At 37.1% G+C, this 141,787-nt stretch overlaps 15 protein-coding genes across 21 annotated transcripts; 8 read left to right on the plus strand and 7 right to left on the minus strand.

Annotated features, from left to right (window-relative positions):
* Positions 1 to 5,490: 5,490 nt before the first annotated feature.
* LOC103957872 lies at positions 5,491 to 6,765 on the minus strand. The gene is made up of 5 exons (XM_009370093.2): positions 6,631 to 6,765; positions 6,079 to 6,132; positions 5,894 to 5,987; positions 5,750 to 5,796; positions 5,491 to 5,598 (listed from the first exon to the last, which is right to left on the minus strand). The coding sequence occupies exons 1-5, from the start codon at positions 6,763 to 6,765 to the stop codon at positions 5,491 to 5,493; spliced, it is 438 nt and encodes a 145-aa protein (XP_009368368.2).
* Positions 6,766 to 9,192: 2,427 nt separating this feature from the next.
* On the plus strand, positions 9,193 to 10,835 carry LOC103957831 (DNA-directed RNA polymerase subunit 10-like protein). The gene is made up of 4 exons (XM_009370051.3): positions 9,193 to 9,354; positions 9,486 to 9,544; positions 10,322 to 10,416; positions 10,557 to 10,835. Exons 1-4 carry the CDS (start codon positions 9,319 to 9,321, stop codon positions 10,580 to 10,582), a joined length of 216 nt encoding a protein of 71 aa, XP_009368326.1. The 5' UTR covers positions 9,193 to 9,318; the 3' UTR covers positions 10,583 to 10,835.
* A 4,835-nt stretch (positions 10,836 to 15,670) lies between these two features.
* Positions 15,671 to 17,266, minus strand: LOC103957834. Its single transcript, XM_009370055.3, has one exon. The coding sequence runs from the start codon at positions 17,222 to 17,224 to the stop codon at positions 15,833 to 15,835; it is 1,392 nt and encodes a 463-aa protein (XP_009368330.1). The 5' UTR covers positions 17,225 to 17,266; the 3' UTR covers positions 15,671 to 15,832.
* A 9,825-nt stretch (positions 17,267 to 27,091) lies between these two features.
* On the minus strand, positions 27,092 to 32,220 carry LOC103957833 (phosphoglycerate mutase-like protein 1). The gene is made up of 11 exons (XM_009370053.3): positions 32,024 to 32,220; positions 30,765 to 30,832; positions 30,382 to 30,489; positions 30,150 to 30,229; positions 28,906 to 29,068; positions 28,316 to 28,390; positions 28,066 to 28,154; positions 27,710 to 27,829; positions 27,549 to 27,593; positions 27,315 to 27,477; positions 27,092 to 27,284 (listed from the first exon to the last, which is right to left on the minus strand). The coding sequence occupies exons 2-10, from the start codon at positions 30,822 to 30,824 to the stop codon at positions 27,360 to 27,362; spliced, it is 858 nt and encodes a 285-aa protein (XP_009368328.2). The 5' UTR covers positions 30,825 to 30,832; positions 32,024 to 32,220; the 3' UTR covers positions 27,092 to 27,284; positions 27,315 to 27,359.
* A 1,218-nt stretch (positions 32,221 to 33,438) lies between these two features.
* LOC103957832 (protein trichome birefringence-like 12) lies at positions 33,439 to 36,643 on the plus strand. The gene is given in 5 exon segments (XM_009370052.3): positions 33,439 to 33,644; positions 33,647 to 34,064; positions 34,598 to 34,735; positions 35,371 to 35,620; positions 35,869 to 36,643. Coding segments are annotated over 5 exon segments (1,212 nt in total). The 5' UTR covers positions 33,439 to 33,520; the 3' UTR covers positions 36,151 to 36,643.
* Positions 36,644 to 36,917: 274 nt separating this feature from the next.
* Positions 36,918 to 37,729, plus strand: LOC103957835. The gene has a single exon (XM_009370056.3). It carries the CDS (start codon positions 37,206 to 37,208, stop codon positions 37,581 to 37,583), a length of 378 nt encoding a protein of 125 aa, XP_009368331.2. The 5' UTR covers positions 36,918 to 37,205; the 3' UTR covers positions 37,584 to 37,729.
* Positions 37,730 to 46,302: 8,573 nt separating this feature from the next.
* LOC103957840 (protein RMD5 homolog) lies at positions 46,303 to 50,048 on the minus strand. The gene is made up of 2 exons (XM_009370060.3): positions 49,699 to 50,048; positions 46,303 to 47,700 (listed from the first exon to the last, which is right to left on the minus strand). Exon 2 carries the CDS (start codon positions 47,667 to 47,669, stop codon positions 46,503 to 46,505), a length of 1,167 nt encoding a protein of 388 aa, XP_009368335.2. The 5' UTR covers positions 47,670 to 47,700; positions 49,699 to 50,048; the 3' UTR covers positions 46,303 to 46,502.
* Positions 50,049 to 51,189: 1,141 nt separating this feature from the next.
* On the minus strand, positions 51,190 to 54,185 carry LOC103957838 (glutamyl-tRNA reductase 1, chloroplastic). The gene is made up of 3 exons (XM_009370058.3): positions 53,728 to 54,185; positions 52,703 to 52,944; positions 51,190 to 52,604 (listed from the first exon to the last, which is right to left on the minus strand). Exons 1-3 carry the CDS (start codon positions 53,987 to 53,989, stop codon positions 51,477 to 51,479), a joined length of 1,632 nt encoding a protein of 543 aa, XP_009368333.2. The 5' UTR covers positions 53,990 to 54,185; the 3' UTR covers positions 51,190 to 51,476.
* Positions 54,186 to 62,386: 8,201 nt separating this feature from the next.
* On the plus strand, positions 62,387 to 64,806 carry LOC103957837 (peptide methionine sulfoxide reductase B5). The gene is made up of 3 exons (XM_009370057.3): positions 62,387 to 62,811; positions 64,228 to 64,384; positions 64,486 to 64,806. Exons 1-3 carry the CDS (start codon positions 62,402 to 62,404, stop codon positions 64,648 to 64,650), a joined length of 732 nt encoding a protein of 243 aa, XP_009368332.2. The 5' UTR covers positions 62,387 to 62,401; the 3' UTR covers positions 64,651 to 64,806.
* A 1,536-nt stretch (positions 64,807 to 66,342) lies between these two features.
* LOC103957842 (K(+) efflux antiporter 3, chloroplastic-like) lies at positions 66,343 to 77,728 on the plus strand. Its single transcript, XM_048581048.1, has 20 exons — positions 66,343 to 66,636; positions 66,764 to 66,809; positions 67,158 to 67,544; positions 67,645 to 67,746; positions 68,819 to 68,899; positions 69,729 to 69,830; positions 70,667 to 70,744; positions 71,759 to 71,827; positions 72,034 to 72,084; positions 72,729 to 72,842; positions 72,920 to 73,021; positions 73,109 to 73,243; positions 73,713 to 73,894; positions 73,997 to 74,132; positions 74,447 to 74,518; positions 74,620 to 74,721; positions 75,445 to 75,606; positions 76,471 to 76,560; positions 76,664 to 76,822; positions 77,060 to 77,728. Exons 2-20 carry the CDS (start codon positions 66,774 to 66,776, stop codon positions 77,303 to 77,305), a joined length of 2,406 nt encoding a protein of 801 aa, XP_048437005.1. The 5' UTR covers positions 66,343 to 66,636; positions 66,764 to 66,773; the 3' UTR covers positions 77,306 to 77,728.
* A 2,176-nt stretch (positions 77,729 to 79,904) lies between these two features.
* Positions 79,905 to 88,279, plus strand: LOC103957843 (probable sphingolipid transporter spinster homolog 2). Its single transcript, XM_048581049.1, is given in 16 exon segments — positions 79,905 to 80,186; positions 80,575 to 80,706; positions 81,466 to 81,567; positions 82,260 to 82,364; positions 82,520 to 82,595; positions 83,226 to 83,300; positions 83,481 to 83,582; positions 83,650 to 83,746; positions 84,827 to 84,908; positions 86,287 to 86,384; positions 86,589 to 86,665; positions 86,809 to 86,922; positions 87,089 to 87,208; positions 87,408 to 87,536; positions 87,664 to 87,742; positions 88,010 to 88,279. Coding segments are annotated over 16 exon segments (1,650 nt in total). The 5' UTR covers positions 79,905 to 80,061; the 3' UTR covers positions 88,147 to 88,279.
* Positions 88,280 to 88,793: 514 nt separating this feature from the next.
* On the minus strand, positions 88,794 to 93,774 carry LOC103957847 (soluble inorganic pyrophosphatase 6, chloroplastic). The gene is made up of 6 exons (XM_009370074.3): positions 93,490 to 93,774; positions 92,710 to 92,870; positions 91,703 to 91,803; positions 91,422 to 91,603; positions 90,786 to 90,884; positions 88,794 to 89,188 (listed from the first exon to the last, which is right to left on the minus strand). The coding sequence occupies exons 1-6, from the start codon at positions 93,757 to 93,759 to the stop codon at positions 89,096 to 89,098; spliced, it is 906 nt and encodes a 301-aa protein (XP_009368349.1). The 5' UTR covers positions 93,760 to 93,774; the 3' UTR covers positions 88,794 to 89,095.
* A 4,354-nt stretch (positions 93,775 to 98,128) lies between these two features.
* On the plus strand, positions 98,129 to 101,456 carry LOC103957846. 4 transcript variants are annotated; one of them, XM_048581051.1, is made up of 4 exons: positions 98,129 to 98,306; positions 98,518 to 98,902; positions 99,661 to 99,820; positions 100,914 to 101,456. In XM_048581051.1, the coding sequence occupies exons 2-4, from the start codon at positions 98,765 to 98,767 to the stop codon at positions 101,099 to 101,101; spliced, it is 486 nt and encodes a 161-aa protein (XP_048437008.1). In that variant the 5' UTR covers positions 98,129 to 98,306; positions 98,518 to 98,764; the 3' UTR covers positions 101,102 to 101,456. The 4 variants fall into 4 exon arrangements, with proteins under 4 accessions (XP_048437008.1, XP_009368348.1, XP_009368346.1 ...); XM_009370073.3 differs by having other exon boundaries at positions 98,622 to 98,902; XM_009370071.3 differs by having other exon boundaries at positions 98,130 to 98,306; positions 98,632 to 98,902.
* Positions 101,457 to 104,354: 2,898 nt separating this feature from the next.
* On the plus strand, positions 104,355 to 116,312 carry LOC103957845 (probable protein S-acyltransferase 23). Of its 4 annotated transcripts, none has more exons than XM_009370069.3 (13): positions 104,355 to 104,736; positions 104,981 to 105,121; positions 106,433 to 106,545; positions 106,788 to 106,867; positions 107,180 to 107,343; positions 107,858 to 107,996; positions 108,091 to 108,190; positions 113,898 to 113,955; positions 114,697 to 114,774; positions 114,903 to 115,001; positions 115,115 to 115,193; positions 115,282 to 115,430; positions 115,893 to 116,312. In XM_009370069.3, exons 1-13 carry the CDS (start codon positions 104,503 to 104,505, stop codon positions 116,043 to 116,045), a joined length of 1,587 nt encoding a protein of 528 aa, XP_009368344.1. In that variant the 5' UTR covers positions 104,355 to 104,502; the 3' UTR covers positions 116,046 to 116,312. The 4 variants fall into 4 exon arrangements, with proteins under 4 accessions (XP_009368344.1, XP_009368345.1, XP_009368343.1 ...); XM_009370068.3 differs by having other exon boundaries at positions 104,356 to 104,736; positions 115,889 to 116,312; XM_009370070.3 differs by lacking the exon at positions 114,697 to 114,774 and having other exon boundaries at positions 115,889 to 116,312.
* An 8,084-nt stretch (positions 116,313 to 124,396) lies between these two features.
* On the minus strand, positions 124,397 to 124,933 carry LOC108867988 (auxin-induced protein 15A-like). The gene has a single exon (XM_018650008.2). The coding sequence runs from the start codon at positions 124,775 to 124,777 to the stop codon at positions 124,424 to 124,426; it is 354 nt and encodes a 117-aa protein (XP_018505524.1). The 5' UTR covers positions 124,778 to 124,933; the 3' UTR covers positions 124,397 to 124,423.
* Positions 124,934 to 141,787: the final 16,854 nt, after the last annotated feature.

The following is a 141,787-nucleotide window of genomic DNA, read 5'->3' on the forward strand; positions in this document are numbered from 1 at the left end:
TCTCTAATTGGTCAGTCTCTTCTCTCTGCTCTCCTCCAATTGGCAGCGGCCCTCGTTTTCCTCCCTTCCCTTTCATCTTTTTCTTCCCCCGATTCCCTTCTTTTTTATTCCTCTCAGCCACACACATGTGGCATCATAAATTAGTGATATAAAATAAAATAAATTAAAATAGTGATTCCTTTAACATGCTATCGAATTCGTAGCTCCGTAAAACTTTAACCGTAGCTCCACAATCGTTTCTACTTGCGCCTACGCGTCTGTATCCTCGAGTACTTTAGGAATACACTAAAAGAATATTTCGTACATCTCACTACATGTTGGTCAATGAAAGTCAAAACCTTCGCCTCTAGGGCATTTTCGTAAATTCACATTTTTAAAATTAAGAAAATTTTAAAGGCAGGGACGAGTTGTCACATGGGTTCTTATTTTGCCCATGGGAATGGCTAAATTTTTTTAATATTTATTATGCCAATAAAGGTGACCAGAAATCTGAGACTGTGAGTAAGCATCACGATTACTATTCGTTGGGTTAATTATTTACGGAGCTTGAATAAAATTGTAGACTCAGATTTTAATTATATTCACCACAAAAGAAATAGTGGAATTAGTTTTAATTTCTTTTCGTAACTTGGTGGTTGAAATCTCGGGGACAAGATTTATTTTAACGGGGGGTGAATGTAATACCCTGAAAATTTTAAAGATATGAATTAGATAATATAATTATGAATATGTGGAGAAAATAAAAAATAAATCGATTTATGGTTATGAAAATAGAATTAGGAATTTTAAAGTTTTATTTCTGGAAATTATTATAATTTACGTCGTAAATTTTATCAATACATGGGAAAAGGAAAGAAAATGCCCTAGTGGTATAACGTAGATATACGAGGACGTATTTTATTCTCATATATCTTGTATTTCTTAGCATAAGTTGATAGAATTCGATTCTATGAGTGTGCAAGCAAAAGCCGTTCGTCAAACGAAATTATAACGAATAAAATAGAAGCGAACGAAAGCAAGGGCAAAATAGTCATTTAACCATGATTTGGAAAATTCTAGATCTTGGGGGGTTGTGGTGGAAATTTGCCACGAGAGTGGCTGACAAGGGAGGAGAGGAAGTCGGTTGGAAAAGAAAAGGGGGAAAAATGGAAAGAGGAGGACGGAACAAGGAGGGTGACCAATGGGGAGAGAGAATCGAGAGGAGAAAGGAAAGAAAAGAAAAACGGATGATCGGTACTCGGCTATTGGTGACCTGACCCGATCGGCACCTATACACGTTTCCGACGGGTTTTCACCCCTTTTCCGATGAATTACATCAAACAACCACTTGAAAACCCCTCCATGACCTTCCTCTTCCTATTACATCCCAAAAATATAGGGATTTGGACTTTAAATAGGGAGAAACCGCACGGTGGGGTGCGGTGGGTGTGTGTTTGAATAAACTAAATTTGAAGCAAACTACATCCATCTCCACCACCATTAGACTCCCCTTGAGGTCTGGAACAAAACCCAAACAATGGTAGTGGCGGCGGAGCACCGGAGGTGACATTTTGAGGCCACCAGTGTATAGGTTTTCTGGCGGGTTCGAGATAAATTGGAGCCTTTACAGGCCAAATTGGACTTGGCCTCAAGTATAAAGTTTGCTCTACTCTTTGAGATCTTCATTTTTGTAATTTTTGAGAATTTTTAGAAATAGTTGAATTTTCCAGTGAGATGGGTCGGCCGATCACCACCTACAGCGGAGCACAGCCAGGAGCCGACATTGTGTTTTTATGCAAATTTCGTTATTCTAATTATGCTTTTGAGACCTAACCTGAGGTTTGAATATTAGTACGATTGCGGTATATGTTGGATTAAATGAATATATTCGGATTTGGTTAGAATTTTGGAAATGTGAACTACGAATGGCTTGATCCCTGTTTAGGGTACGTAGGCAGTCTAATGAGATGTTAGATGCAGCCATAAAACAAGTAAGATTAAATTAATTATGTTTATGTTTATTGAGAGGGAGTTAAGGAATTTAAATAAAGAATCGTGATTTAAAATTCTGCGAAATAAAACAAAGTTTTTAGGCCATCACCAATATCACTTCCCGAAATTAATATTTTTGGGCCCAGGGCGTGACATCAATCACAAATGTGAATCCCATATTTGCCGCATCATCACTTAACGGTTTACTTAACAGATTTTCTAACGGATATATAAAATTGAAATAAAATGATAAGTAAATGTATGAAATTGAAATGTTTTAAAGATGTTGTAAGGAATTGAAATCAATCCCAAACCTGAGGGGGTAAAATGTAATTTACCCTAAATTATTTTATAAACTATTTTTTTCATTAAATTTTATATACTAATTATTAGAAAAAATATGTCGAATGCCTTTGTTCACCAAATATTAAACACGCTGAAATTTGAGTTTTTAATTAATTCTAATTATTGTTAAATTTCATATTAAACTTGTCAGCGGTTGGTCTGTTGGGTTAATGCGAATAGGTAATCTTGGAATTTTAGAAATAAGTAGGATATAATGGAGAAGAAAAATCTATTCTGATTACCCAATAACTCGGAATTCAAATACTACCTAAATGTAGGGTCAATTCCCCAAATTTTAGAGTTAGTTACTAAAATTTGTGTAGATTCCACCAAATTTTAATTCCCCAATATTCGATAAACATTGTAATATCAAGTAAACGGAATTCAATCCCACTTTTGATTCCAATTACCTTTACCAAAACGTGACATTAAGTCCTGGTTTGATTTAGCTTAACTTTTTAAAAAATGGGTATGAAAAAAATTGAGATATTTTAGGTGTTTGATAAACACTTCAAAACAGTTTTTTTTCAAAGTTATGCGTGAAAAAAAACTAAAATCCCTTATATAGATATGGGATTTATATATAATTGAACTTTCTTTTCTATGATCTATTTTCTTTTCTATGACCTATATAGATATATACGTGAATGATGAAGAGGGAATATTAATTTTATTTTTATGGAAGCTACTTTTTTATTGAGACATTGGAGTTGATCGAGTTGTGTGCATGAGATGAGAGATTATCTGAAATGCTTATGTATTAAGCTCACAAGAATATTAGGGAAAGTACTACTTGGTGCATTGAGATATTGGAATCTACTCTGAAAAGCTTATGTCTTAAGCTCACAAGTATTGTGGGAAAGTACTACTTGGTGCATAGAGATAGTGGAAGCTACCACACAACTTTTTGTTTCTTTTTCTGTTGCTTCTTTTTATATCCCCTTCACATTGACATTCTACAATAATATCTTAATTTATTTCAAATCAATACACTTTGGATTCAAATTCTCTCTCTCTTCTACAATAATATCTTAGTTTATTTCAAATCAATACACTTCAGATTCAAATTCTCTCTCTCTTCTTAATGTAGTTTAATAGAAATAAAATCTCTTTGTAACACATCCTCCTGTAGGAAATTCTATCTCACTTGTGATAGTTGGAAATTACAAACATTATATTTGCATGATGATTTTGGTCATTCTTTTAGGCTTATTAATATATTTGCTTGCTGAAACTGTCATTTTCATCTCATTTAGTCTCAGTTCACCCATCTTTTTTTACTCTTTCAAATAGACGTTAAATTAAAAGGTAATATGGACATTTTGTTTCTTACATAGGCGAAGTTACGCCCCATGCCTAGCGATGCGGTACTTACATGGAAATTTTGGGTGATCACCCCATATTTACTAGGCTGCATGTGAATTGTAGCGAAAAACGTTGGGGAAACAAATTAGGGTTAAATGAAAGAAGAGAAGTGAATTTAGGCTTGTGAATCTAGTCCTTGAGTTCAATCGACAATTAATCTTTTTGTAAAAGTTTATTGTAAGCTAAAGTCAAAATTTTAGTTTGAGTTGTCAAAAATAGAATTCGGACTGTCTTAGCTTGCACAATTGGAGGCAAAGAGTTGTGGTAAAAAATGAAACGTCCATACTATCCTTTACTTTAGTGTCTATTTGACAGAATGAACAAAAAGGGTGACTATGACTAAATGAGACGAAAATGTTAGTTTAAGGGGCAAAGTGAGATAAAACTAGATTCATAGCTAAAATGAGACTAAATAATAGTTTCAGGGGCAAATTAATCAATAAACCTAATGTTTTTTAGCCACCATCGTTGCATACTTACAGTTTAATGATCTTCCTCAGTCCCTCGCATAATTTCATTTTTGTTGCAACTCATCAAAAATTGGCTCATTCATTGATCAAAGTGATAATTTCTTTCTGATGACTGAAAATATATATTGCGGGATTTACACTTACAGATGGCGTGGATAATTTTCAAATTGGTTTCAATTCTTCTGAGAATGGCGCAAGGAAAGGCACAACTTTGGAGGGGGTTCTCAGTTTCCTAGTTATGCTAGGGAGCAAAATGCTGATATTTTGTCCACGTAAAGCTGATGAAAAACAGTTCCTTTGTTACTGTGACGGACTCCAAGGGGAACAAGAAATTTGGGGCGTCCGCTGGTTCCTTACCGGAAATGAAAGGAGGACCAAAATTGGCCTAGTATGCTGCTGAAGCAACTGCCGAACATGTTGGACGGATGTCAAGATATTTCGGATTGAAATCAGTTGTAAATGAAGGTGAAAGGGTTTACTTATTTTAACAAGAAAAGGCAAGCTATCATGAGCTCTCGAGTGGGACTCGCAGTCCAATTGTATACATTGAAGATACAACCCGAAAGCCCCACTCGAGAACTAGTTTGGACGAATGCTATAAACAGGTCATTGTGTGTTGGTAACTGGTTGTGCTTTGAATGAATTCCAGTGTGTCAAGGTACGGTCTGCAATCAGAAAATTGGCAGAGTTTACGAGTTAATGTTAAGCAAAGGCATTGTGCTTCATGTATATGCAGCTGATGGACCATAAAAGCCACCAATTGCTGCAGATGCAAGCTGTGTTAAACTATGACTTGGAATCGAACAATTTGGTTTTCAATTCCACCATGCACCTTTCTCCGATTCCCTCATTCTTCACCATCTTCGTATTTTGCTAACACCGAAAACTTTGTACATGGCAAGAAATTCCTGGTTCTATAAGATTCAGTGGGAAAATAAGGTGTCAATCTGCATATGCAACCATCACGACACGTTTTCCTTTGATGCTTAAATCACGCAGTAAGCACCATAACGTTATCAGTGTATTCCGACAGAAAGGAAAGGAACAAAGGATAGTAGTAGATGCATACAATAACTACATTTGTACAAGGAACTGGGGAATGAAATTAAAAGCACAACTGAACTGACCTCAGAATGCTCAAGTCCTTCCCAGATTGCAACTTGAGAACCAGATTGATGGAACTTGAGAGATTCTGTGGAGAATTTTGGAAGATAACAGAGGCTTTAAACCTTCCGAGAATGATCTTTTTGACTTTGTTGATATATATTGTAGACAATGATCTATTTGACATCACCTGTAATAATATAGAAAACCAAAAACAACCAGGCTGCAAGGGACTTCACAACTTCCTGCCTACGGTCATGCCTGAATTATCACCATTGACGGCGGAAGGGGCAATGTTGGCAACCATGGCTATAACATCTGAACCTTTAGCTTCACCGTCAATCTGATTTAATAGCAAAAAACAAAGAAAGGTAAACACCCATGAGGAATTTCCTATGACCTATCAAAAAATAAGGATCCTTAGAACATAAGGAACGATATATGGAGAGATGGATTGACACTCACAGAGTTTCCTGTATGCTCTCATCTTGTACAGATCCCTGTGTAGCACCAGACGAAGCAGGGGACTCAAATTCAATCACTGAAATCAATTAAACGCATATTAAGAGCATGTTCGTGGATGAGCAGGTCAACACGTCACTGAGAGAAGCTGAAGTACACAATTCTCGGTCTCTTACCTTGATGACTGACCTCTTTTACAAATGAACCGAACCTTGATACCACATTCATCATTAGAACTAACCTTGGATGATGTAGATTGGCCTTTTTACGCTGCATCAGAAATATGCACACACAATTGAAAGCGGCAAGAACGATTCTGCATTGCAAAACGTGTCATTGAACAAAATAGAAGACAACGTACCTCTCCATTAATGCTTTCATCTTTCAGGTCTATGATAACTTCAGAAACCCGGACCTTCAATTTCGTTTCATATCCGTGCCAGTTTCACTGTGCTACAGAAAGCATCACAGATTTCCAAATAAAAGACCAGATTGTGTACATATTCAAGATAGCAAACTGAGAAAACATGTACATGAATCTGTACAGCAAATAGTCCTCTATGGAAGATAGCTTCCTACTGTTTGTAATAATATAATTGCTTAGTGATGCATACTAATATCAAGACAACACTAGCATTAATCATCAGACTTTATGTTTAATAACGCTTTATTTTCTTCGAAAAAACTACTTACACCAAGTCTCAGCTCGAATATATTTTATCTCAAAGGAGAACATCAAAAGCAACAACATTATCAGAAGCTGAATACAAATGACAAATGGTAGTAGGAAACGAATGAATCATGAACTACTTTCTTTCCAAAGGAGATGGAGTGTGTTTGTAAGAAGGGGAGAGAAATTTCAATTGACAAAAGACAAGGAAAATGAATAAACAAGTAAATGATCTTGCATTACCTGAGTGTAACAGATTTTCATATCAAAACAACGTTTTTTTCTCTTCTCACGAAACCGAGTTAAAGATGCACCTCTCTGCGGTTGAGTTGGCTCTACAGGCAAGTCATTCGTACCCTGGAAGAGAAGAGATGTCATTACAGCAGCAATGTGACAGAAAGTAACACCAACTGAGGGATTATATTTTCGAGAAACTTGAAATGATATACACATTACGTATCTAGAACAACATGCTGGTTAAAAGGAACCGGCCCCATGGATGGAGGATCCAGAATGCTAAGAGTAGGTTGCAGTTGCACAAGAGGTTTATAACTAGGGGCATTTTGGATTTTCTATCCTCTAAACTTTCTATACCGGAAAAGGCTTATCACGGTAATGAAAATACGAAGAATTGAATTGAGGGGAGTTGGAATGAGGATAAGTCAGAATCGGATTTTTGTTGAAGTTGTTTACTTAAATATCTTGGAATCGGAATATAAATGACACTAATTCCATAAAACTGTTTACTAATTCAGCAGAATCGAAATATAAACCAGTATGATTACTAAAATGCTCTTGTCCCAAATCAAATATTTTATATACTTTTTTTAATAAAATTTAACACAATATATAATAGTAAGAAAAAACTTAAATTGCTTTTTTATTTCATAGACACACTAAATGCTTTTGTTTATTTATTTATTTTTTTTATAAATTTAAGTATTTACTTTAATGTTTAAATTTTCTCTCTTAAGTTGTAGTTTCTTCTCTTCGGCATATGCATGGAGTTATGCATAATGTGAATGAGCATAGAAATAAAAAAAAGTAAGGAGTTGTGCATAATTAAACTAGGGTTAATGGGTTTATAAAGGATAGTCTTGGAAATAAAAAAAGTAAGTGACGCATAAAGGGAACAAAAGTGTCATTCCGATTGTCCAAACAATTAGGAATTGGATTACCACCTACATCTAAGGAATCCAATTCACCAATACAAGGAATTGAATTCCAAAATTTGTATAGGACCCCATTACTTTTTTGATTCCTCAATGTTTAATAAACTCCGATTACGGATACGTAAGCATGCTCTTAAAATAATTCTATTTTGGCACTTTGAAATCCTTCTATTATGGCTATTCTCTCTCTCTCTCTCTCTCTCTCTCTCTCTCTCTCTGTGGTTAGGTTGCTCTCTCGTTTTATTGCGGAGAGCCTTTGTGATTGGGGTTCTGTGTTATGGTTTAGTGTTTTTGTTTATTTTATTTAGGTTGTGGTTTTGTTGTCTATGCCTGGCAGAGGAATATGTCGACTTCTCTATGTTGTCACTATAGCAGGGCTTCTTTGGCGAGGTGCATCGTTGTGTGGAAGTTCATCAAAAAGTGTTGCAAAGGTTTTGCCCTTGTGAGCGTAGTTTTTGTCTAGTTCGATGTGGTTATGTTGGTTAGGTTTTGTTTCATCTTTTTGTTGCATTAGTAATTTGAGAATTTATTCTTGAACAGTGATGTATTTGGTTTTATTGTTTAATGAAATTTCTACCTTAAAAAAATAGAGAGTATTTTTTAAAATATGTGAGAAGGAAAGTGTTATTCACACATCCAATTCTACATTTCACACACCTTTATTAATTTTTGTGATTAATCTTCTTTAATTCATTTGGTCTAACGCTTGAAATTAAAAAAAATATGTAAAAAGTAAAAATAAAGGTTATTTGAGAAAAAGATTATGCCGCCATGACACCAATTTTTTTATTTTGCTTTTGGGTTAATGGACTACCACCACATTAGGCGGTGGTCTGCTATATTAACCAGTTATATAAACGCAAAATTAGGGATGGGCAACGGTTATGGCTAGTTGGTAACCGTAGTTATTTATCCATAACTGTTTATTTTCATACCCGCATAACTATTTATCTGTTGGGTAATTGCTTAAACGGTTATACTCATACCCATAACCGTTTATAAACGGTTAACCATACCCATTTAACTGTAACTGTTTAGTACTCATTTACTCATTTACTCATTTATCCTTTCTTTTTTACCATTTACTCATTTTTCACTCGTCAACCTGAAAATTAAAAAAGAAAAATTTGTCATAATTTTTTTTTCCTGACAATTAAACACCGTTATTCATCATACATTTTCACATTTTAATTTTTAAAGTCCTTATACCATTCTAATAATTAAAATAATAATTTACGGACGATATTTTTAACTGTTATCAATGAAGGTAATATAAAATTTGCTAAGTATTCTTGGGTTACAAAAATTGTTAAAAGATAATATTCTTGGGTTATTTAACTCGGAATGTAAAGTACTAAGATAATATCTATAATGGACCATAAAATTTAAAGTGGTTAAGGAAAACTATATTATATTAGCCACATAAACCATGCATTATAGTCAATAGCATTGAACTAAAGTTTTATCCGATAGAGAACATGGTTTATGTTAGTTTTACATATACTCATAACCACTTCTTTAAATTTCATAAGTAAACCGTCTATTTACCTAGACGGTTATTTAACCGTAACTATAAAATTTAAATGAGGAGTAACCGCGGATATGTTAAGGGTATTTGCCCATCCCAACCCAAAACCTTAAAAACCACTCTAGTCTCCGTCTCTCCTCCCCTTCTCTGTCCCCGTCTCTCTCAAGCCCTCGTGGTTGTCGAAGACTGACAAACACTTCGACACGCAGAACAGAGTTAGGGCAAATCAAGATGATCATCCCAGTGCGCTGTTTCACCTGCGGCAAGGTACCCCCAATTCTCCCTTTACCTAACCGTAGGCCTGGGTTTTCTGCCCCTCTTAGTTTTATTCATCGTTTCGATAGGGTTTTGGATTTGGGAATGACTGAATAATTGGTGGTTTATATGTTTAATTTTAGGTTATCGGAAACAAGTGGGATACGTATCTCGACCTGCTGCAGGCCGATTACACTGAAGGGTAAGTTGCTCAATTTTGGATTTTTAAAATTTAATAATGTCAATGATTCTTTCTTTGTTTATGCTAATGGAGGCATGTTGTGAATTGCACAATATAATGTCAAAAACCAGTTCTGTATGGGTTGATTATGAGGGGATTATGACGATATGTATGTTGTACGATTGGCAGAAAAACAAATAATAAAATAGGCTATTACAATGACATGGATACGAGGGTTTTCGATGACCAATTCTCATTTTTCAGTACTAATCAGTTGGGTGTAGTTTATCGATCCTTGAAGGGTACATAATCTGTTTCCATGATTTTTACTGTTACATCTGCGTGCATAATAAAATAGGCCTTGTATTGACATGGATGAGAGGTTTCTTGACGGGCAATGCTCATTTTTCAGTTTTGACAGACTAATCTGTTAGGTGTAGTTTATCGATCCTTGAATGGTCATAATAAAATAGGCCTTGTAATGACATGTATAAGAGGTTTCTCAATGGGAAATGCTCATTTTTCAGTTTTTACGGAGTAATCAGTTGGGTGTGGTTTATAGATTCTTGAATGATGCATAATATGTTTCCAATATTTTTTTCTGTTGCATCTGTGTGCATACAATGTGTGTCCACAATCCACATTGGAGTTTAACGTGCAGACAAATAGCTATAAGTAATTTTAAAAGTGTACTCATCACCGGTTGTAGACAGCCAGCGTGAATTGTAGGAATAAGTTATCAAACTAGTTTGTTCTAGAAAAGAGTTTACTAACTGGTTTGAATTTTCTGGAATACAGAGACGCACTAGATGCATTGGGCCTGGTCCGCTACTGCTGCCGGCGTATGCTTATGACTCATGTTGATCTTATCGAGAAGCTTCTCAACTACAACAGTAATCTCTCTCTCTCTCCCTCCTTCCCTCTCTCTCTCTCTCTCTCTCTCTCTCTCTCTCTCTATACACATGCACAAAATCTACTAAAAACGTGTCCGAGAATTCATGTACTAACACAGTGACTCTGGGCTTTGTTACAGCTTTAGAGAAGTCTGATGCCAGTTGAGGAAGCTCGTGTAACATGTGCGAGATGCTCGTTTTATGTGATCTTTGTCAAGTGTCTTAATGTGGTAAAACCTTCCATGTTGTTTTGTCTGGATCACCATCGATCCTTATTACCATACTTAGAAACTTGAAATGTCTAATATGATTATCTATATGTAGGGAGATACTTATGTATGCACTTGAGGCATTTATGTTGCTGCACTAGTTTATGAACTTATTAAATAGAATGAAAGACTGAATGCTTCTGACAAAAAGTAGTGTTATTGTTAGTGTTCCTTGATCTAAATGATGATGGTATGCAAACTTTCGTCTCGCATGTAACTTTGGTGTGATTTGTTCACCATGCTACTGTAGATGCAGGATTTCTAAGGTTAGGTTCCAGGAACATGGTTTGAATTGCTCTTAGTCACAGGGGATAGTTTTCAGAAAAATGGTGGAATGTTGGGAAAAAGAAACAGGCCAGGAACACGGTTCCACCTGATATCTTTTTGTTTTCCTCCCACCTCCACATAAGTGAATTCCCTGAACTCATACTCCCTTCCTGTTTCTAGGTATTGACACCTAGAAACAGTTCTAGTGTTTATTGTTCCCTCCTTTTCCATGGCTTTTTTGGCTGCGTGATTGTTTTCTTCCGAGCAATTCACTCGTTCGTTGTGGAAGAAAGAACAATCTCCAAGTGGAATTGTGGGTGTTTTCTTACCTTCAAGAATTATAGCTATTGTTACTGGCAGTCATGAACGGTCACCTTGTATTTGCTCTCCTAACACCAATTAGAGGACAGGACTTGTTTCAAGTGCAAATAGCGGCATCCTAAGTGTCTGTTTGGTATCCTATTGAAAGATTTTCATCATTTCTCAAAACATTTCTTAAGAACATGAACACCTCTTGAAAACAATTTTCTTTAAGATTTAAAAACTTGTTTGGTATGAGATTTAAAATAGTTTTTAAATTTTAAAATTTAAACTGGACAAAGAAGTCCAAAGAGAGGTCGCAAAAGAGGGAGAAAGAAGAGAGGAGAAAAAAAAAAAAAGCGAGGATTGGAGAAGTGAGAAAGAAGAGAGGATCCAAGGAGCTTAAAAGGAGGAGAGAGGAGGGGAAAAAAAGGTGAGGATCGGATAAGTGAGAAAGAAGAGAGGATCCGAGGAGAGAAAAAGGAGAGAGAAGAAAAAATGAGATTTGGAGTGAGAGGGGAGGGGGAAGGGGGAGAGAAAAAATGAGTAGGTTTAAGTTAACTCTTCAAGTAACGGGGTTACAAATGCAACCGTTGTGATTAGAATAGTACTAAACTATTCAAGGATGGCGGTATTTTGCGCAGGATAACTAATTATGGAATGCTAATCAGGTGGATTAGTCACTTGCCATGATTTTCTGCTTTGCCCCACTCACATTATGGTTGATTGCATCCGGCCGATTGTATTCGACGTAACATCCACGCATTCCTTTTTATAATTCTCGCACTCTTTGAAATTGTAGTCGTCGTGTCAAATGAATTGAAAACAGTCAAAATAACATGTGAGAGCACCACCCTATATATATAACTCACTGACACGTAAGAGAAATTGAGGCAATTTTAGCTTTTTATGTCAGGTGGATTGACTTGTACATTCAATATCTCAATGATATTCAACTTTAGAAAATGCGCCTCAATGACATCCTTATTTGTAAGGAAATTGCGGGAGTGAGGGTCACAATTTTCATCTCCAATAATGATTAAAGCTCGTAAGAATAACAGTTACGGCGAAAGTTATAGTTTAACCAGTGAAGGACCACTCCTGAATAGGACTTTATAGCACAAGATGTTTTAAAAGGAATTGGATCCAATCCGGATCTTAATGTCTGAAACCTAGGAATAAAAGGAATCTAGACTAATTGAATCTAACTATTTTTATGAACTCATCCCGTTGGTCCATTCCACACAAACAAAATGATTTTTTCTGCCACACAAATCAAATGCTAAATTTTTGGATCTCTAAACTCCAAACACTAACATCTGAAGTGAATCCAATTAAGTTTTAAAGACGCTCTCGGTTTATTATTGATAAGAGATGATTAGAGATGAAAATATAAATAAGCCTAGCAAACCCCGGTTGAGAAAAGGAAATAAAACGAGGAATTAAATAAATAACTTTATACATTGAAAATTGTTGCCCTACCAAACATCATAAAAACGTCAAAACCTACTTTTTTGTCATGGTGAAGTGACAACTTGAAATCATCACCTCATTTCCTTTGCGGAAATTTAAATACACTCTTCACCGTAGGATTTCATTATTCACATTATACATCACGTTAACATTTCGAGCTTAGGATAAGGTCTCTTCGGAATACAAATCATTCAGTAAAGATAATATATGCAAAACAAAACAAAAAATTAAAGTCATTTAGTCAAATAATTATAATAAATAGGATAATTTTTTCATAATATTTTTATTAATTTTGAACATCTAATTTCATATAGTTCAATGGCTAAATGATTTTGTTTTATATAATGCTTTATAAATAAATTAAAAGGAAAACTAATGAATATGGCTTTAAAACTTTGAGTTTTAATAAAAAAGACAAAAAGTGTTGTAATTGAACAGTACCAAGAGTGACTTTTTAGAGTAAAAATGTCATTTTCGTTAAAAGTGAACAGTTTTGTTAAAACTTCCTAAAATAAACGATTTTGATAAAACAAAAACATCTGTTAAATAAGCACAAAATGTTTTGAAGAAAACTTCCTATAAAACTCTAAAATAGTCAAGTATTGTTCCATTAATAATGCAGCATAGAAGTAGTGAATCAAAATTTGAAAAGGAAATATTAATGAATGACACGAACACTAACATGTAGCCGCACCCTATTGGTCTAAACAATAAAATTTTCCATGTCCTTGTTTTATATATATATATATATATAGATATATAGATATATCAACTAATTGTGTCAATTGTGTGAATGGAGACATTATGATGGTGGACAGTTGCTAGGAAAATAAGATAAGAAAGGGACTCCTCATACATGATTCATCCTTACCTTTTGCTTGAATTCAAAGAAACATGTCACGTGGCAACTCCCAAATGCCTAGTGGGGCAGATATTTTTCTAATACAACGACTTAGTAAAATATCGTAATACAAATGATTAGATACTTAAATAAAATTCTAACTGTTTAAATTATGCAAGGGAGTATTCCCAAAATTTTGTACAGTGTAGTTGTCATTACTTATTATTCATGCTTGATTCATTGCCAAAACAATCGCACACCTGTCTCTGTGGAAATCTCTTTCATTTTTTAATTAGTTTAATTTTGTTTGGATTTGCATGACATTTTAGAGATAATTACACCTCAGCACTCCGTCGACGTACGACGAGAGGGAAGGACAACATATATATTTATAATAAGTTTCGACAATTTTTTTTTGTCACAATTATTTGTGATCAGTTTCATGGTGCCGAAGTGGTTTTATTGTGATAAAGTTCTTAGGAACTTGATGAATAGACATTTTTCGTAAGGACAAATACACATTATTTGCATATCAACCAGCTCATTTTGTTTATTTGCATTTGGCAGCAGAATATAATATATAGTACATTGCAGATGTACAAATAATTTGTCATTGATGCCGTTTTGTTTTATTTCGAAGTAATATCTTTTTTAAAGAGTCTACTTCGAAAAAACAAAGAAGAGATGAAGAATTCCTACATTCCTAAGTCCTTTTGGCTGTGCTCTCTACCCCTCTCTAAACGGAAATTCTGACTGATTGTAAGTCTTAACCGTCGGTCCCTTGCTTTAGTTTGAGACCAGCGAGAGGCAATCCCCCTCCTCTTAACCTATCCATCTACTTGGCCTCTCCCCGTGCCTCCCCCATCCCCCCTACTTTTCCCCCGATCACTCCTGTGCTTACCTTTTCTCTCTTTTCGCTTTCTCTCCGGTCCTTGGTGCTGCACAACACCTTTTCTCCCCCCTACCATTGTATGGACAACTAATTTTCACGGCTTTGATACAGCCTCTGCCCCAAAGGGCAAGATCTTTGCGACAGAATTGTACTGGCGGTGCTTGTGCTAGTTTGCACGTGTTTGTGATAGCTACTTAAGGTATTATTATTAATGCTTATTTGTTTGCAGTGAAACAAGAAAACCCCTCTTCTGCCTACCTTGCAGTGAATGAATGAGCCCCAGGCCTCTTATACCACTTTTGGACAGCAAACAAGTAACAACACTAATGCAATTTCAATATAAGAATTTAGCCAGATTCAGAATCAACGTTAGAGAACCAGACCTTATAGATTATCCCACCTCCTGGTCAAATACAGGTTCGTGCTGCATAGCTGGGGAGGAACTTTAATCACATATCGATGCTCTCACTTAGTGGAATTTCATTGTCGGGGCAAAAGTATACCGCAACGAGATAATGACTCTCATTCAAGTAAGAGAGTCGTGGAATCCTGTCCCAAAGGTAAGAAGCTGTAGCAGTGTCTAATATGGGATAAAAAACGAATTCTTCACCACAATTCTCTCTACTTTCCACCCTTTACCTAGAGAAGGATCATCAAAAGGCATTCAGCTTTGGGATCCAAGGAGAAAGGCATGATTCAGTCATCTAGGAAACTTCCTTTATGAAGGCAGAGAGAAAGCAAGAAAGTGAAAGTTAGATGACTAGAAAAGGAAAGGGATGTCCGGCAGATGAGAGGCAACTCCTTTGCCTACTCTGCCAAATAAAGCCGACTCTATCTCAGCGAGAATGACGAATAATGCTTATTTGTGCAAACTACACCGATAAAATTAATTGCTATCGTTTCATTTCACAAGAACAATAAAACATAAAAGTTAATAATTACTGAGAGTCAAGGATTATATTTGCGCTTATAAAATTCTCAAGATCGTAAACAATTGACTAGAGTTGCAAAGTTCAACACGAAACATGAATAAGATTATTCTACTGACTTCATTGCTAAAGTTTTCAGTGGCCCGGCCCCCCAAATAAAAATTTGCATAAACATTAGTACTTCAAATTCAAATTAGACGAGTAATATTTTTTGTCAAAATTTGAAGATATCTCAAATGCCATTAATCTCTCTCTAATAAACCATACAACAAAAACAAGGAAAAACTGATAAGATCTTCGACTATTTAATCAAAATATGAGATGAACAAACATAACTAAATGTCAAATTACCAACAAAAACAAGAAACCAACTTTCAAATTTATGTCGTCATATATAATATTTTCAATATCATAAAAGAAGCTGCTAAATAATTAACAATCACACTCAAGCTTGTGGGAGCTTTGAACCCACCACCTTACCCTCCTGACCCAACCCACCGGCCGCTCGCATTTCTCCGCCGACCGGCGCGGGGCCCACTGCTTGATACGCCTGCTGCTGTTGCTGCACAACCCCTCCCGGCGCGGTATAGTATACCTGCCTCCCCGTCGTGCTATCGTACGCCACCTGTGTATATGGTGTTGTGTCGGCGTACGTCGCCACGTATTTTGGCGGCTGTGGCGGGAGATTAGTCGGCTGCTGCTGCTGCGGTTGTGGCACTACATTGTACATCGGCGGCTGTTCCCGGTAAACCTCAGACCCCATTCGCTGCGGCACGTGGTAATACCCTTGACCCGGTGGCCCGGTTACCGGTCGCACCATCGGAGGCTGTGCGTGGTACACTGCCCCACCTCCGGGAGCGGATGTAAACATGTACATCGGCTGTTCCGGAGCTCCCGCCCCCGGAAACCCCCCGCTTGTAACCTGCTTCTCCGGCCAGTAGCCAGCTGGCGGGGCAGCCGTCACCGGAGGAGCCTTCTCCGGCATCTTCTGTACGTAATAATCGCCGGGGGCCCCATAGCCTCCGACGAGATTGTCGTCGTTCTTTCTCCTGTACATAGCTTGCTGATCTTGTTCGCCGATTTGTAGCCTCTGCAATTGCCTCTGGAACTCCACCGAAGTCACGACTGGATCCGATCCGATAACCCGGTCTACGTGGCCCGATCTGACAAACTCAGGCGGCTGCGCAACTTGTCCCGGTATCGTAGGCGCTGGAGGAGGAGGAAGCGACACGACAGCAGGGACGCCACCCTTTTCCATGCCGAAGAGAAAGTCGACATTATTTTCGACCGGAGGCTTGGAATTCTGGTCGGGCGCCTGGGTGGGACCCGAGTTAAGAGCCTCGACGAAACGATCCTTATCGGACCTTCCATCATCCGACCCGAAGCCACCGTTGGGGCTGGCATTAAAGAGGAACAATCTCATGCGGGCGGGCCTACCGGAAGCCCGGTAGAGGCGATCGTACTCGTGCATCATGTGCTCCAAGTCGTCGTCGTTGGTAACGGAGATCAAGGCGTCGAGGTCTTCGCCGGGGAGTTGGTACTTGAACGACACGTCGTACTCGGAGAGGGAGGAGAGCTTGGAAATGATGGCGGCGAACTTGATGTTGCGATCGACAGCGAAAATCTTGGTCTCGCCACCGACGTAGCAGAGCTGGTTGTCGTGCGGGCGAGGGAGGATCTTTCCACCGTAGCTGCACATGAACTTGGCCTTGTAATTTTGGGTCTGAGGATTGGCTGGGTCGACCTCCCATGGCGGAGTGTTCTCGAAATCGATATCTCGTGATCGTGGGGACGAGTTGCCGGACTCGGGATAGGAGCCGTACGAGTAGTTTTCCATTGTTATGGCGATGAAAGCTTGGGTGCTATGAGCAGAGAGAGAGAGAGAGGTTACTGGGTTTCTGAGTCGGGGAGAGAAAGAGGAAGGTTAAAGACGACTTGGTGGATATTTTAATTTATTTTTTTATTTTTTCTCAAGATCTTTTATTTGGGGTTTTGATAACCTTCACCTGGGATTTTTTATGACAAACCCTCAGTTGTTATCGGTTTAGAAAAGAGTAACTTTTTGCAATTAATATTACGGCAGTATTACAATAATAAATACGTAACTATTTGACAGTAAATAAAAAAGATACAAATAAATCTTCAAAGTATAACACGTAACAAATATCGTGGTTTTCGAGGAATATTTTAATGTGTGATGAATAAAAATGTACGTTATATGTTATTATATAATTAGATAAACGTTAAAGAATTTTCTCCAATTATATAAGAACATGTAACTTATAGTTTTGTGTTTTAATCACACTAAAAAATATAATGTTATTTACATATTTGTTTTTAATTTTGATTGTTAATATTTTTTAATTCATTTAATCAAACGCTTAAAAATTAAAAAAAAAAAATGTTAGAAACATAGATAAGTGTACTAGCACTGTCCAAATTTCTGGTGATTGACAGGAGATGGGCGTGGTGATTGGCGCAGGTGGCATTGAAGGGTTGGGTTGCGACTTGCGATTGTGTGAGGTGAGTGGGAGATAGACTTTTGGGGATGGGGTGGGGCCACTGAGCGTGGAGTAAGGAACGTGATAAGAGAGTGATGGGTTGACTGGGATTGGACTAAATGCCAATCGAAGTGAAACGGCTAAAACAAAAGAAACCACAGCTAATAACTGCAGTGATTCGTGATTGTTTGGAGCAGGTTCAAAGTGATGCTCATCGTACCACGTTCTAGAAAGCAGGAAATCCAAAATTCAATTTAAAAATAATAAACTCGGGTTAATTATTTCCTTCATTTAAAAAATTGATTTACTTAAACCATCTTCAACCGAAAGCTGGTCGGAAGGTTCATTTTAGCCTTCTGATCGTCAAAGATATTAGTAGTTTAATAAACAGTACAAGGCCATATTTGTCTCCATCTCCAACCGAGGGCCAACGGGCCACATGGCTCGTTTTAGTTCTGTCACAAAAAACCGTCTCCAACCGAGGACCATAGGGCCAAACATAATTTATTATTTACAAACTACAACTTAAATTCAAATCCAACAGCTAAGTGATGTCAGCTAGCCATTGAATTTTTTTTTTCGCTATAAATAGGGTGAATATTGGGCTATAATTCACACAACTTTGAATTCAATCTCTTTCAATTCAAGTTTGTAATGAATTTGGATCCTCTTCGGATTCCAACTAGGGGTCCTCATCCAATTCCAAATTGGAAGAAAAATGGGCACAAACGAGACGAGAAGATGAGGAGTATGATGAAGAAGTTATAGGAAAAAAATAGAATTTAAAAAATATATGAAACAAATTTTGTAAAATAGAAGTTATAGGAAGTTATAGAAAAAAATAGAAGTTATAGGAAAAAAATTGTGTAAAAAAAAAAAATCAAAAATAATGGCTAGCTGACATCAGCTTGCCGTTGCATTTGAAATTTGGCCTAGAATTCCTGTCGGTTATTAAATATATTCATGTCGATTATATTCGATAAGAATGCTAGAATTTTTGGCCCAGCCCGGGCTGGTTGGCTGGATTGGGCCAACCGATTGGCCCTTTCAAATTCTATGGGGTCCACGAGCCCTCTGGCCTAACCCTCGGTTGGAGACAGTTTTCGGGTTATTTTTAGCCCTCTGGACCCTTCAGTTGTAGATGACCTTAGAAAACTCACAGATCTTGGTTGCATTATAATGTTGTCAACAAATATTTTTATAGGAATAAATTGAAATTTATTTAATCATCTACTGCCACATTACGTGAGCTACAAATATGATCTAAAAACGTAGTTTTTCTAACATTTTCCTTATTTAAGTGTTGTTTTCTTAACTTCTGGTCAAGTAGAATTGGTTTATCGTTTGTGTCATGTGTTTGGGAAGAGATTCCTACGCAATTTTTCTTCTATACACTTTATTTAATTTTAACCTTCAAATTGATGAAATCAGCTAAACATGTGTTTCTAATGTCATTTCTCAAATTTGATCTAATCAAACGTAAACAATATATGTTGCAAAATTGTCAATAATAACCACATATACATTCAAATTGAATGATCGTATTAAACATTATTGAAATGAAAGGAAAAATGAAAAAAAAACACATTAAGCATTATTGTTTGTCTTGTAGAAACATATCATGGGCGTATCAATGTGCATGGCACAATTTAGAAGCAGCATACTAAAGATATGCTTCAATTATTTTGCATGTGTCCAAAATATGGGAAATTATGTCAACAAAGGCACTACATTCTCCACGCAAAAGCAACTCTTGGATGTGACAACTATATATTAACAACAAGCTTCCAAAATTCAAGTTTCATCAGAATCTCGAACTCTGTGGATCCATACTAAGATTTTTTTCTTTCAATTAAGAAGTGTTAGTAACAGCTTTTGAAATAATTAACTTTAGTCGGTTGTGTTCAGATTCATAATTGTACTGGTATAAGTGAGACGAAGATGTATTATATAGCACCACTACGAAAATGAAAGATGACCGCTCAAGTTAGTTAGGAGATCTGATAATTTTAGCATGGAGCTTCAAGGATAGGTTTGTTGACATCAACTTCGAACCACGCGTTGGCCACTAACGAGGAAAGAAGTCTATGAAGGGACATAAATACTACCATACCTAGCCCTCGGATGAAGTGATTTTCAACCATTCTCTAACGAGTGTTGCGCTCGAGACGCGTTGACTTGGAAAATCATGCAAGTAGCTCATTGTAAGTATCACTTTATTTTCACATGTCGAGTGGATAATGAAAGAATAGCTTATAGGTCGTATCTACGTGTTTGGTCCATTAAATGATAAGGTGTTGAGGGAAAGAGACTAAGACTTTTGGCACTCGGTTGGGGCTTATTTTAAGAGTTTGAATACCCCTTATTAAGGGTAAAATTATGCTACATTTTCTATAGAGCTATTGTAATCCACATCAAATATATACATGAGATCACTAAAGTGGACATAACCTATTTTTAAGGGTGAACCACTTAAATCATATTGCCAATTATATAGCTTTATATTTTTAGCCCACAAAGGGTTGACTGTACTAATCCCAGTTTTAAGCATTAAGAATGATGTTATTAACTTATTAATTATGATATTAGGGACTCGTTATTAACATTCCTAACATTCAATATCTATAAAGAAAAATAATTTTCTTCTTAACAAACAATATTATCTACACTAAGGGGATGTGAGAGTGGGTTAAGCCTCACAATGAGCTAGCAATAATGTGATTCAAATTCGTCTTTGGCGAGAATCGAACCAAAGACCTCTCACTTACAAGTAAAGAGAAATACTACTAGCAATAATAATTTCCTTATATTATTCAAATGATAACACATAGATTTAATTTTTATTAGTATGTTCTATAAGTGAGACATATAAATCGTATAGTCCACCCTTACTATAACAGGTAAAATGACGCGACAAGTGACTTGTGTTCTTGATATTCGCAAAAATTTATCTTCTAACTTTAATATACACGTATAACAAAGTATTAGACACAAAACTAATCAATCTACTAATCATCTTCTCTAAGTGAATCTCAAGTACTCTGTATTCGTTGGGAGGGTTAAATTTACTAACGCGAATTTAAGTGGGTGAGATTTTTTTTTTTTTAATTTTTATATTAGTATTTTGGATGAGCATAGAAAAGTGTAAAGAACAGTTATTAACAGCAAGAACAGAAGTGTTGAATATTATCTGTATTGGCAGGAATACAATACAACTAGATCTTTCTAGTTGCATGTGCAGTTTGTAGTTTTATTAACTTCGTGTCTTTCAAATTCATTACTCCCCGATTTTTTAATATTTGACTAATTTTAAATGTTTGTCTATTGATAATCTCAATATATATGTTTATTATATTGAGTGCTTTAACTCAATCAAATAATTGTCAATGGCTCAATGGAATCTCTAGTAGAGTTTTTAAGAAGAAATTTCATTCTAACTCATTGTTCTACGTTGGTTTTTACTAAAATTTCTCATACTTTATAACGCTTTGTCAATTTCAAAAACTGATAGGAGAGATGAACCATTGAGAGCAAAATTAGGCTCAAACCTTGAGTTTGAGCTTTGAGGGTGTGACAATTATTTCATTCTAACCCATAATTATTTCATTAAATTCGGATTCAATTAATTATTCTTTAAATCAACAGACTCATCTTTTCGAATCAAGTCTGAGATGAGGAAAGAATACCACATTATCACACACCCCTTCTGAGAAGATGTCTCCCAGAAGATACATCCCAAGCATACCTATTGCAAACAAGAATATGGGCATTATATATAGATCAATTTGCATGGTTGGCATTTAGAATATAGAAAAAAGAATCCTCCTTATGAAATATCAAAACCTTCTTGCTGAGAGCAAAACGAAGATATTCACCAAAAACTAAGTTTTCATGTGCTGGAATCTTAGTTTGATTGTTGAATTTTGATGAAGCAGACATTTGTCGAACTACAAGGACTGAGTAGGGACGAAATTCTGTTTCGAGCACTGCAATATGCTAGCCTTGATCATTTTTTTTACTTGATTGATGTTAATAATCTGTCAATTTATTGAGTTGTAATTATTATTTATTAGCATATTCGAATTTATATATATATATATATATCTTATCTTATCTTATTATATTATATTATATTAAATATTTATTATATATATAGAATGCCAATGGAAAAGTGCACAGTGTAAGTCACCGGCTTCGACAAAAATAATTGGACGAAAATACCCCTCAACCAAAAATATTTCAAAGCTTGAAATATGAATGCATAAAATAATCCAAGGGTAATTTGGTAAATTTATTTTTAAATACTCTTGTCATAATTGGGATGAACGGTGCACATGCAGCCAAGATTTTGGGGTCACGCATGGTTGGACCAAAATGCCCCTCATCCACAAAAAATCACAACAGCAAAATTGAATGCAGTCAGGGTAATTTGGTAATTTGGCTATCTAAAATACAATATAAATATAAGTGGGAAGAGAGAAAAGAATAAAAAAATGAAAGGGAAGAACGAAAAGAATAAACAAATGACAAAAAACATTTAAAATGTATAAATTACGGGTAGCGCGCTGTAATTCAAAAATGCATTTTGCACGCGATTGTTTATTAAATATTATTTCTTAATTTTTAATTAAGATATGCATAGTGCAGGTTATAAAAATTTTTCTCACACACGTATAATAATGTGATCCAATTAGTTGTCAAATGATCATTTTTTTTTTCTTTATAAAAAAAATCTTTCGCACGCGGATAATAATGTGATTAAATTAATTGTCAAATGATTTTTTTTTTTTAACAAATAATATTATCTATACTAAAGGAGAAAGAGTGCATTTAGCCTCACAATAGGTTAATAATAATGTAATTCAATCAATTGTTTATTAAATATCATTTTCTCTATTCCTAATGTAAATTTTATACAAACCGATTTTATTATGTTAATTCAGCGACTTTAATTAGTCTATGAGGGGTTTGTTCTAGAATGATCGAAAATTATTCATTTACTTCAAATATTTAATTTTTCCATTCTCTTTGAGGAATGTATATATTCAATTTGTATATTTTTATTGTATAAATTTTATACTTAAACTATTCAATTGTTAATCTTCATTTAAAATGACGGTTGTGATCATGCTTGTGTTTAATTTGGTAATTTTCCTGAAATTATACTATCTAAGTTACAATTTGATATGTATGATTTAAAGATTCAGAGAGATCTTCTTTCTCATATGTTTTGTTCTTCCAAAAAAATAAAAAATAAAAAGAAGAAGAAAGAAAGAAACTGGTAATAATGAATTAATTAATTATTTAGTGGGCACTGCACTGACTAGAGTTTGTTTTAGTAGGTACAAATTTTTATGTACAAGGTTTTAGTAGGTACAAATGAGAACTTTTTGGTATGGAGCTTTAAGGATAAGTTTGTTTACGTGTCTCACTTGTTGGTCATCGATGAGGAAACAAGTCTATGAAGAAACATATGTATTGTCAAGCTTAGCTCTGATAAAATGTTTTGCAACCACTCTCTAACAAGCATTGCGCTTGTTGCGCTCGAGACATATCGAGCCGAGAAATCATGCAAGTAGCTATATGTAAATGTCAATTCCTCTCCACTTGTCGAGTGGATAATGAAAGGATAAATTATAGGTCATATCCACGTGTTTGACTCATTAAATGATAGGATGGTGAGAGAATTAAGAGCCCATGATTTTTTGGGACTCACTTATGGCCTATATAAAGGGGCTGAACACCCCTTATAAGTCGTCAGATCCACAAGGGTAAAAGTACACTACTTTTTTCATAGAGCTATTGAAAATCCACATGGAATATACATACATTCATATACATATATATATATATATATGTATGTATAGGTAATGTTATGAAGACTAAATTTGTAGACAAAATTTTATAAATTAAATGACACAGAAATTGATGATTAGATTATTACTAAGTGTTGATTAACGTGCTTATTTTTTATTAGTAACACATCATTTAGTTTATCTAGCATTACTATATATATACTGTCACATCCCGGCCCGAGCCCTCACCATATCACGATATTGTCCGCTTTGGGCCCCGATCACACCCTTACGGTTTTGTTTCTGGAAACTCATATGAGAACTTTCCAGAAACAAAACCGTAAGGGCGTGGTCGAGGCCCAAAGCGGACAATATCGTGCTACAGTGGAGTTGAGCCCGGGGATGTGGTGGGGGCCCGAGCTGGGATGTGACATATACACCACTACAATGGGCGTATCCCATTTTTTAGAATGAACCGCTTAAATCTTTTTGTCAATTATCGAGATTTACATTTTGAGCCCACCAAGGATTGATCGTATTGGTCTTGTGTTTACCTCTCAAATTTGAGTATTAATAGTGATGTTATTAACTTATTAATTACTACGGTCTAGTGATATTTCTCTTTACTTGTAAGTGAGAGGTCTTAGGTTCGATTCATCGTCAAAGATGAATTTGAACCAAATTATTGCTAGCCCATTGTGAGGCTTAGCCCAATTTCCTACCCCTTTAGTGTATATAACATCATTTGTTAAAGGAAAAAAGCAATTACTATATTAAAAAATTGTTATTGGAATTCCAAACATTTAATATTTAAAAAGAAAAATAATCTTATAAAGAGTGCACAATTACGTGTTTGTAATGTCAATTGTAGATTTAATTTTTATTAGTGTGAGACATAATCCACTCTTACTATAACAGTCAAAACGACAGATTATTCTTAAAAATTTCTTCTTCTATTATAATGTACAGATATAGCAAAGGTATTAGACACAAAACTAATCAATCTACTAATCACCTCTTTAAGTGAATCTCACGTACTTTAATCCGGTGAGATTTAAATAGTAATATTTTGGATGAGCATAAAAAAGTGTAAATAATAGGTATTAACAGCAAGAACAAAAGTGTTATTGTCTGTGCAGCCAGATCTTGTAGTTGCATGTGCAGTTTTGTATTTTTAAACTTGTGTCTTGCAAATTCATTACTTCCAGTTTTTTTTAATATTTGACTAATTACCTGATGGAATTATATATGAACCCATATTTGAAATGTTTGTCTGTTGGTAATCTCAATGTATATGTTTATTAAACTATTCAATTTTTTAATCTTCATTTAAAATAACGGGCACAATCAGAGGCAAATTTGAGATTTTAGGGGCTACTTGTGCAGCTGCTCCTTTTGTTCTCCCCCAAAGTCGCCACTAATTATGATTATGCTTTTGTTTGATTTGGTAACATTCCTTAAATTATACTACCTAAGTTACAATTTGGTATGATGATTTAAAGATCCACAGAGATCTTCTTTGTAATCTGTCTTGTTCTTCCAGAGAGAGAGAGAGAGAGAGAGAGAGAGAGAATTGCAACTGGTAATGATGAATTAATTAATTAATTAGTGGGCAGTGCACTGACCAGATTTTGATTTTGTAGGTACAGCAAATGAGAACTAAATTCTCGGCAATATTTGCTGAAATGAACACGCCAATGGCAGGCATGCACCATCTTCATGCATGTTCTTCCCATGCATTATGCATATGCTCTATTGCTATACTACCTATTTCATAATCTATCTCATGTGTTTAAACTAAGGACCATGGGACATACAATGACATTACCTATCTATATAGGGTTTGTTTATAAGTGTTTTCAAAATAGCTAAAAACGCTTTTAGAGAAAATATTTATGAGTTCCAAAAGTACTGATGATTGGTTTCAAAAACATTATCACCAAAAGCATTTTCAGTTATATTAGAAGCACTTCCAAACGAACTCATAATTATAGGGTTGTCTTTTGTTCAAGATTTTGAAAATAGGTTTTGTTCAAAAAAAAACAAAAAAAAAATTTCTAAAAGGGAAGTGTTATTGGCACTCCAAAAATGTCATTTTACACTTCTCATAGGTGCATTTTTCTTTCCAAATATAGAAAGTTTGGAGTGTAAAATGATATTTTTGGAGTGCCAATAATAATTCTCTTCTAAAATAGGTATTTAACCTCAAAAGTCTCCAGTCACTTATTAGATAAGGGAAAACTTTGAAAGTTTCAAAAGAACTACCAATAGTTCGTTTATAAGTATTTTTAAAATGACTGAAAACACTTTTGATGAAATTGATTTTGAATTTCAAAAACATTTTAAGTGCTTTTTAAAAGAAACACCAAGAACTCATTTGTAAGTACAGTTAAGCTCAACTCCATTCGAGAAGAAAATGAAGGCCAATTCTTATCTAAGATCTCCAAGATTTGAACGTGGGACGAGTGGAAGGAAATTTCTTTCAAGCGCACAAAATATCATTTTATGGGATAAGTTGGTATAAATAAGAATAAAGTGGTACAAGAGAATACAAGTACGTAGAATGTTACCTCAAGTAATAATTCAGTTAAGGCAAATGCATTAAACAAATTTATGAAATTTTAAAACAGAAGTAGAATCATCTTCACTTGTAAGTGAGATGTTTTAGGTTCGATTCTCGCAAAAAGCGAAATTGAACCACATTTATTCTCTCATTGTGAGACTTAGCATATTCTCTCATCCCCTTAGTGTAGATACTAACGTATGTTAAAAAAAAAAAAACAAAAAACAAAAATAGGATCCAAGTTAAGTGGATCCTTCAAGAACCTCGATGATGTTGAATAGAAACTAACCTTTTCATGATTTCCACAAGGAATATTATATTCACACAGTCCAAATTACTCATCCCACACTTTTTTAATATTTTAATATTTTTCTATCAAGTGTTAGTGGTGTATAGAAAATATTAAATATTTAGAAGGGTATGAGAGAAGTGATTTGGGATGGTGAATATATTCTCTCTTTCCACAAAAGGTCATGTTACAAGGCACATCGCATAAACAAAATTGAACAAAGTATATTTAACAATCGTTTCATAACTATTTCGTTTTCAATTATTAATTTCCAATTTTCAATTTATTGAAAGCTTAAAATTTGTTTAGCAGTTACTTTTAGTTTTTAAACAAAGCAATACAGATCACTTTGAAATGATTTGGACTTTCACGTTATCCGTTCAGGTTGAGAAATTAGCTTTTCAATTGAAACTTGGTAATTAATTTTGGATGGTGCTATCTAACACCCATTTTTACTTCTTTCACATCCTTCTCAATTTCTGACCGTTGAATTGAATGAATTAAAGAATATTAATAGACAAAAATTAACAAGGACGTGTGGGAGGTAAAGGGGAGTGTGAAAAGAGAGAGAATTTGGTTTGGCAATCATACTACAGAAGCGTAGAACAATTTTGTCTATAAAATGAGCAAATGCTGAGATAGTTCAAAGACGAATACGCTGATACCGATTACAGGACACTGCTGTTTGTACTTGAAATAACCATTTCCCAGCATCAACCATACAGGTCTCATAAAACGCAACCCTGTGCTGCGATCTTTTTGATGGACAATATCCAAATTTGTTCACAACTTCTGGCAGCTTCCTTTCTCTATTGCTATTTACGCTAAGTTCGGACCTTTTCTTTCTCACACTTCTTTTCATCAGCAACATCACTAGGGAGATCCAGCCCCGGAGGAATCTTTCCTGGATAATCAGTTGTTGATAAATCTGACCCTGTCATACTGGAGAACAAACAGAAATATAAGAATCCTAATCAAACAGAAGGAATCCCTTGCGTAAATCACAAACTCACCTTCTGTCAACAATGATCATGGAGCGAAGTTCGCAATTTGCAAAGCTGCAAGGTCATAAAAGAATACGAATGTTGGCATGATAATTGTGAAAATAAGTGCCTAACTTTAGTAGTATTGAAACATCTACTAAGCTTGTGATTCTTGTATGGAGTGCACTTACTGTGTGGACACTTCTTTTTTCATCGAAGGATGACAATCATTTCCTAGTGCATTTAGCGTGTGAAACAGGAACCCGTTATGAGTAACAATCGCTATTTCTTTCTCTTTCCTTGTCCACAACCTGTGAAGTGACAAGAAGAAGGCACCAAACGCATATCAATTCAAACCCATATAACTTTGATGATACAAGAAAACAAGTAAAAAAAAATGTATCGATCTTATGGAGGATGAGCCTCAAATGGGCTGATAAACTTCAAAACTCAAAATTTTGTGGAAGCGTCAAAATATAGCAACACCAACGGAGCATGTGCTCCATATGCTGAGCTTCTTGCTTCTGATGGTTACAAGATAAGATACCAGTTCATGAATTTCATTCCCCTAGCTGCAACTTCCTCTGTCGTCTCCCTCACGTCGGCCTCCCACAATATATCCTCATCAGTTTCTATCTGTAAAATATAAAGACTATAAGCATACGCATATTGATAACAAAATATTGAAAAATATTATAACATCCAAATGTACAGCAACCAAAAGATGAAAAGCACCATAATGTAACTTATAACCACTAATTCCTCCCCCAGTTATCGTTATCTATCCAACTACTTGCCAGAGAAAAATTAACAGCAGGAAATAGAAACTGATAGTCGCTGATATTCCTCCTGCTATCACATGGATGAACGCCCTGCAACCAGAAATTTACAACACAAATTTAAAGCTCTGAGCATCAATATAACATCAAGACTACGCACCAACTCTACTAAGAACCAAGTTCACTATGAGTTCTAACAATTTCTAGTTTAACATACAGAAATAAATTAAAAAAGTTTTTCTGGCATCTATTCTAATCAAATTGATAAGAAAAATTATGACATTAAAAAATACTTGGCAAAGACAAGCCAAGTTAACCCACACTACATCACAGCAATGTAACTATCAAGGGACAAATCAAATAAACAAACCTGCCTAAGAAAACTTAGCTTTCTTCCATAGATATTGGAGATAGCCACTAGGTTAATAATGTGCAATAATTGAGGATTCACCCTTTTAATTGAGGATAGACGTTCCTCCCCCAACCCTCGCAAAGCAAGGAGCCTTGTAGGCTTGGGTTCGCCCTTTTAATTGAGGATTCACTCAAGTTCAGTTCAAATAAAAAATAACATCAAAAAGTCAAAACATTTTGGTTCTTAACAGACATACCAAATGTTCTCGACAAAGCTCTACTGCAATGATTGGCGGGCAGTTGAGACTTGAAATTGCAGGGCGTTCACTATTTCCTGCATTTTCCACCATTAGAGGCAGTACGTCCATTCCATCCTTGTAACCCTCGCCTCCAAATACTCCAACAGCCGTTTGCAGAGTCCTATTCAGTCAAATCAACTTTAATTACAGCATAACAGAATCTAAAATGGAAATGTTCCTCCAGGGAGGAAGAATCTTCCTGATCAGATTAAGCAAGTTCATCAATTGTAACTTGGCTATTGCATTAACAAAGAAAGTTCCAGAAAAACCAAGCTTAATACAATGAAACAAATGTAATATATTTCTTTTCTTTTCAGTAGCTTGGAAGAAAAGATAATTTAAGATTTGGTTCAAATTATATCATCTTTTCAACATAAAATAACTAAGAAAAGGCTCCATTTGCGATAACCTCTACAACCCTAAGTACTAGTTATCATTTAATCTGTGAATTCCTAATCATAAATAAAAGAAGTTATTTTCATACTTATGTCATCTTGTACCAAAGGGGTAGAGGAAGCCCTAGAAGGACTTTGGAAGAGACTCTAAGAAAAGACTTAAAGTACTTGGATCTAACGGAAGACGTGACACAGAACCGAGCACAATGGCGTTCTAGGATTCATATAGCCGACCCCACTTAGTGGGAAAAGGCCTTGTTGTTGTTGTTTGTCATCTTGTACCAAGAACTCTGGGAGTTGCTGTCACTGACTACCAGTGTCTATTCATGTCATAGTAAGAATATAATACCCAGGTCCCGAAATCATACGCCAAAAATTTCTCTGAAAAGAAATAGTTATGTTATACAACTTCGAAATTGTTTCTATATGCTAACCAAAAACCTAATAAACAAAAATCTCTTGACAGAAGAAATTACAGTTTAATATCCAAATGACCCCCCAAATTACCATATTTTCGACTCTAAAAACTACTGTTAAGACCAAGATTCTTGAATACAAGTACAACCCAACCTTTTCGTTTCATCTCTCCTCTCAAGCTCCTGTATACATACAACTTAGTCCAACTAACCAGATTACGCCTTTACAGTTTTTCAATTTTTCTTCCATGAGAAAATTCACGAAACGGATCCTTTTCTACAATGATTTTGTTTGTTGCACTCAACCTTTCAAGCTGAAAATATTTCCACAAAATATCCAGGAAACAAAAAGACAGAGGTAGGCTAGATTCCACAACTATGGCATAAGTACCTTAGCAAAGGAGATGTGATGACCAACTCAATCCTCTTGGAAAGCCCACATTCATGAACATGCTTACGCAAATTATCAACCTGCGACCATAGCAACAAAACAATTCATAAAATTATCTTTGATGACAATGTCTGTTGTTTGTAGTAGGAAAATATCGTTACAGGTTTTGTAGTTCTCTAAGTTTTCGTAACATAGCATCTGTAGAAGAAAAAGTCCATGATTTTCTTCCCACCTGCTGCCAGCCTAGTGGAGTAAGTTGTGCATCAAAATATTCAGGTTTCATGTATGCTTTGTAGTTCTTAGCTCCCTCTACATTGTGGATTCCTTGTCCATGCCTCACCTGGATGAATGGATTTGTAAGACCACAATGCAATGATTTTGTGAGACAAAAAGACCAGAAGGAAGACAATCTTGAATGCCCTAACGAAGAAAGTTGAGGTTCCACCATAAAACCAATTGGCAATATGGGGAGTAGCCCAACTTACTTATAAGCCCATGCAAGGCCCCTCCTCCCATCAATGTGGGATTCACTCTCAAAACCTCAAACCAAAGAAAAGTACGGCTTCAAATCTACAACAAACTGTATGCAAATCCAAAATCAAAGTCGGTACCAACCAGGTGAAGGGTTTTGCTTCGGTGCAGCGGAAACAAACTTGGACCTGAACCATTCTCCATATATGCAGCTTAACCATAGAATGAGAGTACAATCAAAATAAGGACTTCAATCCAGTATTTGGTGAAAATTATAGGCATAAGTATATAGCTGTAGCTTGAGAATTTGAAGCTTGGCAATGATAAAAATCACATGTTAAAGAAGAGATTCATGTGCGTTTGTAGCTTTAGCCCATGAGAAGTTTGACCACAAATTTCATAGATCTTACAATCAGCCATTACAGTAAAAATTTTAATAACATGGCATGTTACTGTTTCAAAATCATTATTTGTTGCAGAACCCAAATCTCCAAGAACTATTAACTCTTTTCAAATTCATCGGTTTTCGATTGATACACTAGTGAAGACTTTGGGGAAAAAAATTGTAGTTACTAGGACATATTCTTCCTAGGAGTAAATTACCTACAACAGAAGCCTGTCACAGTACATGCGGAGTTATGGAAGTGAAGTGCTATAGAACAGTGTATTGTCAAGAATCAGGTAGTAGCACCAACCAAAGTGCATTTTATCAAATGTCATGAACTAGTACTGTACACTGTTCAGCATCGGGTGCTATCACCATTGAAAGTGCAAATCATAAACTATCATTGAGAACTCAGTCCACTGTCATACACAGATTTTATGCGAAAACTTCAAAATTGTAATTTTGTCTGCCTCTATAGTGATTTTGTCTCCACTTACTATCAACCTTACAAGCCTTGGCTCTCACATTGAGCACTCGAAAAACTATAAATTGGGTTAAAAACAATTGAACATAAAACAAATGAGAATGAATCTCTGGAAAAACCAACAGCAATCACTATCTCTCACTTTCTTAAATAATCGCGAGCAGTGGATTTCAACCAGAAAAAAGAAAAAAGAAAGCAAATTTAACAGTTCAACGCCAACCCAGTTACTTCAGGCCAAAAAAGTTTGGGGACAGATCACCATTCCCCAATGAGATGATCCAAAACCAAAATCATTCATGCAGTTTGGATTGGAGATTTTGACGATGTAATTCTAATAAAGCCAGGATCTTACCATCCAAATTCATAAATCAAAGATACCAAACCACCATCTAAGATACTATTATCCAAATCATAAAGTAATCTGGGAAATTAAAACAAGCCCATGTTAAAGAATTCACCAAAAACAAATTGCAAGTTAAGAATTGAAAATATATGCTATGAATATGAGAATAGTTTGGAGATGGGAGAGTTTACCAGGGCAGGGACAGACAGTGAAGATAAGCAAACGGCAGAAGGATGGTGATAGGAATGTTAAAGAGGAGGAGCAGTGATGGTGATATCTGTAAGAGTGGGATTCAGAATCCTGCTTTCCAGTCTCCACTTGAGAGACCGACAGTCTGTCTGTACCTCCCAATTTTTTCTTTAACTTTTGGACACGGTTTCATCTCTCTTGTAGATTGTAAACTGTAAAACAGGAGCCTCCTTTTTTTTTCAACCCCTCGTGAAACTCAAAGACATTCTCAACGTCAAAGTCAATCTCACTTTCTCCATGAAACATAAATTGTGCGATTGGAAATCCTGAAACTTAAATTTAATTCCATTTTGCCCATATAGTTCACGTCCATAAACAAATTTGTCAAAAGAATAATGCAAGGTAGACGATATTTTTAAATCACATGATGTTATTGTTATTTATCGGAATATCACTTAACGTGTTCATTTGCTAAATTAATTTAAAAATTTGGCTTACTTAATATTACTGTGGTCAAAAGATGACATGAGTAAGACTCAATTAGGTTGCATTGTAAGCCTTGTGGGCCAAAATTATAAAAGAATTTAAATTTTTAAAAACGTTAAACATTTGATAAATCTATGGAAAATTAAATGTTATATGAAATAATACACCTTTTTTAAATTGTTATATAGAATAAAATTTTAAGATATTTGTTATTAACTTTCCAAAATCATTAATTTGTCATCTTATCCTAACTACGTTAAGTTTTTTATCCAAATAAACCATGTACTTTGCACATAAATTGGCTTCAAGGTTATTTCGGGCTTTCTAACTCCCCAAACCCCTACAAGATTATTTCAGACATTTCAACTCTATTTTTTAAGAACAGGATAGACTGTTTAGAATCTCAAAGCTTGCAATTAGTTAAACTTCATATTAGTGAGCCTAATGTAGTACACCATAAGTTTTTGAGACGAATATGACATGTTTTTTTTTATAAGCCAAAATTTTTTGGTGCGTACCAAAAAGAAGTAGAGAACTTGTGAAAAGAATGTCAAAAGTCCAAAAACCAATACCAGAATAAAAGATCCCATTGAAACGGCTAATCTCAGGTGTATTGTCTATATATTTGGTTGCACAAATTTCATAGTATCATAAATATAGAAAAAATTCATAGAGGCTCTACTCCAGTTTTTATGAAAGTATTTTTTAAAAGCAACTTATAAGATCTTTTTAAAAGCAATTATCTGAAGGTTATTTCTTTTAAAATAAGCAAGTAATTTTACTTTACCAAATGCTTTTATTGCTTAAATTTAAAATTAAAAAACGTTGGATGAAAAATAAAATTCCAAACGGGGCTAAGAGTTAAATGATCTTGGTCAAGGGGTTGCTTGCAATTTGCTTAAAAAGGAAGAAGAGGGCTGAATTCAATAGAAAAGCACCTTCGGCCGGTTTTTGCAAAGACTGAAAAGCCATTGGTGTACCTCTTTTTTCTCAAAAATAGCAACAGATGACAGATGCTTCTAACAATGGCACCCAAGCTCCTCTCTCCCCTCTTCCCATGGCTTATTATACTGACCCTCTTCCTCCTCTTCCTCTACTCCTCACTCCTCCCCTTCCACCCACCCTCTCCACCAACCCCTCATCCAACAAGTTCCCCACTTTACCCTTCTGCAATTTCTTCAAAGGTCATTGGGTCCAAGACCCCAACCGCAGACCCATGTACGATGAGACCTGCCCATTTCACAGAAACTCCTGGAACTGCGTCAGGAACAAGAGGGACAACATGGGAATCATCAATTCTTGGAAATGGGTCCCTCAAGGTTGCGTCTTGCATCGGATCGACCCGGCACGGTTTCTGGGTCGGATGAGGAACAGGAATATTGGGTTCGTCGGCGACTCGCTGAATGAGAATTTTTTGGTGTCGTTTTTGTGCATTCTGAGAGTGGCTGATGCGGGTGCTAAGAAGTGGAAGAGGAAGGGTGCTTGGAGAGGAGCGTATTTTCCCAAGTTCAACGTTACGGTGGGGTATCATCGGGCAGTGTTGCTCGCTAAATATGAGTAAGATATCCTATTTTTGTATCAACTAATTTCATGGGATTGTTAGTTTTTGCTATTTTGTTTGATTTATGAACATGCGTTGCGCCTTGCATTGACCTTTTTAACTATCTAGGATTGTGGTCTTTGATTGGATTGTGAATTTGTTGTTGTAAACCAATTTGATGTTTGGTCTATTCTGTTAAAAGAATGCAACTCTCTGTTAGATTAAGCATATTCGGGCTTTCGTTGGCACTGACATTAGGAAGTTTCTGGATCTAACCTTGAGCTTCTTAATTTTGTATGTCGAAATGAATGCTAGACATATGTAGATCGACTTGAATGAAGTCATGGGAAACTTTGATTTATTCTTGCTTATGCATTTCGGTATTGGGTTTCCTTGAGTTTTACGGGGGACCGGTGGTGGTTTTAGTATTTCCCTAAACTGGAATTTTAATCTGGAATACTGTTTACTGTCTTTTTTTCTGAGTTTCATTTTTCGTGTAAACGAGTTATGAAAATGGAAACCTCACATGCTCATAGCTGATTGAATCAAGGTGGCAACCAAAACAGACTGTGGGTGGGGATGAAGATGGATTGAAAGGAACTTATCGAGTAGATGTTGATATTCCTGCCAATGATTGGGCCAACATTGCTGATTTTTATGATGTCCTAGTTTTCAATACAGGGCACTGGTAATACCCTTCTCCTTCTGATAATTCACCAAATCTGTTGATTAACGAATTGATTTATTTATTGATATCTTTTTTAAAGCATCGTATATTGTAGTTTCTGTAGCATCGTATATTGTATGGTCCTCTTCAGTAGTCTATTTGATTGATGAAATGGCCCATTCTAACCCTAATCATCAATGAGATTAAATTGATTAATGAATGCCAGGAAAAGGTAGTGGACATAGAGATAAAAAAGAATTTATTTATTTATAAAATACACACACACACACTCACACAGAAAGAGAGGTTACAGTCTGGTTTTTGAAAGGAACATAAATAACTTCAAGTAATTGAAAAACTTTTTAAAAAAAGAATATCAGAAAGCTCGCTTTACAAGTATCCTACAGTAATCCTAATTGGTGTATGCGGGAAGCATTTCCTCTATCTCCCGAAAAGGACTTCATATGGGTTAAAAGGGTCGGTGGCCCTAAAATTAGGATTCATTTGATATTGAACACACTTGTGCTACACTCAAATCTCCTGTTGAGTTTGTTACTTTGAGCTAGCACCTCATTAGTTTTTGTTTACATGTCTGGCCTCTGTTATCAGTTCTTATTCTGCATAAAACAGCATCTGAAGAATCTGTGCTTAACTAGGTGGAATTCTGATAAATTTCCAAAAGAGAGTTCTCTCACTTTTTATTGTGCGGGCAAACCAATACTACCTCCCCTTGATATATTAGATGGATTTAAAGTTGTTCTTGAGAATATGGTACCATACATACAAAACAAAGTTCCTCACAAGACACTCAAGATATGGCGTTTACAATCTCCAAGGCATTTTTATGGAGGTGATTGGAATCAGAACGGCAGCTGCTTGTTCAATAAGCCGCTTGCGGAGCAGCAGGTATGAATTCATTGTGGCTACCCTTATACCACTGACCATGGTTTTATACACCTGTCCATTGTGAAACAAAACCGTAAAATTTTGTGATTTTCTTTTGAATTTGATATTTTTTGGAACATGTCACCAACAATTCATAATCAAACAATGGCTTGAAAATGAAACCAGATCTTGTACTTCCATTTTTTTTTCCTTCCTTTGATTTTTGTTTAGAGTGTTTTCTTGATAAGCTCATAGTAATGCCTCAACAGCTTGACTTGTGGTTTGACCCCAGCAACAATGGACCAAACAAAGAAGAAAGACTGCTGAATCGTCTGATTGAAGGTGCATTACAAGGAACCGATATTCAACTGCTTGACCTGACTCAACTGAGTGAATTCAGAGCAGATGCCCATCCAGCGATTTGGTTGGGACAGAAGGATGCCGTTTCAGTCTGGGGCCAGGACTGCATGCACTGGTGCTTACCTGGTGTACCGGACACGTGGGTTGACATATTATCAGAGCTGATCCATGTTGGGTTGGAGTTGGGATGATGAACAACAGTTGGTACACCTAGACTGGAAATTGCATACAGGGATGACTTTCTGTGGAAGCCGGGTTGAGCAGAATCAACTGATTCTTTTGTAACACAAAGTAGGCCGAGATAAAGTGGGGCATTGGCTGCATACAATCACGGCACAAGTTTAATTGGAAATTTGTTGACATCTTTTTTTATGGAGGATGGCGGCTTTCTGTTCCTTCTGTTGTGAAGGAGAATGGCACGGTACAGATTCCACTGAAACTGTAACAAAACCAGACCGCGAAGAAAAAAATTGTAACAAGTGAGAGGCATCATATTTCTTCATTTTTCATTGAAATTATTTCCGGAGTCAGAGAAGGTAGATCCTGGATAGATCATGGTTTTCTCGATCCTTTAGGTTAAAACAGAATTATCAAGCATTCAGGATCGGGTTTATGTTTGTAATTCAAACTCTTTGCTGCTTAAATGCTTGCTTTCTAAAGAAATGCAAATCAATTCATATGTTACAGGCTGTTGTATGCGTACTTGAACTCTGTACACTTAAATTAAACAGTAGCTGGCATAGCGAAATGATATTGTAAAAGTATACTTGTGTTTGTATGTATGTTTTATCACTCGAGAGCGTTTATTCTTACATTTCTTGTCATGTGTTCTACAAAATATCGATTGTATCGCGGATATTATCAACTTTTTGGATTGGACGTCATATAATATAACAGGGCAAGGGCCACAAATGATGTTAGCATCTGGGCTGTGGCCCAAAAACTCAGGTATTAGACCCAAATCAGTAATCTGCAACAGCATCTCATTAGCCGTACTACTTCCTGGTTCCTTTCCTTCTTCCGAGTTCTCAACCTTAAAGACATCAAACAACCTAAACTCCTCTGAAAATGGCATTGAGAATCCATCTCCTTTCCCCAAAATTCCCCCACCAACCTCCGAAACTGCACACCAATCCCTTCCCCTCCATATCCAAATCCCATCTCAGCACCGCCACAAGACCCAAAACCCGAACAATCCTCTGCACCAGCGGCGGCGGCAGCAGCAGCAGGCAGCAACCATGACGTGATGAGTGACGTGGAGCTTGCGTCGGATTTGTCCAAGATGAACAGTCTCTTGGCGCAGAGGGAGGAGGCCATGAACAAGAGCAGGCAGCTCCTCTTCGCGGAGCTCTGCCAATTCGTGGGTTCGAATTCGGAGGAGGTGAAGAAGAAATGGGGGAAGTTGGAGGAGGAGGAGAAGATGGTTTTGGTGAAAGGGTTTGTTTTGGAGTGGGGTGTCAATTTCCACCCGCTGTCTGCAAAGTCCGTAAAGCAGTTGGTGGAGGAACATGTCCAGGAACAAAACCCTAAACCTGCGAACTCGAAATCGTCTTCTTCTTCTGCTGTTTCTGTTTTGTTTCCTGGTTTCAAGAGAATGATGGGCTTCTCTGACGACGACAAATAGATCCATCCATCCATCACTTTTCATTTTTCACTTTTGTTTTGGATTTCAGTTTCATCAGTCATTCATTTTAATTTGTTATCCAGAAACATGGTTTTTCGTTATCAAAGTTCAAATAGCATTGTAAATCCACATAAATGAGAATTTCTTTGGGGAGCATGAAACATCAAAATTGGAAAAACATATGAAATTTGATGAGAGTAGGCAATCTTCATTTGATAACTAGTCCGGAATGATTTTCTATATACAAACTGATAACCCACATGGATGCAATTTCCCCAAATATCTTACCATACCTTCAGTGGCGAAGTCAGGAATTGTCGGGAGGAGGATCAAAAATAAAAAAGCATCACTCCAAGCCTGTTTCGACAAGGCGGGAAGTTGTTTAAACAGTAGAGAACCTCCTCCTTGTGATAGAAGCAATCCCACTCTTACACTTTATGTAAAGCGAGTCCAACACGGCGGCCTATCGCTGTTATTATCAGTGTTCATTACAATAAAACCAGCCAAGAGTGAAAGGAATAAAATGCATAGGCATAACTAAGTTACCTGTTTTCATACATAAATGCATTAGGGACCATTTGGTGCTTGGCTCACCAGTAGCTGTATTCTATCAAGTTTCCCAAAATTGCTTTTCACAAATGCAAAGTTCAGTGACACAAGCTCGAAACCAGAAACACTAATTGAAGTGTGAAACTAAAAGAACTTCAGTACCGGCTAACAGCTTCAATCTGCGTCCGGGAATTTGTTTCCGCTAACAGTGCTCCAGTAAAAAATGCTTCAAGCTGCATATACAGTGAAAATCAACTGTTACATAGAAAGAGGACGTATTACTCTCAAAAATGCTCCATCTATGAGAAGGGATATCAAACTGTATCACTGAAACCCAACTTTTGGGTGAGAACTGAGAAGTGTGACAAAAGCCTCAGAGATTTTAGTGGCCAGAAATAAAACATACAAAAGGAGTTTAAACCCGTTCTGTTTTCCATGCACACCTCGAAAACTCGTCTAAGAAGGAATTTTCCACCAAGAGAAAGAATACCGAGTCCACCTAAGGCTTTTAGACTTTCCTTTAGAAGCATTGGCCAAAACAATTTCCTCTGCTAGGTTCTGCAGAAAAATAAAAGCGAAGGAATGATGAACAAGTGACAAAGAGCATACACGAGATAAAAGGTGCAAAAGTGACAAGACAAATTAGGCATAGATGACACATAAAATTCCCTTAAAACATGAAGCCATTGATAGTCAAAACAGGTTTCCTGTATTGATATAGATGAGGACATCAATCATATCTTTGTGATTGGATTGTGACATTTTATTGGACTTCCCGAAGTCTCCCCCATAACTTGTGGTACTTTACGTTGCTGTCCATCTTTGCGGAAGATGCTCTTGACTGCAAGATTAACGTTTCAATCGAATCCCACTTTTATCTCCTCCCCTCTCTTCCCTCCATCGAAATTGAATCTTAAATTGAATTCTCTGTCGTCCTTCTCCTCCTCTCCTCTCCTATGTTCACCAAAATCTCTTTCCTCCCTCTCCTACCTCTCCTACCTCCATCAAAATCTCTGTCCTCCCTCTCCTCTCTCCACTGAAATTTAATTTTCAACAAAAATACACAAGCCAACCCCACTATAACCAAAATAAAATTAAGATTTTTGTTTCTTCAATATATTCTAATTTCTGGAATTTCAAAGAAATCAATGACATTTCAAGATTTCAATTTTGGGTTTTGAGTGACATTTTCGAAGAAATCAACTTACATTTCAAGATTTCTGCTTTGGGTTTTGAGTGGCAATGGATTATAGGGTAATGAGTTATGCCGAAGGAGGAATGTCAAGAAACTATCATTTTGGTGATCATATTGCAGGAAGGAGGAGGAGTTGATGTCAAAAGATTCGTTCTGGTGAAAGGATCTGATGTGACACCATCAGCTCATCGCCGACTCAAGGGTCTATCCGAGATGGGTAGGAATTTAAGATTACAAACGTTAGTGGTTGTGACATTATCTTGGACTTCGCGATTACTCGTGGGACTCACACTCCTATCCATCTACACGGAAAATGCTATGAGTATCAGAGATATCGAGGAGCTCCGAGATGAAGAAGAATTCAGCATTCATGATCCGACAAAGTTTTAGGTGCTACACTTATAATGGAGCTCTGAGATGGTTTGGTGGTTGCCTCAGTGGGTGACATTCATTGTAGGTGTAACACATAAACTTTGTCGGATCCCCAATCAAAATGTCTCCGTCTCAAAGCTCCATTGTATGTCCGAGCTTAGCTAAACGGTTTAAGACGTGGGTCTTCTTTCCTCCAGCCAAGAGCATCTTCCGAGAAGATACGCAGGAGTGTAGAGTCCTACGAGTTACTGGGAGACTTCGTGAAGTCCAATAAAATGTCACAACCATTAACTTTTCCGATCGTAAATTCTTGCCCATCTGGAATAAACAGTTGAGCTGGCAGCGATCCTAATGGTGCTGCGTAAGATAATTTCACCAGAACGAATCCTTTGACACCAGATTCTCCTACATCTGAATGTAGTTTCTTGATATTCCTCTTCTGTCATGACTCCTTTACCTTTATAATCCATTGCCGCTCAAAACCCAAAATTGAAATCTTGAAATGTCATTTGATTTTCTTCGAAATTCCAAAAATTGGAATATATTGAATAAAAAGGAAACAGCAAGAGCCATAATTTTGTTTTTGTTATTGTGGGGTGGTTTGTGTATTCTTGTTGAGAATTCATTTCAATTGAGAAAGCAATGGTTGTAATTATTTTGATGGAAGGAGGAGAGGAGAGGGAGGAGAATGATGACAGAGAATTCGATTGAAATTCAATTTTGATGGAGGGAAGAGGAAGGATGAGATAAAAGTGGGATTTATCAGCCTTCACATTAGCTTCGTTCTTCTTCAACCACCATAAAACTTCAACACTACATCCAATGGTAGGGTTCTAAATTTTAGTCCAGAAAATTAAGAGCCTATTTGGTACTATATGAATGGTAGGGTTAAAACCTAAGTCTGTTTAGTACTCTACTTAAATTCAACTTTTTAAATTCAATAACAATTTTCAAGTTTTAAGTCTTAAAAATTTGTTTGGTAGGACTATTTTCAAAAACTGAATTTAAGACTAATTAAAAAATATAGTCTATTATCTAAAAATACAAAAAATGAGTTTTGAGAGTTTTTTTAACTTAACTTAAATTCATTTCTTTCTTTTCTCTCCCTCCTCTCATCTCACTCCAAATCGATCTCTTTCTTTTCTTCTTTTCTCCCCCTTCTCTTTTTATTTTTTATTTTTACTTTTTTCTTCTCTCCTTCAATCCGCTCTATTCATTCTCTTGGTTTTTTGTCTCACTCCTCTTCCTCTCTATTTTCTCTGATCCTCTCACTTATTTCTATTTCCTCCAATCATCTCAAACTTTCTTTCCTTCTCTCTCGACCCCCTCTTTTTGGATTTTTTTTGTCTAGTTTAAGTTGTAAGATTTAAAAATTTTAAATCGTACCAAACAAGTTTTTGAATCTTAAAGAAAATTGTTTTTAAGAAAAATTCTTAAGAACTTTTTTGAGAAATTATAAAATTTTTCAAATAGAATACCAAACAAACCCTAAATTTATAGTCCAAAAAATTTGGAGCCTATTTGGTACTCTACATGAATTCAACTTTTTAACTTAAAAACACTTTTCAAGTTTTAGACCTTGAAAACTTAATTGATATGACTATTTTTAAAAACTGAACTCAAGACTAACTTAAGAAAATACCCTATTTTTTAGAACACTAAAAGTGAATTTTTAGAGAACACCAAAAGTAAATGCTTAGAGATTTTAGTTCTTTCTTTTCTCTCTACTCTCCATTCTCACATTGAATCTGTCTCTTTTTTTATTCTTCTCTCTCTTCTCCTCTATTCAACATGTTGGACACTCTTTGTCTCTAAACTATACCCAAAAAAAGGCTATAGTAGTCTGTAGAGTGTTACGACACAAGAACCATATCACCATCCTTTGAAAACACCAAAGGTTTGCAGCTACAGATTCTCCAAGACAAAGCTGCCTCCTGAATAGAATAAAGCAGGGTCCATGATTTTGTCCCTCCACATTCTTTCATAATCCAAACATCACTTCAGGGTGTATAAGCAAACTGCGGAAAAACAAAGAGATCCTCCCAAGACCTCCAAACGGAGGTGTATAAACGGGCCACCCCCGTTGACAGGTGGTGGGAGAAACTCCTCGTACTTGTGGCTGGAAAGATTAAGGGTTAGAATTTTGAAGGGATTTCTATCCGATTTGTTATGCATGAGCCAAGCTAGAACATCCTCCAAAGACACGATTAAACCAACAAGGTGACAAGCAGAACTGCTGCAAGGCAAGGTTGGGATCCTTTTCCATGAGTTGGGCTATATACAAAGACTTGATAACACACAGATACACTACCTGCTACTATCTCCTCCTCCCTTATCTCCATCGTATGCGCAAGCTTCACAATTGCTAAAACTTTATAGTCATCATGAGTTGAATCATACCAGAGTCCGTAGAAGAGGGTCTTGCATAAACCCGGCGGAATCCAATCAATGGATGTTGGGTAAGGAATCGTCTTCCACCTTTGAATTGACGGATTCCACAAATCAATCTCCTCATGTTTGTTTTTAACGAAAATCAAGCCATTGGAGAAGCCCGACACGACAGAAAAACTTTGTGGGATTTCCAAAGGGTGTTTAATTTGCTTATATATGTGGAATTGGAAAAATTCTCAAGTTGAGAATTTTCAACAAAAATCTTAATCTCAAGCAGCATAAACCAGATCGCCGCCGCCACATCTACGGAGGAAGCCAAACTCTAAACTGAGAAGGTAGACATCACCAAGTCCCCTTCCCGAATCCTTGCAAATATATACAAAGAAGGTATCTTATGGGTAGAAAGTGAGCTAAAGGGGTGTGTAGAATACCCTTAATGTGGTTAAAGCCACATAACACTTGACCTCAATGGAAATCCAATATGTTGGTTGGGGGAGGTGGAGTAAGGGAGAGAAGTGGATATGAGATTCAATTTCTGATTGAAACCCATCGATCGGAGCACATGGTGGGGTGGGGATAGAATATCACGGCTAAGTAAGTGGGAGGAAGGAAAATTTAAAAAGACAAAAAACAGTAAAAGCAGGCGAAAAATGAGTATTTATCAAATATAGCCAAATATTAGCCCTCAATTTCAAAAATGTTAGTTTTTATAAAAACTTTCAAATATATACAAAATATCACTTACATAGACACAAATTCCCTTAAACTTTAAACCAAATAAATTAAAAAAACCAAAACCCTATTAGATTGATATTTTGGACGGCAAAACCTAAAAAATGGTGGAGAGATAGTGAAGGCATCAGCTACTGTGGAGACTTTGTGCAACCCTAAACGTATAAAGGTGAGTGTAGATGGTTAATTTTTTCATTCCTCCTAGTCTATGTTTTCTCTTTGCTTTTGTAGTTTCTTCCTTTGGTTGACTTTTATTGAAGAACGAACTGTCAATTTTTGTAAAGTTTACGAAATAGAAATTCTTTAGTGCATATTAGAAAAATTAGGTTTTTTATGTCAATGGAAGATTGACAAATTTAATAACATTTGCCAATCAATTAGAGGTAGTGCTAATAGTTCTTCAGTGCATATTTGAAAAATTAGAGTTTACGGAATAAAGTTTTTCTTTCTGTGTTTTTATTCATCTTATGTTGGTTTGGTAAGCAATATTAATTTAATTTTTTTCAATGCGTAAAAGTAATTGGAAGTACTTCTAGAATAGCACCTTAATCAACAAGGTTCGTCTTCCATTGCTGAAATGCATGATGTTTTGCGTAGATATTAACGCTGTATATATTAACGCCCAACCTTTCTCATGATTCGGTCCTAGGCGAGGGGTTAGAACTTTTGAGAAATAAAGTGACTTTGAAAAGCTTTGTTTTTGCACTACTCACTACTTTCTGTTTTGCGCCCCTTCAGGTTTTAGGTGGAAGCGCTTTGGTGGCTCACAAGGACTTTGACGATGGTTCTGACTAGAACAACACAAATGTAGGATCATCTTTGGGTGTTGTGTAATTAGTATTCGTCCTACTAGACTGCACTTAGGCTTTTTGTGCTCTGATACCAAACTGGCACACCTCGACCGAAATCAAGACGTGACGGCCAGCACGCGTTGATTTCGGTCGGGGATGTGTCAGTTGAATATATATATATATATATATATATATATATTCATATATTCTATTTTCTGAGAAATTATACAGGTGTTATGGCGAGGGGTTAGAACTTTTGAGAAATGAAATGATTTTGAAAAACTTTGTTTTTGCCCACTTACACTTTCTGTTTTGCGCCCATTCAGGTTTTAGGTAGAAGTGCTTTGGTGGATCACGAGGACTTTGGCAGTGGTTCTGACAGAACATCACAAATGTAGGATCATCTTTGGGTGTTGTGTAATTAGTATTCGTCCTACTAGACTGCACTTAGGCTTTTTGTGCTCTTATTATGTTTATCACACTTAGCCTTACACTAGCGTATTACTTTAACTAGTTTATTTAGTAGTTTGGTTTTTATTTATTCGTAATTGTTTTATTAATTATACTTCCGCACTGTGCACATGGCTACGTCACTCTCACGTGACTGGCCAGCACGCCTTGATTTCGGTCGGGGTGTGTCAACTATGGTGGGAGGTGGGCTGACTCAACTGTACAAAAACTACAAAACGAAAGGGTTACTTGTTTCAGACAAAATTACATTTGTGGAGCTTCAGAAGAAAGTACATGGTATTGTGAATGTGGACCCAAATGAGTATGAGATAAGTATGAAAGTCATATATAACGCAATGGAAACTACATGGCCTGTAGATATAGTTGATGATGATGATGTGAGGGCATTTATTTTTGAAAACCCTTCGAGGTCTTGAAAGATTCCCTTGTGTGTTACATTAAAGCAGAAAGTATTTTCTTCGAAGATAATGATGACCCATTACAAGCAGGTCTTAACTTTGTTACTCAAGGTGATTTGGTTCGGAATATTTTTTTTGGTTGTTTAGTTCTTCTTTTGTTTGAGTAATATATATGTATGTGAACATGTAGGTATCGCCCATTGCAACATACTCATTTCATGTATACAATGGATCTCGTATTGAAGTTGTGAATTTAGAGGAAAATAATTGCACATGCCGACAATTTGATCTTGACCAAACTCCCTTGCTCACATGCTTGTGCTGCATGTAGACACCGACAACTTTCATGTTATCCTATGTGTTCTCATTATTATACTACAAACTCCTTGGTCATTGCCTATGCCGAAGTTATATGGCTAGTTGGTGATCAAACTGATTGGATAGTAACTGATGATGTGTGTGAAAGAATTGTCCTACCATCAATTACACGAAGAAGATATGGTAGGTGCAAAGAAAAGAGGATCTCATCACATGGAGTAGAATAATCAACTCGAAAGTGTTCAAAATGTGGTTCAAATGGCCATTAGAAACAAACTTGCAGGAATCCTGTTCAACTACATCCTACTTTGTAGAACCCTTTTAAATTGAAGTTTTTTGAATACAATTTTCTTTCTATCATTTTATTGTTTGGGCCAAGAAATTGGGGTGCAACGAATAAATATTTTCCTTTGATCATTTTATTGTTTATTTTGGTTGTACGTATAATTCTTTACATTTCCGACAATTAAAAGATAATTACTTTTATTTCTTTACTCTAATAGTTCACTTTATAACATACAAGTGTTTTCTGTGAACCATGTGAGAAAGAAAGGTTTCCTTGATTATTTATTAAAATAAAATTGAGAGAAAACTTTTGCTCTTCGTTTGGAAAAGAAAAGAAGAAAAAAAGAGAAAGTTTTAGTTAGAGATTATAGCACAAGAAGTTTTAAGTCTAACAATTAGTTATTTATATAAATTGAGGGTAGTTCTATTTAAGTGAGATTTTGAAAATATATGAAAGTTTTTATAAAAACTAACATTTTTGAAATTAAGGGTTAATTTTTTGCTATATTTGATAAATTCTCGCGAAAAACACTGGATAAGTGGTATGAAGCCCGAAATAGTTGAGACTCGTCTCAAGAAAAACTAAGGTTAAACTCAAGGGAGAACCAATAATTAAAAAGGAAGGAAGAAAACTGGAAAAGTGGAAGGAAGAGGATCAGGGATGTGGGGAAAGGGAATGAACAGAGGAGATGAGAGAGGAGGAAAAGAGGGAGAGGGCAAATGAGAGAGAAACTGAGAAAAGTTCCGGGCAGGGGGGGGGTGGGGGTGGGGGAGGGGGAAAGAAAGAAGAGATAGGAAAAGAAGAAAGGAGGAGGTGTAGATGCCTCCAGCACCTAAGCCAAAGGCTAGGGCAGGCGGCGAAAGTTTTCTGGGTTAGTGTTTCACTTTCACACAAAGAGTTTGAGAGAGAGAAAAGGGAGACAAAAGAAAGAGGTTTTAATATTCTTTTAATTCTAAATCACAAAATTCCACCACCTTGCACTACTCACTGAAATAACTTCTATCATATAGTGATAAAACTACCAGTTGGTCTCCTTTCAAAAAAAAAAAAAACACGCACCACTAGGTTCACTACTTCACCTTCTACTTGCCATCATTTACAATTAGAATTGAGGCCGTACAAACTCAACTTTTGGTTTGTTCTTCAAACACGCAATCTACACGTTGCAATTCCTTGATGAGAGAGGCAATGTTCATTTTCTAGGGTGGTTTCAAACTTTCAAACAGAAACTTTGTATCGCATCACATTCCAACACATAAAGAGGCAAGTTCGACACTTTTATGCACATTAATCCAACATCAAGAATCAAACGAGTCCAGAAGGAATTTCTATATACAAACTGATAACCCACATGGATGCTATTTCCCCGTACATCTTACCATACATCTCTTCTTGCAGAGGACCATCAAATACCATTCAGAAATATAGCTGTCTGCACTGAGCAACTGAAGCCTCCGCCGGACAGTATGGGCATTTAAATGTACGCGTGCCGCTTTTTGACAGCTTCAAGATCGACTGCTTGCAGAGTACATGCAAACACGGCATCAACATAGGTGGATTCTCTTGGCTGCCTTGATCTCTACTCACAGGACAAACAAATATTGAATGGAACTGAAATTCCTTTCCCAAGTCCAAAGGTACTGGCAATTGTTTCATTGCCTGCCACTCCTGCTTCCTTGCAGCCATTACATTTGCCAGCTTTAAGAGAGTCGGCAACCCCTCAAAACCAGCAGCCATTGTCATACTCAACGGGCTATTATAAGACTGCCCCAAGAGGCTGCAGAACTGCCGTGTAAGATCCTCCATCGATTTCTCCCAATGGGTTGGGGATGTAATCTCAGAATATGGGGAGCTGTCCAGCCTTCCAGCATATATCAGGCAACCCATGAGCTTCACGACCTCATCCTTGTGAGGGGAGGGAGGGGAAGCAAAAGGAGAAAGGCAAGTCCTGGCATACTGAAGTGCACTGGCTAGATTTCCCTTTTGTAAAATCTCCAGAAACTGCAAACTATGAAGTTTAACCTCGAGATTCGAACCAATTTGATTCAGCTTCTCACGGTTAGCCGAGACCCAGTTCAGAGCAGGCTCAAGGTTCTTAACCTTCATAGCCTCAACTATCTGATGCAATTCCATGAACTGAGATTTTAAAATGGTTGATTCTGGTTCTCCAGCCTCATCTATTATGCCATCTCCCAGATTAAATGAACCTTCCCGATAAAAATGATTCGCAATCATCTGATTCACAATATGATGGTCAAAATCAACATATCTGTATGCTTTTGATATGTCGGAATTCAAAGACCTTTCAAGGAGTTTAGTGTACTTGCTAAGGCTTACAACTAGTTCCTTATGTGACCCTTCTAACTGGGGGATTGGGCCAATTCCATTGAGCTTGACTTTAAGGTCTGCAAGGACAGATCTATAATCAACAGGAGAAGTGGGATCATGAGCTGAAAGGATTTCTGTCAGTGTCTGTTCAATTTCATGACCAACTTGGTAGATTACGTCTTGGGATTTAGAACAACATAGCTTTTGCTTCTTAACGACACACTCAAATGCATCTTTGATGGTACTTAGCTCCATCTTCCTGTCCAAGTGGCAGGCTCCTGCAAGGCTGACAAAGGCAAAAGTTTCTTTGACTCCACAACACCACAAAATAAGCAACACAAATGTATTTTCTTGAATGCAATTATCAGAAGGCTGGAATTTTGTTTCTCCTCAGACGTAATTGTGCTAAAGGCAATTAACAAAATCTAAGAAAATGGAAAGTTGCGCCACTAATGAGAATAATTAAAAAATTCATTTGAGCAATAAAGATCAAAGAGGATAACTGAACCAAATTATAGAGAAAGGTAGGCAGATGACATTCTATGCCATAGTAGTGCAATTGTTTGTGAAAATTCCCACAGGAAAAAAATGCAAACCAAAAGGCACAAATGTTTATTATGAAATATATAAAGGTTAACTTGAGCTCAATCTTGGGCTCATCTAAAGCTTCCCAAAGTTTAGTTAGATTCCTGCACAGCTCCACCTGAGTTAGCTAGTCATCTTTACTACAGTAAATTGGTATTGCGGATAGAGATATACGGGTCCGAACCATACTTTAAAAATTTTGAATCCCATGACCCAAAATCAGACAAGGTTCTACACAGCATGCCAACCTATGTGAAAAATCATCCTAACTTCAGTTACGGACCACCACTAAATCCCATAGAAGAGTTTATTTTCAAGGCAATCATTTTCAAGGATCAAGCAAAGAAGGGAAGTGACCAAATGAAGGGGCAGGTATGATATTTGGACAAATAAAAGCACATAACACATCAAATTTAAACTTTGAATACACTATAGGAAGAACATATACAACAACATGATGCCAAGAGTGGAAATATTCTTACGAACAATATAACATCCATTAACAAAAATGCCTAAAACACCTTTGGTGCTTAAATTACTCAACTGATTAAACAGTCAAGTGAGGGCTGCATCTTGGCTTGCACAGAATCATACATGCAAAACGAGGCTTCTGAAGTTCATGAAGATAAATGCACACATGAAATGTCCCCACACCATCCATATCATACAAACACCAATTCAACATCTTCCATCACTCCGTTTTAAGCTCTCTTCTATGTATGCAAGACATATCCCAAGGCCAACAACTTGACAATGATGAATAAAGACGCCACAGATAGAAGAAGAAGATTCTATTAAGCTACTGCAAAGCAAAGTAACAACAACTACAAGGTAGGTATTCTCCCTACAGTTCACAAAAACCTCCAACAAAAAACACCACAGTGATATCACGGATTGCTTACAAGATGATAAAGTTAGCAACCAATATATAAAACTCTCTATTATCTTCATTAAATCAAGCGCTCGAGTGATATCACAAATTGCTTACAAAAAGATAAAGTAGGCAGCAAAAACACAAAACTCGCATTATCTTCAATAAATATTAGACACGATTTGCTGCCTTCAAGAAAAAAACACAAAAGAGAAACCTTAAGGAGAAGCAAGGAATACCTTTTCTTGCTCCTAATTGTATCAGTTGATCAATAAATTGTTCCAGTAACGAAAAAGAACGTATCAATAAAACGCAGCCCAATAATTCATCAAAGATCAATTTTGCACACCCTCATTGAAATTTTGAAACTTATAAAGACAGAGACAATGCCAAATTCAAGTTACACAGAAAGCAATTGCCAAATTACAATCCCACACTAAACCAAATTTCACTACTCATCCAATTAAGTCTACTACTAATTTTACTTTTCCAAAACACCGGGTAGCGAAAACACGTTACAATTTCACACTTTGTGAACGAAAAACTAAAAACAAAAATTAAAATCTCCACCCTCGAGCCTGATAATTACAACTGCTACTACTAATTTTAGACAACCCCAATCCTTGTTTGATTCGATAAGACAATAAACTGAATTAAAAAAAAAAAAAAAGACTTCGTTCAGCTAGTTTCGATTCAATCATGCCTTTACACAAAACATAAGATTTGGAATTTGATTTCACTTTTTTTTCCTACTATTTCTCGGCAACCAAACAGAAATTAAGAAATTGATATTTCACAAAAATTCAGTTAAAGTAAATGAAAATTTACCGAATTGGATCGAAATCGAGGGGGTAAATTCCTCGAAAAGAAGCTCTGGTTCGATGTTGGAGGATTGAGGAGAGAGAGAAGACAGAGAGAAGAACGCAAGCGTGCGAGTTTGGGAGAGAAATTTTGGTGGTACACGTGCGAGTGTGTTGGTCTGCTGAATTTGCCCTTGAGCTCTACGTATATCGCCTGTATCCTTTTCCTTACGTTTCTGGGAAGTTTGGAGGTCGAAGGGTTTTGTTTGTGTACGACTACCAATTCCACCAATGCGTTTTCCATAAAACAATTCCACCCATGCTAACTTTTGAAAAGATCCCTTCCTTCTAAGAAATCAAATCATCTGCATCCAAAGTGGGTGTGGTCTCTCTGGAACCCCAATAAACTTCTTATATATATATTAAATTTATGACAACAAAATTAACAAAAGTTAAGATAATGAATACGTGTCAGACACTTATTGAGGCTACAGAGAGGTCACACCTATTTTTGATGCAAAAGATTTGATCTCTCCTTCTAATCCATCAAGTTTGGAGATACGAACCATTAAATTTGATTCAACGACTAAAGTTATTATAAATTTTAAAGTGAGCCCGTTAGATCAAATTTCAATAGTCCGGATTCTCAAACTTGATAGATTAGAAGGAAAGGATATGTTTTTCCGCTAACTTTTTGACGACAATCTTTAAACCATTCTTTGCTATTGAGTTGTTTATATTTTTTGTGACTGTTTTTCAGTAAATATTTTGTCATTAAGATTTTTATTTAATGAAATTGAGAAAAAAAAAAACAGTAAAACTATTTTGATCTTTTCATCATTTTTCAGTTGACGTATAGAGTTTTGTTAATAGTTACTAGATTCTTGGATTCAGTGGAGGATGACCAAAGTGAATGGTCAGACTGCAACATCTATTTCTACCGTTTCAACATCTCCACCAGAGGCAATTGATCATTTTGACGTTGAAGACGAAGGTATTTCTAATGAACATTAATAAAATAAAATATGCTCCCAAAAAAAAGACATGATATTTTAGGAATAATACTTGACTACTCAAAGATGAGTAGGAATTCCTTCTCAAAATTTCTTAAAATCGTTCGTTGTTAATTTATAAAACTTCATGTTTACAATCAAAACCGTTCATATTATAAATCATCCTATAAAGATCACATCTGCAAAAAATTAATTAAAATTAAGATCGTTTAGTCATCAAACTGTTTAAAAAAAAGAAACGGTATTGGTAAAAACATTATGAACCGTCTATGTATTTGCTACAATAGATTAATTAAACGACCTTAGTTTTAATATATTTTTTTGTAGAGATGATCTTTACAATATGATTCATAGTATAAACGGTTCTGAACATAAGTACAAAACTTTGTGATTAAAATACTAAGAGTTTTGAGTAAGAGTTGTATTGTTCACATCTTAGGAGGGTGGTCAGCATACAATTTGAATTAAGGTTGTAAGCAAAATGCTCCCGAAAAAGAAAGAGGACATGTCTAAAAGTAGTGTTATCTAGGACTATAACACTGAAATTTCAATGAATTGTTACAAGAATTACATCAATTTCCCCTCAAAACTTTGGCTTTGGTGCCTACGATCTTGAACATTTGTTAACTACGTTGATTTGGGCAGATTTAATTGTCCCCCAAGAATATAAATCAATAAACACAAAGCCTCCAAATTACTTTCTATGCATGCAATGGCAAGCAGCAGCGTCAGTACGTGGAGCTCTAATATAATTGCAACTCGAGCTAGGACAAAAACAGCTACAAAGGGCTCCTTATCTCTGGGTTCGTTCCACCTTGGCTCGAACCTTTTCTTCCAACAAAGATGTATCTGTCTCGAGATCAAACATTCTGTTTAGAGCACGCATATTCTCTAGTATCTCACTCAAAGCACGATTGTCACTTCCATCACATCTGAGGTGTTCCATTGGACCATGAAGGAGTTTGTTCACTATTCCCATGCTAAGATCGTAAATAGCCTTTTTTTGCTTCTTAGAGATATCATCACCCATCTTTGACAAACACTTTTCAACCTCGGAAGCCCTGATCCTCTCAGCATAAGCTCTAAACTTCTTGATGGTAGGAACAGTCTCAAGAGAATCCTTCCAAGCTTCAAATTTATTTGATTCCTCGGTGATAATTGTCTGAGCTTCCATAGCCTTCCTTAGCCTATCCTCCTTGTGAGCAGCCACAACCTCTTTGAGGTCATCTACATTATATACAGTCGCAGCTTCAAGATCTGAGACGCATGGTTCCACATTCCTAGGGACAGATATGTCAATGAAAAGCCGATTTCCAAGTTCTGGACTCACAGAGGGAAGCGTCTGTACATGTTCTTTCAAGAATAATGGGGTTTCTGATGCAGTGCTAGTGAAAATGACATCCGCTTCAGCAGCACATGCTAGCATATCTGAGAGTGGCCTGTAGATTATTTCAACATCCTTTAACTCTTCGCGTAGGGCAGCCACTCTCTCCTCACTCCTATTAACAATCACCATTTTTGTGCACCCTTTTGCAACTAAATGTTTAATCACAAGTTTTCCCATCTTGCCCGCACCAATCACCAACACTCTGGCTGTAGCATAAGAAGGTTCTGGAAGCTTCATTAGGGCTAGCTCCACAGCAGCTGAACTGACAGAAACTGACCCTGAGGCAATGTTGGTCTCAGATCTAACTCGCTTCCCAACAGTGATTGCATGCTTGAACAGACCACTGATTTTCCTATCAAAACCTGGTACTCCCTGTCCAACTTTCACAACATGTTTGACTTGAGCAAGGATTTGACCTTCTCCTAGCACAAGAGAATCAAGCCCAGCAGCTACTTCAAATAGGTGCTGGGTGGCATCTTTGTTGTACAACAAAACCCGATGTTTACAAAGCTCAGAGACCGGAACACCACTGACCTGAAGAAAAAGGTAAATAATTAACCCATTTTAACATAATTTTGCCAATAAACTGAATGAAGGAAAATTGTTGAAAGAAGAACAAATAAGATTCGTACCCTTGACATCCATTCAGTCACTTCTTTAACCCCGCGGTGCTGAGAGAGAGCTACAACATATATTTCCATACGGTTACAAGTACTAAGCACAGCAGCTTCTTCTATGTGGTTCAAAGCACAGAGCTCGCCAATGGCTTGAGACCACTGCGCTTCAGGGATGGCAAGTTTCTCACGTATCTCAACTGGAGCAGTGTGAACATTCAGCCCTAGTACTGCAATGCTGCTCCTCTCTTTCGTATACCCTAACAGAAATTAAAAGATCCCCAAATTAAGTAGTGCCATCCATATCTTTGTAAGATAGATAACTACACACTCACTGTACAAAATGGAAAGTTGAGAGGAAATACAAATATTAACCCCGGATTTATCTGGCAGCTAGTTATATAGCTAGCAAATTTCATCACGATTACACCAAATATAACACAAAACAGATGACTACTCCCTGAAAGTACACACACGTGTACCACTAAAACTATAACCCATAAACCCCAGAAAGGGAAAAACTTTTGACAACATGGGAAAAATCAAAGAAAAATGGCGACTCTCTCGGACACCTCATGGTTTCCAAACTTCTGGGAAAACCAGATTTCGACATTGGGTATCTGAATGCTGGATTAAGGCCCGTAAACATGATCAATTAAGAACCCACTAGCCAAACCCCAAAAGAAAGCGGAAGAACAAGCACCCTGCATCTATAAAAGGATCTGAGACGCACCGCAATTCTCCTTAAACAAACAAGACAATCTAACCTGAGACCTCCCATGGACTCATCACCAAACATCCTTGGACTAGTAGGAACCAAGCACTTCCAACTATGCTAATTGTCAGATGAACACATAATTAGTGATTAAGAAAAATGATTTTAGTATTAGCAACCACCCTTCCAATTGAATAATACACTAAAATACCAAATCAAGGATTGAGCATATTATGCAAATCAAGTCATTTGACAAATTAAAATTGCTATGCAATTGGGAAGGCACGGTATATGCAAATGAGTAATTGAATGGAGATGAAGGACTCACTGTCAGCTGCGGAGGTTTTGAGGAGCTCGAGAGCCGAAGAGCTCAAAGACCTGGAACCGATGTTGACCGTCTGAACCGAATTCTCGGAGCCTATTTCACACCTAGGGTTCAAAGCGGGTCCTCCTCTGAGCGTTGTGGTTTGGAGAGGCCTGTACGGGATCCGGATTTGGGAATGCAAGGATGTAGAGAAAGAATAGGAGGTGGTGCGCTCCGCGCTGGGCCGTGGAAGAGAGGCCGCGAAGCCACTCGCAGCCGCCGCCATTGGAGAGAGAGAGATATTGGAGTTGAAGGTGGGTGATTAGATGAGCTGCGATGCGTATATGAAGAGAGAGAGAGAGAGAGAGAGAGAATGGTGGAAGGAATTATTCAAATGTTTTATTTTTATTGGGGATTTGGGATTTGGTGCGAAAGATGAAGAGTTTTGAGTCTGACCGACGACCAGAAGGGCGGAAGCCAATGTCAAAATTGAACAACACGTTTTGAATTTTGATGGCAGACCAAAACCGTCAAACCAAACCAAATCAAAGGGAAAAGGAGTGTGTTTGGCATTAGTACTTCGCCAACTCCATTAATTGACCACCGTCCATGCCTAAGACTACACCCCACCCTGATCTAAAAGCTAAAATACCCCACTTATTTCCCTCCCCACCCCCTTCCCTCCAAACACAACCCAACCTAACTCAAATTTTTGGGCTAAAAGCCGAATGCCAAACCAAGGCCAAATACCCTCCAAAATTTAGTCCACAAACGCGTGGACTCACCCAAAATTACCCCACTCGCGGCCCGTTCACTCGCCAACTTGCCCCACGTGGCCTGTGAGCCTTTAGCACCCGACAGGGGGGGCCACTGTCAAGGCTACTGTCGGCCACAACATAGAGCCCAACAACTCTTTTCTGCATCTAACGGTTGGCATTTTTGGACCGTTGGTTGATCCAACGATCCATATTCAAATTTTGTTATTTTAAAAAATGTTAGTTAAAATACATTGAATCCAATGGCTGAGATCGAATATAATCAAATTTAACGGTAAAAGAAAAGATCTAACGGCTCAAATTTAAATTAACGGCTAAAATAATTTAAAATTTTTATTTAACTCAAAATTCACCCAAAACTCTATAAATACCTATGTATTTGTTCAAACATCCACACAAAACACATTTTTCTCCTACAATTCTTCCAATTTTCCTTCTACAATTTCTTTCCATTTCCAAATTGTTCAACATGGCAAAAGAGCATATTAGAGGACGTAATTGGACCTGTGAGGAAGATGTTGCTTTATGCTTGGCATGGGTTTCTGTTAGCGAAGATGGTGCTAGTAGGCACGAATCAAAATAAAAAGGTTTTGGGAATAAAATCATTGAAAAGTTTCATGAAAACTATCAACAAAGCATAGCTTAGTGGAAGGGAAGCTTAGAGAGGGTCTTGGTTGGCATAGCTAGTGGAAAGAGGAGCGCCACAGAAATTGTGAGTTTTTTTCTTGATATTTTATTTGTCATCTACGTAATATTATTTTGCAATTAATTGTTTTTATGTATTTTTTGCATAGGTGACAAAGCAATGGAAATTTATAAGACAAGAGTAACACCAAAAAATCAAGTTTTTAAGTTGCAACATGCTTAGGATGTCCTCAAGGATTGTCCGAGGTGGGGAACTGATGCGGACCAACAATGGGGAAGATTATTTCAACGTGAAGCCGCACCGACAAATGTTGGAGATGAAGGTGTCAATGAAGGTGTTGATGAAAGGACCCCAACTCCTTCTTTTGCAAGGCCCTCGGGAAGAGATAAGCGAAAGGAAGCAAAGAGAAAAGGGAAGTCCCAAGATCCGATAAGTGGACACATTGCTACCGGAATTGCAAGATTGAGCGAAACCCATAGCGCTTGCCAAGAAGAAGCGGCCCGAATGCATTTGCAAATGAAGGAAGAAGGGGATAGGGAGCAAGATGGGTTTGAAATTAATTTCATGATGGAGGACCTCAACAAATACACTCCAGAGAAGAAGAAGTTCTTACGTGGTAAGCAAAAGGAAATTTTGCGAAAGTATGCCACAAGAAGTATATTTCAAGATGATGAATCATCTCAACCCTATATCCCAAGTCCACCACCAAGTCCATCACCAAGTCAAGATGGTGGATATCATTATTGAGTATATGTAGTGTATGAATTATTGATTGTATTAAGTTTATGTGGTTTATTAGTTGTCGTTTGTATTAAGTTTATGTACTTTATTAATTGTCGTGTGTATTAAATTTATGGCTTATTAATTATTGTTTATATTAATCTATATGCCTTCAATAATTATTGTACTTATTATTCCACACTTTGATGTAGAATAGATGCCTTCAATAATTCAACCTTCATTCAATAATTTATCCAACGTACTAGACAAAATACTTTGCACAAGAAGACACTTAAATTTATTACTAGAAAAATACCAACATAGTACACTTAAAATTGTTACATAAATGCTCAACCAACATTATCAACGTTCACCTTCTAGGCGCCATACATGCTCAACCAAATCTATGCGGAGTGTGTCATGACCTTGAGGAGCTTGAATTCTATTTAAACTGTCTCATATACTCACTCAATGTGACCAAATCCTGTCGGGTCTCATATGTGGTTGCAGCAAGATAGTCAACATCTCTTGCAATAGCTCTCGCATGTATAGGTTGGTCATCATCCACATCTTTGTCTGAATCTTCTTCAATTTTGATGTACTCATCTTCCACAATCATGTTGTGCAAAATTATGCACGTCATCATGATTGAATGGAGGTCTTCAATATGCCAAAGTCATGCAGGCCCTCTAACAATGGCCCATTGAGCTTGTAAAATCCCGAACGCTTTTTCCACATCTTTCCTGTAAGACTCTTGCCGCTGCGAAAATAATTTCTTCTTTGCACTATCAGGATGAGAAAAACTTTTGACAAAGGTAGACCAATTAGGATAAATATCATTAGTTAGGCAGTAACCTAGCTCATACCTATTACCATTTACCTTGTACCAAAATTCTGGTGCCCATCCATTGACAACATCATCGAATAGAGGAGAAGACCAAAGAACGTTGATATCATTGTTTGATCTAGGAGCGCCGAAGAATGCATGCCAAATCCATGTGTCATAAGACGCCACAGCCTCGAGCACGATGGTTGGCTTATTATGATGGCCTTCGAATTGGCCAGCCCAAGCAGTAGGACAATTCTTCCATTCCCAATGCATACAATCGAGACTTCCTATCATGCTAAGGAAGCCACTTTTGTCTACCTTGTGTAGAAGCCTCTTCAAACGATTTGGCTTGTGGAGGTATGTGGCTCCATATATAGCTTAAATTGCTCCACAGAAGCGTTTCAGGTTCTCAACAGCAATAGTCTCCGCAAGTCGGCAATACTCGTTAGTTGAGTCTGCAGAGCACCCAGTTAGCTAGCATCCGAAATGTAGATATGAGCTTCTAATGAGGTGATAGACTTTGTTGGCCTACGACATCTATCTTCCTTGCAAAGTAGCGGTCATGATTGACAACTATGTTCAAGATGCTTTTAAAAAACTCTATCCTCATCCGAAAACTGCCTCCGAAAATCATGAGCAGGAAATCTCGGACGCTCAATGAAAGAATCTTTCATCATTCGGTCATGGCACTCTTTTCTATCACGCTGCACAAATGAACGCCACGTGACAAAACCACGATAACTAGATTTGGCATGGTGCTCATATTGCATAAGCAAGTTTGCAAGTTCATTTATGCATCCTCAATGTCAAGGTTTGCTTGGTATTGTGCCATCTGCATTGCCCTATTACACCTTCTTCTATCACTCGTTGATGAGATATTGAGGATTTTTAGGAAACAAAAACACTTTGAAAGTTGAAAGATTGGTGAATATAGAGGATGATTGAAGGTTGAAAGATTGTGTGATCAACTGATATTGAACCTGTGTTTATATAGAAGATGATTGATGAAAGTCGAAAGATTGGTGAAAGTTGAAAGTTTGGTGAAAGTTAAAGGCTTGCTTTGTGGAAAGATTTAATGATTTTTCAATATTTATCAGAATTTAAATATTTTTAGATTAAAATGTTCATAAAATTAATTTACAATAGTCTACATAATTTTTTTTTTTTTTTAAATTAGCCTAAGTTCATTCTTTAATAATCCCCGACTAAAATTTTAGGCCAAAATGATGGGAGCAGAAAAACTGTTTCTAGGCTAAAAACTAAATTTTCTTCGCTAAAAAATTTAGTTTTAGCCCAGGGTTGGAGATGGTTTAAGGATTAGTTTAGAAGTCTTATATTTTTTAAAAACAAAAAAAATCAAATTTTAAAATAAAATAAAGTAGTTGAGCATTTGATAAAATATATTTTTTAAAATATTGTGAGAAAGGTTTTCAAAAATGCTTGTCGTACCAAAGGCGTATCTAAGTGAGGCCTAGACGGGGGCTTAGGCCCTTTTTTTAATTCTAATTAAATTTATGATTAAGTACCTAAAACTTCCAACCTTTTAGTGTTATTTCAAAATATTTTCAACCTTTTTAAACATTTCAAATAAGTAATCAACTTATAAAATGTTATATCCGTTAAGCCCCGATTAAATTTCTGTTAAATTAACTAGGGCTCACTTTGGCTCCAATCAATATAAGGTCGTGGAAGCATAGCCTCCACCAACTAACGATCAGCACCACCCCCACCATACCATCACCTCCAAACTCAACGCACAATCACTAACTCCACCCTACAACTCAAGCCACCAACATCGAGAAGAAGGTCATGGAGGTTATTGAAATGGTATAGACTACATTGATGCGACCATCACCATCTTCATCTCTCACAAAGAAGAACTGAAAGCTTTATGAGCCAAGAATTGGCGAATGAAGAAATCATAAGTAGAAACAAGCTCTTCGGTTCAATTCAATACTCATTTGATCATTGGGTTCTATATTATATAATTTGTTTTCGAAATTCATATTTGAAGGCAACTAATATTACTGCTAACCATGATATACCCAATTTGGTGGGTTTTGAATATAAAGGTTGGTATGAGAATGAGGTTTTTGTGGTTGTAGGTTAAGCTTGGAAGTGGCGGAGGCTTGATAATTTGGCACGATTGTAGTCGATGCTTCGAATCATTTTTTCATCCTTTACGGAAAAAAATGCGTTGGAGATGTGCCAAGAAGGGACATTTGGCAGCATCTGCAAGATCTAACACTTATTGCGAGTCTTGCAAGGCTCTATTACTTGTTAAGGATTCCGAAAATGCCCCAGGCGACTACGATGCCAAAGAAGGTTCTATAACCTAAACAGCCGGGGACAATCATCATTTGGTTCACGAAGAAGTTAGTCATTTTAAGTAAAGCAATAAAAGTTCCAGATCTTACAGTAGGGAATTCTAACCCCAATACACCTCGAGTATGAGGTGAATCTACTGGCAATTCTCGTTTTCAAACTCAAAGTGGTTATACTAGTTTTGTGCCCATTATGTCACAGATGTAACACTCGTCACTATGACGAGCGTTAGCAATGGAACAAAAGATGTTAAACATGTGGCCAGATTAGACATAAGGCCAACTAGTTTCCTCGAAATCAGCATACCCAACTCCCAAGATCAGTACCCTAGCAACATAATCTACACATGGGAACTGGCTCATACCAGCAACTAGGATACAAAGATGCCTTCCATTATTAGGGCAATACAAACACATTATCAAATAGGTGTTTACCAGTACCAGATTGATGTGCCACCATACTAAGGAGGTTATCCAACCATTCTAGGGTGGTAATGCACAGTGGTATGGTGGTGTTAATATCAAAATCATGTTATAACGTTCAACTGTGGCGACATGGTAGGCAAGAAATTCAGACAAATTAGGGACAAGGCAATCAAGGTATAGCCAATCAAAATCAAGGGAATCAGGGATGCCATGTAGACGGTTAGCAGACTCATGGCCATGTCAACAAAATCACTATGTATGACGCACAAAAATAACCCTGGCTTGAATGTTCTACGCTATTTTGCTAAAGTCTTAATTGATTTAGGTGTCAAGCACTTGGTTATACCTCACTCGTTTTCTTAAAAGACTTAACCATACTTTATTCTTTTTGGGTATGATTTGGAATCTCAATGCCTAGATGTGAAGTTTGTTATGTACAAGGGGAGTACCAAGGATGTCCCATCCATGTCGAGGAAGAAGTGATGCTAGCTAAACTTATACCTTTGGACATCGGGGACTTTGATGTTATCTTGGGTATGGATTGGCTGCGTCATATTAGGCTTGCGAAGTTTCTAGAAAGTAACTACTTTCTGATGATAATTCACTAATTATTGGTGATTCTGACATCTACCTAGTGAATGTTGGAATTTAATTTCCTATATTTATATAAATATCCATCCTGCCTAGGGTGAGAATATTCTTACCCTGGTTCAAGTTCAATCCCTGTCCATCCTCTAATAGATAACCTACTAACACTATAGTTTGTAAAAAAAGAAACATTTGATCAATGAACCAAAGAAATGCTTGAATATAAGTTCACTTTCTTTTGTAATTTAGGTAACCTTCTGTGCATTTAGACAAATTATGTTACTCCACTAAGTTTGCCTAACAATTTGCTTTTTCTACATTTGGACAAATTATGTTACTCCTAGGGGTGGGCAAACGGGTCATGGACCGACGGGTCGAGGCGGATCCATGGGGTTCGGGGCAGGTCCAAAAATTATAAATACAAAATGGGGCGGGGTGGGTCCAGGTAAATAATGGGGTGGAGCGGTTCTAGAAATTGGAGAAAACAGACCTTGGCTTGGACCATTGATTTTCTATCTTGATTAAATCTCCATTATTTATCACTCTGTCTCTCTCTTATTCGTGTTCATCCATCCGTTCACCATCGTTTGTCTCTTCGCGGTAGTCGTGACTTCGTGCTCTTTGATCTGTTCACTGTCTTCAGTCCTTGCCTCACATAACTCGAAACTCAAGGTCCTTTTCACAACTCAAGGGTCACAATTCGAACGCGAATCGAATACCCTAGAAAACCCCAACTCAAAGCTTCCAAAACCTCAACCCAGCCAAGAATCCTTATGTGCCCACCCTAATAGCCGCCGTTTCCCTTTTCCAAGCCGCCAGTGAGTATCTTTCCAATTTCATTTCATTCGATTTCCAATTTAAACTATAAATCCTCAAATTTTCATTACGGGCCAAATTTAGGGGCTAGGGTTCTTCTTTGTTTCTATGAACGACTCTTCTTCGAGCATACTCTGGTTAAAACGACGACGAATCAAACGAGCCAGAGAAGCAGAGTTGTTGGAGATTAAGGACCCGTAAGAACTGACTCATTTGAAAAGGGTCGGGTTAGGTCCGGTTTCATTTTCTAAAATAATAAAACCCGCCCCGTTTCATTTATAAACGGGTCAGGGCTAGTCATTTTAATTTTCGACCCGACCCGGTAGGGGTGGGCATAAAAACCGCAAAACCGCATTGAACCGTAAGAAAAAAAACCGAAAAAAACCGTGTTGATCGGAAAAGTCAACTTTGAGTGAAAAACCGAACCGAACCGTTCAAACCGGTTCCGGTTCCGGTTTCGAATGACCAAGAACCAGCTGAACCGAACCGAACCGTTTTATTAATAATAAATAAATAAATTATATATACACACACATGTCATGGTATAATAGGTTGAAAAATTGTGTACAGGAGCTACTACTTCTTGCTTGCTCTCTGAAGTCTAAAAACCTGCAATTTGCTTCATCATTTTTTTGTTTGTTGACTGATTTACCAGTGCATATGTATTTTAGTTGTCTCTTTTTGTTGACTTGGTGCCACTACCAAAGACATTTGCATTAAAAAAGATGTGTTGTATGCAACTTTATGTAATCAGTTTTAGAAGATGTATTTGAATGCATAATGATTTGGTGTTCAAATAATTTATTATTAGGAACCGTAAAGTTCTAGTAATAAATTTAAGTGGAACCGCACCGAATCGAACCGTTAATATATTTCGGTTTCGGTTCCAATTTAGGGGTGGAACCGCACCATGCCCACCCCTACGGCCCGGTCCTTGCCCACCCTTAGTCACTCAACTAAGTTTTGCCTAACAATTTGTTTACTTCCTATTTTCATTACTGACACCACATGACATAAACTCAAAAGTTGTTTTTTTTTTGAACAAACGGTTTCATTTACGCTAAGAGGGAGAATGTGATCTTAGCTTCATAATGAGCTACCAATAATGTGATTCAACTTTGCCTTTAGTGATAATCGAACCTAAGATCTCTCACCTACAAGTGAAGAGAAATATCACTAAGCAGTAGTAATAAGTGACATAAGTAGTTGTACTTATATATATTAAATTATATTTTGTAAATTACATGATATAATAATTGATGGTTGAATTCTTGTTTAAATCATTCAAAAAGGTGCAAGTGGCCCTTTACCACAGTAGTGGAAATGTGTTATGCCCTTGCATGACAGTGGGTTCGAACCCCGTCAATAGTTAATTTAACATTTAACTTACTAACGCTATCGTTTTATTCAAAAAAAAAAAAAATCATTAAAGAAGGTATCCAATCACCTACAAAATATAGTTTAAAAACATAATCGTCCTAGTAATTTTCATTCATAAAACATAAAGATTTTGTTTGGTTAGAAATTAAATAGAAAGATTGAAAATTTGAAATTGCTTCAACAAAAAAGAAAAATGATAAAAGATGTCTCCCAAAAAGGCAGGGTGCATATTCTATTGCAGTTGAACGAGTCCTATCTTGAAATGGGCTTGCACATTCTGAGGTCATCTTCCCCTTCTTCCTCCAAGACCATAATCTTCAACCCCACCACCATCACACCCACTCTCTCCAACCTCCTCCGCCCTCCAAGCCCTAAACCGGCTTCTGTCTTCCTAACCCATTTCACAACTTTACCTCCAAAACCCATCGCAAGCGTTCTACCCGCTGCTGGGTTTGCTGGGTCTTTGCACCGCAGCAAGCGGAGCTTTCGTGGCGGGGTAGTTTTAGCCATGGCTGCACCTGGGTCGGCTCAGAAGTCTGAGGAAGAGTGGCGGACCGTGCTCTCTCCCGAGCAGTTTCGGATTCTGAGGCAGAAAGGCACAGAGTAAGGCATTTTTGCAATTGTTAGTTTAGTTGCTTGATTATTTTGATTTGGATTTGCAGTTTTGTTGCATTAATGTATAAATTAGAGAAAGAATTAGCTGTTTTGAAGCATGTTTTGATTTATTTTGTTTATTTAGTTGATTTATTTTTGTGGATGTGTGGCCACCCGAGAAATAATAAGATTAGAAATGAGGGTATCTGAAGTAAAGTAGGAGTAGCTGAAATTGAAGGAAACATGAGAGAAAATCGGTTATGGTGGTTTGGATATGTGAAACGAAGGCGTACTGATGCATCGGTTGGAAGATGCAATTACGGGATAGAGGTTCAGGGCCCAAGGGGTAGAGAAATACCTAGGAAGACTTTGGAAGAAACTCTAAAAAAAAAAGACTTAGAGTACTTGGATTTAACGGAAGAAGTAACAGACGACCAGAGTGCAATGGCGTTTTAGGATTCATTTAGCCGACTCCACTTAATGGGAAAAGGCTTTGTTGTTGTTGTATTTAGTTGATTTATTTTTGTCTAGTATAGCAGAGATAGCTGTTTTTCACTAAATGAGGGAGTTTCCGTTTTTTGTCTAAATATAAGTGGCAAAACAAGCGTCATTAGGGTTGTTTTTACTCTGTCATCTAAAGTATTCTGCTTATAAACATTGGCATGTTGATTGCCATGACTGCCACTTGCTCGAGGAAAGTGATGTTAAAATGTTAATATGATATGAGTAGTATCCAAAAACCAAATAGTTCAGATTCTGTACTGAAATTGGCAGACTTACATGGATTGTCCCGAACAGAGAAAAAAAGAGGTCCATGTTCATACTGTGTGACTATGAGACTAAACTTGAATGTCATCCTAATCCTATAGGTGTTTCTCTCTTTGGGACCGACTACTATAGAAGGAAGACCTGAAACATTAAGCATTATACAAGTGGAGTTGAAATAGGGGATGCTGCTTTACATTGCAACGGTTACATCTTACACTTTTAGAGAGATTTCAAGTATTAATCTGTGAGCAAATAGACATTTGGTAAAACAGGAAATGTGATATGTAGTCTCTTACACGTAGAAAGTGTCGTTAATATCTGTTATTTGTATTTCATTTCTTTGCTAATTTCAACAGGACCCTTAGATTCATTCTAATTACTGAAACTGTGTGCGAGGAACTTGAGGGACTTATTTATTTCTCCTACTTCCAGTTAAAACAAAAAATGAAATGCATGATAGGCTTCAATTGAAATCGCTGTTGCAAGATCTTCAGAAATAAAATGGATTGCTGCATTGAACATCTAAATTAATCTACGTTCGAACTTTCATTACAAAAGTGTAATGTAACATTATAACATGCTTAATACTTTATGATGATTTGCAAATACAAGAATGAAGGCTAACTTGTGCTCTGGAAATTATTTGGTGCTATAAAGGTATCCGGGCACAGGAGAATATGACAAGTTCTTTGAGGAGGGAATCTATAACTGTGCAGGATGCGGGACTCCTCTCTACAGATCCACAACCAAATTTAATTCTGGTTGTGGCTGGCCAGCTTTTTACGAGGGTCTTCCTGGGGCCATAAATTTTAACGTGAGTAATCTTCCTTGTGGTAGTCCTTATTTTTTGGTTTTTTCATCTTAATTTAATTGGAGCTATCAGTTTTATTATTAATGAAAATCTTATGCTTTCAGCCAGACCCAGATGGAATGAGGACTGAAATTACATGTGCGGCTTGTGGTGGACACCTGGGTCATGTATTCAAAGGAGAAGGTTTTCGAACACCCACAGATGAACGCCATTGCGTTAATAGTATTTCACTCAAATTTGCACCTCCCACTTCTAATCCATCTCAGTGAAGCGTTTGTTCCTCCCAGTTCTAATTCATCTCAGTGAATCCCTTTGCATATTACATATCAATATCGTAAGTTACTATCAATAAAGTGGTTGTCATGTAAGGAATAAGGATTGATGGTAAAACCTTTTGTGCTAATGCTATCGTTCTTCTTTTTGTATGCTTCAACTAACACATAATTTCGCCAAATGGGTTTTCTTTTGCTTCCATTCCTCCAGCCATCCCAGATTATGTTCTGTCTGAGTTCTGATGTATAGTCACCTTGGTTTAACGGAAGATTTGTGTAAAAGGATAACATGGTTTTGTTCGTTTGTCGTAGGGAAACCCTTATATGATGTCTATTGAGTAAAAGAAAATCTTGCGTCCGTCCTCATTGTAAAGACTTCAGCTGCTGGTGAGGTTTATTACTGTGAGAGGGTTGCAGGAATATACATCCTTTCTGTGTGTGAATTTCTTTACAATAGTACGGTTTAATGGTTACGTGCGGTAGAGCTTGAAAGGATTTTGTAGAAAGACAACCTTCGGAATCAGGGTACACAATAATGCAATTTGATCTGATAAGACATTAGCCCGTTAAGGTTTGATTACAACTAAGACATGGATTAAGGACAGCGCAGCAGAGCGAGCTTCTATATTTTACCATGAATGCCGACGGTTTCGTCAAGTTTCTAATTTGTTGCTGCATAACTGAGGATGATGCCTTCTTTTTCATATGCGGTTTCAAGTAGGTTTCCAAGATGAGAAACCTAGAAAAACTCGGAATTGCGCTACTAGAATTCAAGAGAATTGTTATTAGCCCTTTGAAAAAGTTATATGCACTCTAATCTCATTCGTCCTAGCACCTGATAATGAAGTGTGATGATTGCTTGAAAAATGGAGAGGCTTTAAGCACATCCCATGGAAGCGGAAACGCTGTAAATCTTGAGGTGCTCTGTGTTTCCAGTGGCGGACAGGTGAGTAACGCGTCAGAACTTGTTTGTGGGAGGGGAACAACAGCTGGAAACAGGCTGCTAATACCCCGGGGATTGGCAAGAGAGATGGTTATCCCCTCCCACAGGACTATTCAGATGAAAGCTTCGGAGGAAGCATGATGTTAAACGAGGTTAGAAGCGGGTTTTTATTTTCCTCATATTCATTCAGTCATCGCCCACTTTACGACATTACCTTGAGGTCATGTTCACTTACCATGTATGAAAATAGGAATGGTTACCATCAATTTAGGTACAAGTAACTTGAAAAATAAAGGTATCCCATTAACATATGAGGTTGTTATCCATGGCCGTTTGAAAGTGATTTTAAAATAATTGAAAGCGTTTTTGATGAAATTTTTTTTAAATCAGTCCCAAGCAAAAATCTAAGTGGATTATAGAAAAACACTTTAAATGCTTCATGCAAGAAGCACATATCTAGTTCTTCTTCCGAAAGACACTTAAAGTGATTTTGGCACTCAATCAATGTCATCAAAAGCGCTTTCGGTCATTTCAAAAGCACTTCCAAATGAGCCCCAATCATTCACATCCTCGCCCGTTCTAATCCCTTGTACCTTCATATTTTCATACCTATGCTAGCTGGTGGTAAAAGCTAAAGCCAATTTCACCAAGAAAAAGGAGACTTGCACAAACATTGGTGGTGATTCTTTTCTTTATTCTCTTATCTGCTAAAAATTCTTGTCAGATAATTACAAGTGGCAAGTTCTTTGCAGCCTTGGAAATCGCCAGGTGGAACAGTATCAAGGAAAAATCAGATTGGCTTTTGTCATTTAGTTGACGTGACTTGAAACCCATTTCTCGTTGCTCCAACGCCTGCCTCACACCCTGCCCTTCCTCCACAAACTGTCAACACACACAGTCGCATGCAAGCCAAGCTTATTGGATTATATCTCTCTCTCTCGTTTCAAACACATTGGCAGGCAGGAGGCCTCAAACGTGTGCACTTTTCGTCCTCAGCTTTTGCTTCTCCCTCTCTTTCTCTCCCATCTTTTACTAAGAAGGTTCAAATGATTTAGCTCTCTGTGTTTTCCTCAAATATTTGCATAACTAAATTGTGGGTTTTGTAAGAAAAGCAACATAAGTCGTGGGTTTTTCTTTTCTTCAATGTGGGTTTTCTTGTGTCATCAGCCTCAGCACTATGTTGGAGTCACTCACTTATTTTGAAAGCTCTAAGGTAAATATGCTTCTACTTGTTATCCTTTTTCTGTATATTTCATGCGTACCAAATGATGAACTGAAAAGATGTTGTCTTTCTTTTGTACCTGGTGACCATCACCATCAGTAGGGAACAAAAATTCAGACTTTTATTTATGTGCTCAACATTTTGCCAATTTTTCCTTATATTATGTCAAGTTTTCAATCCACAACAGGAAACCAGAACATGCAATCAGCCAAACTTTCGGAATTTTGTTTAAAATCGAAAGCCATTAAGTTTTCCATTCTTCTTTGTTCCTGCATTTTGATAGTGGAGTATAATTGTTTAAGTTAATCTAGCCTATATCTTGTCTTCTCTTCCTTGCAGGGATACAACACTGTCAAACAAAAGAGCCCGTTTATGGCCTGCTCTCTGTCCATATCACGGTTTTCTGGGTGTTCTTTTATTCCGTATTCCAGTAAGCAGCAACTGCATCCATTATCATATGCCACTAATTACAAGACAAGGCATCCCCCTTTTGTTGCAAGAAACTTCTTGGGAAATCCTTTACTAGCTTCCTCTGTATGCGGATGGAGAGGACTTTATTTCTCAAACCACAGACCAGTCCTTTCAAAAAGATTGCGGATTATACGTGCAGGACTTGATGTTGCCAGCGCTGCTGATGTCATTAATGATTTGGGATTTGATACTCTGACGTTCTTAGCTGTTACTGTCATTATCGTTCCAGCATTCAAGATCATTAAAGCTAGTCCTGTAAGACTGTTGTTGTATCGCACCTATATTATTGTTATTTTTGTAAAATTTACACGAGATCACTTCTTAGATGAAATACAGTATACGTTATGGTTTTCAGATACTTGGTTTCTTCTTTGCGGGGATTACACTCAATCAATTTGGCTTGATTCGGAATCTTACTGATGTGAAAGTTTTGTCTGAATGGGGGATTCTTTTCTTGGTAAGCATTCTTTGTTGATGTTTACTGGCAGAAAAGTTAATAATATCTGGCCTTCTATTCTTATGCTGTACCTGTACCATGTCTATGAATACTGCAATTCATCACCTTGCTTTGTGCACCTGTGATAGCCCTCTGTGTTAGCTTGATTTACATTATTGGTTCATTTTTTTTCATATTCAATTACTGTTATCTATGAGATTTGACTCAAGAACAAAGTGGAGACTAAATGCCTTTATTCCAAATGGTCATTGCCGATATACGTAGTTGGTGTATTCCCTAACAACTTATCCTTTTGGGGTTCAGTAGATGTCTAACAGGGTATCAGACCTGAGTCGCATGAGATCATGCCTTGAACCTCCTATTGGCATTTCCCATATTTTGCTGTTTAGGGAGGTGCAGGTGAGGAAGGAGGGTGTTAGCTTGATATGCATGCTTGGCCCATTCTCTAACTTAAGTTTTTGAGGTCTAGTGGTTGCCTAACACTTGAGATAAGCGAAAAATTCTTTTCCATTATGAAGACAGAACTTCTTCTTTTTGCTTCGGCCACCCCTGTGTACTTCATAGAAAGAATGAAAATATATATTCTCGTGTGTACTTATTAATGCTCAAACATAAGTACAATAACAACAAAGCCTTATCCCACTAAGTGGGGTCGGCTGCGGGTCCCAAGCCCACATAAAGGAGGAGGGGGAGGGCCCAACACTCCTATCTTACGTCGAATCCTTATGATGCTCAAACATAAGTACATCCATCTTAAATTAGTTTTCTATTGGTTTATTACCGGATTCACCTAACTGTGACACTAAGAGTAAAAAAGAGGATTAATACTTAGGGTTCACTGCCTGGACTTACCTCAGATTATGGACAGGGAAATACCTGGGAAGGTGTTTTGATGAAGTGTCCTTTGCTTTGCATAGTTTTTTCTTAGATGCTTGTGCCATTTCTTCTGCAATTTGTGTTCTCCCGAAAGTTAAAGAATATGATTTCTAAATAAGCTTATATTCCTCTCATGGTGATATGTTAGTGCAAACCTTTTACATTGTTTTGTTTGACTGTTATGTTTCCCTTTCAGCTGTTTGAGATGGGCTTGGAGCTTTCATTCTCGCGCCTAAAGGCTCTTGCAAAATTTGCCTTTGGAATGGGATTAACTCAGGTAATTTGTAGACAAAAAGAAATACTTGGTGTTTCTAGTGTCCATCTGGTTGTGTAAATTAGACGGTAGTATTCTCTTTATTGAGGATAATTATGAAATTCAAACTGGAGTAGTTAGGGTATTGATATAACTGGAAAAATGTAAGTTTTGAGGTTATTTCAGATTTTATGGTTGTATTTGTATTCTGGAAAGCTATAAGGCACCCAAAAAAAATAAAGAAGAAGAAGAGTATTCATATGGAATGGAATAAGATAGGAATTGAGTTGCTAATAAGTAGGAGGAAGAAATGGACGTTGCATTTCAGTGTTTTGTTCGCTTAACAAATTAATTGATAGGAACCAAATAATTTAATTATAGTTTTATATATATCATTTTGTGAAAAGCTATTTATATAACAAATTACTTTTCAGTAACAAATATCATTTTTTAGATTCACCTCTCTCTTACTTTGTGTCTGTGTGTATGTGTGTTGATCAATAAGTGTTGATATAAAATTATAATTAAAGTTCTGAACTTCTGATTGAATATGCATAGGGACATTTGCGTTTCTTAAGGGCTACGGCTCTTGCAACGTCTTTGTTGTGGGAAAATTCCATGAACGGTTATTTTAGCATAGCTGGAAGCATACTTGGTGCTGTTGATTAATAATTTTAAACACCTTTGAATGGCACCATTGTCATTATGTAGTCCTATAATTGCTCTTTGCCCTGATCTTTTATGCTAAGCTTCTGTTTGCAGTTTATGAATGCTGCAATTGCATGGAAGAACACAAATGACCATCTATAGTGCCGCTTGAATTTTTGACCTTGTTTTTTTCTCCCTCTTGAAGGTCGTATTATCTACTCTTGCTTTCACAGCCTTCGAACTTCCACCTAATGGGGCTATTGGAACCCAAATTTTGACGTTCCTCTTTAACTCAAGGCCCGATTTGGTGAGAGCTCTGTTCTGTAGAACACTTTTAGCATTTGTTTCATCTATATGTAACACGGTATTACCATTCGTCTTCTCTTGTTATATATTTGAATTTTTGACTTAGTTACTTGTTTGATTCCACTTTATTATATAGTTTTCAGGATTGCATCCACATTAGGTGCAGTGTTTACGGTTTTGTTCTATTATTCTCTTCTTTTAGTTTCAACTTATGGGAACATACTTTTTAACTTTATTAAGATAATAAGATTTGAGCTTATGGGCAAGGTCAGTAAGCTAGTGGCTAGTTGAACATATCAGGTCTGATATTATTCTTATCTGTCCTTTCTGTCCATAAATTCAGGATGGTTTTACTTTTGTGTTCTTTGTTTGATATATTTTTGGTCTTTGGTTCATTGGAAGGGTTCAAGCTCTGGGCCTATCTTATTCCTAATCCATTACGCAAATAACCCGAGGAGTATAATTTAGTTTTTAGCCCAAGTGTCCTTTGTACATTGAAGGGGTTCAAGCTCTGCACCCATCCTAATCCTAACCCATTACTCCACCCTCCCTCACATCTTGGGCTAACCCAACGAGTATAATTTAGTTTTCGTAAAGATTTGACAACTAATTTAGTTATAGTGGTAATCCAATTTTCTTTATTATCTTTGTCCAAGTGCTTGTCCTGGTAAAAATATTCAAGTATGATAGATTTGTTGTGTTAGCAGGTCTTCTTGATGTTTAAAATCACTATTGGTTTGTCTTTCAGTGTCACCAACTCGAGTATGATGCACATTGACCTCTGTCCTTGTCCTCGCCATTTTTAATTTTTATTTTATGTTCTTCCTTTCATAATAGGTCAACATTAGAAGCGTTGATGAAGCCGTAGTGATTGGTGCTGCTCTCTCCCTGTCTTCTTCAGCTTTTGTACTTCAGGTAATTTAAATATGGAACTGCAGAACTTTTCAAATGAAGAAATCTGTTTCAGTTAGCTGCTATTATGATTCCAGATATAGCAGTGGAAGAAAATGGCTAGTTATATTCGAGGAAAAGTGATAATTTTCCTTCTTCTTTCTCCCCTTGCTAAGCTAAAGTGGCGTGCTTTAAATATTTCATTTTCTTTCCAAGTTTTAGTAAGAACCCTTTGATGATAGTTTACTTCTTACCAGGGGTAATAGCAATCTATATAGTTGCAGTCACACCATGACATTTCAGTTGTTGGGTTAACCTGACCAGGAATTTAGCTGTACTGGCTCTAAACTTAAAGTCCCTTTCATAGTTAAGGATGCTTTGTTGTCAAACTTTAAAACCATGCTTTTAAGCTTGCCCAAGATCTCAATCACCATACATATTGTATGACCTATGAAATATAGTACTTGTGTCCTGTCTATTACATATCCTATTTGTAACAAATGTTTTCACATTTTTAAATCGAAGCTGAACTATTAATCTAAAAAGGAGATTACCTGGTTTTGATTAATTGTCAAATACACCTGAAGTTGAACGTTAACAATATAATGGTAGAAATAGTTGTCTAAGGAAGTGTTGGCAGGGTTTGCTGTTTTATCGTTGGTATTAATGGTGCTTGTATGACTTGACTATAACACCTTACCAGCAAACAAAGCATAACAATTTAGTAAGAATTACAATAAGCATGCATGTGTGTATTATCCGCTTCCCAGCATATCATATCTTTTATCCAAATTTTGGTCCCTTGAATGGGCATAATCCATGTAACACATTACACATATAAGATCCTAGTGTGGGGAATTCACTGTCTTAGTTTTTGAGAGTATCCAGTATTTCAATTTCATTAACTTTTACAAGTTCTAAAATGGACAACAATGCAGAGTGTGTACTTTATTCCTAGTGCCAATAAATTTTCTGTTAATTTATATGTAATATATTTGATGACCATTGATATCGCTGCTTACATAGCATAATATATAGCTACTTGCAGAGAAAGGTGAACTCCCTACAAGATTTGGGTCAGCAACTCTAGGGATACTTCTTTTACAGGTTCTATTCCAAACCATGCTTGGAGTAATATTTTTTCTTCTTTCCCTTTTTGGGTTCGTTTTGATTTGTTGAATTGAATGGAATAAGCAGTGTTGTTGCTTTTTCTTTTACTTCCCGTTATGGATTTTGATAACGTTGCCATGCAAAGTATATAACAAGAGTATGATATCGGTAACTTTTGGCCCCCCACTACTTGATATTTTCAGGACATAGCAGTCGTACCTCTGTTAGTCATACTTCCAGTGCTGGAAAGCCAGGTATATGAGAAATTCAACTAATATTTTCTTTTAACTACATAATTACAGCTGAATGTGCAATTGTGTTAATGTAATTAGGATTACTGAATACTGATGGTAGAACACAAAATCATTGCCTCCTTATATAATATAAAAAAGAATTGATTGTATGACCGTGAGTACTGGGTGGTTTGTCTCTTTAAGATGAGCAGACCACTGTTCATCTCATTATGTAATCTGTGCAATGTCTTCTGTGAAGAGAATGGAGTATGGAAGAAAGAAATTCCAGTGAAAATCCAACGAAAAAACTTAAATTGATTTGGCAATTTTCAATTCTAATTTCTAGGTCTGATCCAAAATATATCATCAGTGAAGGATACTTACTGCTGGAAAATATCACTCTATTTGTAGGGAATTTTATTTTTGATGAAGCTAGCTTCTATTCTGTTAAATTATTAATACAGAAAACCTGTTTTTATTGTCAACGGCTTCATGTTTTGAGTAAATTTTATTTTATCAACCATCCCTGATTTGTGTCGTGACTTTTTGCACCTTTTATCTTGACTGTGCTGTTTTATTACTTTTCGTTTTCTTTTTAAACATTTTATCTGCTTTCAGATACTAGTCACTCATTCAGCATTCCTTCATTTTTTTATTTTCTTCAGAACCTAGCAGAGGAAAGTATATGGCCAATGCTTCTGAAGGAAAGTCTAAAAGCCTTAGGTGGACTCGGTATTCTTTCTCTTGGAGGAAAATTCCTTCTTAGACGAGTTTTTGAGGTGCGCATGGCAAACAGAACGGCTTAAACTCTTTATATATTTTATTTCTGGCCACTAAATTAAGTTTGTCAAATCAGTTTGTGGCAGAAGCAAGGAGCTCTGAGGCTTTTGTTGCACTTTGCTTATTGACAGTTGCAGGGACCTCACTTCTCACCCAGAAGTTGGGTTTCAGTGATACGGTTTGATATTCCTTCTCATAGATGTAGAATATCTGAGATTATTACCTCCTCTATCTATGTAATAGTTGAGTTTCACTATATATGCAGCTTGGAGCATTTTTGGCTGGAGCACTGTTAGCGGAAACAAATTTCCGGACACAAATTGAAGCTGATATAAGGCCATTTCGAGGCCTACTTCTTGGATTATTTTTTGTAACTACAGGGACGTCCATTGACATGCCGGTACATAAGTACTGTTTAGTTTCGAACATCGTTTGATGTTTCTGGTTTCAAGCTTGTGTTCTAAAGTTTTCTGTTCTGAAAAGCAATTTTTGGATACTTGTGTGGCTGCCTGCTTGTTTTCACACGGTTCTCTTTGTTAAATGTTTCAATGACAGAATACTGTTAGTGAACTAAGGCACCAAAATGGTCCCTAATTTATTTTTTGTATGAAAACAGTAAACTTGGTTATGCCTATGCATTTTATTCTGTTTCCTTTAATTATTTTATTGATCTGGTAAGTGATCCTATTGTCTTGATAAATAACCAAATAAAGATTTTTTGACCTGTGTGACATTAACATATCTATCTTCGTGTTCGGTTTTCATATACAACATTTACAGATGCACCAATAATGTAAAAAAACAGAATAATCATTCATAATTTAGCCTTCCTTTTCTCTTATATAAGTCATATATTCTTTTATATGCAGCTTCTTTTCCGAGAGTGGCCGAATGTGCTTTCTCTCTTGGCAGGTTTGATTGTCATCAAGACACTGATAATAACAGCAATAGGCCCTCGTGTTGGACTTACTTTACAAGAAAGTGTAAGAATAGGACTGCTTCTATCTCAAGGAGGCGAGTTCGGATTTGTAGTTTTTTCGCTTGCAAATAGGTGAGTTGTAGCTCATAACTCATTATATCAAACAAATAATAACATGACTGAACATGTCAGGATTTCTATCTGTTTAAATAACTTCCTGCCTTGTCAAAACAGGCTTGGTGTACTTCCACTCGAGCTTAACAAGTTGCTTATAATTGTTGTTGTCTTGTCAATGGCATTGACCCCATTGCTTAATGATGCTGGAAGAAGGGCTGCTGAATTGATTGATGACAAATTTGGTGCCGAGGATGTAAGTTCCTACATCAAGTTGGAATTGATTGATGATAAATCTGGCATTGATGTATCTGGATTGATTTTTCATGCATCAACTCTTTAAATTACAAGGCCATAACATTACTTGTTTAACGTTTTATCAGAAACTGAATATAACCGTTTGAAGTTTCTTCACTCTAATCAATTTTTTTTCTACTTTTCCTTTTAATAATTATTTATGATAAATCATAAAGTACAGCCATCCAGTTTTTCTGAATTAGTTTTTTATTTATAATACTCCCATATATTCAGTTTCAATTTAGTGCCTGAATTTTGAACAATTGTGTACAGAAAACTGCTGAGGTGGTGAACTTTGATTCAAGTGAACCTGTTGTTATTCTTGGATTTGGACAAATGGGACAGGTAAGGTTAACTTATGTTCTTCTGCAAGATTATAATTGCGATTGGGCTGTGGGTCTCTGATCCTATTGTAATTCCTTTTGCTCTCTTTCCTTCATGTCCAGGTCCTTGCCAATTTCTTGTCCACCCCATTGGCTTCCGGGATAAATAGCGATAATCTGGGATGGCCGTTTGTAGCTTTTGATCTGGATCCTTCTGTGGTGAAGGTCAATGAAATTTATTTTCGTTGCTTTCTATGTTAAAGAGGATTTGATATGAATGATTGCTTGCTCAGTCCGAAATATTTGAATGACTTCTTTTTTAGTCTGAAATAGTTGATGACTTTTAATAAAGCAAGTGAAATCTTCTTAGTTGCCACAATTAATTGAGGGAGTCTGGTTTTAATAACTTCAACAGAACAGTGGATTTTGAATTGTCTGGTATAAAGTACTATATAATTTTACACCCCCTGAGAATGAAATGATTGTCACCCACCAAATTGGTTTTGGTTTAGTTGTAATATTTTCTGATGGCATGAAAACAGTAAAGATCTCATCAACAATGCAGTAATCTCGATATCATAAACGCTATATTTAACAAGCCTCAAGAGCTAAACTGTGGTAGACACACCTTCTAATCTAGATATCATATGTTGTTTTGGGACTCTAATTGCATAATTGCATTAGAAGCTGGGAATCAGTGCTGAAAAAGTCAAATATGCTGAATATGCAGATTGGAATTTGCTACCCAGATAAAGTTTATTATTGTTTTCATTTTATTTTCCTTAAACCATATTAGTTTTTTGATTGACACTTGAAGTTTGACATCTTCTTTAAACAAATGGAAAATCTATATATTTATTGCGGTTCTTTTTTTTCTTTTACGTATGTTAAGGATAAATTGATATACTTGGTGATGACATTAAACTATTTTCACCATTCCATTTACAGGCGTCTAGGGAACTAGGTTTTCCAATTCTGTATGGGGATGGATCACGTCCAGCAGTTTTGCAATCTGCTGGCATCGCTTCCCCAAAAGCTGTCATGGTTATGTACACTGCGAGGAGTAAAACTACTGAGGCCGTTCAAAGGCTTCGACAAGCTTTCCCAGCGGTAATGCGCTCTCTCTCTCTCTCTCTCTCTCTCTCTCTCTCGTCAATCCATTATAAGCACATAGGATGCAATCAACCAAAGTAGACAGAAAAAGTCCTTGCCCTGTGACAAAACAACAAGAGGACAGAAACTGTATTTGGGTTCACTAGAAGCCAAATCAAAGGGAAAAAATTGTTGTCAGGAGCTTGTGAAGTTTCAGTGCTTGTGATTTGATAGAAACATTTTTCCTTATTTTAAACATGTTTTATATGTAAGGTCCATGTTATCCAATCTTGGGCTAAAAGCGCAGGTTTCAAACTTGCTATTGCTGCATGAATTATCGTTGAATTGAGCTTCTCTTGTTTTGGATTTCAACTCAATGTAGGACATTCAGTGGTTTTTAAACCCATTTTTTAGATGAAGCCTGAAATTGTTTTTGTTTTCCTCTTCTTCATATAGTTTTCCACTGACTTCAGCACGTCTCTGTGTGTGTGTGGGGAAACCCCATCCCATTTTGCATTATCTTCATTCCAGCTCTACTGTATTCATCTGGACCATGACGTGGTTTAGTTATACAGCGTACAATCATAGAAGTTTAGAGTAAGAAATATTGCTTATACACACCGAGTGAGATCATACCATTTGTGCTTCAAGGAGTTTCCCATTGAACTCTGATTTGAAGGGCATTGTAGAACCAATGAATTTGATATTGGCATCCAATTCGATTTGAGAATCCCAGTCCTTTTTGGCTATACATTGATTGCACCAGCTCAAGTACTATCAAGGCTAAATTCCTGCCAATATCATTTCCTTTCTTCTGGATTTTAAACCTTTTCGTATACTTCTCCACTGTGGTCTGAATATGGTAAAAGTTCTGTATTGCAGATCCCAATTTATGCCAGAGCTCTGGATCTCAAGCACCTTTTAGAACTGAAGCAATCAGGTGCAACAGATGCTATTCTGGAAAGCGCAGAGGTATCAAATTAATTGATTGCTATTGTTTGCGTTATTGAATACATAACTAGCAAGTCTTTTTTTAATACAATTTGACACCAGACTAATATTTTAATTCATGCAGACGAGTTTGCAGCTGGGCTCCAAGCTTTTGAAAGGGTTTGGAGTTATGTCCGATGATGTGAACTTTCTTCGTCAACTCATTCGGGATTCCATGGAGCTCCAAGCTCAAGGAGTGAGCAAAACTGATGATAAAGAACTTAATGATTTGCAACCGATGCAGGTACTTGCAAGCATCCTACACTGAAATTGCTTTGTCTAATCTTATTGCTCATTATCTTTCCCCCTCGTTTTCATTGTTTCTTGTATAATCATGCGACCTTGGATGCCCTTCGTGACATTTTGAAGACGCAAAAGTTATAGCAACGTCAAGTTGAGCTACTAGAATTATTATGTAAATCTTATTGATACAATGCAGTAGAATGATCTATGTATACTAACGATTGGTTTGGTTGACAAGGTGAGAGTTGCGGACTTAATTGATGACGCTGTACCCCTTTCACCAACTCCATCAGAAGACAAATCATGGGGCGTAAACCAGGAAGATGCTTCTTATAGCATGGCATTTGAGGGCGATGTGGATGAAGCGAAGCATGACAGTGAGCTCCACCGGTCAGAGAATACAGAAGAAAAAGAAGAAGTTTCATATCGCAGCTTAGATACAGAGAACGGTATTGCAATGAAATCACAAGAAGTTGAGGGATAAACCTCTTGCGTAACAACGAAGGATGAACTGTGATTAAGGAGGGAAAATAGTTTATAAGCTTGACTTTTCGGTCAAAGTGAAATCATAATTCCTTGATGAAGGTGTCAAAAACTAGTCTGTTTTGCTTGAGACTAGCAATGCGCGCAGGAACAAACTGAACTCTCGGACACCAATATTCTCTGTTTCAGGAAACGGAGCAAGGGGTGCTAATTCTTCGTATCAACCCACAGGCTTGTATATTTTTTCAAGTCTTTGTTTCCTGACAACGCTCGAGAAATATACGATAGAATGTTTTAGTTTTAGTGTTTTTTTTCCTTCCTTTTGTTCCGAAGTCTTAAACCATGTGGTTTACACCAAACCAAAAACAAAGGTGCACGTAGAAAAAACAATGGAAATGATAACCACATACCCTTTTTAGCCTCATACACATATGTTTAATTTTGTTTGTCGTTTTCGTTTGATTTGTTCAATTCATAATTATAAATAAAAAAAGGAATATGAGAAGTTAAAAGTTGTGTGTACAAAACTTTCTCGCAACGTTAGAAATCCGGTTCCAAAAAGAATCCTCGCCTTCCAACACAAAATTGAAAGAAAAAGAGAGAATTTTTTAAGATTTTTCCATGAAACATGTGTCGTCCCACCATGAACCAAATGAAAAAGTGAGTTGAAAAACATGTACATATGTTTCTTCCAAAAAAAAAAGAAAAAAAAAAAACATGTACATATGTCCGCTGATGGAAAATATAAAACAAGCATGAAAAAGAGGGGGAGTAGGATTTTCTCTCTTTTTATTATCATCTCCTTTCATCCGTTTCTCTCACACTTTTTATTTTTTGTCTTATTCTCTATATAAAAATTCAAAACAAGATGTAAACGTGGCGTAATCGTAACCATTTAAACAGGAGAAGATTGAAGGAAATAAAGATGAAGAGGGAAGAGAATCCTACTAAAAAAGAGGGTGCTTGCTGTACAACATGACTCTTTATGCTTTATTCTTTTGTTGTGCAAGCGAAAGAGTAAAGTTGGCACAAATTGTTTATTGAAATAAGTATATAGAAAAAAAAAAAAAAACTAATGAAAAGGGTTTGAAAACTTTGAGTTTTAACGATAAGGACAAAATAAAGAGTAAAGTGAATAATATCATGATTGAGTTTTTAGTGTAAAAACGTGATTTTTCGTTGAAGTGAACAGTACCGGAAACTTTTCGTTAAAAATCACCTAGAAAAAATGGGAAAATTTTTACATTACAAAGGTCTCCTTATATAGGAAAGCCTTATCATCCATAAAAAATAACCGGCTCTCATTCATTTTACTATTTCATCCCTCTAAGACTTATTTTATTTGTCACTTAGTATTACAGTCTAATAATATTTCTTTTCACTTGTGAGTGAGAGGTCTAGGTTGAGGGGGCGTTGAGGGGGAGCGAATGGTGCAGTTGCACATAGTCCCAAATTTGAAGGGGCCCTAAGCTTTTGTCATCTAACATCATGTAATAATGTTCTATATTTAAAAAATTGCTTTTGTTAGCACTTTAAACCGCATTGTGCACTGCTTATAAAGAATACTTTTTTTTATTTTATTTCTAAACATAAAAACTTGGAGTATAATAAGATTTTTTGAATGTCAATAATAACATCCTAAAAAACAACAGTTTCTTAATTTATAATATAACAACGTTATTATATATTCAAGTGAACTTTAAAGTAGAGGTCTGATGCTTTTTTTCTTCTTCATGTTTGGTTGTTTAAGATAGAACTGCTTTTGATTATTTAATGAAGATTATGTTTAGAGCTCTTTTTATTTATCATTAAGGACATTTGTAAACATGCAATCAGTGAGTATTAAAGTTTGTTTTGAATTTTTTTTTTTTTGAACAAACGATATTATCTATGCTAAGAAGGTGGGAAAGTGGTTTAAGACTCACAATAGACTAACAATAATATGGTTCAAATTTGTCTTTAATGAAAATTGAATATAAGACTTTTCACATACAAGTGAAGAGGAATACCACTAGATTGTAATATTAAGTGACTTTATTTTGATTTAAGTGAATATTTTCTAGTATCAATAAATTGTCATACTTTTTAAAAATTAAAACTATTTTAAGGAGGACCCTTTTATAAATTTCGCACAAAACTTCTAAAATCTCAAAGACGGCCATGGTCTTAGGTTTGATCCTTTAATTGGTGTCACTGAAGACTTCAACTGCACGTTGCCTTGTTTCTTCATGCATTTATATGTATGACAATCACACCATATTTCACAACATATCAATCATTTGTCCTAGTATTCTAAACCAAGCTATTGACCTATAATTTATTGAGAATGTGTTTTGATCCTCTGCAAGCACACGCATAGAATCGAATTCCCCACAAACAAAATAGGAATCTTAAACTCAGACTTTAGTTTTGTTTTATTTCTCTAATTTTTGGAAGGAGACAATTGGTAGACAGAATAATAGTCATTGGAAAGATTGATCCAACTTTGCCATATTCAAAACTCCAAAAGTGATCACATTTTCAAGCTTCTTAAGCTTTACTATAAAAACTAGCAAGAAACGAAGCCATCAGAGAGGGAGGAGGGAGGAGGAGGAGGAGGAGGAGGGTAGAAAGAGCACCCTTCCCCCACACAACTACCATTCCAACTTCCAAATTCCAACTCAGAAAAAGTAAAAACATTTTCTTTACTTAAAACTAAAGATATTTTTTTTTTTACCAAGGTTAAAGAATATTAAAAGTATATTCTACTCCACTTCTATGGCACAAAAGGAAGAAGCAACAAAGTCTTCTGAAGAAGGCAAGCCCAAGCCCCCTCCGGCGGACACAGCCATGGCTATTGCTTCAACCGCAGCTCCCGCTCCTTCCTGGTTCACGCCCAAGAGGTGATTCATTTTCTTACACTTTTGTGTTTATTTTTTCTTTTTGTTCTGTTCTGGGGTCTGTTTGGTTGGTGAGAAAATACGGAATTCAAGAGAAAGTTTTGGCCTTTTTATATTATTTAGGGTTTTTGATTGTTTTTGTTACTTGGGTCTGGGAAATACACGGTATTTCTATGTGGGTTTCAGAGATTTTGGTCATTTCTTAGTTTTTCTCTACTTTCCCGGCAACCAACCCGGAAATTCGGTTTTTCTCCATGGTGGACACTAATGTATTTATAAGTTTGAGCTTTCAGCTGGGTTGAGTCAAGTATCATTTGAAGGTTTTGCAAGACTTTTGAGTCACTTTAGTATCTCGTTGTGCAATATAAATGTCTTTATGCTGTGATTGCAGGTTACTTGTTATCTTTTGCTTGATTAACTTGATAAATTATGTGGACCGAGGAACAATAGCAAGCAATGGTGTCAATGGGAGCCTCGGAACTTGTACAGATAGTGATATATGCACGGCTGGTACCGGGATACAGTAAGATACTAAGAACTATTTGATGGTTTCCTTCTTTCTCTGGCCTTTCATATTTGGCTGTCTTCATGCATTGCTTGATTCCATTTATTTGAATGTGCTGAGTTTTCAGGTTTTTGCATATAATCACGTTCTAGGTGCTATGGTACAGCAACATTATTGAGGCTTCTGAAATAAACAAATGTGCATCCGTATCAATTTGTTATGGATAAAAAATTTCCCTTGATTTCTAAGAGCACCATATTTGAGATGTTGCCAAATTTGTTCTCTGATTAATATCCTTAGCTATGGTGTGTGAAACATATCCACCAACTACAGTCTGCAGCGGTGTTGAGACTTTAAGGTTGAGGCAGTTGCGGATTATCTGCATTTTATCCATTTTTAACCAATTTCTGTTCTGTTTACTGCACGATGCTTGCAACATGCAGTATTTTGAGATAAGTGTCTTCCTTTCTAATATAATATTTGCCTAACAATTCTCACCATTTCCTTGGGTATAAGATTTGCATAAAAATACTTTTGAACAATTGTTTGAAAAGCGTTGTCCTGGTCACCTTTTATACCTTTTATACTTCTTTACATTCTATGCCTTTGTTTTTGTTATTTTTGAGCTACTCGTGGGCCTTTCCTTTTCTTGTTGCCCTGCATGTGATAATTGTTTTCCATTTTATTTTTCCTATTTTCTGATAAATGTTTTACTTTCCATAGAAATATAAATAATACTTGACAGTTCCAATATTCTTAATTTCTTTTTGTATGTAGGGGGGAGTTTCACTTGAATAACTTTGAAGATGGATGTCTGTCATCAGCTTTTATGGTTGGACTGCTTATTGCTTCTCCTATATTTGCATCATTAGCAAAGAGGTAACAATCACCTGTTAATATAGACCATACATCAAACAACAGTCATACATATTATGTCTGTCTATGAAGAGAATTTTGTTGCGTGCGTACACACACACACACACACACACACACAATCCCTCCCTCCTTTATGCATGCATCTATGAATATACATACATATAGATGAGCTTCAAGTGCAAACAGTCTACATGCGGACTAGTTTCGTTTGAAGAGCAGGCTGGTTTTCGCCCCATTCTGTTGACAAGTTGATGACACTCCTCCTCCTCCTCCTCTTCCTCCCCCTCCCTCCTCCTTTATGTACGCATCTATGAATACACACGCATAAAGTTGAGCTTCAATTGCAAACAGTCTACATACGGACTAGTTTTGTGTGAAGAGCAGGCTGGTTTTCGCCCCATTCTGTTGACAAGTTGATGACGTCAGGGTGTAGGGTTTAGGATTTATCTCGGTTTCTGGGCGTAGGGTTTAAATTTTAGCACTCAGGCATTGGGTTTCTGGAGAGAGATAGGGTGCCGTCTATGATGCAGTAGCAGTACACACGATCATATAAGAAGTGGACTATATATATGTGTATATGTGTGTGTGTGTGTGTGTGTGTGTGTACATATATATGTCTGTCTGTGTGTGTGTGTAGATATGTATAAATTCAGAAGCATTTGGATTTCTTATTTATGCCATTTTAAATTTTGCAGTGTAAGTCCATTTAGGCTCATTGGAGTTGGATTATCAGTTTGGACCTTTGCGATAGTTGGTTGTGCTTGTTCATTCGATTTCTGGTCCATTACTATTTTCCGCATGTAAGTAACTTCATCCTTCTTGTTTTATTGATATACCTTCTCCCCCAGCTTGTTGCTCCTTGATGTTACGTTTTTGAGCAATCCAGTAATGTGGGATATTGTTTGATCATGTTTGTTTGTTTTCATTGTTTTAATTCCTTTTCTGTTCTCTAAAGGCTAGTTGGTGTTGGGGAAGCTTCGTTTATTAGTCTTGCAGCTCCATTCATTGATGATAATGCCCCAGCTGCTCAGGTATGGTATCTTGTGTTTCATGGCATGCCAAACATTTTAAATTTGTTGGTTCCATTTGGTTTTTACTCAATGGTGGGATATACTTCCGAAGATTTTGAACCTTATTAAAAAAGTATATCTCGAAAGAAAAAACTACATTACCTAAAAATAAGTATATCTCAAAGGAAAAAACTATATATTTATTCTCAGTTTAAGTGTGTGAAAAATTAAAGAAAATATATAAGCAAAATATTGTGACAAAACCCATTTAAAAATATGGCATCTAATGGATTATAAAAAATTCAAGATGTATTAAGTCGAGCTGTAATTTTCCTTTTTTTTCTTTTCTTTCCCTATATAAAGCCAGTGTAATGTAACTTGGCCACTGCCTTATCTAGGAATGCCATAGAACATATATGATTCCCTGTCAGAAATATCTTAGAGTTGCAGTGCTAATTGACTTTTCTAAACTATCAAGAGCTTTGGATATGTTCTTAGTAGTAGGTTTTCTTTTACTGTGTCATTCTGAACACACCCCACCTATTCATTCATGTATATATTCACCCCATTGCTTTTTTATTTTATTATTTTAATATCATATATATTTTTAGATTTGCTGTCAATTGACTTATGCTGTGTCTATTATTTCAGAAAACTGCATGGCTTGGTATGTTCTACATGTGCATACCAAGTGGATATGCACTTGGCTATGTTTATGGTGGGGTGGTAAGTTATACTTAATTGCGACGGGGGTTAGTTTCATTTAGCATATGTGGTGTCTTGACCCAAATAAAAATTTCTAGATAGAATTCTTTATATAAAAATGCATATTTGTTTACGGTTTGATGGTCCTCACTTGTTCCCATGTTGATCATTTTTTGGTTGTCTGTTATTTATAATACATAGGTTGGAAGTCACACCAAGTGGCGTTATGCATTTGTGGGGGAAGCAATCCTTATGCTTCCATTTGCTATTCTAGGGTTTGTTATGAAGCCTTGCAGCTGAAAGGTGTGATTTTAGGCATCAATTCATTGGCTTCCACGGTTTTACCATATTTTTAAGGGTCATTGCTAAGCAATTTGTGATTACAGGTTTTTTTCATCCTGAATCAAAAAAAGCACTGACAGCAGTGGAAACGGCTGTTGAAGAAGTTCAAGTTAGTGATACATATGGTAATGTGGAAGCTGTATCAACAGATAATAGACCATTATAAAAACAAAGCCATGTCCTCTACCTGACTAGCTGCAGAATAGCTTATAATTAATTGGAACATCTCTAATAGGCTATGTGGATGTGAAGCATTCATCAATGAATAACTTTGTGATTTTAGTATTTTACCGTCCGTTTATACTGCATAACTGCATTTTTTAGGAGTTATATTAATTTATATGATAACTTTTCTCAGATTTTCTTTTTGGGAGAAAAATTAAGTTGAGTTGAGTTGAGTTGACAGGAAAATTTTGTTGAGAGTTGTCCCACATTGGTGAGGGACAAGGTTTGCTATGTGCTTATATGATCTTGGGCTACTCTTCATATTGCCAATTGGTTTTATGGTGGAACCTCAATTTCATCATGGTATCAGAGCAAGGTTGTCCACGTGTGAAGCTCAACAGCCACACATGCTCCACGTCATCCAGTTGTTGTCCACGTGTAGGCTTGAAAATCCGCCACACGTGCGGGGGCGTGTTGAGAGTTGTCCCACATTGGTGAGGGACAAGGTTTGCTATGTGCATATATGATCTTGGGCTACTCCTCATATTGCCAATTGGTTTTATGGTGGAACCTCAATTTCATCAAATTTATGTTAGGATACGGCCGTCTGATAAAATTTTATGAAAAATCTCTAAATCCCCTATCCTGTAAGAGGATTGCTTAACTAATAGGTTTCCTCATTTCCTCAAGTTTTTAGGTAGCAAATGCTCATGATTCTGAATAAATTCTGAACATTGTGTTATGCATTACAAAGTAATGATGCAATGTGTCATGTTCGTTAGAGGTGCTATTTGGCAAATCTTAGAACCATAAACTCTTATGATGTAAAAGGTGTAAAATATGTATTTTAAAAGTTCTGTTATGTTAGTTAATCACTGTTACCTTCGTTTCTGTCCCTCTTTATTGACCAGAAAGTACCTGCTGATAATGTTTTATGAACTTTTTATTTTTATCAGGATAGTGAAGGTTTCCGTTCTGTTAATTGTATTATAGTTACTCTTTTCCTTTGACTGATAATTTTGTTTTGAAACTCTGCACAGATTCAGATATTTCGAATGGTGAACAAGCTTCCTGTTCGATGAAGGAACATGTGAGAAATTCTACCTTACAAAAATCTTCCAAGTGAGTCACTCATCCTTAAGCTCATATGTATGTAATACATTTCTTAGTTCCACAATCAAAGATCTTGTCAAATATTAGATAAATCCAAAATCATTAAGACATCTAGTTGTAGCAAAAAATTAGATGAACAGAGTGTTTCAACAAAACACTAAAGTGGCCACCATTTAATTGAGAGGGTAAATAGTTTCAGATTCGGGTGACTTTTTGCTACAATGATCTTTGATAGAGGACCTAAAAACTAGACATTTTGGATTGTTGAAATATAATGTAGAGTGGGCCTACAACGGGTGTCCCTCAATTGAAGCTACCTCTCTGTAATATAATCTATAAAATTTATAGTTGTGCTTGTATATACCTAGACACACAACCACCTTTTTGGTGGGGAATAAAGCATTATGATTCATGTGAAAATTAACTAGCTTACAAGTTCAGTGTGCGTTAGCCTTGCTCAACTTGAAACAATATTTCAGCCGACATAAATACACTGCTTTTTTTTTTCTTGTGGGATGAGAAACACGAGGTTTATTAGAGAAAATGCAAGGGATACAAGAAACATGGACTCATAGTCCATGAAACACTATTCCAGTTAATTAAATGACACTCCTTTCCTAAGGGATAAGAAACACCAATATTGTTAGAGAAACACAAGGAATCCAAGAAACATGGTCATGCATTCCATGAAACACCTAAAGAAAACTACAGAAACACTCCATAAACTTCACTCTCTATTTGAATTTCTATATCCTTCTTAAGTGGTCAATTATTTCCATGCTCACCCTGGTCATACTGAGACAGTAGTTGAATTACACAAGGAACAAAGAAATTTGAAAAGAATTAAAAGGTATTAATGAAATATATATCGTTTAAATGGAACATTTATATATCAAACCTTGAATATGTTAAGCATTAATGATTAGCATAAAATCAGTAACCAGGTGGACTTTTCAGTGAATCATTTATGAGAATTGGAAAGATTAATTGTAAGCTGGACCAGCCTATGAACCTGGTGTAAGTTGCTCAGGTGTTTTTTAATGTTGGCCACCGTTTTCTCCTCATAATATATCCTTGAGGATAAATTCAGCTTTTTGTTTAAATGGTAATGGTATGCACTTGTTTATCATATCAATAGTCTCCACTATAACTGTTAAATAAAGCAACTGTGAGAGGTCGCATTAGGCATTGTAAGGATTAGGACAAACAGCTGGTTTCCTATAATGAAGTATATGTGGGTTCCACTTGCATGACAGTAAAGCATTACTCGTTAAATTATTGTTTCGTTTAACTTTGTATCTTATGTCACGTGCTATTATGCTCAATAAGTTTTAGAAGAAATAGTAAACGTATATGTATTGATACCTGAGATCTTATTTTATGGCAGGTCAAAATTGGTATCGATCATAAAGAATCAAATTTCAAGGTTTTTGAAAGATGTGAAGGTGCTATTGGTGGATAAGGTTTATGTTGTGAATGTTCTAGGTACTTATCTTTTTCTTTCCCCACCTGCTTTACCAACTAGTGTTTGTATATGAATTTCTTTGGTTCATGGTTGTTTCTTTGTATAGTTCTTTCGCTGGCTAGTTTCCTGAGAACTCATTCAGTGGTGTAATATTTTAGTCATCATTTTGCTTTCGTCTTTATCCATATATGAATTCCCTGAAAATGTGAAATTTTCATTTGTAGGTTACATAGCATACAACTTTGTCATAGGTGCATACTCATATTGGGGGCCTAAGGCTGGATATAATATATATCATATGGTAAGCATTTCACTTTGATTGTATAGATTTGTATTATTCAATGTTTTTTTCCTTTCTTATTCTCGGTGTAGTCATAGTTGATGTTAAGTAGTTAGGAGAAGCTCCGTGATAAAACCTGCTTTAAATTCATGGTCTTTTGGCAGACTGATGCAGATCTTATATTTGGAGGTATTACAATTGTGTGCGGGATATTGGGCACACTAGCGGGAGGCTTTCTTCTGGATTATATGACTAACACTATCTCTAATGCTTTTAAGGTAATCCAAAATGTTTTACTTGATACCATTATCTAACAAATCTATAAAATGAAAGTTGTTTATATGCAATACTGCTGCTTGGCTATGGATAACTTGTGTAGTCATTGTCCAATCGTTGTGTTTGTTTCTTTGCCTTTGCATCACTAAGTACCAGACTGTATTGCAGCTTCTTTCAGTGGTAACGTTAATTGGGGGTGCCTTTTGCTTTGGTGCCTTTTGCTTCAAGAATATGTATGCTTTCCTAGCTCTTTTCGCAATCGGTGAACTACTTGTCTTTGCAACTCAGGTACGTTCCTATTCAAAGAAATTTTCTCCTATTATTTTTTTGGTTTTGTTCAATTTGCCAATGCTGCCGAACACTGAACTACTTTGTATGGCTCAAAAAGTAGATAATTACCTTGTTCCACTGTTTGCATGATAGATATTTAGTGCCAGACCTATGGAATACTCACCTCCTCTTGGTCTTCTATGTTTCCCTTTTGCAGGGTCCTGTAAATTACATTAATCTCCATTGCGTTAAACCTAATATGAGGCCACTATCTATGGCTATTTCAACGGTTTCAATTCATATCTTCGGTGATGTACCTTCCGCACCTCTTGTTGGAGTTCTCCAGGTTTGCCTTCCAGTATTTCATTGTATGTCATTTAACTTGCAAATGATCCCTTTAGAAATCCTTAGTTGCACATTCTAACTGAGTATTCTTCATTCTTTCGGTTTTGGATTGGTTGTCGACTGTGCAGGATGCAATTAACAACTGGAGGAAGACTGCTCTTATTCTAACAGCTATTTTGTTTCCATCAGCTATAATATGGTTTATAGGTAAGTTTCTGGCAGTTGCCCCGTTATTTTACAGTGGAACTTTTTGAATTTGACGATTTGTCAGACGATGGAATTTTAATTAGTGCATGGATATTTGAGTAATTCCAAAATAGATGAGACGTTAGTATTCCATTTGTCACAATACAAGTGGAGGGACACGGAAAAATATGTCATCTCTCTACTTGTATTGTGACACGTGGATTACCAGCTTGTGTAATGAGTACAGGGAAATTGAGATTTGTAATCCTTATTTGGCTACCATCACAGGAATCTTTCTGCACAGCGTGGATAGATTTAACGAGGAAAGTGAGCATCAGGTGACCATCCAAACAGAAAGGTCTAACACAACGCCGTTGCTTGAAGGGAAGAAGATAGAAACAACTGAATCTGTTGCTGAACCATGAGACAAGATATTTTCTTTCCTTTTATCTTTCGTTGCAACCTGTCACATATCCAGGTCTTGTTTAGTAGGGTGTTTGAGTTCCTGTACATACGGTCCCAAGTGCTATAATTTCTTATAAAATTTCTACTTTCCAATGCACGTGTTCATATTTGTTTTTCTTTCTGAATTTATTTTTTCAAAGGTTGTACAAAAATGCATGTTAATAATTCCATCATTTTCTTTTCTTTGGCATGTTAATAATTCCACCATTTTCGATTTTTTATCAGTTGTGTTTTTTTTTTCCCCCGGATATGGAAGCATGATTAAATGAGATTGTGGTTTAAGGGGTTTTTTTTATTTTTTTAGTCCACATGGCACAAATGACAGCCACGTCATAAAATTATAGATCCCCCTTGGGGCGCATCATTATTTAACACACCAATTAACAATTTTTAACGTTGTATGACATGCGATGAAATTCTAAGTTATTGTTAGTGTATGAGATTGTAATGTTTTAAGGATGAAATCTATTTTTGGGCAGCAATAGTCTCTGAATCTCTTCTGACCAGGCCAGGCAGAGTTTCACTTAACCCTTCCCCTCCTGCAGCCAAGTGTTTGCGGCTAGCTTGCGGGGTCGGGCTTTCTTATGATGAATGCATGAGGTTGTAATTGAACACAAACTTGAGAGTGCATACTGTAATTTACCCAAATAACAAAGTCGGGTGTCCAAATACCACTTTGAGGACTGTGAATAGATCTCACAGATTAGGGACCTTGAAACAACGTATACCTTTGCTACTTCACCACCATTATTCCAAACCTGCAGTATGCTGCATAATAGAACACAAAACTAGGGGCCAAGTCCAGCTTAGCATCACCGGTTTGTCAAAAGGAAATATCTCTAATGAATCACCAAGAAACACAAAATATATCTAGGCGCGTGGAGTGGAATTCCAATTCTAGCGATTTATCTATGCAAGTGATAGTTCTCCAGCAGGAATTGATCTCTTGACAAGCTTTGCCCACGATTCATTGGTTTCGGATATGACCTTAAGAGCATAATCCTGTTCATCATAGGAATTGTTTCTAAAATTAGACATAAAGCACATCACGCACGCAGAGGTTGTATAATTCATATCTAATGTTTTGCAGGATGGTGGCAATGAATTTATTTGTTCTTTGCTTATACAAGAAAAGCAAGAGAAGAAGGTTTAAGTGTGACAATTAGTGTTATGCTACTGTGGACAGTACCAAACCACACCAGGAAAGAATTTCCAGCAATAAATAGACAGGAACAAGAGATAACTAACAACCAATACGATCAAAGTTAGAACATCGAACTTAAGTTTTAGGGGCGACAGACCCAAGAGCGAAGTCTTTAATCAGAAATTTCTGAATGTTCAGCATAAAACCATGCACAAAGCCTCTTAAAAGAGTAATTATATAGACTTAAAAATCAAATCATCGACCTTGATTTCTTAATAAATAATACCCTATCCATAAAAACAAAAACAAAAGATAGAGAGAAAGCAATTGGATCAAATTGGAATGTTGATAGATGAGTTCTAAGGCAAAGAGACCAAAGAGAGACCCTAAATCTGATTGTTTGCGATAAGTTGGAAAAGAGCTGCATGCAAATCCCCTCTGGAAACAGCATTTAAACCTGGGTAATAGCAGCCCAAGGATCCAACCCCTTGATTACTTAATTATTTAATCCTAATCTTCCAAAATACTTTAGACTCACATAACTGTCAGATGATTGATTAAAAAGACTAGGAGTTTGCCAAATAAAACATGGAATTCAACCAAGACAAATAAAAACTAAGAAGCAACTAAAACCCTGAACTAACTAGAACCCAAGCCAAGTTGGCTACCTATTTATGTTGGCAGGTACATTTTCCTGCATGCCATGACCACTACACTAATTTCACAATGATGCATGAATTAAGACTTGCAATTAATGTCCAGCTAAGGTAGATTCATGCATCGTGTTTCGACTTTATGTTGTGGGATACCAATTCGTTTAAAGCATGCCCTATATCTGAATATTGAGTCCATGCAACATATCAAACGTATCACACCAAAAAAAAAAAAAAAATTAAATAAATAAATACTGCAAAGAAAACAATTACCTCGCCCTTAACCTTAAACCCCCCCCCCCACTGCACCCCAATCCTACTGCCTGGTTTTGAAGTAAACTCTTGATACACTCAAGTCCGATGACATAAAGAGACAGTCTTACATGAATTATGCATTTACATAAGCAATTATTGAAGACACTGAAATCAGAAAATCAGATTTGACTTGGACAAATGCATTTTCTAAACCCATCAGTGTGTGCTCTAGAACAAGTAATTGGGCTATAAAACAGGAGTAATCATTCGATGACCTTCACCCTCCCCCCATAACTAATTTTGTAATCAAATATTGTCATGCCTCCTTGCAACACTGGCACTTTGCAAGGACTACTATACTACTAGGCCAGAGTGTCAACAAAAGCTGGTGACTGAATCAATAAAGGAACCAATAATGGGAAAAAGGAAAAAGAAACACTCCATAATAGCAACTTGGCAGCCTAGATAGAATTGAAAAATAGACAAAACAAATAGAGTACTCAAAACGATTCAGGGATAGCAATTGAAAATGTCACTGTAAAATTACCTTGTTTGCTGCTTTGTTGCCAAGACCAAATTTGTTAGCAGGCTTTCCATCAGGTATCTTGTAGTCTCTGAACCAGTCCCTTATTGCAGTGAGAGTCCCCTGAAGTAAACCATAAGATTAAGCCTCATGGGTTTTGGCACATTTTACTGAAATTAATTCTTCAGCTTACCCTTAAACCACTCCACTCCTACTAGCAAATGACTAACGTCCAGGTACAAATGCTAATGTGGCTTATGGATTAATTATGATAAAAATAAGAACTACCATGCCCACCAATGCCTTTAGTTGTTTTCAACAATAATTTTATGTGAAAAATATTTATCACCATTTCCTTTCATTTTAGTACAAGATTTACTCGCAACACCACACACGTAACAAGTCCATTCGAAAAGCTTACTCTAGTTTATGAAGGTAGATAAATTGTAACTAAACAGTAACGTATATCATAACCATCCACTTCACTCAAAAGAGTTTAGGTAGACTTTATCCATTTTTTGTACAGTAATCATATAATGGAACAACAATGAATTTAAAATCTGAAAACATCTATAATTGAATATATTAATTACGGTGGCAAGGGTTGGTGAAAGTGTAATTACAGAAATTTGATAGTGCTTGGTTAAAAGTAATACATACTGGGAAATGCTTCTCAACATCATCAATGTCGTTAACTAGAGAAGCCCTTGGATCATCCAATGAAATTGCAACAATTTTCCAGTCAAGTTCCCCTTCATCGATCATAGCTAAAGCAGCCAATGGCTTTACTTTGAGAATCTCACCAATCTTTCTCCGACTATCACCTATCTCAACAACATCAACTACAGGTTGTAGAAAAACAAGATTTTAGTTTTCCTTCTAAAGGTGACACTTGCCTCAGACAAAAGTTGGTAACATAAAACACAGACAAGTGAGCATACCTGGATCATTATCCCCAAATGCTCCTTCAACTTCATCGTTAGCAAGCGATGGGTCTTCCCACGTTTGTGGAAGCAACCCATAATTCCAATTAATGTTGTAGCTGAGAAAGATAGGCATTCAGATAGATAACTATTTTTTTATACAACGATGCATTTACACTAAGGGTGGGGGAACACATAAGATAACTTTAAGAATTTAAATAGACAATGATAGATAGATCGTGCACACCCAATACCCGTGCAATGTCATGGTGGTTGCATAAAAGAAAGACACACTTAGAAATGATGAGATAAAAAGAGTAACTTGGAAGCAAGGTAATGTGTCATTTTATAAACTTTAGTTCCTAATTTTATAACTAAAATTGCTTAATGGAATTATTTCGTATAGTGTGAATTTTCTTTTTCTTTTATATGTAAAGAAACAATTGTATATGTTTCTCTTAATAATATAAACAGAAGATGACACGTCCAGAGTGTGTATAGCATGCGTGTAATGTGATGTCGTTCCAAAGGAAGAAAGCGTAAGATATGTGGAATGAGAGTAACTACTCTAGCATGTCTGTAAATAATGGTAACAGAAGGTTGTGTAACCTAAATATACATTGTTTGACCATTTCCTATCATCTTAAACTTTTGGGTAAGTGGTTGTGTAACATTAGTTTGTAAGAAGTCCTCTATTCAGTCTCCAATTCCCATTTCTTAATTGGTTTATAGGAAAAAACAAGTAAACTAAAATATCAAACTCTTGCCGCAATATTGCTCATATATGCATGTGCTTATCTGCGTATTACTCATATATGCATGTCCTTATCTGCGGGCATCTATCGCCCAGGGAAAAAATGTGCATCTAAGAAATTAAACAAATAAAGATAATCAGCACCAACAGTGACTTACTTATAGTCATGATGCACCCTTAGCCAAAAATTACATTGATTCAGGTAACATATCCAAGCATCACAAGAACAAACACTGTAATATAACCTTGAGAAAAGTAAAATTAGACTTACGGATAGTAACGAAGTTTTCCTTTCTTTGTATCCTGCTTTATCGGGGTGTGTGGCTCATCAGTAGCAACCTCCATCTTTGCATTCGATTCTTTGGGTATTTCAACCACAAAGTTGAATACACCATCATCCACTTGCAATGGTATATCATGCCAAGGCGAAACCTATGTATAAACCAACACATTGTTATAGCAGATTGAAACAAGGTGAACTAATTAGAGTGAAGAAACCCAACGATGTATCGAATACTCCGGCAATTTGAAATTCCTCTCACAATTGCATATACACATTTTCTCGTTTGAGTACAAATTTGAACTACGAATAATCAGAGACAGGCCAAGGGATTAATTTCAAACAGAGAAAACACATAAGCGTATCCATATAATCACAAACCATGGCATTACATCAGTCCTCTCTCTAAGGCCCTAACGTGGTTACTGAATGTTTCATTTCGTTTTGTTGCCTCCATTTCCCAACCAAAACGACACAATCCCGAAAACTCAATCAAATTTGTAACGGAGAGACCTCAATGAAATATATGCCATCTAAAGTAAAATAATTCAAAATTAATTCACACCTTTTCTGGCCATCAGAAGCTTCCATTATTCCATTAATTACCAAAAAAAAAATAGTATATATAATAAGAAATTTAAGAATTCATGAGTTATTACCACATTTTATGCATTTATGGGAAGCTTTCACATTGTCCAGTTTTTTCCTGCATTTTCTCAGAATACAAACAAACAACACAACAAAAAACGGAAAAATGGAAAGAGAGCAAACCTTTTGACCGGAACGGTCGACGAAGAAGAGGCGGTAGTCTAGGGTTTCGGGCTGGCCTTCCTCCTTGATCTGAACCTCGGGATTGTAGATAGCTGTGCAAATGAAGGACCTCCAGCTCCTGGACGAAGACGACAACGACAGCGACGCTGCTCTTCTTCTGGTGAAGCAAAGGCTGGTAGTGCTGTAGGGACTCTGCTTCGGAAGAAACGACGTCGCCTTGGAGAGCAAGCAGGAAGTATTGGCGGCGGTCAGCACTCTCGCGGTGGCCATGGCTCCTGACTGACGGCTCTGATGAAGGGACGAGTGAGAGTGGGATTGATCGAGTGAGGGTGTGTTTGGGTTTCTGAGCCACAGGAACAAGTGGTAAGCTTTGATTGGCTCTTTTTGTCGTTTGCGTATTTTGTTGGGGTTGCATTTTTATTCACCTACTTTAATTAACTATGTGATTGTATGCTCGCCGTACATCTTTAAAATTACTATGTGTCGTGTTCAAAAAAAAAAAAAAAAAAAAAAAAACTACTATGTGTCTTCTTATTTGACCTGGTTAAAATTTTCATTATTATTAATCTATTCTATTAAGAGAAGAGGACTTGTCAACTTTTTACCCTATTTTCTTCCAATTTTGCCATCATTTTTGAAAACACAATGTTGACATGCGGAGGACAAAATAGTAATTTTGTATTTTTTGAACTTTTTCTTTCTTTTTCCTATTTTGCTCTCACTTTTGATACACAATATTTACATAAGGAGGGCAAAATTGTAATTTTATATCAAAATATTTACATAAGATAAAAAATATGCACTTATTAAGAGAAATTGTTTCACCATCATTTTTTCATACATGTAAGTGAAATCATGATTTTTTTGGGATAGTTTGAATGAACTGAAACGATGCGCTTGAGGATAACGTGGAAGGAGGTGGGCGGTTAAAAAAGCTTTAATTTTGTACCTTTTGACAAAATGACAATCATATCTTTATTTTTCCTATTTTACCCTCATTTTTTTAGAAAATGACAATCATATATCTATCTTGTTCACACACAAAAAGTGTGTGTTCTCTACTAGTATTTTATTATTATAATGCTGTAATCAGCATTTTAGCATTTACCTTTCAATTTGAAGTTAATATTTTTATCTCAACAGTTTCATCCCTATCTTCCTCCTTCCTCCCGTCTCTCCTCGTCTCTCCGCCGCATCAACATTGTTCCACCTTCCCTCAGCCCCAAATCCCAGAAAATAAAAAAGCAAAATTGAGGGAAGGTTTGCCCATCAAGCCCCAAATAACGTTGTGGAGTTGGGAGAGAGGCAGGATTCACAACTGATTCTCGAACACGATGAAGGAGGAGATGGTAAGTGGTGCATGGGCCCACCCACCGAAGTACCGAACGATGTGCTCTATGTGGAGCCATCGCTTCCAGTGCCTATAATTTCCATCTCTTTGTACAACTTGATCATGATGGATCCAAGCGGAGCCATCGTTGGTGAAGATGCAATAAACAACAATGGAGAAGAAAGAGGGGACACAGTGAAAAAGGGAGCGAGAGAGATAAAGGGTTGGTCAGCGCCTAGGGGACAGGCGGTTGCTTTGATGACTGTTTAGTTTTTTTATTTTATTTATATTTAGTTTTTCATTTTTGATTTTTTTAAAAATAAATTACAAAAGTTAACTTTGGTTGAGTGGGATGACACATGACAGCCTAGAAAGTGTGTAGTGAGCATACACCATAGTTAATGTGGGTGAGCAATAAAGCACCCTTTTGTTGGGAATTTGATAGATCTTTAATCCTCTGTCCCCATTTTCTCTATCTCGCCTATGTTCCCTTGCTAATTTGTTGCCAGTTGTACATTCACTAACACATTGGCCTTGTTTGGTATGCTGTATAAGGCACCAGATAGGACTAGGAATACGAAACCGTGTGTTTGGTGTCCATACATATTACATAGTCACCGGATTAAATAATCTGGTCCTACCTCTTTTATACGGCTTACACCCGCTTGGTTTTACGCTCCAAAAGCACCATATTATTTAGTTAGGTAGAAAGTGTTATGGACTGAATTGAGAGATTTTGTTTGGGTTTTTGGATTAATTAGTGATTGATATTTTGTTGTGAGGTAATTAAACTCAAAATTGGGAAAGATTTCATTTGGGCTTTTGAAGGAAATTAAAGGTGGTGATGAATCGATGATAGATTTGTAAATTAGGTTTTCTTGGGAAATATTTCAAATTGAGAAAGATGATAAGTTTTGCTGGGAATTGATAATAGGATTTGATAGAAAATGATAGGATTTGAAAATTATGAAAGATTTCATCTGGGCAATTTGATTGGGGAAAGATGAAGAAAGGAAGACAACGAGTTGGGTTTTTTTTTTCTTCCTCTCATCGGCACAACACCAAACATAGTATAAATAACTGCGGTTGTTATCTGATATTGCACCAAATGTCCACTAATTTAGTCAGTACTATCCGATGACTATTTATCCTATCCGACTGAAATAGTCAGTACAGTCCGAGTTGTCAAACGGTGCCTTATACACAAAATTAATCAGTACGCCATCATTTGATAAAGAGGTATTTGTTAGTTTCTCTCCGAACTTATATAGAGCTGCTAATTTCCTTGAACTTTAATTTTAGCCATTAGGCTCGTTACCCCTTTGAGAAGTTAAGAAGGATGCGAAGAAAGTTGTGAGAGAAGTTAAGCTAGCGACTTTTAACAATATGTATAAGCATCTAGATACCAAAGAATGAGAGTTGAATATCTATAAACCAGCTAAAGCAAGGGAAAAGAAAACAAGGGATCTAAACCAAGTGAGGTGCATCAAAGATGAGAATGGAGGAGTTCTTGCTATAGAGAATGCAGGCCAAAGACAGATGGAGAGGTTATTTTCATATTTTTTTTCAATGAAGGACATGAAATGAGTACTTTTTTGGGAGAGTTGAGTAACTCAAAAGAGTGTAGAAACTACTCTTTTTACTGGTTGAATTAGGAAGGAAGAAGTGGTTGTAGCTTTAAAAAAGATGAAGCATAAAAAAGCAGTGGGCCCATATGATATATCGATCGAAGTGTGGAAAGTCTTGAGAAAGACGGGTATGACATGGCTCACATACCCTTTCAATAGGATTTTGAAAACAAAGAAGATGCCAAATGAGTGGCGAAAGAATGAAGCTCTTGGAGAGAGTAATTGAGCATAGACTGAGGCAAGAGACATGGGTCTTGGACAACCAATTCGGGTTCATGCTAGGGTGCTTAACCATGGAGGCAATCTATCTCTTACAAAGATCGATGAAAGATATAGAGATATGAAAAAGGATTTGCATATGGTCTTTATAGATTTGGAAAAAGCGTATGATAGGATCCCAAGAGACATGCTTTGGAGGATTTTAGAGAAGAAAGGAGTACGAATAGCATATATCCAAACTATAAAGGATATGTATGATGGAACAATGACTGTCATAAGAGACATTCTTTGGAGGATTTTAGAGAAGAAAGAAGTATCAGTAGCATATATCCAAACTATAAAGGATATGTATGATGGACTAATGACTATCATAATAACTTATGAAGGACAAATCAAAAGCTTCCCCATAATTGTAGGGTTACATCAAGGCTCATCTTTAAGTCCTTACTTTTTTGCATTAGTAATGGATGAGTTAACAGGACATATTCAAGATGATATTCCTTAGTGTATGCTTTTCCCAGACGATATAGTGTTGATAGACAAAACTCAGGAAGGAGTAAATGCGAAGCTTAACCTTTGAAGAGAAGTGTTGGAATCTAAAGGTCTTCGCCTAAGTCGATCAGAGAGAGAGTATATGGAGTGCAAATTCAGTGCAAACGGAGGCTCAAATGAGTTAGGGGTGACGATTGGACACCAAGAAGTACGAAAGAGCGACCGTTTTCGCTACCTAGGATCTATCTTGCAAAAGAACAGAGAATTGGAATAGACTCTAAGAAAAGACTTGGAGTACTTGGATCTAACGGAGGACGTGACACATAACCGAGCGCAATGTTGTTCTAGAATTCATATAGCCGACCCCACTTAATGGGAAAATGCTTTGTTGTTGTTGTAGGCCCGTTACCCCTAAACTTTTAGAATCAGCCACTTTTCCCCTGGATTTTAACTTCAGCCAATTACCTCTTAAAATTCTATAAATAGTCAATTTCTCTCATAGCTTTACGTTTTAAAATTTTTCATATGTCTAATTTTCCCTTTTTTTTTTTTAGCCTTTATACAATTACCATGTGTTGTTGGCCTGACCAAAATTAATGAAAACTTAACTAACTATAAAACTTCAGGGAGGTAATTAGTTAAAGTTAGAGTTTAAGAAGAAAATTGGTGATTATAAAAGTTCACGAAGTTATTGATTAAAATTAAGAGAACGAAAAGCTCGTGGTACTGTTCACTTTAAAGAAAAACCATATTTTTAGACTAAAAAGTCAAACTTGGTAATATTCACTTTACCTTTATTTTATCCTTATCATTAAAACTATAAATTTTCAAATCCTTTATTTTTTTTTAAATTAAAATTCAAGAAGAAATTAACTTCCCTGTACAATTTCAGGAGTCAAATTGACAAATGTCCCTTGCTGGTAAAACCCCGAAAGAAAAAAAAAAAGACTCGGGAAACAAAACCCAGCAAACGAAATCCCCGCCCCCTTCCTCCCTCCCTTACTCCCCACGGCCCAACCCATCACCGTCAGAATCCATTGCTGCAGTCAAACCCCTCTCTCTCTCTCTCTCTCTCTCTCTCTCTCTCGAACTCCACCAGTCCGAAGGCTCAACCCTCCTTTCTCTATTCCAGCTTCGTCGCAAACCAGGTGACTATTCTCTCCGACTCCTTCTCTCTCTCTCTCTCTCTCTCTCTCTCTCTCTCTCTCTGTCCTTGTTTGATTTGTGATTCTTGTTCGGAAAACTGAAAAGAATTAGAAATAGAGTTGAAATTATGAATTATTGTTCTTATTTGCGGATTATTTTTTCCTCTCAATTTTTACATGTCGTTTTTTTTTTCTTGAATCATTTTCGACAAAGAAATGCGTAATTAGTAGTAAGATGGATGCATTTGGATTGGACCCATTGCAGTTGAGGACATGGTTTGTGGTTTTGTTTTGTCGTTTGCATTAGATGGATATTAGTGTTGTACAGGTAGCCGTGGCTTGGAAGTCTGTACCAGTGCAGTACAGCAACATATGGAATTAGGCTTCGAGTATCAGCCACTGCAAAGGTAGAAGTTTGGAGTCCACATCACAAAGTGAGGGACGTTAACGGCGCCACAGAAATGAAGGTCAGGGTGGTGTGTCGGAAAGTGTATGATTACATTCGTTATGATCTGAAAGAGATTGCATTTCCATCTTCGCTGCCGGACCCTCCTCATATCAAGAAGCGCCGTAAGCTCACCATGCATGAGTGGTTCTTGGTATGCCCCTTACATTCATTTCCATTACACATATAGATATAGGCTCTGTAGTTAATCATACTCACATCCAATTCGTTTAACTAACTCATGGATCGTTGAAGTAATTACAAGTACTGGATTGTTAAAATGCTTTTTGAAAATAAAATGGACAATTTACAGCATGTTTGGGAGTTCTTTTGACCTTTCAGATATCAGAAAACACATTTTTTAACAATTGTCTAAAATGGCGCTTCATGGAGAAGTACTATTGAGCTAATGGATAGGTGCTTTCCAGGAAACACTTGGATTATCACTGAAATCTACTTATACGCTTAATTGCTTATGATAAAAGTGCTACTGAGCAGAAGCGACCCATGTAGAAAGAGTCTAGTTTTAGTTTGTGTGTTTTAACTGTTTATCTAACATGGGGGTTGGGTGCATACCAGCCTCTTATTTGGTTAATCTAGCCATTTGATCTTTCTCTTGACCAATTCTGATATGAATTTTGATAATAAGGTCAATTGTTCAACCGTAGAATGCATTAAAATTTGAAGTTCTGAGTGTTAAAGTTGATTTTGTTCTGATGATTTGAGCTATTAATAATATTTGGCTATTGCTTTTCTTTTCGTCTAGGTTCAGATATAGTTTGTCTTGTTTTCACTGAGTATGAACTATGTTTTCTTGCTTAGGATATGTTAAAGCTTATTAGAACATTTATGCGTGTGGTGTTAACATGAAGGATGGTAATTTATAATTTTATACCTTGTATTGGCTGTCAGGTGTTGAAGGAGGCTTCTAGGCTTTATGCCGCCAGCTGGGTGCGGGATGTTGGTCCTGAACTGCGACCTAATGATTATAAGAATAAAGAGAGTGAAGATGGAGCTGGTGGAGCACAGAGAACGGCTAAAGAGAAAGAACCCTCAACCTTAGAGGATCTTGGTAAGTAATGTCTACATTATGCTGCCACATCAATCAGTGTGACCATTTTAACAGTAACTTAGTGGAACGCCTGCTTGTTCTATGTGATGTATGCATGCATATGACTACGAAGATAATGACTGATGCCCTATAGATCTTTGCTTTTTGTTCTTTGATTTGGTTTGCATTAGTGTCCTGCAATGTTCTTACTTAGGAAGTTGGCATAAATAATCATTGAATCATGCAACTTGATCATTCGATCCCATCAAATATTTTACATGCATCAATTCTGCTTCAAGTACAGTAGGTTAACTTTTTAATAGTTGTTTGCATATCCAAACAGCTTCAAAAAAAAAAAAAAAAAAAAATATCATCTACATATGCTTCTTTTGAAAGTGGTTCAACTTTATGATTGTAAAGGGAAGATGAAGTAAACCTGTACGAGTAACAAATATAGAAAGGAAGATTTGCGGACACTTTTTTGTAAGGCAGTTGTTCCTGACTGGTTTTTGTGTGTGGGTTCACTTTAATCTGTCGACTGCCTATGTCTCTAAACTTCTGAATAGAATTTGGGTTATGATTCTGTAACTTTTACCACTCTGTGATAAAAACACATAGTCCTCTCTCTCTCTCTCTTGCCTGTGTCGTTTTCTTTTTCTGTCGTAATAAGCTTTTTTCATCTCATCGGCTCCTTCTCTAACAACATAAACAACAAAAGAATACCTGTAAAGGGAGGATGAAGTAAACCAGTATAAGTAACAAATATAGAAAGGAAGATTTGCAGACACTTTTTTGCAAGGCAGTTCGTTCTGGCTGGTTTTTGTGTTTGGGTGCTCTTTCATCTGTTGATTGCCTGTGTATAGAATTTGGGTTATGATTCTGTAACTTTTACCAATCTGTTGTGATAAAAACACATAGGCCTCTCTCTCTCTCTCTTGTCTGTGTCGTTTTCTTTTTCTGTCGTAATAAGCTTTTTTCATTTCATCCTCCCCTTCTCTAACAACATAAACAACAAAAGAGTACTTGTTTTTAGTTAAATCTTTATGCTTTTCAGCTATAACGGTTTGAGATCTGATTATGTTTAATGCTTTTCTCTGGAAATAAAAACAAATAGCTGTGGCTGCAAGAGGAGGAATGGAGACATTAAAGCCTGCTCTGCAGCGGGTGTACATGACAAGAGCGTCTGCATATAGAGATGCTCTTCAAAGTTTTATACATGGGTACCAAGAAGGCATCCAGCAGGTCATGGAGAGAAAGGCAAAAGATTCTAAATCTGAACAAGAAAGTGATAAATCTGCGTAACATCTCTTGTTACTCTTCATAGTTGTTGCTGCACCTACTGACACCCCTTCTCTCGAAGTCATGGGGTCATTTTGCCGAGTTCCTTCGACATGTTTCTCCCAAGCACCCTAGTATAGTGTACTTGTTATCTGTGTCGACTACAAGTTCTTGAGCTCTACTTTTAGCTCTGGTTTAAGAACACCTGCCATGGTTTTTCATTCAAGTATTCAAGAACTCGAAAGAAAATTTAAGAAATGTAAATATAATGTAGATTTGCACTATTTTTTCTCTTTTGGGACTGATATAAATCTGCTTTATTGAAGTGATGAATTTTTACCTTGTCACTAGTGGTAATAAATTTTTACTTTTAGTTTTATTATTTTCTTGAAAATCAAGTAATCTGCTTTAATTTTTTAATTTTTAATTTTTTTTTATTTTATGGAAGTAATCTGCTTTATTGTCTGTAACATACATTTAGTCTTTGGAAGGTTTGTACTTTTTTTAATTTTCCAAATGAACAATTACATGTGTCATACATACATTTACTCTTTGGAAGGTTTGTACTTTTTTTAATTTTCCAAATGAACAATTACATGTCATGACACATGAATGCCTGGCGTGAAGGATATCTTACATGATGTATGAGTTGACTGTGGCATGGTGTCTGATGCTTTAGCTTTCACCTGTGGGTCTAAACAGAAAAACTGCCCGAATCAGATAGAATTGGCCAGCTTGGTTTGGTTTTCAAATAAAACTAATTCAACAAATTCCCACGATTCTTTGAAGACGATTATATTTTTATGAGTTGTATCATACTATGACGGTGTTATTATCTGAGCATTTTTCAATAAAAATTCAAAAGATGTTTGTTTGTTTTTTTTTTTTTTTTTGACTAATAGATAGTGTAGTGGATTAAATTGTTAAATATTTGGGGAGGAGGATCAATGGAATGCCTGTATCAAGGTGCATAGACATAATTGTTTTTCACTACTACGACATGGCGCTATAATGATCCAGGCCGTTGAAATTTGATCCAACGGCTACAATTATTATAACTTTTAGAAGGTCTCCTATTTGTAGCTGTTGGATCAAATTTCAACGGCCTAGATCATTTGATCCTTAGACTCAGGATCATTAGATTCGGAGATGATCTGGGACCATCTCTTTTATAAAGAAAAGATCTAGAATAAAAAAAATATTATGATGGAGATAGCCGTCATCATGACGCATTGTGATGGATTTTTGCAACCAAAACCTCTGTCAGCAGTAGTTACTACAGAAGCAGAGGAAGTAGAGTTCCGCAATTCACTTGAGAGCAAGTCCATCGGGGACTTTTAGGCTGGCACCTAGCACCATTTTTGGCCCGGCACCCAGCCAATCCCCTCTAGCCCATTTGGATAGGACGACACCCAGCCCAATCTGGTCTCCAAGCCAACCTAGAATGGACTGAGCTATGGGACGGCCTACTTGATGTCATGTTGACGCCAACGTGACGTCCCAAGCCAGTTTAAATTTTTTTTGCGCCAGGTGCGTGTGAAACACGCTCGCGTGACCACGCGTCCTGACAAGAAAATGTGGGGGTGGCCCACTAGTGCAGGCGCACTTAGGGATCTGATGGGGGAGGCCACACGTTTATTTCTGGGCTGTTGGATTTCCAACGGCTAGTTTTTTGGACTGTTGGATTCCCAACGGTCAAAAGGCACAACAGTCATAATTATGACCGCTGGCCACGTGTCAACGTATAGACTGTTGGATTTGAATCTTTTTCAAATCCAACGGTCCAAATTAATTAACTAAATTAAAATTTATAAAAAATTAATTAAAAATTGTTAACAAATACAGAAAATTTTGAATTTTTTTATTTATTTTTCTATAAATACCTAACCCTTATCTTCTACTTTACACCACATTTCAATATTTTCAACACTTTCTACCAAAGCTTTCATATAATTTTTGAGAGAAAAAAATGACTACATGGAAGCTTATCGAAGATGTTACGTTGTGTGAATGCTGGGTTCACATTACTCATGACCCAATTACGGGTAATGAGAGGGATAAGCGAGAAATGTGGAGTAAAATTACGAAAGCGTTTTGCGATGTACATGGAAAAGACGCCAGAAGTAGTCAAGGTCGTTGGAAAAAACTCAACGCATCCTTTACTTGTTGGAAAAACGCTATCTCTCATGCTTCCGGTAATCTGCGTAGTGGGACAAGTTTAGTGGATCAGGTGACAATATTTTTATTTATTTATATGTATTCCACTGCATTAATATTTTAATTTATTTGTTTGTGTTACACCCGCATTTTATAATATTGTCTTATCCCACATTTATAGACAATACAAGCACAACCATTCTACAATGCGAAGAACCACAACAAATCATTCAGCCAATGGGAATGTTGACAAATTGTCAAAGATTGCCCCAGATACAGAATTGTGGCAACCTGTCCAAAAGTTGTCATGCACGGCATGGGTTTACACAGTTCACTAGAAGCAGACACGGCCGAACAGGAAGAAGACACAACTGCATAGGAAGAAGACACATTTGAAGAAGTGCCGATGACCCTAGGCGACTAGTTGGTCCCGAAGGCCTAAAGGTAAGAAGGCGGCAAAGAAAAAAGGGAGTTTTTCCAAAAATGACTACACAAAATATATGGACGGACTTGCGCGCCAAGGTGAACTGAACACGGCGAGGGAAACGGCTAGAGATGAGGAAAACGCTACTGCTATGGCAGCAATATTAGCAGCTACTGAGAGACGTGATGCAGCGGCTGAGAGACAAAGAGAAATAGTTAATTGAGAAAACGAGATGATTAAGAAGCACTTAATCGAGAAAACGAGATGCTTAGAGAGAAATGATAGCTCAAGTAGATTGTGACACTATGAATAAGCCTCTAGTAGGATTGTCTCTGAATTCAAAATATTTTTGGACATCGGAAAAAAGAGACGTGGTGCGAATGAGGCGTGCAAGAGACGCGGAAACAAGTCGAGGGGGTTCTAGCTACACAAATCCTAGCAACGAAGATCCTAGCACCACATATCCTAGCTCTACAAACTTTGTATAATTTCTTATTTTTAGTACTTTATTTAATTTCATCTTAATTTTCAGTACTTTATGTAATTTCATCTTTATTTAATCCTATCCGAAATTAAAACTATTTTTTATTTATTATTTTATAAAAAATTTAATAATATTTTATGGGCTGGGTGCTAGCTCATTTTGTAGGATGAAGATCATTTGTGCCAGCGTATTTTTTAGACTTTGTTTCAGCGTATTTTTTAGATGTGGAGATGTATTTGGAGTATTACTATTCGTCTATCACTGTTCACTTGCCCTGAGAAACCCTATCATCTGAAATCCTCAATCCCTCCTCCGTTACAGTGATTGATTGCCCTCCCTTTCGTTGTTTGCTCTGCAGCGATGGCTTCTTCAGAGATAGAGGTGGTGTCATCGGAACCAAATACCCAGAAAAACCCTGCGGAGGTGTCCGTGCTCGACGTCTTCTCTGCTTCTGCTTATGGTGATTTTCAGAAACTAAGAAAGTTCGTCGAGCAAGATGGTGCCTCTCTCTCCAAGCCAGACGTCCATGGCTACTACGCCCTCCATTGGGCTGCTCTCAATAACTTCCCCGATATCGCTCACTACATAATTCAGGTATCTATGCCCTAAAACCTTTCTCTTTCTGTGAATTAGCTTGTTTTCTTTGCTGGGTTTGTGAGGAAAGTTGAATTTTGCAGTGGGTTTGTGTGGAAATGTTGAAATTTTGCAGTGGGTTTGGTTACTGGTGATGAACCATAGTCTGTTTTTATTTTATCCCATTTTTGGTATTGGACTGCTGTATTCTTTAGTGAGGTTGGCTTGATCTGTATTAATATACTTGTTATTGATGTGGTCAAAGCATGGCTGCGATGTCAATGCGACTGACAATGTACAGCGGACAGCATTGCATTGGGCAGCTGTGCAGGGTGCAATTGCGGCGGCGGATGTGCTCTTGCAGAATGGAGCTAGGGTTGAGGCAGCTGATGTACATGGCTACCGGGTAATTGTCTCATTTCCTCTCTTTTTATTTTTATTTTTTCATTTTCCTTAATTTTCTTGGTTGAGTTTGTCTATTTTGAAATAGAAACTGTTATATTAGGCTGAACCAGGTATATCATTAAGGATTAGGATTCCTTGATGCATACATTTCTTGTGAAACAAATGATGAAGACCCATGGTCCCTGGATAATCGGCTTCCTTCCTTGCTTCTGCAATTTCATCCAACTCCACAATTAGACCACCTCAACAATCTCAGTGCCTACCCCCTTAATGCCCGCCAAATAATCTGGTACTGGACTACCCACCAGTCATTTGCACCAAATACTCCACAACTTTTTCTTCTGTTCATCTGAAATGATACATCTTTTCCCATACCGCATGTGTCTCTCTCTACTGCAAAGGATCTCTAATTAGGGTTCTCTGAGACTTCTAGGGCGGTCCAAACCCCCATATCACCCAGTTCTTGCAAAAGGAATTATAGAAGCTCCATTGGGGGGGGGGAGATTAGAGAGAATTGAGGAAGAGGCTTAGAAGAAAATGCCTTGGGAAGGATGCTCATCCTGTCATACCTATTTTGGTTCTCTGTGTATCATTCTTTACACTTTTGACTTGGGACCCATTTCTTTAAAAGTAGTTCCCCAAAGTCTTGCCCTGCTCTTGTATATCTGTTTTGTGGGACATGTATGTTCTATTCATGTTCCTAATTTTTTCAGTTCTTGTATCTATGTTTATGTTTTACTGGTGTTCTTTTCTCTTACAAAACTGTTAGCTTTGAGTTCATTGAGACTCCACCATTTTATTGGTGGAGATGAAGAACTGAAAGTGGAGATGTGGCGTGGATGAGAGCTGGATGAGATTCCAGAAGCAAGGGAGCGTGTTATTCATGGGTCACATGTAGTTTTCATTAGTTTTACTTAAATTAAGTATTCAACTGCCAAATCCAACGACTAAAAGTGAAGCCCAGTTTTTAACACTAGTTGCATATGTAACATACGTTAATGAGATGAAGTACATGTGTACAAATTTTCTTTGGTGTGGTGACTTGCAGATAATCAGTTTTTGGCACTGCAGGTTGACTGCGATGTGTTGGCATACTTTGTTGCAATGTTCTCAATACGTAGCATTATTTCTTTTATAAAGCGATTATTATATTTATAATCATATTATTGTTTGGAAGATTTATATTTAGTATGAATTTAATTTTGATGGGGTGAGGTATACTTTAAAACTAGTTGTGAGTCCTATATTTTCATGCATGCAAAGGATGTTATTGCTACTAGTTTTTTCTTGTCACTTGTTTAATTTACTGCAGGCAGTTCACGTTGCTGCTCAATATGGGCAAACATCTTTTTTGAATCACATTGTCGCAATATATCATGCTGATTTTGATGCCCCTGATAATGAGGGGAGGAGTCCTCTTCATTGGTATGTTGAAAGGCTATACTATGGCATATTGACGTGGTTTATGTTTACATAGATATTCTGTGACATTGACATCGTGCTTTTTTAATTTCTCCATGACAACATGGGCTGTCATGAATTAAATCTATTATTCTGTGGTTTAAATTATTCTGTTCTGTGTAGCAGTCTTACGTATCTGGTAACATGAAATATTTGTTTTGAGACTGTCTACAGGAGAATTAATCAATTATTATATTTTCAACCAGGGCCGCAGATAAAGATTTTGCAGATACAGTTAGATTGCTTCTGTTTAGAGATGCATGCCAAGGGAGACAAGATAAAGAAGGTAAATGTGCACTATTCACCTAAATATGTTGTGTTCTGGTTATTTTAGTAGTACAATTAAATTTCTACATCAGCTGTTTATGTAATGTGTCAAAACTGGCTTGAGTAGAAGAGAGTGATTAGACATGTTTCGTGACGGGTGTCAAATAATGCAATACACAACACATCGACGGCTATGATCATGAATTTGCTACCTTAGGATACCTGTAAAAAAATGATTTTCTTTTATATCGAACAATATTACTTTCAATCATGCTAATTCTTCTTTGTGGTTCTCTGCTTCTGGTCTGATTTGAGTATACTATGGTATTAGGTTGTACCCCTTTGCACTGGGCTGCTTTAAATGGGAACGTGGAGGTTTGCACTGTGCTTGTCTATGCTGGCTCTAAGAAGGAATTAACGGTGAAAGACAATGCTGGTTTTACTCCTGTTCAGATTGCATCTGATAAAGGTCATCAGCGTGTCGCTCTCTTCCTTGTACGTAAATTTATATTTATAGCACTACTGATAGCTTTCTGATCACCAAATCTAACGAGACTTGAAAAGCAGATATGGGAATATGAGGTTCAGTTTGGGAGGAGTTTTTGATATCGGACATGTTTGCAATGGTTGCATAACTCGTAGATTCATCTCATAGATTTTGACATTTGTTATTATTCACAGTTTCTTTTCTTTGTTGAGAATTTAGTGTAATGTATAGTACATATATAAGGTAAACAAATTGGTTACTGGTTCTCATGTACTTTCCATAACTTACATGCATCCCCAAACATGAATTTGTTTTCTCTTTTCTGGAATAATTGCAGGAGTTTGTAAACATATATGTCATATGAATCCTTATGTATATTTTCTTCCCATGAGAAAAGTAATTTTAAGTGATGTGTCCCCTGTGGATGGGAAAATTGTATTCTACAACATTTGGTTAACAATTAATAGGTATATTTAAAATATAACCATGTTAGAAACAAGAGTTTATTTGTATCTTGTGCAGGCTAACCAGCAGCGGGCTCATAGAAACTGCTGGAGAGACAAATTTTGCATTGGGAAGATGGCGGATGTTGGTTACGCACCTGTTTTGTTGTGTATAATAGTCTTTCAGACAGTTCTCTTTATGAACTCAGTCCTCGCAGGTAGTAAAGCCTGTTCCAGTTTTCCTTAAGATTTCAGATAGATTGAGTTCCCTTGCTAATTATTCCTTACTGACTTCATACTTACTCATGTTAGCTCCTCATCTGACAAAGGTTACTGCTGCTGTCGGTCTCTGGGGATGGGCTGCCATTTCATTAGCAGTGGGTTCCTTGATTATGTTCTACAGGTGCAGCAGGTAATTCTTTCCTGGAATCCATAATTCAAAGTAAATTCAAATTTTATGTTTTGTCTTCTCCAGTTCTCTGAAATGGGTATGTTTTTAATTAGTTTCAATAAGAAAATTTGAATGTGCGTTGATACTTGAACTTCTAATTTACACAATTTAATAGTCATTTAGCACTAAATGTTGGTTTCCAGAGCCACCAGATAATCCCACCCAGTCCTTTTTTGGAGGAACCTAATACATCTGAAACATTGCCAAGAGATTACCAGCCTGGCAAATTTATGCTTTAATAGTAGATGTGCTTTATATATATATATATATATATATATCACAAATCTTCTGTTTAGTAATGAATTATCTGAACAATTATCTGCCACATTTATGTTGAATAAACCCGCACACTGGACCTTGTTCTTTGATGTAACCAACGGCAATAGACTAAACTAACAAATATAGAAAACTTAGAAACATACAAGAATTATACTGGTTCGGCAGAACTTATGCCTACGTCCAGTTGTGATTTCCCTAGGTAGAGAAATCACTGCTTCTTTGATTAATAATAGAGATTACAGAACTTATGCAAACCCTAGAACTAATCTCAAACCTCTCTGCTGTTTGGCTGTTTTCTCTCTGCTGAAAATCAGCCTTGCCGCACCCTATTTATAGATATAGGGTTGGCTTACATGTCCTTTACAGATTATAATTCCTATTCTAAGTGGAATAGGAAATTAGACTTCCTTTCCAATTCCAAATAGACTTCTAGGTTTCTAATCTAAATTGAAATAAGGAAACAAAGATTCTTTCCTAGCCCTTTTAGGAGAAGAATTGGTGCACCCTTTTCCCTAAAACAATCCTAAACAGAAAAGGACACAAATTGACGAGCCAAAAAACTAACAATCTCCACCTTGGTGAGTCAAACCAAGTCTTGATCGTTTGCACCTCAGAGTATCTTTGAACCTTCTTGAAGTAACTCTGGAAAACTTCAAGAGTCTTCACCTTGGCAACCTCCTTCTTGCCTCATTGCACCTCAGGTGAGGAGGTGCTCCACTTTAATCAATCAACGAGATCGATCAAGTTCAAACAATGCTTGAACTTCTTGGCCGACACTATCTTTGTAAGGAAATCTGCGGCATTGTCATCCGTATGAACCTTTTCAATCCAAATTTCCTTAGACTCCACCCAATCTCTGATTCTGTGATACCTTGCTTCAATGTGCTTTGATCTTCCAGAAAAAACCTGATTCTTTGCCAAGTGAATGGCACTTTGACTATCACACTTAAGCTTCACACAATCTTGAGTGATTCCCATTTGACTTACCAAGCCACTAAGCCAAATTGCTTCCTTTCCAGCTTCGGCCAATGCAATATACTCTGCCTCTGTGGTCGATAAAGCTGTAATTGGTTGCAGTAGTGCCCTCCAACTGATTGGTCCTCCTGCGCATGTAAACACATAACCAGAAGTTGACCTTCTCTTGTCCAAGTCCCCTGCATAATCGGCATCCACATATCCTAGCACCCCTGCATTTTCCTTTTGCTTCTCAAACATAATCCTTTGTCGCCAAGAACCCTTCAAATAACGCAAAATCCACTTGACTACATCCCAATGTTGCTTTCCTGGATTTGCCATGTATCTGGAAACGACACTGATTGCTTGAGCTATGTCAGGACGTGTGCATACCATTGCATACATGAGGCAGCCCACGGCATTAGCATAAGGCACCTTCTTCATTTCTTGTTGCTCTTCCTCGGACGTAGGACACTGTTGTCCACTTAACCTGAAGTGAGCTGCCAAAGGAGTCGAGACTACCTTTGCTTCTTGCATGTTGAACTTCTCAAGAACCTTCTGAATATACTTGGCTTGTGATATCCAAATCCTTCCAGCGGTCCTATCTCTCTGAATTTCCATGCCAAGGATCTTCTGTGCGGCACCTAGATCCTTCATGTCGAACTCCTCGCTCAACATCCTTTTCAAGTCTTGAATTCTAGACTTGTCTTGACAAGCAATTAACATGTCATCCACATATAGCAATAGCAATATGATCATCCCATCTTGGAACACATGATAGTACACACAACAGTCATACAAACACCTTCTAAAATTAATTTTCAGCATGAATGAATCAAACCTCTTGTACCACTGTCTTGGAGACTGTTTGAGGCCATACAGGGACTTCCTTAGCTGACATACTAGGTTTTCTTTCCCATATTCAACAAACCCTTCTGGTTGAGCCATGAATATCGTCTCCTCTAAATCCCCATGAAGAAACGCTGTCTTCACATCCATCTGCTCAATCTCCATGTCATGCTGAGCTGCCATTGCTAAAAGCAATCGGATAGAAGTATGCTTGACTACAGGTGAAAAGATCTCATCATAATCCACCCCTTCCTTTTGTGAGTACCCCTTAGCCACGAGCCTTGCTTTGAATCTCACGGCATCTTGTTCATGTAGTCCTTCCTTTTTCCTAAATACCCACTTGCATCCAACTAGCTTTCTGTCTTTGGGTTTAGGAACCAACTCCCAAACAGAGTTCTTGTAAAGAGACTCCATTTCCTCTGTCATAGCACTTATCCAACTATCTCGCTCACCACTTGCTATAGCTTCTCGATAAGTAGTCGGATCTCCTTGACTAATGTTAAGAGCATAATTAACTTCGTTTTGGTCAAACCCAAACCTGTCAAGTTTCTTCTTGTTCCGCTTAGGTTTGTCCAGTGCTATGCATCTTTGGAATGCAGGTGGATTGTTGGGTGGAGTTTGACTCCTTTGGGATATCTGGCGGATTGGAGTACTTTCAATCTGTCCTGTTTCTTGCTCCACCTGATTCCTAACTGGTGAATGATGCTGATGCTCTTCTTCTTCCTCAAAACCATCAGATTCGGCCTCTTGCTCAATTTGCTCCACCTGAGCTTCTTCTTCATCTGAACTGATTAACGGAATCTTTGTTGCTTCAATTCCAGCATCATCCCTCTTCTCCCTACTGCTCTCGACTTTATTCAGAGGCATGGTTGTCTCATCAAAGACAACATCTCGACTGACAACCTTTTTCCGGTTGTTGAAATCCCAAAGCTTGAAACCCTTCGCTCCTTTCTCAAAACCTAGGAATATGCAATGTATAGACTTCGGTTTGAGCTTGGACCTTTCATCACTTGGAATATGTGCATACGCACTACAGCCGAACACCCTGAGCTTGGAATAATCCACCGGCTTCTCAGACCATACCTCTTCTGCACTCTTAAAACCGAGAACTGTAGATGGTGATCTGTTAATCAAATAACTTGCATGATTAACAGCCTCTGCCCAAAAACTATCAGGCAATCCTGCATGAAATCGCATGCACCTTTCTCTCTCCATGAGAGTTCGGTTCATCCTCTCAGCAGCTCCATTTTGTTGGGGATTCTTCTTTACTGTGAAGTGCCTTATGATGCCTTCCTGCTTGCAGTAATCGGTGAACTCCTTACTTGTATATTCACCTCCATTGTCACTTCTCAGATACTTGATCTTTCTTCCAGTTTGATTCTCGGTTTCTGTTTTCCATTCCTTGAACTTTGCAAAAACCTCGGATTTCTGCTTCATGAAATAAATCCAAACCTTCCTAGAAAAATCATCCATGAAAGTAACAAAATACCTGGCTCCACCATTTGATTTAGTTGGAGCAGGACCCCAGACATCTGAGTGAATATAGCTGAGTTGCTCCTTACTTCGGCTATCTGCACTGCTACTTGCGAATGATACCTTTCTTTGCTTCCCAAGAACACAGTATTCACAAAAGTCCAGTTTGCAAGCTGACACGCCTTCCAACAGGCCTTGCTTGTGTAATTCTTGCAATCCCTTCTGGCTTATGTGCCCGAGCCTATGATGCCATAGTTCAGTCTTGTCTTCTATACTTTGATTTACAGAAACAGCTGCTCCCCCGACTATAGTGGTCCCAATTAACTTATACAACTTATTGGGTTGTAGGTCACCCCGCATTACCACTAGCGATCCTTTGGTTACCCTGAGTCTTCCTTTTTTAGACTTGTACCCATAACCGGCCTCATCTAAAGTACCCAAGGAAATCAAATTCTTTCTTAGTCTAGGGACATACCTGACGTTCCCCAAAGCTCGTATCATCCCATCGAACATTCTGATTCGAACAGTGCCGATTCCTCTTACAGGACATGAAGAATCATCCCCCATTAAGACTTCCCCGCTGCTGACTTCTTTGTAAGTATCGAACCATTCTTTTACTGCACACATATGAAACGTGCATCCAGTATCCAAAATCCAATTGAAAGCCTTGGAGCCCAATGTTACCGAAAGAAGTTCCCCGTCACTCTCATGTTCGGTGACTGCACTAGCGGAACCTGAGCTTCCTTCCATCTTGGCTGTCTTTTCTTTCCAAATCTTGCAGTTCCTCTTCCAATGATCGGCTGAACCACATTCGAAGCAACCTTCCTTCTTTTCCTTTTTCTTCTTGGATTTTGACCGACCTCTGTTGCCAGTTTTCTCTTCCCTTGTCTTTTCCCGCCCCCTCTCCTTGCCTTTGGCATAAAGGCCTTGAGAGCTTTCAGTTATATCATCTAGTTTAGCATATGACTGAAGAGCTTGAATTACGTCTTCAAGCTTCAAGGACTCTTTTCCAAACATTAGAGTTGTTCGAAAGTGCTTGAAAGACGAAGGTAGAGACCTTAGCAGGATGATAGCCATATCATCATCTTTTTAAGTTTCTTCGACTTTCTGAAGATTAGCTATGCAATTCTGGAACCTGCATACGTGATCTTCAATATCACCTCCTTCTTCTAGTCGAAGCCCGAATAGTTCATCCTTTAGAAAAAGTTTATTGGACACGGTTTTGCCCATATAAACATTCTCCAATTTTTCCCACGCTTCCTGGGCAGACATCTTTTCGGTGATGTGTGACCGAACTGATCTTGTGAGATGGATCTCGATGGAACTCTTGGCCTTCTTGAGAACCTTATTCCATGCTGCTTCTGTCATGCTTTCCGGCTTCTTACCATCAAGTGCATCATCCAAATCCTGCTGTATCAGTACGTTCTTCATCATCCTTTGCCAGTCCGTGAAGTCATCCTTGCCGTCAAAGGGTTTTAACGCAGGTCCTTGATCCGCATTCATCTTCCCTTTTAACATCGTAGAACACCTTGATCCTAGCTCTTGATACCAATTGTTGAATAAACCCGCACACTGGACCTTGTTCTTTGATGTAACCAACGGCAATAGACTAAACTAACAAATATAGAAAACTTAGAAACATACAAGAATTATACTGGTTCGGCAGAACTTATGCCTACGTCCAGTTGTGATTTCCCTAGGTAGAGAAATCACCGCTTCTTTGATTAATAATAGAGATTACAGAACTTATGCAAACCCTAGAACTAATCTCAAACCTCTCTGCTGTTTGGCTGTTTTCTCTCTGCTGAAAATCAGCCTTGCCGCACCCTATTTATAGATATAGGGTTGGCTTACATGTCCTTTACAGATTATAATTCCTATTCTAAGTGGAATAGGAAATTAGACTTCCTTTCCAATTCCAAATAGACTTCTAGGTTTCTAATCTAAATTGAAATAAGGAAACAAAGATTCTTTCCTAGCCCTTTTAGGAGAAGAATTGGTGCACCCTTTTCCCTAAAACAATCCTAAACAGAAAAGGACACAAATTGACGAGCCAAAAAACTAACAATTTACTACCGTGATGTCGTTAAACAATTACCACATTTGCTTGTAGTAAAGATCCAGGTTACATCAAAGGAGCAGGGGATTTCAGCAGTCCTATAAATACAGAGGTATGCAATGTTTCTGTTTAGTCTTTATCATCTATGTTCAAAATAAGTAGTCTTCTGATGACTAACCCTAACAATTTCTATTTATTCATTTATTTTCTTTTCTGAAGCCATCAGTTTCTCTAAAACAGAAGGTGGTAGGCATGAAACTTACTTCGAACTCATTTAGGTTGATAGTTTGAATCTCATCTGATGCAAAAATGTTAGGTGTATCTTTAGTGACAGCGTCACATATGCATAAGTAAAAAAATCGTGTATCACAAGATTTGGAAGAAACGGAACTGAGAGAGGTCCAAAATCAAGGAATTGTCATGTAAAGAAAACTCTAATCCTTCCCATCAAAATTTTGAATGATCCTTGTTTTTGTTTCCAACTACAGCACTGAAAGCTAAGCTATTGATCTGCAACTACAGAAGACTTTCACCTTCTTCCCCAAACTCAAAGATCAATTATTCTGATAGAACAAAAGAACCCTTGATTTTGGAATAATGCAAGACAAGTCAGTCTCCCTCAGCAATATTTATGCGACTAGGCAATAAATGACCCATATAATGCAATTGAAAAATAATGATGTCACAAGACATGCTCGAGTTTTTAAACCTACATATTCGGCGTGCATATGTCGTAAAAACAATTTTACTACTCTGTATGTGGCAGTGTTCAGAAATGCAGCTCCAGATGGGGCTTTGCTGACTTATATACTAGTGTAACTGAGCTTGCTAATAGGGCACCAACATTTTTCAGGATCCTTTGTTGAATATTGCTTTAAACAATTCCTCTGTATGGATGGGAAATTGGTCTCAACTTTGCCCCACTTGCAAGGTTAACTTGATGTCCTATTTTCAAAGAGGATATTAAATATAATAATATATTTGGATATTTCTTTATGGTTCACATGATTATTGTATATTTGATTAATGTCATGTTTTTCTGACGTTCTTTTGTTTCAGATAATTAGACCTGTTCGCTCTAAACACTGCCCCACATGTAACCGATGCGTAGAACAGTTCGACCATCATTGTCCATGGATATCTAATTGTGATGGAAAGGTAAGTAGTGCTAACTTCTTATCATAGTCCAACTCAGTATAACTATGTTAATGGATTCTTGAGGTCACATTTGTTTCCACCAGCTCCACTGTCTCTTAATTTGTTTCTTGCAGAGAAACAAGCGGGATTTCTTTATATTTATCTGGTTAAGATCTTTGACGTCACTCATTTCTACTGCTGTTGCAGTTCAAAGTATGTGGGTAGCAGACATTATGAACTTTGTGTTGAACTATTTGTTTCATTTTTTTACTAGATGACAGCTGTCTTTTCATGATGACAGGGATTTGGAGTGCATTGCCGGGATTGCAAACAGAAGAAACATGGATTCGCCGTGTGGTAGTTCAATATCCTAGTATTGTTGCTTTTCTGTTTGTGGACATAATCATTTTGATATATGCTACAACCCTAACGACGGCACAGGCAACTCAGGTAATTGACGGAACCCTTACTACATAATGTTAGCTTAAGTTAGCAAAAGACAAAACATGTGTTCCTCCAAAAATGTGAAAACTACATCTTCTGAGGTGGGAATCATACTCTCGAAATGGATTAACTAGCATTCTGTTGCATTCAAGGATTAGCCAGCTCATACGGTCTTTAATTTGGAAGACAATTTATTTTTTGTTTACCTCCTTTTTCTTCTTTCTTGAGATTTTTCCTTTTGCGGCGGTATAAATATCGATTGAAGAACCCATTAAGTTATGGGAAAAGAATGTGGGAGCAGATAGCATTTGATAAGAAAGTTATGCCCCTTTTGGCATCCTGTTGAGAATACTAGCAAGAGAAACGAAAATGGCTACTAAGACTATGTACTTACAGTAATTGCCTTTTAAACTCATCTAAGTTAGTGAGACTATACTGATTATGTTGTTTCATTTCTGAAACTGATAGCTCGAAATATCACCACCAATGAATTGGCAAATGCTAATCGTTATGGGTATCTTCGCGGTCCAGATGGGCGGTTCCAAAACCCGTATAACCATGGGTGCAGGAAAAATTGTTCTGATTTTCTCATTCAGGGCCACACAGATGATGATGAAATAGCCTGGTCTCCATTGCTGCAGGTTGCCAGTTAGTACTCAGAACGTTATTCGGTCCTCTCCATTGTTCCAGGCTACGGATGACGCTTGGTGTTCCACCTGTATTTGCTTGTACTTTATCCCACCATATCTAGGTTACCCAATTCGTATACATAATTCCCGGTCATTTACTACTACAAACTCCATTTTCAGTTAGCCACCACATGTACACAATTGAAACAACAAAATGCAAAAGAAATGAAAGCTTTTTATCTTGCGATTGTCCTCTGCACAGATCGTCTTTCTCCTCAGTTTCAGATTATTATTGGCATGGATAGAGAGTTGATGCTTGAAATAATGCGACCTCTTATGCCTCGGGACAATGTGCTTACCATGATGAGAATTGCACATATTTCATTTTATTTTTTATTCTTGCATGGTGGATGTCTAAAAGTTGTTGTAACTTGGTACTTTGAACCGTACATCATAGAATTTGTTCAGCTTTGACACCATGACACTGTCAATCACAAGACTCAACTGGATTGAGATCCACTTCTAGATTTGTGTCTCAAGCTCGAAGAGATTTAGACTACTCAATTTCAATCATGTGACGCCTATTAGCCCATTTCATTGGTCACTTTCCAAACACTCAAACTTGAATGGCTTGGATCTCTTACTCTCTTTTGAACGGTTCGAACAAAGAGATCTGAAGTGGATCTCATTTCCAACTTGAAACTGAAGAGTGTCCCACAATATATTACTATAAATAGAGCCACCCACTGTTTTCCAGAGATTGAGAGAAAACCACCATCTTTTCATCTCTTCAATGTTTTGTAACTTCTTGACGTAATTGGCTCTTTGAGGGTTGGCTTTGGCCGGGTACTTAAATGGTCAGGCTCTTAAATGCGTCCCAAATATACTACACAAAATTTGAAAAGTAACTTATGTAGAACGTGTTACCGTCAAGTGACCATCTTTTCTAATAATATGTATTGTCATGGTAAGTTTTTCTATACATCATGTAAGTTGCACTTGACAAATGTAACTCTCAAATACTAATTTGTTCATTACGTGGCAATTTAAAGAGTAAAATTTACAAATTTACAATTTTAGACTTCAACTTACTTTACAAACTTTATTGTCGGATTAAAATCTTTTCTCTCACCGTGTTTATGGTCAAAATCTATTTTGGCCTTTGGGTTTTCAATTTAGCAAATTTTGACCACTCTGTTTTACAAAATTTGCAATTTTATTTACAGCAGTCAATTTTGCTAATGCAATATTAAAAGGAAAGTGTTATTGGCACTCAAAAAATCTTATTCTACACTCCTTATAAGTGTATTTTTCTTTCCAAATATAGAAAGTTTGAATTTTAGAATAAGATTTTTGGAGTACCAATAACAATTTTCTATTAAAATTAGTTTACCAATAAGTTACAATCTGTGGTGTTTATTGGAGATGCTCTTCCTAAAATATGTTAGAATTTGAGATGTCAGCCAATCACTCATCCATGAAAGGAAGATTGATGGAGGCAGATTTGTCTGTCCTCCTCTTTGGATGCTCTTCCCATCTCCTCTTATTTGTGCGGTCACGGTTAAACCACGTTAACATTTTATATTCCTATTGCTTTTTGTTTTATTCTCTCCTATAAAGCATGGATACGGATACGGATATGGCGATATGACACGACGATACGGAAAATCTCTAAAAATTAAGATACGATACGATACGTTATGGATACGGTAAATAAAAATGTATATAACAACAAAAATATACATTTTAAAACATAATTCATCATTCAAATCAAGTACATTTGAGTCGTTAGAGAAGCAAAGTTCGAAATCTAATCCTCTTTAAATTGTAGATGAAGTTTGAGAGTCGTATTCATGGTTTTAATTAGAGGGAAAATCTTTGTATTTAGCAACTTTCAATTATAGATGTCTCCTTTTAATTTTCTTCTCATTACCTTTTTTGAAAGTGTAAATGTATCCTAAAAGACGGATACGTGTATCCTAAATGTAGGATACGCATATCCATCTTGTCAAATTCATGTCCATCAACCAGGATACGTGTCGGACTAGTATCCAAGAGTATCAGACAAGTATCTTATCTGATAGAGGACCAAACAGAAGTATCCGTGCATCATATATTATCTCTATAAAAAAATCAATAGGAATATAAAATGTTGACGTAACTTAACCGTAACCGCACAAATAAAAAAAGATGAGAAGAGCACCCAAATAGGAGGGTAGACAATCTGCCTTCAAGATTGATGCCAAGTAAGAAAAAGAAATCAGAAACACTGCAAGTGATGTGGGATTGAAGTCAGTAAGGACTCAGGACTCACCATATTAATCATCAATGACAGATCAGAAAGACGCAGAATCAGTTATATACTGAGTGCTGACACTGCATGCGCGTTTCAAGTCATTGCCCATATCGATGGAAATAGCCGCAACTACTACTTTCTGCAGATTGGTCACAAGTGACGCCACACCATATAGATGTATATATTATATCCAATGAAATCATGCCTTTCTAAAGCTCCATTCTGTATACACTAGTCCAGAATTTATATATCCAATCATGCAACTGCATATATCATGGGAAGTGATTTTAATACAACCTTTTTTGAACTCATATTTGATTTGATGTACAAACATTCAAAATTTTATTTCTCTTCATAATTCTTCTTTAATTATGTATTCTTTTATCTCCCATCACCCTGTTAACCGAAGTCAATATGCAGTTTCATCAACTCCATGATTTGAGGAGTTTGTTTAGTTTGAAAGTGTTATCTGATTACCACTCCTTGTTTGTAGGAGATAGGGTTTAGATTTTCTGTTTTTTATTTTTGAATTTCAAATCCCCTTGTAATTAGGGTTTTCAAACCCTTTGATGTAATCATGAACAGCTTATAAATACAAGGCATCCCATAGTTAAATGGGCATGCAAACAAGTGAAAAACCTATGTTCTTAAGTTTTATATGGTCACTAGAGCCTTTTTTGTCTAATGACAAAGATCCTAACCTGTTACTCTTTCCATCATCGCTTCCATGGCTGAAAACAATGTCCCTGCTATCAACCCTAACCCCCAAACCACCACCTTTCAACCCTTTTCCATTGTCGTCAATATCAAACTTGATAGAACCAACTACCCACTGTGGTTGGCTCAAATTCTCCCTATTTTAAAAAGCCGGGACTTGATGGGGTATGTTGATGGCACCTTGGTGTGTCCCCCAAAACATGTTGCTGGTTTGACAACCGTGAATCCTGTGTACACAACGTGGGTGCAACAGAATCAAATGATCATCAGCTGGATTAATGGATCTCTGACTGCATCTGTCTTGTCTGTGGTGGCAAGCAAAAGAACTGCTCGAGCTACGTGGGAAGCTCTGGAGCAAAGGTATGCATCCACGTCCCAAAATCGTATTTTGTTTCTCAGAAATGAATTGTTGCAGACCAAAAAAGGTGATCTATCTGTGGCGGATTACCTTGATTGCATGAATGCGATTGCTGACAATCTTGCTCTTGCTGGGCAACCTGTGAGTGATGACGAACTGGTCCAGATTGTGTTGAATAATCTTGGACCAGCGTATGAGATGACTGTGAGCGCTACACAAGCTCGTGACAACCCTATCACTTATCCTGCCCTTGAATCATTGCTGCTGACAACAGAAAGGAGACTGGTGGAACACAATGTCCTGTTGGTTGAAAGAGCCACTGTTAATGCCTTCGTGGCTTCTCGAGGACTTGGGGGTGGTCGTTCTCGTGGTGGTGGACGCGGGAACTACTAAAACAGTGGTGGTGCTCAACGAGGTCCCAATCCTCACCATTACAATGCTTCGCAGAATAACCAAGGTAATGGCGAAAGGTTTGTTTCTTGTGGTGATAGAATTGTGTGTTAAATATGTGGCAAACCAGGTCATCCTGCGTTGGATTGCTACCAACGCATGAACACTGCTTTTGAAGGACGCATTCCGGCCAAACGACTCTCGGCAATGACTTCTTCACCTATTACTCTTAACAAACAACAGAATGGTTCTTGGCTTCTCGACACAGGAGCCAATGCACACATTACTCCTGACATTCAGAATCTGGCCAATCCCAAAGAGTATCACGGGAATGAAGGAGTAGGAGGTGTAGGTAATCACACGGGTATCTCAATTGCACATTATGGTTCAAGTCAACTTAATACTAAATCTTGCTCATTTGTTTTACGTGACATTCTTCATTGCCTAATTGCCTCCACTAATATCCTTTCTGCTCATCAGTTTACCCTAGATAATGATTGTTACTTACTCATTTTTCCCCATGTTTTCCTTGTTAAGGACTTCAAGACACGGAAGACGCTTTTCCGAGGGAGATGTGAGAATGGGTTGTACCCATTTCCAAATGGCAGTGGCTGTCTCAAGCATTCTGTTACTGCATGTGTGGGAGTTCGAGTGTCGATTCAAAAGTGGCATGCACGTTTTGGCCATCCTGCAAAACCAATAATAAAGTTTTTAATTTCAAATAAATTGGTACCAATTCATGGTACCTCTGAAGTACGCTTTTGTGAGTCATGTCCTCTAGGTAAAAGTACTAAATTACCTTTCCAATTGTCCGAGTCTAGGTCTCAATTTCCTTTGCAACTTATTCATTCAGATGTGTGGTGTTCTCCAATTCGTTCTAACAAAGGTTTTCGTTATTATTTGTTGTTTGTGGATGATTATTCGCGATATTCATGGATTTTTCCCATGAAACAAAAATCTGAAGTCTTTGCGATATTTGTGAAATTTAAAGCCAAAATTGAAAATATGTTTAATCAATCCATAAAAACTCTTCAATGTGATGAAGGTGGTGAATATAAGAATCATTCTTTCCAAAGGTTTCTTGATATTCATGGTATTTCCCAACGTTTTTCTTGCCCTAAACATCGTGAACAAAATGGTTTAGCTGAACGAAAACATCGACATATTGTCAAAACTGCCATGGTTATGCTTGCTCAGTCTTTCATGTCAACTACGTTTTGGTTTGATGCATGCTCAACTGCCACATATCTAATAAACCGATTACCTACTCATGTATTATTTGATACATCTCCGTTTGAGAAATTATTTCAAAGAAAACCCAATTATGAGTTTTTGAAGGTGTTTGGTTACCGTTGCTTTCCATGGTTAACACCATACACGCAAAATAAGTTACAACCAAAATCAAAGTCATGTGTTTTTCTTGGATATTCTTTGAACCATCAAGGATACAGATGCTTAGACATGACCACAAGACGAGTTTATTTGTCTCGCCATGTTCTATTCGACGAGGACTCCTTCCCTTTTAAGGGACTCACATCTCCTTCTGACAGTGTCGACGAACAAGGTAACAACTTTTTACCTCATATCTTACCTAACTTTCCATTACCCACTACTCATCCAGAGAATCCTACTTTCACTACTATTGATCCACTCCCACAAATCCCTTATGTCCCGAGCCTTGCACCAGCCATAGAATCCTATCCTGATGTAACTTCTCCGCAACATACACCATCCACGGTTGAAACCGTATCCCAGCTCAATCCACCTTTAGAACCTAACCTGTCTATAGAACCCTCACTACCATCACATAAGCAAGTTTTATTAAATGAGCATCTTGTGCAACCCACTGTCCCTAGTGATACTGGACATTCTATGACTACACGCTCTAAATCAGGGGTTCTAAAACCAAATCCAAAATATGCTATGCATGCTGCACTTGATAACTCTATTGTTGAGCCTACATGTTTCAGTCAGGCAGTCAAACATCAGGCGTGGAGGGAGCCTACATGTTGAACCTCTCTTCTTCACGATTTAAGTTTCTTGTCTCCAAGCTTCCAGTTGTTCCCCCACCTGTTCGCTTGCGGGGGGCTGTTAACCGAAGTCAATCTGTAGTTTCATCAACTCCATGATTTGAGGAGTTTGTTTAGTTTGAAAGTGTTATCTGATTACCACTCCTTGTTTGTAGGAGATAGGGTTTAGATTTTTTGTTTTGTATTTTTGAATTTCAAATCCCCTTGTAATTAGGGTTTTCAAACCCTCTGATGTAATCATGAACAACTTATAAATATAAAGCATCCCATAGTTAAATGGGCATGCAAACAAGTGAAAAACCTGTGTTCTTAAGTTTTATACACCCTTCTTTCATCTTTCATTTCTCATGTATGCTTTTCTCGTATCTCAGATAGATAAAATGTGAAAATTAAAAAGAAAAACAAAAATCACTATCAACCAAACTCTATATTTACAAATAGTATAAAATAAGGGTGATGATAGAAAGGCCATTTGTTTTTTTTATCATATTTGTAGACCACAAGGTGTGGCAATTGATGGTTGAATTCTTTCTTTAATTCATTAAAAATAAAATTTCAACCATCAACCACTACATCATTTAGTTTCAAAGTATGGTCTAAAAAGATAATCTCCTTAGCATTTTTCACAATTTTAGATGGAAAAAAAAAAAAAAAAAAACCAAAAAGCTAAAGCAGCAAAAGGGGGCTTCAGAAAACTAGTTTTTTTTGTCTCATAACACAGGTGAATAGTACCCATGAAATGAATTTTTCAAAATTCGAATCATGCATGCCATCCTTTCTCTCTTTGTTGTACGCTATCAGTCTTGCAACAACCAAATTTGAAATTTGGGGCGTCCCTTCTCTTAGCGATCTCTCTCGTCTCCCACGTCGTGTTCTACCAGCTCACATCCTTCCTCTTGTAAGCTTCTCTTATATGAAAATTTCAACCAAATTTGATTGCTATAATGACTCTTCATAACTACATGCAAGGGCATTCTGAACGTGATCGTCATTTTGATGACCCTAATGACTTTTCTGAAGAAAGCAATAATGATACTGATAAAGAATATCATAATTATCAAGCTGAATGACCATATGAGACAGAAGCATAAAGAAATTGCATAATCTTAAGTTTGATGAATGCATCTAATTAGACTACTTTGTTATTGAAACAACTTTTGGATTGTTTTTATATTTTAAGTGTGTATCAGTTGATTGATGGTATTTCAAGTGTATAGTAGTGTTGTGCTAATGAATCCTAGCTACCAAGTTTGTAATATTCTAATATTTTAATATTAGAGATCAATTTAAACTAAGATATAATATATTTTTAAAGTATATTTAATAACTTTATTTGCCAAACAATTAAAGTAATAGCACATCTAGGATTATACCATTTTGAGTCATTTTACAAAGTTCCAACTATTTTACATAAAAATTGACCAAACCCAAGCACTTTTTTTTTTTTTTTTCTCTCTAAAAACTCTTACAATTATAATTTTCCAAACATTTTGCTGCTTTATTTCACAACACAGCACAATTTTTTTTCAAAGCACATCAATATCAAACTAGCCCTTAGTTATGTATTGCTTTGCCAAATCACAACTTGGAATGCTACTCTTAAATGTGCTTCCATTGCATTTCCATGATCAACAATAAAATTTGGTTGGCTCTTTCCCATTTCACGAAGACCTCCCTTCCTGCAGCAGTACTTTCTTCAGTTAAGGCAGACGGCTGAGATTGATTGAAAGCAATATTGAACTCTAACATCCCAGATGGATTTCAATTCCCTGCTGCCAACTCTTAAAGTTATTGCCATTCAGTTTCTCAATGTTAATAAGAGCATGTTAAATCCTGCAGAAAATATTAAAAAATGATTTGCAAATTCATCAATTTGTTACAAAAACAATGAACATTAATCCTTTTTTGTCACACTTAAAAACTCTACATCCAGTCTACCCACTTTTTTTGGCGTGAAGGAGGAGGATCGGCTAGGGTTATTCAGGAGAAAGAACCTAGACCTAGGATGATACCATGTGAAATTATATTTTCTTGTAGTGATTAATTGTCAATTTACAGATTAGATAGAGTACACGTATACAATAGAGTAATTACTATTGGATTGCTTGGAGTGCACACCAAGACTCGTCATATACAACTTTATATATTTAATGTAATCTAGGAGATTGCGGATAGATTTGAGGAGATGAAAGAATCTCGCTAACACTATTCACTTTCATGAGGCTATAACTGCCTCTTATTTCAAATTTGAGTTCATTAGTTTGCCTTCATATAATGTTTAATACTAGTTTAAACAATATTAAGTCTAATAATAACGTCAGTCCATACACTTATATGTCGACATATATATATATATATATATATATATATATATATCCTTAAGTGATAGTTTGATCTTACTCACACTATGGAAAACTCATGTACACCACTTTTGTATATGGTCTGAAGCAACAAGTTAAGAACTACTACTGAATTAAGAGTGACAAGAGCAAAGTTATTAAATGTACATATGGCATTCTTCAACCATTTACAGAACTATGAACTAAGGCAATAATTAACTTCCTATGTAGTCTCAGAACTTATCTAATATTTAAACGGAAAGTGAGGTCCGTAAAATGCCTTTCACTGCAAGGAATTCTAAGGCCACCCACTTGATGATCAAAACCAAACTCTTCGGCAGCCTGACTCAACAAATCTTGGAATGAAGGGTGGTTCAAGTAGGAAACCGGAATCACAAACCGCTTCTTCTCCTCGTCTTCCTCTCCGACATAAACCGCAAAACAGCCTTTCGGAACATCCAACGTTGTTGTTGCTGTTATTGTCGATGCAAGTGGTATATATAAGAATTGGTACTTGAAATGTTGAGACCTCTTATGTCTTCGGACAATTTGCTTAGCATGATGAAGAACAATGTCTGCTACACGAATGCCCATTTAACTTAGTAGAGCAAACTGAAATTGTACAGAATAAGAACTTGAGAGCTTTTCCTTGAGACTTGATAGTGTTGATGTAATGATTTATTTGTGGGTGTTTATATAGAGAGAGCAGAGGAGCCTGATTTTTTATGGACAACTTGTACCTCGCTCTGTACTGTACTTTTTTGTTCAATTATATGGCCCAATTTGGAATGGGGTCCAACGATCAGATGACTTGCCCATGGTTTCTCCATAGAAAGAAGAGAAACCATCTGGTTTTAGGAGTGAATGTTTTATGGGAAATGGTATTCCACAATTTTTTTAGATTTCTATAATTTTTGTTTATTTATATCTATTAACGTTCTTTTATTATTCAATTTAACAGTTACAAATTAATAGGCGTGTGTAAATCACTTTCTTTTTTAATATGTTTACGCAACACTCGATTTCAATTCTTTATGAAGTTTTGAGTTTAAGTTACTCATTGCTCAATGAGAATACAAAGCATTACATGATTCGCTAAGTATGAGTAATAAACTGATCAAGTTAGTATCAAACTCACAGCTAGCAATAACATGAGTTTGATATGGCAAACATGTTTTACGTGGTATTACATGAAGAAAATGATATTAGAGTTTGTATCCATTGGATGTCATGGGAAAATATGTGCCGTGCCAAGGAGGAGGGTGATCTTGGCTTTTGGTCGTTGTATGACTTCAATCTTGCGCTCCTTGCCAAGCAAGGGTGGCGGTTGGTTTAGAATCCATATTCCTTGGCGTCTCGACTGTTAAAGGCCAAGTACTTTCCTCATAATACTTTCTGGCAGGTGTCACTTGGATCTTCCTCGTCAATGTGTTGGAGGGGCATTTTGGAAGCATGATCAATTCTGGAAAATGGGTCCTGCTGATGGGTGGGGAATGGCAGCTCGATTAGGATATGGCATGATCGGTGGCTTGATCGTCCCCATCTTTTTCGACCTTTCATGCCTTCTTCTCCGGTTGTTGGAGTGGAGTATGTGGCTGATTTGATTGTTGCGAAAACGGCATCTTGGAACATCAACTTGGTCACTGACTTATTTCCTTATGATGAGGCTGTAATGATTCTTGCTACTCCATTGAGCTGCAAGCTTCCATCAGATAAGTTAATATGGCATTACGATGCGAAAGGTTTGTTCTCTGTAATGAGTGCTTATAAAGTTGCTTGTAAGTGTTGCTTTGAGGCTTCATCTTCACAGTCGAATTCGAGGAGCGCTTCAGTGTTGAAAGCTATATGGAGGGCGGCTATACCGAGTAAAGCAAAGATGTGTAGTTGGAGGGCTTGCCGAGATATTTTGCCTACTCGTGTTAATCTGGAAACCAAGGGAGTAGTTGTGGACAACAGTATGTCTGTTTTGTAGTTCATCTTCGGAGTCGGCGCTACATGTGTTCAATGATTATCCATTCGCTCGTGCAGTATATGCTTCCTCTCAATTGAGAATGGGTTTAAGGCTCTCGGGTCAAGGTTCAATGTGCGATTGGCTATCACTATGTGTGGACCATTTATCCAAAAGCCAAGTGGATTTGTTGTTCATGACTCTTCAAGGAATCTAGCATGCTAGGAACTTGCCAAACCTGGTTCCACTTCCTGCCCCCTTCAAGCGCCGTCGCATTTGAGCGCCCCCCTTAGCTGGGTGGGTGAAAGTCAACGTTGATGGTTCTTTTCTTATTGGATCCAATATGGGAGGTGTAGGTGCGGTATTTCGCAACGAAGCTGGTAGCTATGCTAGAGGTTTTGTTTGTAAAATATCCCCTACATCAAACCCTACTATGGTGGAATTGCTGGCTATTCACGAGGGTGTTCGTTGGGTTGCGAATCAGAATTTGGCTTGAATTATTGTGGAGAGTGATTCATTGCAGGTGGTTCAAGCTATTGGTAACTGCGTTCAGGGGTCTTCACTTATGGATCTTCTGGTGGATGATATACATGCTCTTTTGCGAGCCTTTGTGGACTCACATGCTTGTTATGTTCGTCGCACTGCTAATGTTGCAGCACATGGTATGGCCAAGTTGGCTGTTTCTTCTTCTATTGATTTTTGTTAGTATGAGGAGCCTCTAGACTCGATTGTGGAGGACCTCTCTGATGTTGTTTGAATTATGATTCCTTAATAAAATGCTATCGTTTCTCTTAAAAAAAAAAAAAAACTGACTACAAAATTATTTTTTATTTTTCAATGTACGGTTTTTGTAGTGTTCATGATTAGGGATGGCAATTTAACCCATCAAATCCAATCCCTGCAAGCAATTGATCCGAATGGTTTGGTTTTGAGCATAAAATTTCGGGTATTTTACGATTATGGGTAACCGTCGGGTAAATTTTTTGGTTTCGGGTTCAGTTATGGTTATTAGGGTATCCGCCCCATACCCAGACCCTAAACTGAACCATTTCATCTATGAATAAAAAAAATATAAATATTTATTATATGAAAGGGTTGTTAATAATCTTGCATTATTAAATATGAAATTAATTATTTACTTTTATATCATTAATAATAGGAATTATATGCTTATAATTTTCAAGAGTGTAAATGTTTTCTTAGTAATATAACTTTTTAATATTACTTATTAGATGCATTTATCAATTGTATTAATAATAGAAATTTATTGATTATTCTTCGTTTAGTTAATAATATAAATAAATATATAAATATCATAATTGGGAAAACCGTTCCTTGATCAAAAATCCGTCACCCGATGGATTTGGTTATGGGGAAAATCCGTTTGGGGATTCTACGGGTTCGGATTCGGGGAAAATAAACGGGTTCGGGTATGGGGATAGCACACTCGAACCCAATCCGCCCCATTGCCATCCCTATTCATGATTAAGTGACCTTTCATAGTTTAAACATGCTAAATCACAAATAGTTTGATAATCGTTTTGCTTATCGTTTTAGTTTTTAGGTTTTGCTTTGGAGAAATTAGATTCACATCCCTATTTTTGCTACTCCATTGATTAAAACCTTATTCCTTTTCAATTTTGATTAAGGTCCTTAGGTTTTAATAAAAGCAATTAATTATTTCAATAATAAAATATATATTTTTATTTCTAAATACATTCATTTAGTGTTAGAAACGTTACATTTAATATATTTATATATATGGCTAAATTTTTTATTGTATATTTTTATTTTTTGTTTGTACCCATTTTTCATTTGCAATCATTTTTTAATTTGTACCAATTTTATTTCCAGTTTTAATTTGTATTCATATATTAATTTCTTTTTGTGCCCATATATTTTAAACTTTTATTTGTATTTGTACCCATTTTTAATTTTGCAAAATGTACCCATGCTAATTATATGTATTTATTTTATGTTTTAAAATATATCAGTAGTTATTTTTTAAAATATGTTAATAATTAGGTGGGTACATTATTTTTTTGCTATAATTTTGTGAATAACAATATTACTCTATTATTGATTTTTAAGTATTTTATATTTTAAAAATATTATTTAAATTTGATTAAATTTCATAATTTGAGGGACATTAAATGCATAAATGTATGAGTTAAATATCTTAACTGATGCTAAAGATCTCAATCAAAATATTTAAACAAACAAGATTTCAATCTAATAATTAAGTTGATAAGGGACTGAACCAAAATGAACCTTTGCTTTTTAGTTTTTTTTTTTTTTTTTAAGAACGTATGGAGGATGAAATCCAGTGTTTATGCAGTTGTTTTATATTGATACAAGAAATCATGAAAGATAGATCCAAGCTCTATATATAATGCATGCAGTGATGTTCTTATCCAACACATAAAAATCTGAAATATGGAAGGGTGGTGGTAGAGATATGGCGCAAGTAGTATATATGTGAGTTGGAAATCAGCAATCATCATCTTAATAGTCATAAATGGCAGAGGCATGTGCATGCAGATGAGACAGCTGCCAGACTACTGACTTACTACATGTGGCTTTGAAGCTATTGCCCATATCGATGGCAAATAGCTGCAACTGCAACTTAATTTCTGCAGCTTATTGTTGGTCATGAGTGACGTTTAGCTACCCAACCACGTAGGAGGCAGCTGTCCTTCGGTTTTGAATGCCCTTTTCATTTCTTTTTATTTTGTGCGGTCATGGTTAAGTTACATTAATATTTTATATTAATTTTTTTATAGAGATAACAAGACAAAAAACAATAGGAATATAAAATATTGATATAGCTTAACTGTGACCACACAAATAGAAAGGGATGGGAAGGGCACCCAAACAGGAGGGCAGACAATATGCCTCCAATCACGTATGGCTTTCCAAAGAAAAATAAACTTATACAGGTTCATCGGTGGCCTATCAATACCATAAAAATAGAATAAATTGTAGAAATGGTCCTTCAATTTTAATCAAATTGAAGCAATTATCACTTAACTAAAAATCCATTACCATTAGTTCCTCAACTCATCAAAATGTGTAGCTATAGTCATTTTCATCAACTTTGCTAGAATTTTGTCAAAATAATTATATTGGAATGACCATTGCTACAATTGGGGTTCCTCAACTCATCAAAACGTGTAGCTATGGTCCTTTTCGTGACCTTCATAAAAATTTTGTCAAAATGAGTTATGTTGGAAGGACCATTGCTACAATTGGGTTAAAGTTGAGGGACTATTGATTCAATTGGGTTAAAGTTGAGGGACAATTTCTCAAATTGGATTAAAGGTAAGGGACCAATGGTAATAGATTTTAAGTTGATGGACCCTAGCTGCACGTTTTGATGAGTTGAGAGGCCAATGATAATGTATTTTTAGTTGATGGACTATTGCTCTAATTGAGTTAAAATTAAGGGACCATTGCTACAGTATACTTCATAAAAATATGTCAAGAAAAAGTAACACATATATTATAATAATAATAACATATGTATAAACATCATGTGACGATAAAACAGTGACATGCAAGTCTTTCTCTTTACAAAGAAAATACAGCTGAATATGCCCCAAAGAATGGAAAGAGTAAAGTTGCGTAGAAATGAATTATGCATATTATTTTCTCTCTTTATTTTTATTTGATTTTTCCCTCAAATAATAAGTCGAATTTCCATCCCATTTTGGTGTGCATTTTCTCATTCAAAAAATACAAGTGAAGAAATGTTGCCTTATATGATGAATTTGAAGACGTGCTAACTGGATGAAACTACAAAAATGTGTAATCAATGAAATAGGGAAAGAGAGGAAAAACCATGAAGACTAATTTCGAAATACGTTAGACAATCACTAGTCTCAAAAGCAAATATTGTGAGAGAATAGACCAACAATATATCAAACTTATTGTTCATGGTGAAGATAGATTTCTCCGGAGAGGGATCCTCAGACCTCTGCACAGTTCCCTAAGGGATTGGCACTTGGGATGTATAGTTGGGCTCTTGCTTGTCGATGTGCTACAAGAAGAGGACAGAGTTAGTTCTAAAAGGTGCCTTTGTGGGGCCTTAGGTGTAGGCCTTGAGGCTTGCAATCAAAACTAACTAAGTGCTAGATGTGCCACTACTATCTTAGTATAGCAGATGTAAAACAAGAGTGTTTTTAGTCGATTACTTGCGCCCTAAGTTATTCGGACTTCTTGTTATCAAAGGATTGTCGTGGATGGGTTAAGTCCACATTAAGTTATTTTTCTTACCTTGTGACCAAGGAATTTTAGTTCATAGTCTTGTATGTTCGTATGAAGGGAGTTCAAAGCGCTTTAAGCCATTTACTTGGTTCTTGGTTGGTTTTAACGATAACCTATCCATTAAACTAACTAGATCCAACTACAAATGGCATTCTCGAAGTAGGAAAACCGATGGAAATAACTTAAATACATACTGGAGAATGCATTAAATAATAGATCTACAAACGTAAGTACAAACACAAGGAAGTCAAGCAAGATTTCACCTTGTCTGTCAAGGTTGAACCTCTTGCAACCACTTCTCTTTGAGTTAACAGGGGTTTATATGCTAAAAAGGGATGGATGGTAAACAAGTTTATATAAAGGAATCAATACTACGCCACTGAGGGAGGTAGCAGAGCTTTTAAACTAAGGAAAGATCGGCTTTCTAAGGAGATCTAAACAAGAGATAACTTGTTGCTAAAAAATCTGAGATCTGGGCTAATTACAGCTTTTGGATGCAAATCTGGCTTGAGAGCAGAGTTTGTATGTTTATTTATTTGATTGGTTGAGTGTCCTTATCTCTAGGGCCTCTTCTTCATTTTATAGGCCAATTAGCCCGACTGCTGTGACTTTGCTATTGCCCGAAATCATATGAAGGGTAGTGAGTCATCAATATTTTTACTTGGAATGCCACTAGAAAGTATTCTTTGGCTGGTAGTAGTTTCATCTCCATCACTTGTCACTTCAATGGTAAGCACGTGGCTTTTATCTTGGCTGAGAAGCCTCTATTTTGTTCCTGGGCTTCGGGCAAGTCTGCTTGAATTAGGTATTCTTGGGTTTTTCTTCATCTAAGTCCAATGTTCAAATATTAACCCAAACAATGCCCCCTTTAATCATTATTAAGTCTGCAACCCAAGATGTTAATAATGATTAAATAGCCGTCGCATGCACTTACTCGGGACTTGCACCATTTAAAGCAGCCGTAACCTTTGCACTAACCCACGAACTCAATCGTTAACAACCACTTACTATATAACCTTTACATAAACTCTTTGGCAAAATATCTTAGCCATTTCTAATCTTCAAATCCCCAGAACTTCCCATAATTCTTTGAGCCTTCAGAAACTTCTCTTGTTCTTTAGTTCTTACCTCTCAATTCCAATATTCTTCCAATCTTCTCCTAAAAATCACCCAATGGCACCTAAAGTTGCTCAAACTCCATCTCCTTGCGAGACTGGTGAGGGGATTTCCACCATATGCCGCTTGCTTAATGGCCTTTATCGCCATTGGGCAGACCTGCATACTGAACTTTTCTTCGAAGAGGGATGAGTGTACTCCTTGGGACCTACATAGACTTCTCTAGTCCATGTAGCTGTTGAAAACAACCTGCCTAAGGAGAAATGGTTCACCCCGAACCCATTCTTGGTCGAGTTGGGCATCTCTTCATCCAAATGGTCGAACCATCGTCGTGAGTTCCCTTTGATGAATGATGAAGGATGAACGCAATGGATAAAAGAGCTCGAGCTAACTTTTAAGTAAAAGTAGATGAACAACGGTATCTATGAGCTGATAATGCTCTCGAAGACTAGTATCATTGCCAAGCTTGAGTTATTGACAACTGCACTCCTCTTCTAGAACTCAAGCACCAACACTTTTGACTTCAGGATGGGTCCAATGTCCCTGACCATCCTCGACATGGCCCAAGTCTTCGAGCTAAGGCCCTCAGGTAGAATCGTGGACATTACTCACGATTGGGCTTATTCCTCTCGCCTGACTGCTGAGAGCTCGAACAGCTTTGGTCCTATAATTCAATTGGAGTATAACTCTGCAGCTTTTAAGAGTTACGAAACTTCCTTCCAGGGTTTTATCCTGTTTGCTAAGAAGGAATTTGGCACCTCTTCCTCTAATGCCAACAAGGACCAAGAACACATGTACTTTCTCCTGTATTGGTTCAATAAACATGTTTTCCCAAACAAGTCTAAAAGAGTGAAAGTTGAATGAATCCCTCTAGTGGAAGCTCTGCACAACTTTGATGATGTGGAAACGGGCCCTTTCCTCCTCACACATCTCTATCATCTCCTATATGAGATTACCAAGGGTTAACCATTTGAAACTAACCTGAATGGTCTAACCTAGATGATTCAGCTTTCACTTCAATGGTATTTCCCCGAGCTTCGGCTCCAAACCTTGAATTCCCCGATGGTGTTGCTTCTGCCTCGAATTCTAGCTGAAGGTTCTCCAACCAATCATTCTATGTTTGCTTGTCTCTATTTCTTTAAAGTCTGTAGGACTCGGGTAAATCTGGAGCGGGGAGCTTCAATTCTTAGGAGGTATCCTTGGTTTTCTGATCAAGCTTTTCAAGACACATTTGGAGAAGATGCCAATCCCTTATGCAGAGAGAGGTTTATCAGTTGTATTCAACCAAAGGACCTGGCTTAGGGGGTGAGGAGCAACTGCTATGAGCGCGGGCTGGAGGTTTACCACCCCAACTTTTGTGCTAGACAGTTGGGGTTTAAACAAGCTATCCTTGTACCATTTTTTAATTCAGTTCACTACAGTACTTCATACCGTCTCCGTTCTCCACCCGAAGTTATATTCCGAGCTACCTGAAGGAGTTTTGAGGTCATGAGCAAGGTTGCCAGAAAACCTATGGCTCTCAATTTCAAATGTACTTCAAAGTTCACTTCTTGGTGGGAAGCAAGGTGGACTAAGAAGTATGGAAGAGACCTGCACGAAGCTTATGACTGCCTCTTTAAGCAACTATCCATCAAGTCCCATCCAAAGCAATTGAGCTTGAAGATTGGAAGGAAATGATTCATCAGAAGAATCAACTCTTTCTGATAGGTATTTCTTTCTCCTTTAACTTGAAATTTTTATGAATCTGTCATCTTTAATCCTTTCCTTGGTTTCTTTGTACTTGCAACCTAAGGTAACCTTGCAGAGGTGGATGTCGGGCAAGATGAAGAAGCTGGGGATGCCTTTGTGCTTCAAGAAGTCGCGGTTGAAGGAGAAAGACAAGGTGCTGGAGCAGGTGGGGATGTCTTTGAGTTACTTGGAGACTCTAAGGGCAAGGCAGAACCTGTAGTGGAGCCTCGGGCAACGCATCGGACTCAAGCAACAGTAGTAGAGACTTTTAAGTCTGACCCCGAAGAACGGCTGGTTCTAACAAAGAAAAGGACGAGGGCACAAACTTCCAAAACCTCTTAGTCTTTTACTTTAGTAGCTGATGCAAGCGTGGGTAGGAAGAAATATAAAGCCTCTAGTAAGTGAATTTTGTTTCAACCTTTCCTTCTCACTTGCATTTTTTGCCTAAGAGCTAACAACTTCATCTCCCTCGAATTTAGGGCCTCAAGCAACCAAGAAGCCTACCATTGTTTGAAGGGAGGATCCCTTAGGGGCCGAGATGTATCAAAAGGCCAAGGATCTGCAAGATTCCATTCTTGCAGCTCTGGAGGTATAGTTTGCATCTTAAGTTTCACTCTTTTGAGTTTTTCCCTTTCTCTTTTCTACTCTCTTTTTGACTCTCTGCCCAATTTCTAAAACATGCCATAAGGAAAGAAAGGATCTTTCCACCCTAGGCTTCTTCACCTTCTGCCTGACCAAAACATGCTTCCTTTTCTTGGGCAAAGTCTTCGAAGTTATATCTTTTTTTCATTCTTTAGACTTGTATCTTTACCAATCTTGGAGCCTTTAACACTTGTCTTTTACTTTTGTCGTCTAAAGTTGGAGAGCCCACTCCTCAGGTCGGGTAGGGTTCTTCTTTTATTCCTTCAACCTCTCCTCCATTGGTGGTGACTCATACTTCTCAATTTAACCCATCAATTGGGAGATGTTGCACTTCGTGGAAGAGGACAACAATCTGGTGAGCATTTCTATCTTGAATCTTTCTATCTTAATATCCTTTTATTTATACTTATTTTCTGTTCTTATTTTCCCCAGTCATCTCCAGCATAAGAGTTTCACCAACCAATAGCAACAAATCTCGGGGACCCTATAGTCCCTGAGAGGTGACTAGCTCGCAGACTTCTCAGATTGTAAATCTGGCTAGCTCGCCCTACTTTTTTTCAGGATCTTGCTAAGGTATGAAGGCTTTTCCTCTTCTGTTTTTCTTTTCTGCACAAGTTAATTTGTTGACACTTATCTTTCTTGATTTCTTAGACCTCTGGTGAAGGCCCGGGTACCATCTCTCTTACTCTAGTAAGCAAAGGTGATATTTTTCAGCAACCTAATGTCACAACTTATCCTCTAACTTCTTCCATGGCTTCGAGTCCTTCTCAGGTAAAACAACCTTTCTAATTTCACTTCCTTTTAAATTACATTCTTTCTTTCTTAACTTGTTTTCCTTGGTTTATACAGGGGTTTGAAGAAGGTTCAGGCCAATCTCCTCCTCCTTTGGTGGGGAAGGCAGATCTTCCAAGGCTTCATTTGGCCTCTAGGGTGACGGGGACTTCTATTCCTTGGCCTAAGAAGAAAGTCAAAGTTGCTGCTGCCTCTATTCATGCTCCAACTTCTGAGATTCTTCCTCCTCTGCCAAATGAAGCGGCCCCTTCTCCTACTATTAAAAAGATGCCCCCAACCCCATCAGCATCATTATTGCCCGAACTTGTCAAGAAATTTAAGCAAATAAAAACCAAGCTGCAATCTTTTCCACCTTCAGTCGAGTCTCTCATTCTTTAGAATGCTCGTCAAATTTTCAAGGATTGGATGAAGAGGGATTTCACAGCTTCCTTCAGCCTTAAGGTTTTTCATGATGCTGAGAAGGCCCTTATCGAGCTTTTCAAAGCTTATTTACTATCAAAGGCTCAATATGAGTCTTTTGTCAGTTTCTTTGAGAATCTACGAGCACTGAGGGACCAACATAAAAAAGTAGAGCATGCATCCAATAGAGTGAAGTGCTTGTAAGAAAAACATGTGAAGACTTCAGCTACTCTTCAGCAGTTGGTGGAAGAAGGGTCAGTTATGGAAGATAAGATTGGACTGGTTGACGCCAAGATTCAAAGATTGGAAGAGCAACTTTCTTCCTTGAAGGCTGAGAAGATGACCCTTGCTACTCACTTATTCCAAAAAGTAGAAGAAATGAAGAAGATTTCTCGAGAAGTGGAGGATTCAAAGGCCCAACTCACAATAGCAATATGTATCTAGGAGAACTAGGTCGAATTTTCACCATCATCCAAACTTATTATTCCAGAATAGTTGCTTTAGCCGAGGATGCAAAGTTGTTAAGCTAGGATTTCTTGTAGACCTTCTTTCATGAAATGAAATATACTTTCTTCTTCACTTTTACTTATCTCAATTCTTGCTTCATATTGAAGTTTTACCCATAGTAATTTAACTTCAACCCTTCTCAACTTGCTTATACTTCCTCAATATCACAATCTCTCACATCTCATAAAGTTGGATGGTATTTCTTTTAAAAATTTAGCATTAACTGGATGTTTTTTGGCAAGTTTCCCTCTAAATCTGTCAAGTAATATCCCCCATTATCCAATGTTTGCTGAATAATAAAAGGACCTTCCTAAGTAAGACTCTATTTCCCAAAGCTTCTTACTTGAGCCCCTAAGGGCAAAACTGCTTTCCAAACTAATTCTCATTCCTTGAAGTTTTTCATCCTTACCTTCTTATTATATGCTCAGGTAATGGCTTTCTTCCTTTCTTGAATTTCTCCCTTTTCCATACACCAACAGTCTTTTGATTAAAGACCTGACCACAACTATTTGGTTATTTTTTCTTTGTTCTAACATTAATGGTGTTGGGGAGTTGGGATAATATGGGGCCTATCCCATTCTTCCCCTGTACGGAACAATCCTTGCTCCAAAAGCTTTTGGGCCGTCACCTTAGTCGGGCAGCCGTTATTATCAGCTCCTAAACATTGGAGAATCCCAATACTAGGATTATAAAAGCTGGCTTCTACAACATTAGTTGTGGGGAGGAATGGCCGTGACTCGGCCTCCACTATTTCCCAAAATCCTGGTCCCATGGCTCATTCCTCGTGGTAAACCGCTACCTGTTGGTGTAGGGTGGAAGGCACATAGAGACTCTGATGAATGCAATCTAGGCCCATAAGTAGAGGTACTATCCACAACGAAAAAGACCAGCATGATTTGCTTGGAACCCATGTTAACCTCTAGGGGCAATATCCCATGAGTTCTAGTGATGGCTCTAGAGAAACTAGAAACTGTTAAATCCATGAGGCTGAGATCTTCCTCACTTCTACACATCTTTTGCATCTACTTATATGGCATCACATTTATCGCAGCCCCTCCATTAATCAAAACCCTCTTGAAGGGTACTTTATCCAGATGAGCAGTTACATAAATAGGCTTGAGATGATTGGCTAGGGTCAAACTCAGGCGGTTGAAGGCCATTTTGTCAGAATACACTCTCTCGGGCTCTTTCTTTATAAGTTGGGGCAAACCTATTATGCCTGACTCATTTTTTCCCGCTTCTTCAACATTAACATGTGCTATTATAGGTTCTGTTGCCAAGTAATCACCCTCCATTGTGGCTGGTTGATCATGTTTGGGACAAAACATGGCAGATAAAAAAAATGTCATGTTTACGTGGAAGTTGTTAGGTTCAGGTACATCTTCTGTTTTTCCCTCAATGTGGTCCATGAATTCATCCAACCAAGCCTTTGCATCTTTTGGCAACATTAGCTCGAGCAACCTTTCTTCCCGAGTTATGCCAAAGTTTAGTATTTGTTATGGGACCTCGTAGAAAGTATCAACCAGCAAAGGTGCGGGCAACTTTCTCTCATGTGAGATAGTTTCAAAACAATATTGGCTTCGGGCTCCACCTTGGTGTTGGCATCATTACCATGTTTTCCTGAGCTCTCATCAAGATTCTATACTTCCCCGGATGCGGGTTTTGTGGCACATGATCTCCCTTCTCCTCTGTTTTGCTATTAGCCATTTCTACCTCCTTTTTAGTTCTCCAACGAAGTTGATTTCTTCCCTCATGAGGTATTTTCCCAAACTTTACATTTTCAGAGGCTTCCGAGGCAGTGGGGACTTTTAATAAGTTCATATGGGCTTTGTCCTGCCTCTTGACTCTCTTGATCATAGATGTTTCTATTTCCTTGATATGCCTCCCATCATTTCCAACCATATACCATTTCCACCCGAGTCAAGCAGGATTCTTCTTCATGACTGGATTCACTATCCTTTCCTTTATTCTGACATCTTCACCGACATAGTTGGGTTGGGGAGGCCTTACATCCACCAATTTTGGTATTTTGGCTTATCTGTCTTCCCCTTCTTCAGAGGCTTCATATTCTGAATACCTATGACAAACCATTTGGTTGAGAATCTCCTCCCAACCTTTGGAAAACATTTCTGGAAGTCTCTTTCTCTGCTGCCCACATGATGTTTCTGGGGGCTTCTTGTTATTCTTTTTCTCTTTTTCTGATCAACTCCTGATCAATAATGGCTCCTACTACTGGCACTTCTAACTCACATTCACATTGGCACTTACTACACAAACCAAACCTTTAACTGTGGTTGCTTTAGGTTTCTTGGACAACTTGATAGTTCCTTCTGTTTGTTTATCAACTTGCTTTCTTTTTACTTTCACTTCCCTAGGTGGCATTTCCTTTTCCTTTCTCAGCCCAAGTCAAGTTGATTATGTTAATTGGGGCCTCTGGGAAAGGATTCGTGCCAATCATCATATTGGCTTGTGGTTTCTCCAACAATAACTTTCCCTTCACTGTGAGGTCTTATATCCAATCCTGAACTGGACATAGTTGGTTATGAAATGCAACTTGCAATACTTTTTTCCCCTTAGCTCTTCTGGCTTAGGCATCTTTCTGTGCTGTCGGGCACGATCACTCTTGCCCGCACCAACTCTTTATAAATTTTCGAGGCCTTGGTTGGATCAAAAGAATGACTTTGGTATTTAGGGGGCTTCATAGGGAAAAATCCACCATCATTCATCACCACCTTTTGATCCTTAACTGGTTGGACTAATCCCTTCACTATTAAAGGTTTGAATGGGGTAGTCATTTCTGCAGCACACATGTCCATCCTTTCTTTTCCATGGCTATCATTGAGTTCTGGTTCAGCTCCTTCAAACTCCACTTAGTGAATTGCAGCTTTACTTTTGCAGAAATGAGGCACCTTAGATGAGTGTTTTACTTGTTGTTCTTCAAGCAATAGCTTCTCGTACTTTGTGGTAGCAATCACCAACTCTTGCAACTCATTAAACTGTACATCATAAAAATTCTTCCTCTAAGGCATCCTCAAGGCCTTTTGAGCAATGGATATGAGTTGGGCATGATTGATAGGGAATTGGCACCTCATTCTTGTCCTTCTAAACCTCATCATGAAGTCTTCTGTAGACTCATGTTCATATTGCTTCACCTCCACTAAATCATTGATAAACATCTCAGGCTCCATCCTATAGAATAGCTCATGGAAAGCCATCTCCATTTGCCCCCACGTAGCTATAGAATTGGGGGGCAACATAGAATACCATTGAGATGCTAGGCCAACTAACGAGTTCCCAAATAATCTTAAATTATAGTTAGGATTATCCTCGAATGCCATGCAATGGTTGGAAAGCTTGAAAATGAGATCTTTAGAAGATACACTGCCATCTTCCCCACTAAAAGTAGGAACCGCAGGCATCTTGAAGTTGAGTGGAAAAGAAATTCTGCTCATCAATATATTCTAGGTATGGCTTCTGGTAGGTGATCCTAAACAGCGGGTTGAGCATTCTGGGCCACCATCCTTCTTAACTCAGTTAACTCATCTCTGAGCTACTGGTTAGCTGTATTGTTTTATGGGATATGTGAGGTTCCCTATTTCGGGCTGCGATTATTGCTCGAAAGGTTTCCTTATTTGGGTCGGGCTGTCTCCACTTAGCATCCATTCCCTTACTGGCTAATGGTGGGGGCCTATAAGGAGAAGGCTTGTTTGCCTTGGTAGGCTCGCCTTTTCCACTGGATTCTTCAGTTAACTAGGGCATCCTATTCTTCTTTCTTTCTTGCTCGCTCTGCCCCTTACTATCTAGTGAAAATAATAGGGGGTCGGGTAACTCTACTTTTAGGATCTCCTTCAACACTGACTAACTAGCTCCGGATCTTCCTTTGTTTTTTTCTTTATCCCTCTTTTCCTCAAGCAAAGGAAATAAGGGAATAATTGGTTCTTTCTCAGGACTAACCTCTCTCATCACTTCCCTGACATAAGTATTCTTTGGAGTAGAGTACTCCAGATCTAATCTTCTTTGCAAACTCCCTGTTAAAGAACAGAGTCTGCTTACTTCTTCTCTGGTTTCCAGAATGATATTTTTCATACTTTTCATCACTTGTACCATGGTGGCTTGCAAATCTTCATTGGTTACCTTCCCTCTTGACTTTTCGGATGAAGTCGGGCTTTCTAAAATAGCTGGTCCTTACAGGGAAGGAAAATATTTTGGATCATTTGTCATGCTTGATTAAACATTGGGGTGGCCCGTTTTTTGTGTTCTATCTGAAGGTTTTCTCCTTCCTTCTTTTTCTTGGCATACAAGACTAATGATGTCCCACTGAGCGTGCCAAAACTATGTTCGTGGTGATTTCTCCGAAGAAGGATCCTCGGAACTTTGCACAGCTCCCCAAGGGATTGGCACTTTGGATGTATAGTCGGGCTCTTGCTTGTTGATGTGCTACAAGAAGAGGACAAAGTTAGTTCTAAAATGCCCCTTTGAGGGGCCTTAGGTGTAGGCCTTGGGGCTCACAATCAAAACTAACTAAGTTCTAGGTGTGCCACTGGTATCTCAGTATAGCAGATGTAGAACAAGAGTGTTTTTAGTCGATTACTTGCGCCCCAAGTTATTTGAACTTCTTGTTATCAAAGGATTGCCGTGGATGGGTTAAGTCTACATTAAGTTCTTTTTCTTGCCTTATGACCAAGGACTTTTAGTTCATAGTCTTGCATGTTCGTATGAAGGGAGTTCAAAGAACTTTAAGCCATTTACTTGGTTCTTGGTTGGTTTTAACATTGACCTATCCATTAAACTAACTAGATCCAACTACAAATGGCATTCTCGAAGTAGGAAAACTGATGGAAATAACTTGAATACATACTGGAGAATGCATTAAGTAATAGATCTACAAATGTAAGTACAAACACAAGGAAGTTGGGAAAGATTTCACCTTGTCTGTCAAGGTTGAACCTTTTGCAGCCACTTCTCTTTGAGTTAACAAGGGTTTATATGCTAAAAAGGGATGTATGGTAAACAAGTTTACAGAGGGAATCGATACTACGCCACTGAGGGAGGTAGCAGAGTTTTTAAACTAGATAAAGATATGCTTTCTAAGGAGATCTAAACAAGAGATAGCTTGTTGCTAAAAAGATCTGAGATCTGGGCTAATTATAGCTTTTGGATGCAAATCTGGCTTGAGAGCAGAGTTTGTATGTTTGTTTGTTTGATTGGTTGAGCGTCCTTGTCTCTCGGGCTTCTTCCTTTTATAGGCCAATTAGCCCGATTACTGTGACTTTGCTCTTGCTCGAAAGCATATGAAGGGTAGTGAGTCATTAGCATTTTTACTTGGAATGCCACTAGAAAGTATTCTTTGGCTGGTAGTAGGTTCATCTCCATCATTTGTCATTTCAATGGTAAGCACGTGGCTTTATCTTGGCAGAGAAGCCTCCACTTTGCTCTTGGGCTTCGGCCAAGTTTCCTTGAATTAGGTATTCTTGGGCTTTTCTTCATCTAAGTCCAATGTTCAAATATTAACCCAAACACTTACATTAAGAATATCTCTTCAAAAGCTAAATGCAATTTAAATCCCCAGACTCACCTAGACAATGGAAATTCTTTGTTCACTAGTCGCTACGCTTATACATGAACAAATTCAGTCTGTTTAAGCCAATTAAAGGCCCTTTTATGGAGAACTTCATAATTTATAGGATATATGTAAGGAGGCAAAACGAAGATGTTGATCGCTATGTTATATTAATGAAATCCCGAGCCTCTGCATCTACCTTAACTTATGTTACTATTTATTTATTTGCACAATTAATTCACACATTCTCATTCTCTAGTTGTTGGTTTAAATTGTGCATGCTTCTATCCAAACCACCATCAGACTAGGCCCTACTTCATTTAACTATCAAATTCCTCATTTACAAATTTTTTTTCAGCAAAATGTTGCTATGAAATATATAATTAACTTGTTGGTAATCATGTTGGTGTAGTCTTACAACCATTTAGCACTCAAGTGCACTTCATCTTTATGTGTTATGTTTGATTAAAACACTCTAAAAACATGGGATTAGAAGTGGGAGACACCAAGAGGGACCCATCAAAAGCATTGATACTTTAATAGCAAGCAGCATCGGGGTAGGCTTGCAAGCAAGCATGTCAAATTTTTGAAGGAGATCATGAGCATATTTGAGTTGATTGATGTGAAGATCAGTGGAGTCACGTTG

The sequence above is a fragment of a genome, unplaced genomic scaffold (genome assembly GCF_019419815.1).
Source record: "Pyrus x bretschneideri cultivar Hongxiangsu unplaced genomic scaffold, Pyrus_bretschneideri_v1 Contig16, whole genome shotgun sequence".
Classification (NCBI taxonomy): Eukaryota; Viridiplantae; Streptophyta; class Magnoliopsida; order Rosales; family Rosaceae; genus Pyrus; species Pyrus x bretschneideri.

Coding starts and splice junctions, on each gene's coding strand:
- LOC103957872 (XM_009370093.2), bottom strand. CDS start 6,765: ATGACATCTCTTCTCTTCCAGGGTACGAATGACTTGCCTGTAGAGCCA. Junction 5,797..5,893: donor AAAAGAGGTCAGTCATCAAG/GTAAGAGACCGA, acceptor AATTGATTTCAG/TGATTGAATTTGAGTCCCCT. Junction 5,599..5,749: donor CTGGTGCTACACAGGGATCT/GTACAAGATGAG, acceptor CTATTAAATCAG/ATTGACGGTGAAGCTAAAGG.
- LOC103957831 (XM_009370051.3), top strand. CDS start 9,319: ATGATCATCCCAGTGCGCTGTTTCACCTGCGGCAAG. Junction 9,355..9,485: donor GCTGTTTCACCTGCGGCAAG/GTACCCCCAATT, acceptor GTTTAATTTTAG/GTTATCGGAAACAAGTGGGA. Junction 10,417..10,556: donor GAAGCTTCTCAACTACAACA/GTAATCTCTCTC, acceptor GCTTTGTTACAG/CTTTAGAGAAGTCTGATGCC.
- LOC103957834 (XM_009370055.3), bottom strand. CDS start 17,224: ATGGAAAACTACTCGTACGGCTCCTATCCCGAGTCCGGCAACTCGTCC.
- LOC103957833 (XM_009370053.3), bottom strand. CDS start 30,824: ATGGAGAATGGTTCAGGTCCAAGTTTGTTTCCGCTGCACCGAAGCAAA. Junction 28,391..28,905: donor AGCTTTGTCGAGAACATTTG/GTATGTCTGTTA, acceptor TTCTGGTTGCAG/GGCGTTCATCCATGTGATAG. Junction 27,830..28,065: donor GGAATGAAATTCATGAACTG/GTATCTTATCTT, acceptor GTCACTTCACAG/GTTGTGGACAAGGAAAGAGA.
- LOC103957835 (XM_009370056.3), top strand. CDS start 37,206: ATGAGTGACGTGGAGCTTGCGTCGGATTTGTCCAAGATGAACAGTCTC.
- LOC103957840 (XM_009370060.3), bottom strand. CDS start 47,669: ATGGAGCTAAGTACCATCAAAGATGCATTTGAGTGTGTCGTTAAGAAG.
- LOC103957838 (XM_009370058.3), bottom strand. CDS start 53,989: ATGGCGGCGGCTGCGAGTGGCTTCGCGGCCTCTCTTCCACGGCCCAGC. Junction 52,945..53,727: donor CAAAACCTCCGCAGCTGACA/GTGAGTCCTTCA, acceptor AATTTCTGTTAG/GGTATACGAAAGAGAGGAGC. Junction 52,605..52,702: donor TGACTGAATGGATGTCAAGG/GTACGAATCTTA, acceptor CTTTTTCTTCAG/GTCAGTGGTGTTCCGGTCTC.
- LOC103957837 (XM_009370057.3), top strand. CDS start 62,402: ATGATAAAAGATGTCTCCCAAAAAGGCAGGGTGCATATTCTATTGCAG. Junction 62,812..64,227: donor CTGAGGCAGAAAGGCACAGA/GTAAGGCATTTT, acceptor GGTGCTATAAAG/GTATCCGGGCACAGGAGAAT. Junction 64,385..64,485: donor CTGGGGCCATAAATTTTAAC/GTGAGTAATCTT, acceptor TTATGCTTTCAG/CCAGACCCAGATGGAATGAG.
- LOC103957842 (XM_048581048.1), top strand. CDS start 66,774: ATGTTGGAGTCACTCACTTATTTTGAAAGCTCTAAG. Junction 70,745..71,758: donor CTTCAGCTTTTGTACTTCAG/GTAATTTAAATA, acceptor CATAATATATAG/CTACTTGCAGAGAAAGGTGA. Junction 74,519..74,619: donor GATTTGGACAAATGGGACAG/GTAAGGTTAACT, acceptor CTTCATGTCCAG/GTCCTTGCCAATTTCTTGTC.
- LOC103957847 (XM_009370074.3), bottom strand. CDS start 93,759: ATGGCCACCGCGAGAGTGCTGACCGCCGCCAATACTTCCTGCTTGCTC. Junction 90,885..91,421: donor ATGTTGAGAAGCATTTCCCA/GTATGTATTACT, acceptor GGTTTACTTCAG/GGGACTCTCACTGCAATAAG. Junction 89,189..90,785: donor GCAACAAAGCAGCAAACAAG/GTAATTTTACAG, acceptor TATGATGAACAG/GATTATGCTCTTAAGGTCAT.
- LOC103957846 (XM_048581051.1), top strand. CDS start 98,765: ATGAAGGTCAGGGTGGTGTGTCGGAAAGTGTATGATTACATTCGTTAT. Junction 98,903..99,660: donor CCATGCATGAGTGGTTCTTG/GTATGCCCCTTA, acceptor ATTGGCTGTCAG/GTGTTGAAGGAGGCTTCTAG. Junction 99,821..100,913: donor CTCAACCTTAGAGGATCTTG/GTAAGTAATGTC, acceptor AAAAACAAATAG/CTGTGGCTGCAAGAGGAGGA.
- LOC103957845 (XM_009370068.3), top strand. CDS start 104,503: ATGGCTTCTTCAGAGATAGAGGTGGTGTCATCGGAACCAAATACCCAG. Junction 106,868..107,179: donor AGGGAGACAAGATAAAGAAG/GTAAATGTGCAC, acceptor CTATGGTATTAG/GTTGTACCCCTTTGCACTGG. Junction 115,431..115,888: donor CGACGGCACAGGCAACTCAG/GTAATTGACGGA, acceptor TTTCTGAAACTG/ATAGCTCGAAATATCACCAC.
- LOC108867988 (XM_018650008.2), bottom strand. CDS start 124,777: ATGGGCATTCGTGTAGCAGACATTGTTCTTCATCATGCTAAGCAAATT.